The 111,496-nt window shown below is 46.9% G+C and overlaps 1 protein-coding gene across 2 annotated transcripts; it reads right to left on the bottom strand.

The window, feature by feature from the left end:
• Positions 1–17,227: 17,227 nt before the first annotated feature.
• Positions 17,228–100,981, bottom strand: TLR5 (toll like receptor 5). Of its 2 annotated transcripts, XM_068232835.1 has the most exons (3): positions 100,759–100,981; positions 50,720–50,775; positions 17,228–21,617 (listed from the first exon to the last, which is right to left on the bottom strand). In XM_068232835.1, the coding sequence occupies exons 2-3, from the start codon at positions 50,728–50,730 to the stop codon at positions 19,010–19,012; spliced, it is 2,619 nt and encodes an 872-aa protein (XP_068088936.1). In that variant the 5' UTR covers positions 50,731–50,775; positions 100,759–100,981; the 3' UTR covers positions 17,228–19,009. The 2 variants fall into 2 exon arrangements, with proteins under 2 accessions (XP_068088936.1, XP_068088937.1); XM_068232836.1 differs by lacking the exons at positions 50,720–50,775; positions 100,759–100,981 and adding an exon at positions 33,143–33,225.
• Positions 100,982–111,496: the final 10,515 nt, after the last annotated feature.

The raw sequence follows: 111,496 nt of genomic DNA, 5'->3' as shown, positions 1-111,496 counted from the left end.
TCCTAACGCCTAACATTAGCCCCCCCCCCCCCACCTTATGTCCAACACTAACCCTCCTCCTAATACCTAACACTAACCCTCCTAATGTTTAAACCAACCTTGCTAATACCTAACACTAACTTCCCTTACTAGTGCCCAACACTAACCTTCCTTCCTAATGCCCAACACTAACCTTCCCTCCTAATGCCCAACACTAACCTTCCCTCCTAATGCCCAACACTAACCTTCCCTCCTAATGCCCAACACTAACCTTCCCTTCCTAATGCCCAACACTAACCTTCCCTCCTAATGCCCAACACTAACCTTCCCTTCCTAATGCCCAACACTAACGTTCCCTCCTAATGCCCAACACTAACCTTCCCTCCTAATGCCCAACACTAACCTTCCCTCCTAATACCCAACACTAACCTTCCTTCCTAATGCCCAACACTAACCTTCCTTCCTAATTCCCAACACTAATCCTCCTCCTAATACCCAACACTAACGTTCCCTCCTAATGCCCAACACTAATCCTCCTAATACCTATCACTAACCTCCCCCCTAGTGCCTAACACTAAACCCTCCTCCTAATGCCTAATACTAACCTTCCTTCCTAATGCCCAACACTAACCTTCCTTCCTAATGCCCAACACTAACCTTCCTTCCTAATGCCCAACACTAACCTTCCCTCCTAATGCCCAACACTAACGTTCCCTCCTAATGCCCTACACTAACCTTCCCTCCTAATGCCCAACACTAACGTTCCCTCCTAATGCCCAACACTAATCCTCCTCCTAATACCTAATACTACCCTCACTCATTATGCTCAACACTAACCTTCCCTCCTAATGCCCAACATTAATCTTCCTCATAAAATCAAAAACTAACATCCCGATGCCCAGGCAACCGCTATTTTTAGCCGATAGTCTACAAATAGATGCTTAGCTGCAATCCCTATACCTATCCACATTGGGCACCCAACTCACTGCCTGGACACCCGATTATCAATAATTTGCATTGGTGTCTACTAGACACCTGCTGATCCTTACCCAAATGACCTAATCCGTCTGCACCGTCCAGCGGCCTCCTAACACTGAGGTAAGTTACCAAATGGTATTCCTTTTTTTTCACAGGTTTGCCTTCAGCCTACTATTTAATGAAAAAAAAATGGAGATTTCACTTTAAACTTTAATGTTAATCATTGTGCAAGGCATGATCAATTTTTGATTTGGTGTAGGGTAATGAGCAGAAATGAACACTAGGTGGAGGCATTGCATCTCTAATGGGCAGTAGGAACACAGCGGTTTAAAGTGTGGACTGATAAGAAATGCAATTAATGGGCTCTTTACCAGAGGCGTAGCTAGGGCTTTCAGCGCCCGGGGACAAAGACTATCAATGCGCCCCCTAAGGTGAAGGCTGCGCCACATAATAAACATGGGCGTGGTTATGGGTGGAGCCAAATGTACATGGAGGTTAGCAGGCTCACGCTCACCCACCCTCCCTCAGTATGTACCTTCCAGCATGTTCCAAGACAAATTCAGCAATCATGAGCCCCCCCATCAAGACAAATTCAGCAATCATGAGCAAATATGAGGCCCCCAACATGACCAACTCAGCAATCATGAGGCCCCCAACAAGACAAATTTAGCAATCATGAGGCCCCCAACAAGGCAAATTCAGCGATCTTGAGGCCCCCAACAAATCATGAGGCCCCCAACAAGACAAATTCAGTAACCATGAGGCCCCCAACAAGACAAATTCAGCAGTCATGAGGCACATAAATAGACAGCATTTCACATAAATAGGCAGAATGCCCCCTTAATATGGTAGACACCTCTCACCTGGCAGCAGTTCCCCAAAATACACTCAACCTGACAGCAGTGGTTCCCCAAAAATAGGTAGACCCAGGTCTATAGGTGTCCCCAGAATAGGTGGCCAGCAGTGTAGATGTCCCCAGAATAGGTGGCCAGCGGTATAGATGTCCCCAGAACAGGTAGCCAGTGGTATAGATGTCCACAGAACAGGTAGCCAGGGGTATATATGCCCAGTATATGTAGCCAGGGGTATATGTCCCCAGTATATGTAGCCAGAGGCAGGGCCGGGCCGAGGCATAGGCTGGAGAGGCTCCAGCTTCAGGGCGCAGTTTAGGAGGGGGCGCACAATTCATTCAGTTGTCATTCCTAATTGTGTATGAAGCAGAAAGAAATAAGAAAATGGGATACATAGCAGTGACTGCAAGCTAGATAACTAGATATTAAGGTGTTGGGGAGGTTGTGGGCCCTGTGGCCTGCTTAGTCTAATAGCAATCATTGTGTGACGGCTGGGGTGGGAGGGATGGAGGTGCGCACTTTGCTGTCTCAGCCTTGGGTGCTGGAGGACCTTGTCCCTGCTCTGACCAGAGGTATATGTGCCCAGTATATGTAGCCGGGGGTATAATATGTGCCCAGTATATATAGTCAGGGGTATATGTGCCCAGTATATGTAGCCAGGGGTAAATATGCCCAGTATATGTAGCCAGGGGTATAATATGCGCCCAGTATATGTAGCCAGGGGTATAATATGCGCCCAGTATATGTAGCCAGGGGTATATTATGCGTCCAATATATGTAGCCAGGGGTATAATATGTGCCCAGTATATATAGTCAGGGGAATATGTGCCCAGTATATGTAGCCTGGTGTATATGTGCCCAGTATATGTAGCCAGGGGTTTATGTGCCCAGTATATGTAGTCAGGGTTATATGTCCCCAGAGTAGGTAGCCAGGTCCCCCCCCCCCCCCCCAGCAGGAGGGGAGCAGCACAGAGAAGAGGAGAGCTGTGCGGACGGTGGAGAAGGGGGCCATCTCTCCCCCCCTTCACTCACCTTAGGGTGCTCTCCCTCCCTCGCTGTCCCCTCCATTAATGTCCGGGTGGCTGGCAGCGGCGGGCGGAACTTACCTCCGTCTCGTCGCAGCGCCGGATGGATTTGCCGCTACTCAGTCTGGTCCAGTCCAGAGCAGCGGCTGCGGCACCCGAACTTCCGGCGCGAGACGGAGGTGAGTTCCGCCCGCCGGTGCCAGCCACCCGGACAATAATGGAGGGGACAGCGAGGGAGGGAGAGCACCCTAAGGTGAGGGAAGGGGGGGGGGAGATGGCCCCCTTCACCACCGTCCGCAAAGCTCTCCCTCTTCTCTATGCTGCTCCCCTCCCCAAAAGAAAAAAAAAAAGCAGCTCAGCTGGGCGCCCTTGGGGACCCGGCGCCCGGGGGCACTTGTCCTACCCCGACCCCCCCTAGCTACGCCCCTGCTCTTTACACTCACCTAAAGGATTATTAGGAACACCATACTAATACGGTGTCTGACCCCCTTTCGCCTTCAGAACTGCCTTAATTCTACGTGGCATTGATTCAGCAAGGTGCTGAAAGCATTCTTTAGAAATGTTGGCCCATATTGATAGGATAGCATCTTGCAGTTGATGGAGATTTGTGGGATGCACATCCAGGGCACGAAGCTCCCGTTCCATCACATCCTAAAGATGCTCTATTGGGTTGAGATCTGGTGACTGTGGGGGCCATTTTAGTACAGTGAACTCATTGTCATGTTCAAAAAACCCATTTGAAATGATTTGAGCTTTGTGACATGGTGCATTATCCTGCTGGAAGTAGCCATCAGAGGATGGGTACATGGTGGTCATGAAGGGATGGACATGGTCAGAAACAATGCTCAGGTAGTCCGTGGCATTGAAAGGATGCCCAATTAGCACTAAGGGGCCTAAAGTGTGCCAAGAAAACATCCCCCACATCATTACACCACCACCACCAGTCTGCACAGTGGTAAGGCATGATCGATCCATGTTCTTATTCTGTTTACACCAAATTCTGACTCAATCGAGACTCATCAGAACAGGCAACATTTTTCCAGTCTTCAACTGTCTAATTTTGGTGAGCTCGTGCAAATTGTAGCCTCTTTTTCCTATTTGTAGTAGAGATGAGTGGTACCTGGTGGGGTCTTCTGCTGTTGTAGCCCATCCACCTCAAGGTTGTGCATGTTGTGGCTTCACAAATGCTTTGCTACATACCTCGGTTGTAACAAGTGGTTATTTTTAGTCAACATTGCTCTTCTATCAGCTTGAATCAGTCGGCCCATTCTCCTCTGACCTCTAGCATCACAAAGGTAATTTCGCCCACAGGACTGCTGCATATTGCTGTAAAATAAGCAATCTGTTCCATTAGCTTCTACAAATTGCTAGGAATAATGCCAAACATCATGTCGAACTGTGTTTCTTGATTTGGAGTACAAATGGAGGACCCATTCACATGGAGATCGCAAAACACTAGCAAAATTGCTAGCGTTTTGTCTGGAGAATTTTTTGCACCTTTTTCACTGTACAATTTCGTGATTTTTAAGCAATCACAATTTCGTGTTTTTTTTTTCACATTGCAATCGTGATCGCACTAAAATGGCGAAAAACCGATACATGCCCTGCGTTTTCGTTTACTGCAAATTGCGAATTTCCAGCGATCGCTGCAGTGAGGTCACTGCTATATATTTTTTTATTCACTGGCGCTTTACAAAGTGCTAGCGATCAGTGGTAAATGCCCGCAAATCATCCCAGTGTGAATAGGCCCTAAGCTTGTCTGAGGATTCTGATTTTTTTTTTTTTAACTGCAGTTTTTTATTGGAAATATTTGGGTCTGTATTGAAGCACTGAATACTCAGAATAAAGTCGTCACTTTGCGTTGCATCCCATTGACAAAAGCATGCTGCAATGCAACGTATCTGAGGGCTGGTGCAGACCAAGAGCGCTTCTGAGCACTTTTTAAACTAGTGCTTCAAAAAGAGCTTGGCTAATGTATTTGTATGGGATGGAGCACACCAGAGCGATGTGATTTTTTTCGCAAACGCAGGTCCTGCAGCATTTTGGAGGCGAGTCCGCCTCAGTGTTGTTTATAGGAAAGTGGAAAATCACTCTACAAATGCTAGAATTGAGCGATTTCCCAAGCTTTTTTTAAAAAAAGATGTTCACTGCCATCTCAAACTACAAAAAATGAAAAATTGCTGCACCAAAAATCGCTAGGCACATTCCTGAAATTGTTCTGAAAAACGCTTCAAAAAGCGCTAGGTTTTTGAGATTATGCTAACGATTTTTGGTGCGCATTGGCCCTGAGTGTGAATCCACTGAAGGAAGGCACTGGACCGGTCTTTGTACCTGTAAAAGACTGCTTACCCTAGGAAGCCTAAAGTCTCATACACATGTAGCACAACTGTCGCCACAAACACGTAGCATGCGAATGTCTGGGCGACAGTTGCCCTGTGTGTATGAGGCGCGCAACCCGAACTGTCACCGGAGACAGCAGTTGCCGTGCAATTGAAAAGTTCAATCGCCGGCAACTTTTGTCTCCGCAACTGTTGCTAGTCTGCGACGAGCTGACGCTGCTTTTTTTTTTTTTTCTTCTTTTGTCTCTTGTCTGCTTGCAACTGCAGACATTTGTGCCTCATGTGTATGAGGCTTAACTCTCCCTGCCCACCCCCAGCTTAGAGCCCATAAATCTCAAACTGCAGGAAACCTCTGTATGTTATGTTAGCAGGTGGCTGCCATGCGCTTAGTGAGTATGTGTGCAGAGAATGGGCACTTCCCTTCTGCTCATGCTGAACGCCTGCAGCTGCCAGTGGGCACCCAGCACATGCACCAAAAGCAATTGACTGGATTTGTACACAGGGCCGGTTTAAGGCCCAATGGGGCTCGGCAACACTTGGGAGCCCTGGGGCAATTGCTTCCCTTGCCTTAAAGGAGAACTGTAGTGAGAGGTATATGGAGGCTGCCATATTTATTTCCTTTTAAGCAATACCAGTTGCCTGGCTATTCAGCTAATCCTCTGCCTCTAATACTTTCAGCTATAGGCCCCGAACAAGCATGCAGCAGATCAGGTGTTTCTGACAAATTTAGACAGATATGACAAGATTAGCTGCATGCTTGTTTCTGGTGTGATTCAGACACTTCTTTAGGCAAATAGACCATCAGGGCTGCCAGGCAACTGGTATTGCTTAAAAGGAAATAAATATGGCAGCCTCCATATCCCTCTCACTACAGTTCTCCTTTAACCTCCTTGCCGGTTATCCCGAGCTCAGCTCGGGGTAACCTGCCGCGGAGGATTCCTCAGGCCCTGCTGGGCAGATTTGCATAATTTTTTTTTTTTGTTACACGCAGCTAGCACTTTGCTAGCTGCGTGTAACTTACGATCGCCGCCGCTCCGCGCCGATTCGCCGCAACCCGCCGCATCAAAGGGTGCCCCCCCCCCCGAGACCCGTGCGCTGCCTGGCCAATCAGTGCCAGGCAGCGTCGAAGGGTGGTTCAGGACTCCCTCTGACGTCACCGCGCCCGTCGCCGTGGCGACGGGGGAAGCCCTCATGGAAATCCCGTTCATAACGGGATTTCCGGATGGGTATATGCACCGGCGGCGATCGGCGCATTCGGGGGGACGCCGCAGGGAGGGGGGAAGCATGTAGCTAGCGCTAGGCTAGCTACATGCTAAACCAAAAAAAAAAAGGCAAAAAAAACACCCTCCCTGCCGTGCGCAGCAAATTTTTATAACGGCAGGGAGGTTAAGGCTTAATGGAAGCGCCGGGTTTGCAGACAAAATAGCCTATCTGCCGAATCTTGACAAACGCATAGGGAGGGGATAGTAAAGTCTATATGATGTAGGTTAGTTCGACGATATAGGTTATTTCGTTGGAGCACCGGCCATTTGGAAACACCTTTGTGAAATGTTTGTGCGAAAGATGCCTAAAGGTGGCCGTACATGGTACAATTTTTCAATTAGATAATTTAGTTCGATTATTCCATTAGATCGAATATAAAGATTTTTCCAGCATGTCTGATCATTTTTCCCGAAAAAACGGGATAATCGTTCGAATTTCTTGATCGAAAAACAAAAATATTTTCAACTTTCATTCAATTCGATCATTTAGATCGAATAAACGGGAAAATCGAACGTTTTTATTGTACCGTGTATGGCCACCATAACTCTCCAGGATCTGGTATACAAAAATGAATTTCTGGGACTTGTTTGGCTTCAGATCTCGGAGGTCTGCAGACGTAGCTGTGTTTGGAAACTGTACACAGACAGGTTCGGAGACTGCAGCGGTAACCAGAGCCTTCTCCGCGAATCGAGGCCATTGTGGTAATCTGGCTCGTCATCAGAGAGGGTCTGTGTGTTCCGCCGGCTCCCTGGAGGTGAAGTCATTGGCTGTGAAGACGTAATGCCAGTGACGGAAAATAGGCCTCGCCGAGATCTCCCTAAAAAGAAGCCAGATATGTCCCGGCACAGAGGAGAACACCAGACTGAATGGATGAATAGATGGTGGATGTGTCCCCTCGGAGAGATGAGAGCGTCTAACATCACAGAGAACGCAGAGCTGACAACAAGAGCCCTTTTATAGGGCAAAAAGATCATCAACAAAGGGAACCTGTGCTGGGAAAATACGGAGGCCGCTACCACTAACCTCCTAAACTGCGCATATAACAGATTCAGCACTTTCTGGGTCACCGGCCTGGACAGATCTGCCTTAACGGACAACTGAAGAGCGAAGAATATGGCTGCCATATTTTATTTCCTTTTAAGCAATACCAGTTGCCTGGCAGCCCTACTGATCTATTTGGCTGCAGTAGAGTGTGAATCACACCAGAAACAAGCATGCAGCTAATCTTGCCAGATCTGACAATGATGTCGGAAACATATGATCTGCTGCATGCTTGTTCAGGGGCTATGGGTAAATGTATTAGAGGCAGAGTATCAGCAGGGCAGCTAGGCAACTGGTGTTGCTTAAAAGACAATACACATGGCAGCCTCCACATCCCTTTTGTTTCAGTAGCCCTTAAAAACACACTTGACCTGAGAGGGTTATAGGGGCTGACATGTTTATTACCTTTTAAACAATGCAGATTGCCTGGCTGTCCTGCTGATCCTCTGCCTCTAATACTCTTAGCCATAGACCCTGAACAAGCATGCAGATCAGATGGTTCTGACTGAACAATAAAAGAAACAGGAGCGCTCCTTTGGCGCATTAACTTTTTAACTTAATATAGGGCATGCTTTAAAATTACACTTACAGTGTATTTGCAGACAATAGCGCTCATCAGGCCTTCCCAGCAGTACTTCTCCAAGCTCCTGTGCCTGGCCGGGGCAACAGGAGCTATGTAGTCAGTGTGGAGCCGAATGCAGTGGATGGGGCCGAGTGGCGCAGGAGCAGTCTGACCCACGACGCGTTTCGGCATAACCGTGCCTTCGTCAGGTGACGCAACAACAAGGAGGGCTTGAATATAAGCCTCCTGGAGTGGGAGGGATCGGGGTGTGGTGATGGAAGATTCTCCACCTCTCCCCGGGTGTCAATGCAATAAAAGTTCCTCACTGATCCCCGGCAGAAGTCTGCCAGCACCCTGGAACCAATGAAGGCAGAGGCTGAAGAACAGTCATGTGGCAGATGGAGAATAGGGCCAACCTCCAGCTGCCTCTGTTGTTGTTCCAGTCATGCAGGTACAGATCAACTGAGCTGTATCCACTGTAATGGGATGCAGCATAAACAACGCTCAGAGATTTCCAATGCGCTCTTCCCAGATGCAGACGCCTATCTGGCTCCTGCCATGTATAATGTTTCTAGGACGATCCCTTTCTATGATGTTTCTAAATTTACATCATCCAAAATTACGCAGCAATTATGTTTTGGGTTAAATATAGGTGGTATCAGCACAGCAGCAGTGGCCTGCGGCACCCTGGCGGTGGGAGCAGCAAAGGCAGCAGGAGCAGGGCAATGCAGCAGCAGCAGGTGTAACGTCTGCCAGGAGCATGCCGGACATGGCACTTGGCAGTAGCACATGGGTGGCACTTTGCACGTGCCACCTGACAAGTGCAAAGTGGCACGTGCAAAGTGCCACATGCAAAGTGCCACGTGCAAAGTGCAAAGTCACTTTGCACGTGGCACTTTGTACGTGACTTTGCACACACACACAGACACATAGCTGCAGCAGCATTGGAGCTCACACTCTGACTGTCTGTCACACAATGAAATCAAGCTAATTAACGATTTCAGAATAGTGTAGTGATAGTGAAGGGGTTAATCACTGAACAGCTTATCACTGTGCGTACAGCCCTTGATAGGCCAGCCCAGCAGCAAATGGAGCACAGCACACACTCTGTCAGATAATGACATCAATCAAGCTAATTAACGATTAACAACAGGGCCAGCCCGCCCATGAGGCGGGGTGAAACTTTTGCCTCAGGCGGCACTTCTGGGGGGACGGCACCCGCCCATCCGTGGGTGTGGGGTGCCGCCCGAGCTAAAGGGGATAGCGGGCAGGAAGGGGGTATTGGGCCTAGCGGCGGGGAGGGGGGTCGGACCCCCTCCTCCCTCACCTGGGTCCCCCGTCCTCCACTCCCCTCCAGCTTTAAAGGGACTCCGAGCAGTGCAGAAACTATGGAAAGATGCATATCATTTTAAAGCTCTCTTTCTCCTCTTTCCAATGATATATAAACCAGCACCCTACGCCTTTTAGTTTTCGCGATTGAAATTGCCGCGGCCGCAATGTCGATCGCGAAAATGGAGAAAACTAAAAGGCGTAGGGCGACGATTTAGGGGTGGTCAGAAAGAGGAGAAAGAGAGCTTTAAAATGATATGGAAAGATGGATATCATTTTAAAGCTCTCTTTCTCCTCTTTCTGACGACCCCTAAATCGTTGCCCTACGCCTTTTAGTTTTCTCTATTTTCGCGATCGAAATCACAGCCGCGGCAATTTCAATCGTGAAAATAGCGAAAACTAAAAGGCGTAGGGTGCTGGTTTATATATCATTGGAAAGAGGAGAAAGAGAGCTTTAAAATTATATGCATCTTTCCATACTTTTTGCACTGCTCGGACTCCCTTTAAAGAGTTAAGTTGCCACCGCTATTGTAAGAGGCACGGGCGGGGATCACTCACCTTTTCCGCGTTCCAGCGTGCGCTCCACTGACGTCACTTGCTGCTACGCCGCCCACTGTATTGTAAGTGGACGGCGTTACAGGAAGTGATTAACTTTTTAAAGCTGGAGGGGAGCGGAGGACGGGGGACCAAGGTGAGGGAGGGGGGGGGGTCCGACCCCCCTCCCCGCCGCTAGGCCAATACCCCCTTCCTGCCCGCTATCCCCTCCAGCTTGGCGACCCCTTACACACACGGCTTGGGGGGGGGGGGGGGATTTCTTCAAAGTTTGCCTCAGGCGGCAAAAAGTCTAGGGCTAGGCCTGATTAACAATAGTGCAGTGATGGTGAAGGGGTTAATCACTGAACAGCTTTATGTTTATCACTGTGTACACACTTGGTATGTCAGCAGCAGCACTGGAGCATGTCTCTCAGTGTGCCTTCAGCAAGCCAGGACGATATGTCTCATCATGGCAGCCCTCCTTATTATACAGGGGGGCTGACCAGTGTTCCTTTCTGTGATTGGGTGCCAGGGCATAGGCTGGGAGGCCTCTCATTGGCTCAATGAGGTCAGGTGGGGCTGGCCAGGGTTCCCCTCTGTGATTGGTTGGCTCCAGGACATCATCACCTTAGTTACAGTATTTCGGATCTGGATATCCGCGGATATCTGGGTCATGCGGCCAAATATCCGCAGATAGCTATCCGGATTTGGGCCCAACTATCTGGAATCCGAATCCAGTCGGATAGCGTAAAAATGGTCGGATATCCGGGTTACCCGGATATCCGGAATCTGGATGAGCAGCACTCCTGGGAAGGCCTGATGAGCGCTATTGTCTGCAAATACACTGTAAGTATAATTTTAAAGCATGTCCTATTTTAAATAAAAAAGTTAATGCACCAAAGGAGCACTCCTGTTTCTTTTATTGTTTGCATAGGATTACTGGCACCACCCAGCTCTTGAAGCAGCACCTACATGTCCATCATTGTGTCATGGCAGCGCAGGACTTGTTCTACTGTATATCGTTTCTGACTGAAGTCTGGGATCAGCCACACGCTTGCTTCAGGTGTGTGATCCAGACACTACTACAGCCAAAAAGATCAGGCGGATGCTGGGCAACTGGTATTTTATAAAAAATAAATAAATATGTCAGCCTCTATATCAGGTTCGGATTTACATCACAGGAGCCTATAGGCACAGATGTTCCGGTACCCTAGACTTTGCCCTCCATGAACCTACAAACCTCCGCCAAACTGCACCACAAGTGTGCTGGCTGTCCCAGCTGTCACCTCTCCCTTACTTCCCTTGCCCGTCATAGGTGCCCCATAGTATTAGGTAGCCAGAGATACGCTCAGTATTAAGTAGCTAAAGGTGCCCCGGCTGAAGGGAGATCTTAACAGTGGAATTCTGAGAGCTGGGTGAGTAACCTCTTTACATTTTGCTCAGGACTCTGCTTAGGGAAGGTAAGAGGGAGGCACTAGGAGAGGGAAGTGAGCTGCCCTCCCATCACCAGGTGCCTGTAGGCACGTGCCTACAGTGCCTTAAGGTAAATCCGGCCCTGCTCTATATGCCTCACAGTTCATTTTACACTTACCTGGGGCTTCCTCCAGCCCACCGTAGGCTACGAGGTCTCCTGGCTCCTTCCCTGGTCCCAGCTCAAGTTATATTATTATTATTTATTGTATTTATAAAGTGCCAACATATTACACAGCACTGTACAATAGATAAAAGGGTTAACATACAAGGTAGGACATACAGGAAACTCACAACAAAACAAGATCATGCAAATGATTTGATAACAGTACAGTGTCATAGGTCAGAATAGAGACTGTTGTAGTCCACAAGAGGGGTGATTGTCAGTAAGATTGCATAATCAAGCTGGAAACACTAGGGAGGAGGGCGCTGCCAGAGGCTTAAGGCACGTACACACGCACCACCGCCGGCAACGACGGGTCCGCCACACCCTCCCGCTGGGCGGACGCTCAGCCGAATGTAGCACGTGTGTACGTGCTGTCGGCCGCTCAGCAGATCGTTCAGAAACAACCTTATCAGTCTGCCGACAGTGCGTACACACGTGCTACTGTCGGCTGAACGTCCGCCCAGCGGGAGGGTCCGGCGGACCCGTCGTTGCCGGCGGTAGTGCGTTTGTACGCACCTTTACAATCTAAAGGGTGGAGACAATAGGTTCATATGTTGAGAGGGTGTCCAACAGAACGTATTATGGTGCTGGTGTAGGTGGGTATGCGAGCATGAAAAAGTGAGTCTTGAGGGCTTGTTTGAAGGTATTAAAGGTGGGGGCGAGTCTGGTGGCTGATGGAGGCGAGTTCCAGAGAATGGGGGCAGCCCTAGTGAAATCAGGATGGTTACAAGATGACTTCGGCCTGAAGTCGGCAGGTCTGCATCTGGATTGTGGCATTACGCGGGCCAGCTACACGTCATCACGCCGGCTGGCGCGAGAGTCCTGCGCATGCGCGGTTCTCTTAAGATTGAACTGCGCATGACCAGGACTCACAGGCTGGCTGGCGTGATGATGCATAGCCAGCCGGCGTAATGCCGCAATCCATGGAAGCAGACCTGCCGACTTCAGGCCGAAGTCGTCCTGTAACTGGGACCAGGACCCAGGTAAGTGTAAATTCTGTTTGTATCACCTGCTCATGGTCCCTTTAAAAAAAGGCAAAAGTTAGATACTCAACTTAGGTGAGTAATTCAGAGGCATCCCCCCTCCCCCTCTCCACCTCAAGGTTCCAGCGCTGGTACCCCTCTAACCTCCTCTACAAGGGCTTGTCAACGGGAGCGCGGCCACTCTGCGCAGGTGCAAGATGGCTCATCCCTGCCCTGCACAGAGCCCATTGGGCTTGGCTGTTTATGCACAAGTTGTCCAGCTTGTATAATAAGACACTCCACACAAGGTAACTAGAAATGTATTTCTTGGTATTTAATACAGGGGGGAAAAAAACATTTTTGACAATAAATACAGAATATCAACAACTTCGTAAGTAACAACACTAGTATCAACCTGGGCGGTTTTCTTGTACTAAAAATATATATCTGTACAAATGATACAAAAATAATATTTTTTTTACGCAGGAAGGAAATACGGGGCAACATTTTCACACATAAAACTATTATATAATTAAAGGTAGCCTGCCAGAGGAAAAATACCGTGCCTGCTGTCATTATCCCCCTACTTACTTCACTTATAGTAATTCAGCTTTAAAGATTGTTTTCCCTTGCTTATATTGTAATTTAAAAAAAATGCTGTATGCATCACTGAGCAGTTTTCACATTCCCCACTGCTTCAGCAGGGATAACAGTCCCTAAATGGCATTTGTATTGTGTTTATACATAATACTGCTGTCCTCAAAGCTGTCACAGTCACAAAGGACAACTTAAAGGGACACTGAAGAGAGAGGTATATGGAGGCTGTCATGTTTATTTCCTTTTAGACAATACCAGTTGCCTGGCAGCCCTGCTGATCCTCTGCCTCTAATACTATTAGCCATAGCCCCTGAACAAGCATGCAGCAGATCAGGTGTTTCAGTAGTTCAGAGTAGACTTATAAGTCTGATCTGACAAGACTAGCTGCATGCTTGTTTCTGGTTTTAATCAGATACTACTGCAGAGAAATAGGCCAGCAGGGCTGCCAGGCAACTGGTATTGATTAAAAGGAAATAAACAGGACAGCCTCCATATACCTCTCTCTTCAGTTCCCCTTTAAGTAAGATGTAAATGGGGGCTGCCATATTTTCTTTTCTTTGAAGCAATACCAGTTGCTAGGGAATCGGGATGCTCAAATCCGAATTCAGGTGAATCCGGATAGTTGCTATCCAGATTTCTCCCAGTAAACCTGTGCGGGGGGGGGGGGGGGGGAGATCAAGCTTACCTGTCTGATGTGTTCTTCGTCTGTCCCTCAGTGCCTCCCACGATGCGGTCCACGTGCATCACGTGACTACCAACACTTCCTCCTTCAACCCGGAAGGAGGAAGTGTTTGTAGTCACATGACCACTGCATGGAACGCATCGTGGGAGGCGCCAGGGACGGACGAAGAAGACGTCAGACAGGTAAGCTTGACCTCCCCCGCCCACCCGGGCCAGGTTTACTGGGAGAATTCCGGATAGCAACTATCCGGGTTTCACCCGGATTCGGATTTGAGCATCCCTACCAGTTGCCTGGCAGATCTGCTGATCCTCTGCCTCTAATACTTTTAGCCATAGACCCTGAATAAGCATGCAAATCAGATGTGATATTTTTATTTATTTATTCAGGCACTACTGCAGCCATATAGACCAGCAGGATAGCGAGGCAACTGATATTGTTTAAAATGAAATAAATATGGCAGCCTCCATATACTTCAGCTTTTGTTGTCTTTTTAAATCCTGACAGAGGGAACTGAGTTGTTTGAGTATAACAATCTATAGTAGTAGACAGAGTCTTAAAGGGGTAATATGGCAAAAAAAATTAAAATATGTGCAAACTTATACAAATTAGTATGTTTTTTTCCAGAGTAAAATGAGCCATAAATTACTTTTCTCCTATGTCACTTACAGTAGGTACTGTAGTATAAATCTGACAGAACCGACAGGTTTTGGACTAGTCCATCTCTTCATGGGGGATTCTCAGGGTTTTATTTATTTTCAAAAGCACTTAGTGAATGGCAGTTGCTCTGTCCAACTGCCAAAAAAACTGTGTAGCGAGCAGGGAAGCTGGCCAGCATCATTGTTTAAATCCTTTTTAGGGAATATCTTTATAAGGAATAAAAGCCTTGCTGAGAATCCCCCGTGAAGAGATGGACTAGTCCAAAACCTGTCGGTTCTGTCAGATTTCTACTATCTACTGTAAGTGACAGCAACATAGGAGAAAAGTAATTTATGGCTCATTTTACTCTGGAAAAAACATACTTCTTATTTGTATATCTTTGCACATATTTTAAATTTTACAATTTTTTTTGCTATAGTGCTCCTTTAATTTATCAGTGATGCTGGCAACTTTACTACTGGCAAGGTTAATTACTGCGGAATGCTTTTTTTTTTTTTTTTTTTACTCTGTGAAGTGAGCAGGAACATCAGAGGATCTCACAGAGTTCTCTGGGGTAGAAGGCTGCCATGACACCAGCCATTTTAGCCTGATCACTGTCAGTGGCAGTGTATTGGAATCAAACACACAATCACTAAACACATGCGTATAACACTTCTACATCTAACGGGTGGGGATTTTTATAAGAAACATTTGAATTGGGCTTGGCCTTTAAGTACGTAAGACAGCAGTCCGATGCGGCTGGCACCACCAGTAGTAAAACAATGCTTTTTTATTTAAATGCCATCAAAATAACATGAAGTCAGACTCAAAAAAAAAAAGAAAATGGCGACAGCCCGCTGTTTCAAGCTTGATGCCCTATTTCAAGCCATATACATGTGAGGGACAGGCTCTCAAATTTATTATTTATATTTAGGGAGTTGGTTTTTGTGATGGTAAATGCCTCCCCTCGGGATCAGAACTTTAACCTATTGGGGACCGCCGTAGGTTGAATCAACGTCCGGCAGGTGGTGGTACCGTTCTGACCGGACGTTGATTCAAATTCCGCGCTAAAGAACCGCTCCCGACGCGATCGTGCGCACCCGAGAGTGGAGAATAAGCTGTCATATGACAGCTGGCATCTCCCCTCAGTGATCAGCATCCATCGCGTATGGCAGTGCTGATCACGTGATCACTACGATCGCCATCGGATCGTAGTGATCACTTTGACAGCGGCGGCCGCAGGGGGGAAAAGAAGAGGATCCACTCACATCCCTGCTGTTCCAGCGACGATCGGCGCCTCCCTCCGGTCTGGCCGGCATCTCTGCTCCGTCTGACGTCAGCGCGGGTCCCGGCTTGATGACGTCATCAAGCCGCGACCCGACCTGAGCGTCATTTGGAGCAGAGATGCCGGCTGGAGAAGAGGTGGCTTCTGCGGCTCATCGCTGGAGCCTGGGAGGTGAGTGATGGCTTCCAGCTACAGGGGGGATACCTGCCTCCATGGGGGACACACAGCCCAGCACACCACAGACGGGATCCGGCCACCCGAACCCCCCCAAATGCGCGCACCTTCCTCACCGCAAAATGCACTGGTCCTTAAGGGGGGCTAGGCGGCCGGTCCCAAAGTGGTTAACCACAGTGTAAACAGTTCTAATAAACTGTTGTACACATAAAGATGCAGATAATGTAATGCCTAATAATAATAATAATGCTTCTGAGATCTAAGTGATTAAAATTATTTTGTGTTAAAATGAAAAACACATTCTGGGATGATTCATAGATCTTCATCCCCCCCACAAGGAACAACAGCTGTCTGCTCACTCCAACCTTGCGTTGATACCACACCTCACCACTAGAGGGAGACATGTCTTCAGCTAACAGAGCAATCAAGGTGTCCTGTATGCCCACATGACCAAACATGACGGGGAAGGCGAGGGGGGGGGGGGGGGAGTTAGTCGCAGTACGGCCATACAGTGAGGGATACAGTACCATTCCAGTATGCCTTACTTCTGGTGGAAATGCGCATGTCACACTGTGAACGCACGGCACTGAGTTGGTACCCGCCACACGACCACCGCAACCAATGTTGTAGGGCTTTGCAACGATTTTGTGCAACGCAATGGCGGAAGTGTGAAAGAGGCCTCACAGTGATTTCGTACTTATTACTAATCAAGTATGCTTAAAATGAGGCACTAATGAATAATGCAATAATATACTTACATTATTTATTTTACACCCATTTTTTTAGATACTGTACAAGAAATTCAATCCCATTATGTATAGTATAAGCTATTACATTGAGCTTTTTTTCTAACAGTAAACAAGTCAGAGTCTGAGCTGGTCGCTGCTTGAGTAAATCGCTCTCAAACTTTCCCCAGGGCTGTTAAACCTTTGTACACTCCACCGTCCGTACACTTTGTAGTCTGCGCAGTCTGCTCCGGCCTACGTAGTGGTGATTGACAGCGCCGCTCGCGCAGGCGTAGTACAGGTCGCTCTGACGTCATCACCGGGGATCGGGACGGACCTGCGGCGAACGGCTGCTGCTAGGGACGTCCTGGGAGCTTGGAGCTGGAGGAAGCCCCCAGTAAGTACCACTTATTTTACTATTTCTCCCCTGATGACTCCTTTAAGGAGTAATTAAGTATATTGCCCCAATGCACACATATACAATTATGATTCGTCCAATCCGATGATCATTTCAGGGCCAGATAGGTCCCCTTTGTCAAGGCACAAACAGACAAAGCAGGCCATGACAAAGAGGACCTATCTGGTTCCGAAACGAATGTCGGATTGGACGAATCATAATTGTATATGTGTGCATTGGGACAACAAAACGTAATTGTTCCTTAAGAAGTCTGTGTGCGAATCCCCTTTTTGATTCTTGGATTTGGATTTCTACGCGATACCCAGCACCAGCATTACTCCACTTCTTGGTGTGCAGTTTTTTTTTTTTTATTGCTTTGTGCTCCCCTCTCTCCCTGATGCGTCTAACTCCTCCCCGACGTGGGGAAGACTACAGGCAGCATGAAAACACTCACCTCCTGCTGGTTCCAGGCGCTGGGGTCCCATCTGTCCAAGCTGCTCCACTCCCTCTATATACTTCCAGCTTCTGAGTTTGGGCTCTAGTGCCTGATCTGAGAACCAGGAAGTACACCGAGCGGCAGTGGTCCAGAGCAGACAGATGGGACCCCAGAGCCTGGAACCTGCAGGAGGTGAGTATTTGCATGCTGCTGCCTTTATTCCACCCCACTTCTGCTCCATAGCCCTGGAGGATGGGAGGGGGGGTCTGTTTGAAGGGGGAATGGGGGTAGGGGAGAGAACATCTGGCTACCCTACTGGGGTGGGGTGAAGAACATCTAGCTACTCTACTGGGGTAAGGGGGGGGTGAACATCTGGGTACCCTACTGGGGTAGGGTGGAGAGCATCTAGCTACCCTACTGGGGTAAGGGGGAGGGGGGAGAACATGTGGCTACCATACTGGGGTGGGATGGAGAGCATCTAGCTACCCTACTGGGGTAAGGGACGGGGAGAGAACATCTGGCTACTCTACTGGGGTAAGGGGGAGAACATATGGCTACCCTACTGGGGTGGGGTAGATAGCATCTAGCTACCCTACTTGGGTTAGGGGTAGGGGAGAGAACATCTGGCTATCATACTGGGGTATGAGGGAGGGGGAGAACATATGGCTACCCTACTGGGGTGGAGAGCATCTAGCTACCCTACTGGGGTAAGGGGTAGTGGAGAGAACATCTAGCTACCCTACTGGGGTAAGGGGGAGGGGGGAGAACATATGGCTACCCTACTGGGGTGGGGTGGAGAGCATCTAGCTACCCTACTGGGGTAGGGGGGAGGACATGTGGCTACCATACTGGGGTGGGAGGGAGGGGGCACAAGTCTGCCTAGCATACTGGGGAAGTGATTGCTAGGGGGCACATTTAGCTGATTTTCCCGGGGTAGGGAGGTAGTTAGAGGAAAAATTTGTCGCAAAGGGTGAACGTCTCAAACATGGCAGCCCTCACCTATTTGAAGTCGGGAGCTGCTTAAATCGCTTTAAACATAGTATATTTGGATTTTGCTGGGCGGGATTCGTATTTTATACATGTGTTTATCTCATTACGCTACTTATCACCTCGAGGTCACATTAACTGCTATATTCATATAGTTCATATAGTTCATGTAGGGCAGCATGGTGGTGTAGTGGTTAGCACACTCGCCTTGCAACGCCAGGTCCTTGTTTCAATCTCAGCCAGGGAACTATTTCCACGGAGTTTGTCTATTCTCCTTGTTTTGTGTGGGTTTCCTCCGGGCACTCTGGTTTCCTCCCACATCCCAGAAACATACAGATAAGTTAATTGGCTCACCTCTTCAAATTGGCCCTAGACTACAATACATACACTACACAATACATACATAGACATATGACTATGGTATGGATTAGATTGTGAGCCCCTCTCATGGACGATTAAGTGACAAGACAATATACTCTGTACAGCGCTGCAGAACATGTTGGCGCTATATAAATACTAAATCAAAATAGTTTTGCCATATTTCTTCCCCAGCGGCAGGGGTTTTACATACATTTAGAGAAGATGCTTTGCTCATGTAACTTGTTCTATTTGATGTAACTCAACTGTAGACATTACTGTCTTCACTTGGACCTCTTTGTTTTCCACCTTTCTCTCCTTCAGTATTTTGTAGGAGAGCCTACTGAGAAACCAGTCTATGTCCTGATAGTCCTCTGGCCACGTCAAATACTGGCATCTTTGGATGTAGGCCCTTATTGGTTTGTACTTTCTCAGTTGGTATTCTGAGATGGACCCAACCACCACCATGATAAGGCTGTCCTTCAGTTCCGTAAAGTAGCGGCTTTGAGCATAATTGAAGGCCTCAACACACCATCCGTCCTTCATGAATTGTTTGGTCACAATACAAATGGTTTTCTTACTGTTCCAAATGGCATCACGGATATTCACAAAGTGATCTTCCCCGGGGATAAAATTTCTTTCTTCAAAGCACAGATGGAAGCGATTCTTTTTGCAATACTCTGAATCGAGGTTTTTGAGAAAGACATTTTCCACCCATTGGAAATCCTTTTGAGCGTAGCACAGATAGGCATCGTATTTGTGCATTTTTGCCTCTTCTGATTCTTCTCCAAGTGCTGAAATGACCATCCTTTTATACAGGTTGAAGAAAACTCCTCGGAAGTGGTTATATGTAATTACTGAGGTCAAAAAAGTTAAAACAAAAACAGCAGTCAACACAAATAATGAGAACATAAGAGGCCTTATCTTGGCTTCCTCATCACAGCCCTCATAGTTTAGCTCATAAAGAGATGTGGACGAAAAATAGTCAGGGTATGCACAGACAATGTCATTTGGAGACTCCTGTATTGTAACATTAGTTTGGTTTAACCATGATAGAAAACTGACAAGAGGACAGTCACAGACAAATCGGTTAAATCCTATGCTCAGGTTTTTCAAAGTCAAAAATACTTCTGGATTGGGGGAAAAAAGAAGGTTATTTGAAACATCCAAAATCTCCAGATTTGAGGGAAAAATCCCAGGCATTAGATGTTTTAGGAGGTTGCCCGACAAGTTCAGAAACTGCAAAGACGTTAGTCCTGAGAAAATCCCATCTGGAAGAAACTGAAGATAGTTGTATTGAAGATTCAGGGTCGTAAGTACAGTAAGATTATCAAACAGGTTGAGGCAATGGCCGTTGTCCCATATTAATTGTACCATATTGTGAGACAGATCCAGATGTTGCAGTGAATTGCTTAGAGGAATTTGATAATTGAAAGTATAGCAGATAGATAGTTGGTTCTGTTTTAGACTGATGCCTTCAAGTTTCGCATTCTGCAGAAGACGGTACAATACTCCGAGGTCCTCCAAGCGATTTTCTGCTAAGTTGGTTAAACTGGATTTCACTTCATTACTGTCAATTTTTTTCAGCTTGTTTTCTTTCAAATTGATGAAATAGATAAACGGCATAGATTCACAAAACACAACGGAGGCAATGGCATTGCCATGCAAGTCCAAAAATAATAAACTCCTAAACTCCTTAAAGGTATTGGACTGGATTATCCCAATATGATTATCATCCAAGAAAAGTGAACTTACTTTCGTAAGGCCATCAAAGGCATTATCGTACAGTTCTCCTAATAGATTATTCGACAGATAAAGGGTTTCAAGCTGGTCTAGTCCTAGAAAGGCATTTTTTGAAATCTGGTTTATTTTATTTCTGGATAAGTCAAGCATTCTTAAAGTGGAAAGATTGGCGAACACGTAAGACTGCAGAGTGAAAATTGAACAACGTGAAAGGTTTAAAATTTGGAGGTTACTATTTGCCAGCCCTGCAAAGGTTGAGGGATCTGGATCTGGCAGATTCTGGAAGCCAAAATTGCGTCCCATTGAATTAGAGTTAAGTTTTAAGTATGTGATCTGTGTTCCATTTATGGCTCTGCTCATTGACTGCACTTCCTGGGTACTAAATCCATTGCTGGACAGGTCCAGCGTATCAAACTTAATATTCCGAAAAGGATTACCACACTGGTTCCAGGCTTTATCATCCAAGCTGTAAAAATGATTATATGAAAGATCAAACATAATAAAGGTCTTCAACTGAAAACTGTGAAGATCACCCTCACAGATACTGGATATCCGATTATTGCTCAAGACAAGCATCTGAAAAGAGTGCAAGTAATAAAACAAGGGATTGGGTTTGAGGTAAGTTATCTGGTTAAAAGAAAGTTCCAATAACTGCAAAGAGACCAACTCTTTAAAATAGTCATTTTCTAGAATGGAGCTATTTAAGCTGTTGTTGGTTAACATGAGTGTGTGAAGCCGTGATAAACCTCCAAACGCATGAAGGTCCAACACCAGCATGTTATTATATGATAAATCTAGTTTCTGGAGGCTCAGTAAATTTTTGAAACTGTTTTTCTGTACGGTTAACCTTTGTGGGAATTGGTTGCTGAGGAACAAGACTATCAGTTGCTCTAGTAGAGGGAATGAGGTGGAATTTAGCTCCTGAATGTAGTTATTACTCAAATCAGCATATTTCGTGTAATTTTCCAAGTAAGGGATCTGATGGAATTTGCATGAACCAAGGAATACATTCATTCCAGTCATTGAGCAGCGCTCTTCATTGCTGTAATGGAGGAGAGGGTCTCCAACTACGAACGCTATTTGGCAGAACACGATGAACCTAGGGAACGGACAAAAAGATGGTTAGAATACTTTATAATAGAAACAAAAATATGCCTGTTGCGTAAAAACAATTCCTTACCGTAATAACAGCAAACACACTTAAAGAGACACTGAAGCGAAAAAATAAATATGATATAATGAATTGGTTGTGTACTATGAATAATTACTAGAAGTTTAGCAGCAAAGAAAATATTCTCATATTTTTATTTTCAGGTATATAGTGTTTTTTCTAACATTGAACCATTCTATAATATGTGCAGATTACACAACACTCAGCATTCAAAATGATTCTTTCAGAGCAGTCTGAACTAATGACCTCTCCTCTGGCAGAAAAAAAGTAATTCGTTCAATAACACTTGAGATAATAAAAGTCAGATAACAGCCCTCTCCACGACTTTGAAAGTCGTAGAGCTTAATGTCTTTTTTGCATAGAGATAACAACTGGAGTTTCTTAACTCTTCCTGTACTGGAAACAATTAGACTGATGTATCTGATCTTAATGTTTTATTTCTTAGCTGTACTACACATACAAATCATAATATCATAATTTTTTTTTCGCTTCAGTGTCTCTTTAAAGGATCACTATCGTGAAAATCGTAAAATGTAAAAAACATGTGAACACATAAAAACAAGACGTACATTTCTTCCAGAGTAAAATGAGCCATAAAGGACTTTTCTCCTATGTTGCTGTCACTTACAGTAGGTAGTAAAAATCTGACAGAACCGACATGTTTTGGACTAGCCTATCTCCTTATGGGGGATTCTCAGGGTTTTCTTTTTTTTTTTCTAAAGCACATAGTGATTGTCAGTTGCTCTGTAGTCCAACTGCCAAAAAAGTGAGCAGCGAGCAGGCAGACTGGCCAGCACCTTTGTAAAGATCCTTTTCAGGAAGTGTCTTTCTAAAGAATAAAGGTCATGCTGAGAATGCACCATGAAGAGATGGACTAGTCCAAAACCTGTTGGATCTGTCAGATTTCTACTACTTACTGTAAGTGGCAGCAACATAGGAAAAAAGTAATTTATGGCTCATTTTAAACTGAAAGAAACATACTTCTTATTTGTATGCGTACTCATGTATTTTACATTTTGCAATTTTTTGTGATAGTGGTCCTTTAAATGGAAAAAAATGGTGCTTCTGTGGAGTACTGTACATTAAGCTACCTAAAATATAACTTTGCATTCAGATTCATAAAAAAAAAAAAAAAAATCAGTCACGTGTAGAGATGGCCCGAACCTCCGATTTTAGGTTAACTTGCGAATTTCCGCGACCCGCAATAGACTTTAATGGGGAGGCGAACTTTGAAAGCTAGAAACATTTATGATGGCCAGAAAAGTGATGGAAAAGATGTTTCAAGGGGTCTAACACCTGGAGGGGGGCATGGCGGAGTGGGATACATGCCAAAAGTCCCCGGGAACAATCCGGATTTGACGCACAGCAGCGTTTTAAGGGCAGAAATCACATTGAATGCTAAATTGGAGGCCTAAAGGGCTTTAAAACATCTTGCATGTGTATACATCAATCAGAGAGTGTAATTAGAGTACTGCTTCACACTGACACACCAAACTCACTGTGTAACGCACCACAAACAGCTGTTTGTGTAGTGACGGCCATGCTGGACTGGTGAGCTCCATGGCGAGAGTGCAGGCGATAGCGGTTTTCAAGCCCATATGGTTGCCGGGCTGAGGTAGCTGAATGACAGAACAACAGTGGATCGAATTTGGTCTGTCCACAATGAAGCTACGACCTTATATAGCCGGCAGTCATTGCTTCATTGTGATACGCAAGCCCCTTTACCGCGGCAAGGTAACAATCGCGAAGGGGAATTGCCACATGTACTGTACATGCCTTTTGTTTTGTTGTTGCAGCCAGGGCCGGCCCGCTCATGAGGCGAGGTAAAACTTTTGCCTCAGGCGGCACATTTCTAGGGGCGGCAACCACCCGTCGGTGGGTGCGGGGAGCCGGCCGCCGAGCTGGAGGGGTAGCGGGCAGGACGGGGGTATTGGGCCTAGCGGCGGGGAGGGGGGGGTTGGACCCCCCCTCCCTCGCCTGGGTCTCCCGATCTGTGCTCCCCTCCAGCCTTAAATAGATCAGAAGCAGCCGCTACTCGTAAGAGGCACGGGCGGGGAGGACTCACCACTTCCTCGATCCAGCGTGCGCTCCACTGACGTCACTTCCTGCAATGCCGCCCACTGTATTGTAAGTGGCCCAATACCCCCGTCCTGCCCGCTACCCCTCTAGCTCGGCGCCGCCCCCCCCTGGGGCGGGCGGCAGCAATAATTTTTTCAAAATTTGCCTCAGGCGGCAAAAAGTCTAGGGCCGGCCCTGGTTGCAGCTGCAGTGCAGCCAGAAAAATTAGGCAGGCATGTACGCGCACCAGAAAAATATGTTATTGGTTTTGTTAGCGGCCGCTGTTAACAGCGGCCTTAAAAATTCAGGAATCCGCCTGGAGTCCTGGACCCTGTTGGTAGTGGCAGAGAAGGCAGTCAAGCGGACTGCAGGCAGAGATGCTGTGTGGGGAGCGACTTAGTCTTGGGGCAGGCAGTCACACGGCGTGCAGGCAAAGATGCTGTGTGTGGGGACTGACTTAGTCTTCGGGCAGGCCTGACCGTGCTTTGCAGACCACGTGGTCAGATGGACCCTTGACCCAACACTGTGTGTCAGAGATGACACCACTTGCCTTTCAACAGCACGGTACAGTTTGGGTATCTCCTTTTTTGAGAAATAATTGCGGCCTGGTATCTTACACTGTGGTGTGTGGCTTTGCTTTTGTGTGCTGCTTTTCCTCAGGTGGTCATCCGATTGCAGTTTGCGCTTTGTAATCATGTGCCTTCGTAAAGTAGTTGTCCCTACGCAGGTCTTGGTCTTTCCACGGCTCAATTTTCGGTGGCAGAGACTGTACAGATGGCATTGCTCTCATCTGAGGCAGACACACACAAAAATTTCCACACCACTGAGCCCTGGGATGATGGTACTTTGGTGATTGCTGCCGACTGAGTGTTAAGTGGGGTGCCAGAATCAGAGCAGGAGGAGGAAGATATGTCACGCTTCCGTGCGGAAGCTGAGGAAGATGAGGTGTTCTGTGTTAAATAGTCAACTACGTCCTGACAATATTGGGGGTTGATGGCACGTGCCTTTTTCTGAACACTGTTCTTTGGTTGAGGGCCGCACAAAATCACAACAGCGCGACCTCGAACAGACCTGCCAGGTGGTCTGCCTTTGGCTCTGCCTCTTGTTTTGTCCATATTGGGGGGGGGGGGGGGGATGAAGTGAAAGGTATGCACTGACTTGACTAATACAATGTGCGGTCAGTGTCATACAGGTGCAGTGAACAGGTATGAAGTGATTGGTATTACAACTGTGCAGCTGTCACACACACAGGTGCAGTGCCTAGTATATAACACTGCTTGCGGTCAGGTAGGTGCACTGAACAGGTTACAGGTATGCACTGCAGTGATTGGTATTACAAATGCATGCGCTCACGTAGGTAGGTGCACTGAACAGTGAACATGTACAGTGATTGGTATTACAAATGTGCACCTGTCACACACACACACACACACACACAAGTACCGTGAACAGGTGCAATGACTGGTGGTATTAACAATGCGTGTGTTCACGTAGGTAGGTAGGTGCACTGAACAGTGAACAGGTGCAGTGATTGGTATTACAAATGTGTACCTGTCACACACACACACAGGCACCGTGAACAGGTGCAATGACTGGTGGTATTAACAATGCGTGTGCTCTCGTAGGTAGGTAGCTAGGTAGGTGCACTGAACAGTTAACAGGTACAGTGATTGGTATTACAAATGTGCACCTGTCACACACAGGTACCGTGAACAGGTGCAATGACTGGTGGTATTAACAATGCGTGCGCTCACGTAGGTAGGTAGGTAGGTAGTTGCACTGAACAGTGTACAGGTACAGTGATTGGGATTACAAATGTGCACCTGTCACACACACACACAGGCACCGTGAACAGGTGCAATGACTGGTGGTATTAACAATGCGTGTGCTCTCGTAGGTAGGTAGCTAGGTAGGTGCACTGAACAGTTAACAGGTACAGTGATTGGTATTACAAATGTGCACCTGTCACACACAGGTACCGTGAACAGGTGCAATGACTGGTGGTATTAACAATGCGTGCGCTCACGTAGGTAGGTAGTTGCACTGAACAGTGTACAGGTACAGTGATTGGGATTACAAATGTGCACCTGTCACACACACACACACACACACACACACACACACACACAGGTACCGTGAACAAGTGCAATGACTGGTGGTATTAACAATCCGTGCGCTCACGTAGGTAGGTAGGTAGGTAGGTAGGTGCACTGAACAGGTGCAGTGATTGGGATGGGATTACAAATGTGCAGCTGCTTGCCACACACAGGTAGTCACTGAATGTGCTGGGCCTGGCAGTGGCACAGTAGGAATTACCGCCAAGGGGCCAAAGGCCAGCTGCGACTGACTGACAGGGCTGTATATAATGCAAGTGGGGCCACAAAAAAAATACAAAAACTGGCACAACTGTAAACCTACCAAGACAAGGCCGTCCACCTAAACTCACAGGCCGAACAAGGAGAGCGCTGATCAGAAATGCAGTGAAGAGGCCCATGGTGACTCTGGACGAGCTGCAGAGATCTACAGCTCAGGTGGTGGAATCTGTCCATAGGACAATTATTAGTCATGCACTGCACAAAGTTGGCCTTTATGGAAGAGTGGCAAGAAGAAAGCCATTGTTAACAGAAAAGCATAAGAAGTCCCATTTGCAGTTTGCCACAAGCCATGTGAGGGACACAGCAAACATGTGGAAGACGGTGCTCTGGTCAGTTGAGACCAAAATGGAACTTTTTGGCCAAAATGCAAAACGCTATGTGTGGCGGAAAACTAACACTGCACATCACTCTGAACACACCATCCCCACTGTCAAATATGGTGGTGGCAGCATCATGGTCTGGGGGTGCTTCTCTTCAGCAGGGACAGGGAAGCTGGTCAGACTTGATGGGAAGATGGATGGAGCCAAATACAGGGCAAACTTGGAAGAAAACCTCTTGGAGTCTGCAAAAGACTTGAGACTGGGGCGGAGGTTCACCTTCCAGCAGGACAACGACCCTAAACATAAAGCCAGGGCAACAATGGAATTGTTTAAAACAAAACATATCCATGTGTTAGAATGGCCCAGTCAAAGTCCAGATCTAAATCCAATCGAGAATCTGTGGCAAGATCTGAAAACTGCTGTTCACAAACGCTGTCCATCTAATCTGACTGAGCTGGAGCTGTTTTGCAAAGAAGAATGGGCAAGGATTTCAGTCTCTAGATGTGCAAAGCTGGTAGAGACATACCCTAAAAGACTGGCAGCTGTAATTGCAGCAAAAGGTGGTTCTACAAAGTATTGACTCAGGGGCTGAATAATTATGCACACCCCACTTTGCAGTTATTTAAAAAAGAAATGTTTGGAATCATGTATGATTTTCGCTCCACTTCTCACGTGTACACCACTTTGTATTGGTCTGTCACGTGGAATTCCAATAACATTTATTCATGTTTGTGGCAGTAATATGACAGAATGTGGAAAACTTCAAGGGGGCCGAATACTTTTGCAAACCACTGTATAAGATATTTCTAGGTTCTTCAAAGTAGCCACCTTTTGCTTTGATTCCTGCTTTGCACACTCTTGGCATTCTCTTGATGAGCTTCAAGAGATATGTCACCTGAAATGGTCTTCCAACAGTCTTGAAGGAGTTCCCAGAGATGCTTAGCACTTGTTGGTCTTTTTGCCTTCACTCTGCGGTCCAGCTCACTCCAAACCATCTCGATTGGGTTCAGGTCTGGTGACTGTGGAGGCCAGGTCACAGCACCCCATCACTCTCCTTCCTGGTAAAATAGCCCTTACACAGCCTGGAGTGTGTTTGGGGTCATTGTCCTGTTGAAAAATAAATGTTGGTCCACCTAAACGCAAACCGGATGGAATAGCATGCCACTGTAAGATGCTGTGGTAGCTATGCTGGTTTAGTATGCCTTTAATTTTGAATAAATCCCCAACCGTGTCACCAGCAAAGCACCCCCACACCAATACACCTCCTCCTCCATGCTTCACGGTGGGAACCAGGCATGTAGAGTCCACCTTTTCTGCGTCGCACAAAGACACGGTGGGTGGATCCAAAGATCTCAAATTTGGACTCATCAGACCAAAGCACAGATTTCCACTGGTCTAATGTCCATTCCTTGTGTTCTTTAGCCCAAACAAGTCTCTTCTGTTTGTTGCCTGTCCTTAGCAGTGGTTTCCTAGCAAATACTCTACCATGAAGGCCTGATTCACACAGTCTCCTCTTAACGTGTTCTAGAGATGTGTCTGCTGCTAGAACTCTGTGTGGCATTGACCTGGTCTCTAATCTGAGCTGCTGTTAACCTGCGATTTCTGAGGCTGGTGACACGGGACAACTTATCCTCCGCAGCAGAGGTGACTCTTTGGTCTTCCTTTCCTGGGGCGGTCTGCAGTGATGCTCGAATGTACCGAATTTCGATTTGAGTACATTCGAATCAGGGATGAGCAGAAACTATGCCAGTGCGAATTTATGCATCGTAGTTCGCATCTACGCATCGTAATTCGTAGGTGAAGTTTCAAAACTACGCTTGCGAATTTACACGTAGCGAAGTACTGCTGCGCGTTGCTTACCCCCACTATGCGTAGTTAACATGTGTATTGCATAGTGAACTACGAATGCGTTACTGGCATCTCATTTTTCGCGTGCGATTGTATGCTTACAAATTTACGCATTGGAAAAGGGAATGTACGCATAGAAGAGTTCAGGGAATACGCAATTAACCACTTGCCGACCGCACGCTTATACCGTGCGTCGGCAAAGTGGCAGCTGCAGGACCAGCGACGCAGTATTGCGTCGCCAGCTGCAGGCTGATTAATCAGGAAGCAGCCGCTCGTGCGAGCGGCTGCTTCCTGTCAATTCACGGCGGGGGGCTCCGTGAATAGCCTGCGGGCCGCCGATGGCGGCTCGCAGGCTAAATGTAAACACAAGCGGAAATAATCCGCTTTGTTTACATTGTACGGCGCTGCTGCGCAGCAGCGCCGTAAGGCAGATCGGCGATCTCCGGCCAATCAGCGGCCGGGGATCGCCGCCATGTGACCGGAGACAGCCTGTCACTGGCTGCACAGGACGGATAGCGTCCTGTGCAGCCCGGCTTACCAGGGGGGGCCAGGTAGGAGAGGGAGGGGGAGGATTTCGCCGCGGAGGGGGGCTTTGAGGTGCCCCCCCCGCAACACCCGGCAGGCAGGAGCGATCAGACCCCCCCAGCACATCATCCCCCTAGTGGGGAAAAAAGGGGGGCGATCTGGTCGCTCTGCCTGCACGCTGATCTGTGCTGGGGGCTGCAGAGCCCACCCAGCACAGATCAGCTAAAACAGCGCTGGTCCTTAAGGGGGGGGTAAAGGGTGGGTCCTCAAGTGGTTAAAGAGAAATTAATGCGTAAAATTCTCTGCATGCGGGCATAAGCATCCACACAAAATACGCTTCGCAGATCGCGTAATTGCGTATTTTAACGTGTAATCTACGAAATGCATACAAAGTGAACATTTGATTTCGAAGCCGTAGTTTGGCAAAGCGTAATTGCGTAAAACTACGCATATTTCCAGCGGAGCGAAGTTGGCTGACTACGACCATCCCTGATTCGAATTCGGGTCCGGGTCAAATTCGGGTTCGGCCGTGATCACGACCAGTAGAATTCGATTCGAATTCGAGCCTTGAGCGATAATTGAATTCGAGTATTACCGAATTCGGATGGCCTTAAAGCTAATTTTGTTTTTTTTTTAAAGGGAAATCACAATTAAATAGGTGTTATTAAAAAAAAAAAATATTGAAAACTTTTTTCTGCATTTCTTGTTTATTCATCTTCACCTTCTTTTTCTTCACGTCTTCTTTTTCTGTTTTACCATCTTCTTTCTTATCACCTTCTTCCTCTTCCTCTTCTTCTCCAGGCTCTTATTCGTCTCCAGGTTCTTCTTCTTTTTCTTCACCTGGTTCTTCTTCTTCTTGTATTGCTTCACCTGATTCTTCTTCACCTGGTTATTGTTCTTCTTCTTCACCTGGTTATTCTTCTTCACCACCATCTTTTTTTTTTTTTTTGTTTTGTTTTGTTCATATTCTTCCTCTTGTACCCAACTTGATGTTTTTTTCCCTTACAGAACTGAACTGTTGTAAAATTTGTTCTTCAACAGCATAGCTAAATTTGAAGCGTAATAATAGCTAGTGGCGCATGGCAGCAGCGCATAATTCTGCAGACCCTGGCATTGGGAACAGACAGCAGGAGGTGAAATGTAGCAGAAGGAGGAGGAGTGACGTGTGGCAGCAGGCAATGTAACAGGCCATGGTACCTAGCGTTGGTACCACGGCTGTAATAATAAACACCATACAGCAGGAGGCTCCGGACAGCAGTTGTGAAGCCCACATTGTGTCCAATACACAACTGGGACAGCACAGTTTTCAACCCAAACACCTCAGAATAATTTTATTTTTAAATGTAGCTATTGTAGTGGCGTAATAGCTATGGCGCATGAAAGCAACACGTAATTCTGTGGACCCTAGCGGTGGGAACACAGACAGCAGGAGGTTAAATACAGCAGCAGGAGGAGGAGGAGTGACGTGTGGCAGCATGCAGTGTAACGGGCCATGGTCCCTGGCGTTGGTACCACGGCTGTAATAAACACCATACAGCAGGAGGTTCCGGACAGCAGTCGTGAAGCCCACATTCTGTCCAATACACAACTGGGACAGCACAGTTTTCAACCCAGACATCTTAGAATAATTAATTTTTTTTTAATGTACCAGTAGCTATTGTAGTGGCGTAATAGCTATGGCGCATGGCAGCAGCGCTTAATTCTGTGGACCCTGGCGGTAGGAACACAGACAGCAGGAGGTTAATTGCAGCAACAGGAGGAGGAGGAGTGACGTGTGGCAACAGGCAGTGTAACGGGCCATGGTCCCTAGCGTTGGTAACATGGCTGTAATAAACACCATACAGCAGTCGTGAAGCCCACATTGTGTCCAATACACAACTGGGACTGCACAGCTTTCAACCCAAACCCCTCCGAATATTTTTTTTTTAATCAATAGGGTAGACACTAGACAGGCAGTACTAGTAGTATAGTCTACAGTAGTCAATAACTAACTCATGTGACCGACAGTGGCAATCAAAGTCTATCACAGACGGACGCAATCAATAGGGTCAGGCAGAGATGATAGGCAGTCACAGACCAGATGCTGCCCTCTGTAAAGTAACTAACACAGTACTGAAGCTAATAAACTCAACGACTAACAACAGTAAAAATTAAGTAAAATAGTACGTAGGTAAATAACAACTAACTATAATCCCTAGAAGTAGTAGTGTAGTAGACGATAACTAACTCGTGTGACCGAGAGTGACAATCAAAGTCTGTCACACATGGACGCAATCAATAGGGTCGGGCAGATGACAGTCACAGATCACAACAGATGCTGGCCTTTACAGTAACTAACACAGTACTGAAGCTAATAAACTAACAGACTCAGTAGAAATTAAGTAAACTAGTACACAACTAACTATAATCCCTAACCTACCTAAGCTAGTAGTAGGCTAAGGCTACCTAGGCTAACAATCCTAGCCTGCACACAGACCTAACACTAGCCTAGCACAGTATACAGTATACACTACACCAGCTGACTGAACTACAGCACTCAAATCACTAACTATCTATAAATCAATATAATATATGTGTTCAGAATGTGTATAGGAGGTAAAATGCTCTGTTTTCACAGTTGTAAACAGGCCCGGATTTACAGCTCAGGAGCCTATAGGCACAGAACTTCTGGCGCCCTAAGCCCCACCCATCAGCACAGGCCACACCCCCAACTCACACCCCCTTTTCTTAAACAAACTAATGTAGATATTACCAAATACAATTAGAGAATACCAACAATATGCAGATATTGCCAATGGGATGCACACAACAGATAATCGGGCCGCTATGATATTCCAATGGGGTACAGGGTAGCATTTGCAGTGAAACATATATTTTTAATTGCACTGCATTTGTGACATGTCTAGTCACTTGTTTAACTTGCACTGACTTTCCGGCAATTCTACCACAGCTTACTTTGTGTGCAAGAAGCTTTAGTGATGTCATACCCACAGCATACATTTAAAATTGATTCACCCAGAAAGCCTGCTCAGGGAATAGCTGGTTTCATAGCTGAAGGTAAGTAATCTGGTTGCTGTTTTAAATAAAACCTGAATTAAAGAGACTCTGTAACGACAAAAAGATCCCCTGGGGGGTACTCACCTCGGGTGGGGGAAGCCTCAGGATCCTAATGAGGCTTCCCACGCCGTCCTCTGTCCCACGGAGGTCTCGCTGCAGCCCTCCGAACAGCCGGCGACTGTGCCGACTGTTCAATTCAATATTTACCTTTGCAGGCTCCAGCGGGGGCGCTGTGGCTGCTTTCGCTCCGAAGGAGGCGGAAATACCCGATCTCAGTCGGGTCCGCTCTACTGCGCAGGCGCCGGAGACTTGCGCCTGCGCAGTAGAGCGGACCCGACTGAGATCGGGTATTTCCGCCTCCTTCGGAGCGAAAGCAGCCAGAGCGCCTGCGCAGGAGCCTGCAAAGGTAAATATTACGTCACCGCTGTACGGAGGGCTACAGCGAGACCCCCGAGGGACGGCAGACGGCGTGGGAAGCCTCATTAGGATCTTGAGGCTTCCCCCATCCGAGGTGAGTACCCCCCAGGGGACGTTTTAACGTTACAGATTCTCTTTAAGACTGCGGACCATTTTTTGGGTATGGTACAAGACTTGGTTTGAGCTTGGGCTAGATGTGAGTGGTTTTACCAATTTCTGGAAGGTGTTGTGCTGTATGCGCTACCCTTCCCTGCGTGAGCATCACTGGTTGGTGGAAGGGAGGCTGCAGCAAAAAGCTGGGTATAGTAATGTAGCCAGTTAGGACTTCTGTCTGCTATGGCCAGGGGTTCACTCGGATGTTCTGACTGGGGAGATCCACCATAGTAATCCACAGAAAGGCTGATCTTCACTATAGTCCAAACAAAGAAGCTGCCTTGTCTGTTATGGCCCATAAAGCTGGGTGCTGCATGTTCATAGACTTGGGTGTGGGGTTCCTGCTCCCCTACTCTTGTCACTGCTTTAATATGCCTTGGATTTCAGTGCTCTGAACTGTCACTTAGCAGCTGAGCTTCAGCAACACAGGTAAGGGAGGTCAGAGCTCAGAATTTGGGACATTTGAAGCAGTGACATGGCAAGTGGGATAAATATGCCCAGCTATGTTGTTGGGGGGAAGTTTCAGGCTTTAAATGATTAGCAGGTGAGCTGCTGACACCCACCAATCCTTGACTCATGTCACTGGTAAGCATCACAAGATTGCCTGTGCAGGGGAGGGGGGAGCATTGTAGTCTCTGCTATGAAAAGGAGGGTGAGAATCAAAGGTCCCAAGCCCCTGAATAATTGATCAGTAACTTACTATGTCCCTGTAACAGGCTGCAGATCTCACTGGCAGTCTGTGTGACTGTGCACGCTGGTCCTGTGTGATGTAAACGAAGTAGGAATGGCATCTTCAAAAGAGCTGGGCAAAGGCTGCACCATTAGACACGGGGGAGGGGGCAGAGCTGTAGCCTGCAGCAATCATCCTGAAGCCACTTGCTATAGCATTCCTTGCTGCTCTCCCCCACCACTCGCCTGTCATTTTACTGACCCTTTGCCTGCACCATGTGAATTGGAAGGGGAGACGGAGCTTTGTGTACTTAGCCTAGCTCCGCTTTCTCCTCCTCCCTCCCTCTCTGCAGACTTTGTAGTAACTCACTTACTCCTATCTCCCCTAATAGTTTCCGGCTGCTAGAGAGTGCAAAAAAGCCAGCCAGCCGGGACAGTGCATGCTCATCTCCACCGGCAACCCTGCCTACGTTGTAGCCTGCTTGCAGCTGAGAGGCAGTGCTGCGTCCTGACTCCCTGTGTGTGAGTAATGTACAGAGCGGTAGGTGGGGAGTCGGGACACTCACTGTGCTGCTGACATTGCGATGCGGGGCGGGCGGATTCGATTTCTCCTGCTCTGCCGCTCTTTTACTCTGCATAGGGGTACATTCAGGACCCGCCCCTGTCCTATCAGCCGCCTATAGGCACGTGCCTAGAGTGCCTTATGGGAAATCCGGCCCTGGTTGTAAAGCACTTGCTAGACACGCAGCAGCACTAGAGATGCTCTCAGTACCGCTCAGTCACATGCAAGGACGTGCTCCGCAACATGGCCGCTGCCTTATATAGAGGAGGGGAGGGCCAGGCTCCCCTCCTCTGATTGGTTGCTAGTGCCTCGGCTGGGGGCCTTCTAAATGGCCCAATGACGCCATCCCCTGGATACCGAACCTGTGATCATGGCCGAATTCGAGGGGCTTTTTTTCGGGTAACTTCGAGTTCGAATTCGGGAGCAGGATCGTTATTCGGATTGGAATTCGGCAAGCCTGAACATCTACCCGTGATCACAGGTAGAATTCGAATTCGCGAATTTGGAGAGCAACCCTGGCGGTCCGCATGTGAGCCAGTTTCTTTGTAGCGTTTGATGGTTTTTGAGACTGCACTTGGGGACACTTTCAAAGTTTTCCCAATTTTTCGGACTGACTGACGTTCATTTCTTAAAGTAATGATGGCCACTCGTTTTTCTTTACTTAGCTGCTTTTTTCTTGCCATAATACAAATTCTAACAGTCTATTCAGTAGGACTATCAGCTGTGTATCCACCGGACTTCTCCCCAATGCAACTGATGGTCCCAACCCCATTTATAAGGCAAGAAATCCCACTTATTAAACCTGACAGGGCACACCTGTGAAGTGAAAACCATTTCAGGTGACTACCTCTTGAAGCTCATCAAGAGAATACCAAGAGTGTGCAAAGCAGTAATCAAAGCAAAAGGTGGCTACTTTGAAGAACCTAGAATATGACATATTTTTAGCTGTTTCACACTTTTTGGTTATGTACTATACTTCCACGTGTGTTGATTCATAGTTTGGATGCCTTCAGTGTGAATCTACAATGTTCATAGTCATGAAAATAAAGTAAAATCTCTGAATGAGAAGGTGTGTCCAAGGTGTGTCCAAGGTGTGTCCGTGTGTGTCCGTGTGTGTCCGTGTGTCCGTGTGTCCGTGTGTGTGTGTCCGTGTGTGTCCGTGTGTCCGTGTGTGTGTGTGTGTGTCCGTGTGTGTGTATATATATATATATATATATATATATATATATATATATATATATATATATAGTAAGTATACATACACACAATTTAAAAAAAATACTTAGTTACCTTAGGGAAATAAACAAACAGCAGCAGCGATCAGAGCCCACCAACAGAGTGCTCTATTGGTGGGCAGAAAAGGGGGGAAAATTCATTTGTGTGCTTGGTTGTGAGGCCCTGCAGCGAGAAGTTAAAGCTGCAAAGCACCACTTTGTAAAAAATAGCCTGGTCACTGGGGGGGTGTAAGCCTGTGGTCCTTAAAGGGTCACTTAAGGGTAGAAAAAAAAAGTGTTTTACTTACCTGGTGTCACGATTGTGGAACTTTCCCAGTGATCAGCGCACAACGCGTGCGCTGACACGGCGGAGATCCTCCACAAGCGTATAATTTGCAGGAACCCAGCAAAAGGTGCTACGCACCTGTAGAGGGAAATTCCTGTCGGCAGATGGCGCTAGGGAGTGCAGAGGAACCAATCCTCTGTACCTCCACAAATGCCAGACAGGAATTGTACGAAGCGCAGAACGCAATCGCAAGAGAGGCGATTGCGAATGAGATTGAGCAAAAGGGATAGGTTGTATGTGTGTGCGCCAATCCAGTCGCCACTCCGCGACCGCGCACACACAACAGCAGATACGAAATAGGAACGCGATCGCGAGAGGTGCGATCGCGAGACGTGACACAAGGCAGAACAGAATAGAATACGAGGGTAGCAAAGGCACAGCAAATACAATAAGGAGATATGGAAAATAACAACGCTAGCTAACCGCGAACACCGCACTCATTCGCAACAGTGCACGCGGTTATGCGCGATCTCCACGTGATAAGCACAATAGAGACAAGCACGCCTAACTAACCATAAACAGACAAACATGAAACAGGGGACGCGAGCGCTTGCTTAACGGTTACCTCACCGAGTCTGTAGCAAGCGCAGCGGACAAGACAGACACACGAAAAACAAGAACTAGGCAGGAAGGATCCACCGCTCTTCCGCCAGAGCAAGTGTGATCCAAGCAGGAACACAGATCAGAAAGATCCACGGCCGCTAACGCTAGCGGCTAGTGCGATCTCAGCAAGACAGAACGATTCGCTATCAACCGCCGCTGGTGACAGCGCAATCGCGACCGACAAGACAGAACAGAAGGATCCCCAGCGCTCGCACAAAGTAGCTAGCGCGATCCCAGGAGACAGAACAGAAGGATCCCCAGCACTAGCACAAAGTAGCTAGCGCGATCCCAGAAGACAGAACAGAAGAGATAGCTGGTAGCAACCGCTGCACCAGCTATACTCCAAGAACATAGATCAGAACCATTTCCTGTCAACCACCATAGGGACAGGACAATGGCAAACAGGCAAGACAAGACAGAACAGGCAATACAGATAATACAACCTGACTGGGCTAGAAGGGGAGCCTAAAGCAACCCCCAGGAATTAACTATACTAGATAGCAATGGCTGACACTCCAGCAGTGTCCATCAGGAACTGAGCATGGAAGGGAAATGACCAGCAAAGCATTCTGGGAAACATAAAGCTCTTATAGTGCCAGTCATCAAAGAAGGCAGGTAGAGGATTTGCATAACGAATGTATGCAAATTCCCCAGCAAGAGAACAGAACAGAAACTTGCAATGAAAAGACAGGTCTCTGTTCCAGAGACCTGCAGCCCACAGACTAGAGGAATGGACAAACAGCTGTCTGCCTGTGCAGCCAGCTGAGCGGATCATCACAGTACCCCCCCTTCTAGGGATGGATTCCAGACATCCCTCAAGACTGGTAACATCACAAAACTCTAACTGAAGACTCATGAAGGTCAGGACAGCCCGACAAGGCCCAATTCCAGAGTCAGTCCATCCGAAACCGACCTCATCGGAAGCAGAAGCCACCGAAACATGCCCATCAGCACTACAAGTCTCAGCGTAACACCCATCAGGACTGTGGACACCAGAGAAGAAGCCATCGACACCCTCCAGACAATACCCACCACCTTCCAAGGAGCGTCCAAGAATACCAAACCTGCCGCAATACCTGTTCGAAGTGTCCCTTACAACACCAAAGCCATTGCTGATCGTATTCAGGGCACCAAGCAAAACCTTTCCCGGAATCTCCCAGAACGCCTTGAAGCTCCGCAGAGATCCCAAGAAGCCAGAACGCTCACCAGGCTCACATGGAGAACCACCAAGAACCCCTATGGAACCTATGATCATTCCAGACTCAAAATTAGCAGGACACCCATCAAGATCAGGACTTTCAGGGCCCACTTCTGGGCATGCAAGCAGGCAGGCTATATCAGAACATGTCTCCACTGAGGAAGCATCTGAGTACGCTGGTAACCGAGGCACACTTGGGCTTTCTGGGTCACAGAGCACATCGGGGTACACTAGTACAGGAGAAACCTCAGGACATGTCGGGGAACTGCCAACCTCAGAGTCCGACACGACAAGACCAAAACCAGTACCGGGCAGAAAATCATCACGAGTAAAGGTCACAGGTACTGGTCTTTCAAAAGAAGACTCAAATTCAGAATTTTCTGTAACTGTAATATCATCATTGACTACACATGAATGAAGCTCCACAAGAGCTGCAAAAGTAGTCAGCAAGGCAGCAATGCCTACTGAAGTGGGCAACACCTCAGAAGGACCTGGGGGGCAGGAGACATCTCCTTCAAGTTCTGCACCCTTTGGGAGGAACTCGGAGACCTTCAGATCATCAAACAAGACCTCAGGAACATCATTTTTCAAGTTGTCTAAGAAGGATTCTGTACTATCCATGTTACAGGGCAAAACTGGAACTTTACTTTGAGAACAGGGCAGATGTCCCAGGGAAGGTTCCACCATAAACTGAGACTGAATTTCATCATCATGAGTGGAACGTACAGGAATATTCACTGGACCACACACTGACTCCCTAACTTTAATCTCGCTGCACCCAGAACTCTGCGTAGTAATCAAACTAGCTTGCAACTCCAAAACTGCAGAAAGACAGGTAAAAATAGCAGCAATACCTAGACGAGCCTCTAGGGGCAGGGCAGGAGATATTGTACAAGGCAATATTGACTCATCCAGAGTACTGGGTGGAGAGTCAATACTTTCTTCAGAATCAGACTCGCAAATGTCAATGCAAGTGGACATCATGCCTTCATTCATGGTACAGGGCAGGTTCAGAGAAAGCTTCTCTGGACAAGGCAAAGAAGCTTCAGCATCGGATTCGCAAAACCGAAGCGCTGTCTCACTCTTAGATTCGGCTAACAAGGTCGAATCCGAGGAGTCAGAACGCAAAATTTGCGGATCCACGATCGCTTTAGGTTGCGAAACTGACGCTTCCATATCGCAAACCTCCGCGATCTGCGGAGCAGACTGCAAGGCATCTAGGACAGAAACACTGGAGCAACTGTCATCAGGCAACAGGCCTGCACAGGTGCGAACAGAATAAGACAGATTCATTTGCAAAAGAAGTGGCGACAACAACAGGAGAAACTTTATTAGACACATCAATCATTTTCTTAAAGTTGCATAACTTAGGAATTTTCCCCATGGCAGGCTCACAAACGGACGATCTTAGAGATCCTGAGGGAAAAAATCTGTCTTCCTTAGACACAGGACCACACAGACCTTTTGCAGCCATACGTGCGGTGGCGACATCAGACCGCACTGGTTCAACTTCCACACAAGCAACTGCTCTGAACGACTTGCACTCAGGCTTCAAACACTCAGTTGCTTTGGGAAAGGGTATGCATTCAAAACTCACTTTCTTTAAATCCAGAGGATTGGAACAATCGTCCGCTGACAATGTGTTTTTAGCAGATTGAAGCGCATGTAGTTCATCCAAAATCATTCTCCACACGTCAAACAGCGGAGTCACAAAGTCAGAGATACATTCACCAGTCTTGATTAAAGTGCACGCAGACTCAATGCACGCATACAAAACTGCTTCGTTTTTAGAACGGTATTGATTGCAAAACGATCTCCAATCACATTCCAATTCATAGACCAGGAGCTCGATCTCCCATTTCTCAAACGGGGGCTCCCATGCACACTTAACAAAGGATGAACAATCATAGTGCGCACAGTCTACAGATGGAACTGGAGCAGGAACAGAACGGGAATCTTTTACCTCTTTATTAGGATCAATTAATTGGTGTGTGTGTAATTCATCCAAAATGATCTGCCACACATACATCACCTGATCCACAACACACTTGTCACATTCATCAGAATCAATCAAAAGGCACACAGAGTCAAGACAATCGTTCAGGACATCCATGCTTTTTGCGATGTAAAAATCGCAAAAGGCTTTCCAATCCAAATCAAATTCCTCCACCAAGGCCCCGATTTCCCATGAGGCAAATGGCGGTTCGAACAACCCAGTATCTAAATAATCTCCATATGGGTGGGGATCAGGAACGAGTACAGATTTTTTGACTGCTTTAATATAGTGTGCGATCCTACCTATAGCAGGATCCACATAAGCTTTGGATTGGGGCAAAAAACCTGGAAACTGATCAGCAGATGCATTATAAACATCATTATCGTCATGCATGGTTTTGCCCATTTCAGACTTGACAGAAATAACCTCTCTATCTGTGGTTGCCATGGGCAACGGATCTTTCCGCTGGGAAGCCTTCCTAGATCTTTTACGTTTAGACTAATGCTACGTACACACATGCGACAACGATCGTTCGTTAAGAACGACGAACGAACTTTTAATTGATGAAAGAACGACCTAAGTAAAGGTAGTTTTAAAATGTGTGTAACGATCTGATCGTTAGAACGAACGTTACATCACAGAAAGCAACTATTGCGCCTGCGCATAAAAATGAGAAGTTCCATGGAGAAATAGTGAAATGCGCATGTCAAGCCTAGTACGAACGATCGTTTCCAACGATGTACTACTTTTGCAAACGATCGTCGTTGGTTAAAATCCGCCGAGACAGAACTTTCTTTTGTAGCGATTTGGCTCGTTCGTCGTTTGCCTTAATAGTCGGTGGTTCGTTTTTTGTAACGATCGTCGTTGGTAAAGATCGGGGAACGATCGTTACAAACGACTATAGTCGCATGTGTGTACGCACCTTTAGAGGCTTTGGATGGCTGCTTTATGGATGAAAGAGTAGATGGAACAGCTGATTGAGCTGCTGACAACAACTCATTAAGGGGGTATGGTAATTGAGGTAATCTCAGCCAATTGTGAATTAAAAAGGCCAAGAATTCCAGGGGTCTTTGACTCAGGGTGGTATGATCTAACACATCATAACCCCACATTGACATTTCGCCCCCCAACAGAATGTAGACCATTTGGGGGGCCCAGGTAGACACTGGGGTGCATTGGAATTCAGGGTTCGCTAACAGTTTCGTACACTCAGACAAAAATTCGTCTGCTGATTCAGGTTCAAGTTTTTTAAATCTCTTAAAGGTACAAGAGCCATATTCGACAAAATCGTACAAATCGGAAATTCCGTCTACACTGGGGTTTTGGGTTAGGCTGGTCATTCTGTCACGATTGTGGAACTTTCCCCGTGATCAGCGCACAACGCGTGCGCTGACACGGCGGAGATCCTCCACAAGCGTATAATTTGCAGGAACCCAGCAAAAGGTGCTACGCACCTGTAGAGGGAAATTCCTGTCGGCAGATGGCGCTGGGGAGTGCAGAGGAACCAATCCTCTGTACCTCCACAAGTGCCAGACAGGAATTGTACGAAGCGCAGAACGCAATCGCAAGAGAGGCGATTGCGAATGAGATTGAGCAAAAGGGATAGGTTGTATGTGTGTGCGCCAATCCAGTCGCCACTCCGCGACCGCGCACACACAACAGCAGATACGAAATAGGAACGCGATCGCGAGAGGTGCGATCGCGAGACGTGACACAAGGCAGAACAGAATAGAATACGAGGGTAGCAAAGGCACAGCAAATACAATAAGGAGATATGGAAAATAACAACGCTAGCTAACCGCGAACACCGCACTCATTCGCAACAGTGCACGCGGTTATGCGCGATCTCCACGTGATAAGCACAATAGAGACAAGCACGCCTAACTAACCATAAACAGACAAACATGAAACAGGGGACGCGAGCGCTTGCTTAACGGTTACCTCACCGAGTCTGTAGCAAGCGCAGCGGACAAGACAGACACACGAAAAACAAGAACTAGGCAGGAAGGATCCACCGCTCTTCCGCCAGAGCAAGTGTGATCCAAGCAGAAACACAGATCAGAAAGATCCACGGCCGCTAACGCTAGCGGCTAGTGCGATCTCAGCAAGACAGAACGATTCGCTATCAACCGCCGCTGGTGACAGCGCAATCGCGACCGACAAGACAGAACAGAAGGATCCCCAGCGCTCGCACAAAGTAGGTAGCGCGATCCCAGGAGACAGAACAGAAGGATCCCCAGCACTAGCACAAAGTAGCTAGCGCGATCCCAGAAGACAGAACAGAAGAGATAGCTGGTAGCAACCGCTGCACCAGCTATACTCCAAGAACATAGATCAGAACCATTTCCTGTCAACCACCATAGGGACAGGACAATGGCAAACAGGCAAGACAAGACAGAACAGGCAATACAGATAATACAACCTGACTGGGCTAGAAGGGGAGCCTAAAGCAACCCCCAGGAATTAACTATACTAGATAGCAATGGCTGACACTCCAGCAGTGTCCATCAGGAACTGAGCATGGAAGGGAAATGACCAGCAAAGCATTCTGGGAAACATAAAGCTCTTATAGTGCCAGTCATCAAAGAAGGCAGGTAGAGGATTTGCATAACGAATGTATGCAAATTCCCCAGCAAGAGAACAGAACAGAAACTTGCAATGAAAAGACAGGTCTCTGTTCCAGAGACCTGCAGCCCACAGACTAGAGGAATGGACAAACAGCTGTCTGCCTGTGCAGCCAGCTGAGCGGATCATCACACCTGGGGCTTCCAACAGCCCCCTGCAGCTGTTCGGTGCCCATGCAGTCTCACTCGGATCCTCCTGGCCCCGCCGGCAGCTACTTCCATTTTCGGCGACAGGCGCCGTTAGCCCTGGGAACGCGAGTGATTTTTCGCATTCCTGGCCGCAATAACAGTATAGAGGGCACTTTTGTGGCCAGGAACGCGAAGAATCACTCGCGGTCCCGGGCCTGTCGGCACCTGTCGCCGCAAACGGAAGTAGCTGCCGGCAGGGCCAGGAGGATCCGAGCGAGACTGCGCGGGCACGATACAGCTGCTTTTCTACCCTTAAAGAGGAACTCCAGTGAAAATAATGTAGTAAAAAAAAGTGGTTCATTTTTTACCATAATTATGTATAAATGATTCAGTCAGTGTTTGCTCATTGTAAAATCTTTCCTCTCCCCGATTTACATTCTGAATTTCTGACATTTATTACATGGTGACATTTTTACTGTGGGCAGGTTATGTAGCTGCTGCTAGCTGTTTTGGCTGTTAGAGACAGCTGTAAACATCTAATTCCTGTCTGTGAACCTTGTTACATTGTAACAAACTGCCAAAAGTACCGCAGTACTCAGAGCTTCTTGTGGGAGGGGTTTCAGCACAAAATCAGTCATACAGCGCCCCCTGATGGTCTGTTTGTGAAAAGCATTATATTTCTCATGTAAAAGGGAGTATCAGCTACTGATTGGGTTAAAGTTCAATTCTAGGTTGGAGTTTCTCTTTAAGTGTCCCTTTAAGCAGTATGTATAGCTAATGACCCTTTGAACTTCTCTTCTCACTGAACCTTATCTGAAGCTGTCTGTCACTGTTTCTTTAATGTATAGTGCTCCAGAAATCAATGACCAATTTGGTGGTGGAGCTCAGAGAAGCTCTTTTGCAGAGATAACAAATGAAGTTTCATAACTCTTTCAGTAATGGAAACAATATATGACTTGTTTCTTTGCTATTAATGTTCTATTTCTTAGCTGTACTACACACACAATTCATTATTTCATAAGTTTATTTTCACTTCAGATTCCCTTTAAGGCAGAGAAGGGATTTGCCAACTAAACTGGTGTCCTCTTCCTTTCTCTCCTCATCTCCCTAATTTATTTAATCTCCCTCTCTATTCCCTACTTCCTCTCCGATGCTGGGCGTCACTCGCAGATGTCAACTATACAAGTTCTATGTACACAACTGCAACTATGCCACCAATCATTGCAGAGGTCGGGGATTTCTGCCAACCTGAAGAACAAGATGTTTGAAGTGAATACCTGTATTGAAGCCAAAGGCATTGGCCTGGCCCCTTTGAAAGAGAATATACAAGTATTACAGGGGCATCCTAACTAACTTTTACCACTCCGCTGTGTAGATCAAAGCAATCAATGAGAGATGGGCCACTCGAAGTTCAGCTGCTACAGAAAAATTGTTCCCAATTAATCACTCAAATCCTTTGTATAAACTGGAAGCGCTGATACACTCTTGGTCACATCAAGGATGAGTTGCTGAGATTTCCTGTGTCCTCTTCACCTCCTGTAGGGGATAAAGAGGCATCCTGGTTGTATAAAATATGTTAAAAACAACTAAAAAGAAACAAGTGAGGTGGCTTACATCAGATACGAAATTCTTAAACAAAGCATTTTTAATAACAGAGCACAGGCAATGCGTTTCACGGGTCTGAGCCCGCTTCCTCAGGCCAATAAAAGTGGCAACAGTCTCTAGACTGTTAACTTAGGGAGCCGGAAGCAGGCTCAGATCCGTGAAAAGCGTTGCCTGTGCTCTGTTATTAAAAATTCTTTGTTTAAGAATTTCGTCTCTGAGGTAAGCCACCTCACTTGTTTCTTTTTAGTTGTTTTTAACATATTTTATACAACCAGGGCGCCTCTTTATCCCCTATATGTGCTAAATCCACCCCTCAATTTCCCCCGTTGAAGGGGTATAAGCATTAGCTATGGTGTTTTTAGACAAGCCTAGTGGTTCTTTTTATCAAGGAAAGCAACCAGCCGAGGTCCTGACAGACCACCCCGAGTGGAGTCGGGTTCATTGTCTCCACCCGCTGCTAGTGGTCGGTTGCCCCTAGCAACCCACCTTTGTGAATAGACCTTTTGCTTAATTAATTCCAAAAATTGTGTTACTTTGACACACTGAACCATTGGGCTCCCGTTTTCTCTCTTATATCTTTTGCTCCAGGGTGCTGATACACCCCATCCACTTTGTGTCTCTTCACCTCCTGTTTATCACTCCAAGGAGTGTGAAATGAAACACACGAAGGACAAAACCAGGAGGCGAAACCAGTCGGGTTGAGAGGAGGCATACCAACATTGTGCCACCTTATGTGAAATACAATTTTGCTGTCCCTGAATGTCAGTAAAAGCCCCATAATCTGGGATTGGCTGATGCCAGATAAGTGTAGTTTCTGGTTGCTTGAGTTAAGAATAGGCCTAGCTTAAAAATAGTAATATACCCCACACTGTATACTTACTATAAACTCTGAATTAATGTTAAAATACAGTGATGAAAAATAAATTAAGACAAATGACAGGCTTAACTCAATGTAACAGAGGATTATTACTGTATAAAGAAGTGTAAAAATCGATTTATGCATCCAGGTTTTTTTATCTGTTGCTTGAGACTCTGGATAATGGGGGTTTTATTATACCAGGATTCTTATGCTTATTTCTGTCCCACTAGTGCCCCACATGTGGTGTGGATGTGGGAGAGACCTCCTCTCCCACATCCACATTTCTTAGAACTGCTAGCTTCCTGATCTAAATCCGACCGGTTTCGCCTTCCACCGTCGTCAGGGGTGGGTTTCACTCCACACTCCTTGGAGTGATTAACAGGAGGTGAAGAGAACAAAGAAATCTAGGTAACTGATCCTTGATGTAACCAAGAGTGTATCAGAGCTACTGGTTTAAGCAAAAAATGTTAAAAGAGATTAACTCTTTTTTTTTACAGCGCTCTGAACTATTTGGCTCTATTAAATTGGCCCTGTGATTGGCCTGAGAAGGTGGGCTTGTACCCGACGTCGGCTGCCATTCTTCTTCCTCTGCTCCCCCTTGGTGAGATCACCGTCTGTCGTCGTGACAACAGCCGGCAATCTCACTATAGGGCTACAGTGCCACCTGGAGGACAGAGGGAAAACAGCAGAGTTTGATCCCAGGGAGGAGAGTGAGTGCTGAGCTGCTGCAGAACTCCCTGCCAGCATGATTTTTTCCAGGTTTTAGGTTCTAAAAGCATGCAAAAACACTGTACTGCTTTTAGGCCCTAAAATCCGGAAAAGATCATAATGCCAAGGAGGTTAATTAATCTACACTTGTATTACTTTGTTGAGCAGAGAAACTGCATTATTTTTGCTGTATTAATGGCTTGTTGAACGCATGTATTGGAAGTGTTGGCATTGTACGACATCTGCAACAACTAGACCTGGCATTGTGTGGCAGCGACATGTTCCTTCAGACGTTTCCGCTCTCTCATAGTGAATGAAGATTGCCTCACCAGCTGCTTTCTGTTGTGCGGCTTCTTGTCTCACTTACCAGCTACCCGACTTTCCTGCCAAGTTACTCTGTCTGACATCCAGGCCGGGATCAGTGTGCCCATTGTGCGCTGCACGGCAGCAGATGTGTGACTGGGAAGCAGTTGTGTAACCCGCTGTTGGCAGAGCCCAGCACCCTCCACTTCTATCCATGCATATCTGTTTATCCATCCATCCCCATCCATCCCCTCTATCTATCCATCCATCCCCCCTCTTCTATCTATCTATCTATCTATCCATCCATCCATCCACATTTGTTTATCCATCCCCTCCATCCATCCCCTCCTAATCCATCCCAGCTATCTCACATATCCTCCATTGACGGCCGCCAGGTCTCCCCGCATCAGCGCCGGTAACCACCGTCTTGTTGGAACCAGGAAGCGTGCGTATCTAAGCTCCGCCCTACGTGATTCGTCACTAGGGGCGTGACTCAGAGGCCCCTGATGAGTCACGCCCCTAGTGATGAAACACGTAGGGTGGAGCTTAGATACGCACACTTCCTGGTTCCAACAGGACGGTGGTTACCGGCGCTGATGCGGGGAGACCTTGCGGCCGTCAATGGAGGATATGTGAGATATGCTTATATTGTTATTTTATCTGGTACGCATTTATTTTAGCGGGGCTTTGAGCCATATAAAGAAAGAAGATTTTATGCCATGAAAGGCGGACTTTTTATGTTTTATTCTCAGACCTTGGATTACTATATATTGTGATGTGCCTGGTTTAAAGAATCCTTTTGGTGAGCAGGGAATGGACGGGCAGGGCCGGATTTCTGGAAAGGCCAGGAAGGCCACGGCCTAGGGCGATAAAATTAGATAAGATAAGAAGGACGGCATGACTTGGAGAGAGAAGACGTCATATGTCAAAGTAAATCATCTCTTCTGGTCCCGCAGCGCAGCCAGCCAGCGCCCTGCTCTGCACTCATAGCTGAATTCCAGAGTTCCCCAAACCCTGCTTCTCTCTCTCTCACGTCTTGATGTGTTATAACAGTGCCAGGCCTTCTGCTGCGCCCCCCCTGCTGTGGCAGTGTTAGCCCCCGAGTCCCCAGAGCTTAGTACCATGTACCATGTATGTATTTCGAGAGCCTGTCTAATTCCCCCTCCTCTGTGTCACAAGTTGTAATTTGATCTCTACACTGTGTCACCTGACTGCCACAACATCTAAGCTCATTTGAAAGCACAGGATGTTAAAAATATGTCTGCTTCTATAAAAGCAGGAAGAAGACACACTGCAGATTTATTGCAGGATTTGTATCAGCTGTAACAAAGAAATGTTTTTATTTAAAGGTTATGTTGTTGCGTATCTTTTAGAGCAGAGAGGAAGTTCTGAGTTCAGGTCCACTATAATTACAACAGAACATCCAAAGTGGGTCTTGACAGGATGTTTGCTGCTTACCTGTTCTGTGTTTTGGATGGGCTTCTCTCCATTGCACTGCCCTGCCACCTGTTTGTGGCTCTGAATGCAGCCAGTCGCACAGAGGACAAAGAAGCAGCGCATGCTCTGGTCACTCGCGCTCCCTGGAATTTCTCGCTCCTGGCCTGTACAGTGTTATGCATTCTTGACAAGTACCGGTCATACATCTCCGTCATTTCTCAAGTATGCATGCCCAGAACGCTATCGGCTGCTGTGCACATTCGGGCAGGAGCGCAAATTTCAGGAATTATTTGCTGAATGGGGGGCAGAGCAGCACAACTGAGATGAGCCCATTCAAACCAATGATCGCTAGTCAGAGTGTTGGACAAAATATATATTTGGGGGGGGGCGCTTGGAGACAGCAGGCCTAGGGCACTGGAAAGTACAAATCCGGCCCTGATGCCAGCTCAGTATGCCTGCTGAAACAGGAGCAGTTAAGGGTGATAGGAGGAAGCAAATAGCTGGACTCCAGAGGAGCAGGTGAGAGATGCAATGCTTCAAACGATCCCGAGCCGAAGCTCAGGATCCACATAAGATACTCACCTGAAGAGAGGGAAGCCTCAGGATCCTATTGAGGCTTCCCTCAGTGGTCCAGTGTTTCCTGTTGCTGAGCGCGGCCCCTCTCCACATCGGAGCCGCGCAGCTCCTTTTCTTGCAGCGTGGTCATGCAGTAGACACGCAAGCACGGCGCATGCTCAGAAGCACGGAACCCACGGCTCTTCCTTACTGTGCATGTGCGGGCGGACTCGCGCAGCTACTGCGTGGCCACGCTGCAAGAAGAGGAGCTGTGTGGCCCCGCTATGATTACCGACAATACGTTGTCGCTAATCTTCGATGGGAGGGGCCTGCTCAGTGACGGGGGACATCAGAGCAGGGAGGGAAGCCTCAATAGGATCCTGAGGCTTCCCTCTCTTTAGGTAAGTATCTCAATTTGTACCCGAGCATCGGCACGGGAACACTTTCAGCTTGCGCAATCCCTGCATTATATGCTGGAGGAGGAGCACATGAGGGGGAAGGGCATCTGCCAGGGCACAGCGGGGCTGCTGTAGGACACAGGACCAAACCTCCCAAACCAGAACAGTCCTGGGCAAATGTGGACGGTTGGGACTCGGCATGCCTCTGCCCATTGAGGTTACTGATGACAGTGACGTTACGCACCAGAGCCCATATGACTGGCTTCAGGTAGGAGAAGCTAACTGATAAGTGGACCGTACCAACAGGTAAATATTGCCTACATACAGTACACAAGCAGTATAACCCGTGCACACTGTCACACTGAAGCTAATCTTCTTGCACAACATGTGGGCATACAGTATCATTATTTGTTGTGGTTTTTTTCTGCAACTCTACGAATTTGAATTGCACAACTGTGCTTGCCTTATTGTGCAATACGCACTGTTCTCGCACACAATCAGGCCTTTGTTTCATAGCGTGAGCCAGTAGGCAACCCACCTGGTGATGATTCTCTGCCCTTTCCAGCATTATTTTCTTACAGCCACTCAGAGTGAGCAGAGTGTTTGGGAAGCTCTGTGTATCAGTAGGGGGAACTTACTAAGGAAGATAAACAGTGAAGAGGAAAAACCCAAAACTGAAAAAAGGCCACTAATAGCAATCAGTCTGATAAGTGAATAGAAACAGTTTATAGAAGCAAAGCTATGGACAGAATGTGAGCCACATGTGCTTGCCGCTTCAGTAGTAAAGCAAAGTCCCAGGTGTCCAGCACTGGCGGGGATCGATTGATGCCGAATACATGTGCTTGCCAGCAGCTTATGCCACCGGCCTAAAAATCAGCCCCTCCCCTCTTCCCTGCAACAATAAATACTTACCGAGCCTCCAGTGACACCTTCTAACCTTCTTGTAGCTCCCAGCAGCTTTCCAGGACAGGGATGGTTCTCTCATGAAGCATGGTGAAACATTTGCATCAGGCAGCATAGATTACAGGGGCAGCATGTTTGTACTGTGTGTTTACACTAACAGCATGCAGTCAGAGTAGGAGGAGAAGCGAGAGGAGAGCGAGGTGAAGAGGTCATTATTGGGGAAAAGCAGCTTGTTGTGCTGTGTGAGGAGTCTGACAGCGATTGAGGAGGGGGGGGAGGCAGGAGAGCAGCAGTGACTCATTTGTCAGCAGAAGGGAGGCGGTGGCACTGCTGTCCTGACAGAGGAGGAATGGAGTGGCTGAGGGTGAGCAGTTTGTTGTTTAGCTGTGCATGGACCTCAGAAAGCCGCTAGGAGCCACAGGAAGGGTAGAAGATGTCGCTGGAGGTCCGGTAAGTATTTATATCCCTGCAGAACCCCCAAAACCCACTCCCAGTTATCCCCTCAGGCATGCCGGTTAGTTGAGACTTCCGGTTGCCTGAGTTCTGGATAACAGAGACTTTGTTGTACTTGCTTAGTCCTCTCTCTGAAACCCGGTACGGCCATGTGATATCCAAAGTCAGAAGAACAATAGATTACATACTACAATTCTAAGTATTCCCGCATTACAGTAAAAACCATATGCCTGCATGAGGAGGAATGGGGTAACTACAATTCACGGGCCACCTCCAGCAAAACTTTGCTAGGTTAGACCCCAATGTTCACACCCCTTCCCTTGCCTCCTCTTTGTTGACCTTCATGGTCTGGGGCCCATCTCACAAGGGTCATAAAACAAGTTTGGCCATCATGATCTTTACACCTCTAACAAGTGTAGCCACAAAAACACCTGATCTGGAGGATGGTCCCCTGTAGAAGAGTGAGAGAAGGTTAGTAATAGACCCCCACTGCTCCACTTCCCCCCGACAACCCCCCCCCCCCCCCCCCCAGGACAGGGGCGTCTCCCCTTTCAGGGCCAGATTTCTAAAAAGGCCACAAAGGCCATGGCCTAGCGCGATGAAAATTCAGTATAGTGCCAGGGGTGTAGAGAAACCTGGATCACCATGTGCTTGCTGCGCAGTCTGTGACTCTGGTTGTAGACACAATTTCTGATTCAGTAAGGTAAACATTTTAACAGAATTATCATTTCCACTTTACAACTCAAGCTGGGCTAAACAGTGTATTGCAGTGTATTGCTAGTCAGACTGTTAATAACTTGAGCCATTCCTTCTCCTCTCTCCCCCTGGATTGTAAATCTTAAACAGAAAGATAAGGTTTTCTTCTCCCTAGAGAAATTTATGGCAGCCCCTTCTAAGCTAAATCTTAACCCCTTGCTGGCTCATTTTAAAGGCACAGTACTGCAGATGTATGAGACAGACAACTCCTCTATATTTGCATATGTACTGTTGTACACTTTTGCATTGTTACTTTCTGTTTTGTATACCAAAAGTAATAACATATACTAAAAATAAAAAAATATATATATTTGTACCGTGTTGGCAAACAGTAAAAACAAAACGAAAAAATCTGTGAAAGAATCAGAACAATAAACAACAGAAAATAAATGCAACAGATCTGTGATTACAGAAGAGCAGAGAGGGATAACTGCTCTGCTACTTCATGCCTGGTACACACCATGCAATTTTCCATGAGATATACCGGTCGAATCGATTATTTCTGACAGGTCCAATCTGATTTCTGATCATTTTTCTAATCGACTTTGTATAAGTGATTGGAAAATCGATTCAACCCATCTATCTGGTGCGTACCAGGCATTAGGGACTCACTGCTCTGACAGGAAAAACAATCATTCATCATTTTTCAGAGAGAAAACATTCATAGGTATACACGAGTCACTAAACAGGCATTTCCTCCTGCAAAAAAGTGATCGTTAGTCAGGGTGTTGGACAGAATGATATTGCGTGTGTGTGGGGGGAGGGGGGCGGTTGGTGGTACCGGGCCTAAGGCTTTGCAAAGTACAAATCCGGCCATGTCCCCTTTATTTTCGCCCCGACATTGGCTGCAGGAAGCAGAGTACACATAAGCGTCTGGGCTTTTCCTTCAACACATTGGAGCTGAATTTTTGCTCAGTAAGATCACAGCAATCATTTAAATTTGAAAAATCGAAACTTACCTGATGCCCATCTTTCTCACGAGTAGTGGTGAATGTTCTTCATTACTCAGAAAAACCTTAAAAATAAAAGAATTACCATAGTTACAAAAGAATAATTCAGTATGGCTATCTATCTATCTTTCTATCGATCTCTCTATCATTCTATCGCGCAGAATCCATTTTTTTACACTACATCAAATATGTTTTGAGCACTAATACCTTACTGCATCAACAAGCTTCTGAAGAAGAACCATCAGTACCTCAGGTTACTGTTTCCATACAGGTACTTAAAAACATTCGAATTACAAACTTCTCGTACATTCAAAGTTACCCTGTACTTTTTTGTATTACATATTGTTCTTAATACAGTTTTCACCACATCCAGATGGAAGTACGGTAATTGAAATCTACACCCTGTTTACTGCCTGTTACCCCTGCTGGGGTGTAGATATCAATTACACGTCGCCACGCGCTCCCGCTGCTTGCTGTCACCGCTGCAGGCTGCTCGCTTAGCTGTCCTAATAACAGTTGAGCTCTGTGCGTCGGTCAGAAGCCAATTTAATTGTCTCTTCATCCTGTGATCACTGTGCGCCAATCACAGTGGTCACAGTACGTCAGTTCTGGGGAAAAAGGCTCTGGTTCTTAAAGGATATCCGAGGTGGAATGAAAAAGTTTGCTGTTGGTTACCTGGGCCTTCTTCCAGCTTAAAAAAAATGCCACAGGGCGGAAAAAGCGTCTCCGAAAGCCGACAAATATTGGAACAAGACACTAGGCTGCCGCATTTTTTCACATGCGCTTTTAGGCTGAGTTCTCACTTGAGCTGAGAACGAAAACATTTTTGTCCATTCTCCGCTTATCGCTAAACTGATGGTTCCTATTTTATAAATAAGATCTGCTGTGGTAAGCAGGTCACACTTCTGTGCAGTCTGCGATAATCTTTGGCAGGCTGATGCATTCCCCCATATAGCCAATGGGGGGTAACGCATCTGCCCCAGGCTACAGCCAGACCAAGTGTCCAACTGCCAATCACCACCGTTTGATCGTTGGTCCCTAGTGGCCGATATTAGCATGGGGTTCTGCATTGGACTGACCAATGGGATTCTTTAGCAACAGGGAGAAGTCTCATTGGTTCATAGTGGACCAATGAACATCCTCTCTGTTGCTAGGGAGAATTGTTCTATTGCATCCTTTGAAGTAGAGATGGGAAGTTCGGATCTTTTCAATGATCCGGATGATTCGAATCGGATCATTGAAAAGATCCGGATCTTTGATCCGAATCTCGGATCATTTTACTACCGAAGCATTCGGGGTGAAATGACTAGCAGGACAGGTCTTTCCCTGCTGTGGACAGGAGAAGGGGAGGGGGGTGGACACACAGAGAAGGGGAGAAGATGGACAGAGGGCAGGGAGTGGACAGAGATGGGAGGAGGGACGAGCAGAGAGCAGAAATGTTTGCACACAATACCCACATGCAGCAATCATATGCTTTACATGTATTTCACCTATATGCTCATCTGTATACTTTGACTGCAAACGTCGCACAGTGAAGGAAAGCATTCCCAGAAGATAAGTGCAGCTGTTTAGTGCCGAGTGCAGTGCAATCACAGTGCCTGCAAAGTTACTGAGCTGTGCTGAGCCAAAAGTTTCCAATGTGATCACTGTGCAGCACTACGGAACAGCCAGCCTATAATGGGCAGCACATTGCAGCCAGTATGTGTGCTCTACACACATCTGGCAGTGGCAGGGCCGGATTACCGACCAGGCAACAAAAGCAGTCGCTTGGGGCCCCATTCAGAGTCAAAGGGGCCCCATTAGCACATAAACCAGCCCTTGCCATCCTGTCAGCGGTGGTTGGATGGTATAATGGTTAAAGGGACTCTGAGCAGTGCAGTAACTATGGAAAGATGCATATCATTTTAAAGCTCTCTTTCTCCTCTTTCCAATGATATCTAAACGGCTGCTCTATGCCTTTTAGTTTTCGATATTTTCGCGATTGAAATCGCGGCCACAGGACGACTTTTCTCCAAAGTCAGCGGTGGCTGGATGGTATAATAGTTAAAGGGACTCTGAGCAGTGCAGTAGCTATGGAAAGATTCATATCATTTTAAAGCTCTCTTTCTCCTCTTTCCAATGATATATAAACAGCTGCTCTATGCCTTTTAGTTTTCGATATTTTCGCGATCGAAATCGCGGCCACAGGACGACTTTTCTCCAAAGTCAGCGGTGGCTGGATGGTATAATGGTTAAAGGGACTCTGAGCAGTGCAGTAACTATGGAAAGATGCATATCATTTTAAAGCTCTTTTTCTCCTCTTTCCAATATATACAAACGGCTGCTCTATGCCTTTTAGTTTTTGATATTTTCACGATCGAAATCACGGCCACAGGACGACTTTTCTCCAAAGTTGGCAGCTCGATTCAGCACAATGCAATGAAATATAAGGAACCCAGGGGGATATAATTACAAACATCATGCTGGTAGGTGTGAGGATGTAATGAATTAGTTGTGGGTATGCTTAAAGGCATATCCACAGGCACTGCTTGGAGTCCCTTTAAGGGCTCTGCCGCTGACACAGGAGACCAGGGTTCGAATCTCAGCTCTGCCTGTTCAGTAAGCCAGCACCTATTCAGTAGGAGACCGTAGGCAAGTCTCTCTAACACTGCTACTGCCTATAGGGCGCGTCCTAGTGGCTGCAGCTCTGGCGCTTTGAGTCCACCAGGAGAAAAGCGCGATATAAATGTTATTTGTCTTGTCAAATGATGCCGTGCGCTGCTGATTGTCTTCAGAGCCACGCTCCCCACCTAGGTCCCCCTCCTGCTACTGTGCGCTCTGCCGCTGCCCACTCCACCCTCCCTTCCCACAGAGAACCACAGCTGCAGCAAGAATGATAGCAGCAGATGGCAAATGCTCACTCACCTATCCATGATCCAAGCGATAGAGATCCCGTCATCTGAAACCCATCTGTCTCTTCTACAGTGCAGCCGCTCGCTCTGAACTTCCTGATTCTCAGATCAGACATGAAGTAGGAAGTAGTAATAGTAGTAGTAACAGAGAGGCAGCACTCTAGAGGAGACAGATGGGCTCCGGATGACGGGACCCAGTGGCGGCTCCAGGAAATTTTTTTAGGGGGTGCTATGCAGGTGCTGGACCAATTTCCGGGGGAGCTGACGACCTGCGGCGCTTGAAGCGCGCCGCGCCAAAAATGGGTGTGGCTACAACCTGCGGCGCGCGAAGCGCGCCGCGGCGAAAAAATGGGCGTGGTCATGACCGGATGAGGGCGGGGCTAACTGTAATTTAAAGTGAACCCAGGGTGAGAGTGATATGGTGGCTGCCATATTTATTTCCTTTTAAACAATACTAGTTGCCTGGCAGCCCTGCTGATCTATTTGGCTGTAGTAGTGAACTGAATTACACCAGAAACAAGCCATGCAGCTAATCTTGTCAGTTCTGACAATATTGTCAGAAACCCCTGACCTGCTGCATGCTTGTTCAGGGTCTATGGTTGAAAGAATAAGAGGCAGAGGACCAGCACGGCAGCCAGGCAACTGGTATTGCTTAAAGGGAGATAAATATGGCAGCCTCAATATTATTCTCACCTCGGGTTCCCTTTAAAAGTGCAACGCAAAGACAGAGGGCCCAAGTTTTGGTGACCCTTTTCCCAGAAAATTCACATAATTGTGGAGGTTTTCTCAAGAAAATACACGTAATGTGAGCAGATTTTAACAAAAAACACGTCCAATGACCCCAATATGCACAATCGTTATCAGATATGGCTCCAATATGCACAATCGTTATCAGATATGGCCCCAATATGCACAATCGTTATCAGATATGGCCCCAATATGCACAATCGGTAGCAGATATGGCCCCAATATGCACAATCGGTAGCAGATATGGCCCCAATATGCACAATCGTTATCAGATATGGCCCCAATATGCACAATCGTTATCAGATATGGCCCCAATATGCACAATCGTTATCAGATATGGCCCCAATATGCACAATCGTTATCAGATATGGCCCCAATATGCACAATCGTTATCAGATATGGCCCCAATATGCACAATCGTTATCAGATATGGCCCCAATATGCACAATCGGTAGCAGATATGGCCCCAATATGCACAATCGGTAGCAGATATGGCCCCAATATGCACAATCGGTAGCAGATATGGCCCCAATATGCACAATCGGTAGCAGATATGGCCCCAATATGCACAATCGGTAGCAGATATGGCCCCAATATGCACAATCGGTAGCAGATATGGCCCCAATATGCACAATCGGTAGCAGATATGGCCCCAATATGCACAATCGGTAGCAGATATGGCCCCAATATGCACAATCGGTAGCAGATATGGCCCCAATATGCACAATCGGTAGCAGATATGGCCCCAATATGCACAATCGGTAGCAGATATGGTCCCAATATGCACAATCGGTAGCAGATATGGTCCCAATATGCACAATCGGTAGCAGATATGGCCCCAATATGCACAATCGGTAGCAGATATGGCCCCAATATGCACAATCGGTAGCAGATATGGTCCCAATATGCACAATCGGTAGCAGATATGGTCCCAATATGCACAATCGGTAGCAGATATGGTCCCAATATGCACAATCGGTAGCAGATATGGTCCCAATATGCACAATCGGTAGCAGATATGGTCCCAATATGCACAATCGGTAGCAGATATGACCCCAATATGCACAATCGGTAGCAGATATGACCCCAATATGCACAATCGGTAGCAGATATGACCCCAATATGCACAATCGGTAGCAGATATGACCCCAATATGCACAATCGGTAGCAGATATGACCCCAATATGCACAATCGGTAGCAGATATGACCCCAATATGCACAATCGGTAGCAGATATGACCCCAATATGCACAATCGGTAGCAGATATGACCCCAATATGCACAATCGGTAGCAGATATGACCCCAATATGCACAATCGGTAGCAGATATGACCCCAATATGCACAATCGGTAGCAGATATGACCCCAATATGCACAATCGGTAGCAGAAATGACCCCAATATGCACAATCGGTAGCAGAAATGACCCCAATATGCACAATCGGTAGCAGATATCGCCCCAATATGCACAATCGGTAGCAGATATCGCCCCAATATGCACAATCGGTAGCAGATATGACCCCAATATGCACAATCCGTAGCAGATATGACCCCAATATGCACAATCCGTAGCAGATATGACCCCAATATGCACAATCCGTAGCAGATATGACCCCAATATGCACAATCCGCATCACCTGAAAAAGAAAAGAAAAACCCATTTACTCACCTACAGCCAGAAGACCTTCTTTCCCGACCTCCTGTCCCGAGTCCCGACCTCATTGTGGCGCGCAGCGCCCGCGCGCCCACGATCCTCTTCCTTCCCGACGTCACCACGAGACTTCCTGCCCGCATGCAGAGAGCAGGGCTACGGGAAAATGGCCGCCCGAAGTCTGCAGAACAGGGCTCCGGGCGGCCATCTTACCGTAGCCCTGCCTGCTGCTCCGTGCTGCCGGTGTGTGAACTGACTTGGCGTCTTTTAGACGCCTGAAGTCAGTTCACTCCAGGGGGTGCTTTGGGGGTGCTTGGACAATTCTAGGGGGTGCTCGAGCACCCCCAAGCACCCCCCTGGCGCCGCCCCTGACGGGACCTCTATTGCTTGGATCGCAATAGGTGAATGTGATTCATCTGGTGCTGTCATTCTCCCCCACTGCGGCTGCCTTCTCTGCTGGACTATCGTATTCACTGGGATGGAGGCTGCATGGTGGCTGTCTAGTTTGGGAGGAAATTGGTTGTTCGGTGGTGGGAGTGGTTATGTAATTCTGTCTGGGGAACGGCTTCCGGTTTGGCGGTGTCCAGAGCTTTCTGCTATTGCCAGGCTGGAGATGCAGGGGGAAAGTGCTGCTGCTGTGATATCTAGCGCCCTCTTCACAGGGGTGCCCCAGCCCCTGAGTGCAAATGTCCCAGCCATTCATCTCTCACTCTGCATTTTGCCGCTGCTATTCCCTGCATTGTGCACCCACAGAGGAAAGCGTGCTGTTGCCCATAGCAACCAGTAGCTCGGCTGCCCGGTGTGTGCGACATATTGCTGTGCAGCTGCATCTTCTGATTCTATTACGACATGATGGGGGGGCCCAAATCAGTTACTTTGCTTAGGGCCCCATTTAGCCTTAATCCGGCTCTGGGCAGTGGCACCCATGTCCCCTCTCTCTCATCTACCTGCTGTCCCTGCAAGGCTGCCTCGCATCCAACAGAGCGATCCATCTCAGCTCTGCTTCCAGGACCCCGCTGCCCGCTGAGAGGGGGCGTGTCACTTCTGGCCCCGCCCCTTTTGCGATCCGAATCGTTCATTTTGATGATTCGGATGATCGACTCATAAAATAGATTCGGATCAAAGATCCGAATCGTTCATGATCCGGACAACACTACTTTCAAGAGCCCCATGCTCCTGCCAGGCTAAAGGTAGGGACCGAGCAGCAGTGATCACGAGAGTGGTTTTCACGGGAAAAGTGGACGGCAGTGCTGCCAACCGTCAGTAATGGACAGTCCGTATAAAAGTAAACAAATCTGGGCTGCCAGTAAAGTCCGTGATAACTTTGTGGTGTACTTAAAAAAAAGCTCTCTCTTCCCCAGTAGATTACAGCTCTTCCTGCTTATCAGTTCCTGTGTCACTCTGGGATATACACTGCTCTAGCTAACGTCACCAGCCCTCTTTAACCCTTTAGCAGCCAAATAAACAGGGTAGGTGGATTCTAGTTTCCATCAGATCAGTTAAATTGATCATTTCAGCATGTCAGATCTGCTCCTCATCAAGATCAATTTTCAGATCAGTATTGCACAATATCGATCCTGTTCTTCATCTGGGGCAGATTGGACATACCGGAAATGATCAATGCAGCCAACGATCTTATAGGAAATTGCATTGTGTGTACTAGCCTTAAAGAGAAACTCCGACCAAGAATTGAACGTTATCCCAGTCAGTAGCGGATACCCCCTTTTACATGAGAAATCTATTCCTTTTCACAAACAGACCATCAGGGGGCGCTGTATGGCTGATATTGTGGTGAAACCCTTCCCACAAGAAACTCTGAGGACCATGGTACTCCTGGCAGTTTCCTGTCTGTGAACCTTGTTGCATTGTGGGAAATAGCTGTTTACAACTGTTTCCAACTGCCAAAGAAGCATGCAGCGGCTACATCACCTGCCAACAGTAAAAATGTCACCATGTAATACATTTCAGAATGTAAAATCAGGGATTTAAAAGATTTTACAATGGGCAAACACTGACTAAATCATTTATATATAATTATTGTAAAAATAAAGCACTTTTTTATTACATTATTTTCACTAGAGTTCCTCTTTAACACTTAGGTCCCGTTTACACTTAATCAGTTACTCTCAGTTATAACTGAAAGGACAACTGATTTTCAAAGTAATGCCCATGTTTTCCTATGGCACCTTTAACACTTAACGCATTTTAACTGAAATCTTTTTCACAATGCACTGCTATGGAGAAGAGAAAAAAACGCATACCAACTGATTAAGTGTAAACAGGGCCTTATCCTTCCCCTCTCGCACATCTAACACTAATGTGTACCCCTGCCCGACCTAAATCTAAGTTCCCCCTCTTCAACTTTAAACTTCCTCTAGATCGCAAATTTTGATGTTGCGCATGCACTGATCAAGATAAATTGTACTGCACATGCCCATCAGCAGAAATTGATGGGCAGCACCAATTGCCTTTGCACCGCTCATGTAACAGGCTTCAATTTAATTAAGGGACATCCGAGGTGAAAATAAGCGAATGTAATAAACTATTGTATCTATCCTCCTTCTTCTAAAAATGACTTTTTTAGTAATTGCACAGTGTTATTTTATATTTGTAGCTACTTTTTAAGTTTTTACGGTTTCATTGTCTCTGCTCAATGACACATGCATTGAAGTATGCCAGAGCTAAAATCTTTGAACTATTGACCCGTTTTATCTCTTTCCTGCTCTCAGAAGCCATTTACTGCCAGGAAAGTGTTTTATGGCTGCAATTCCTTATCAGTGAGGGTTAGTCTATAGTATGACCTGGTCCTGACCCAGACAGGAACTGCCACTTACATACCTGATTTTTAACTCTTTCAGGTAGAGAAAGAAAAAAAAAGGAACACGGCATAGTTATTTGTGTGCTTAGCACTGTACATGCACCTATGTCATTATGTCACATGTCATCTTGGATGTTTTTTAAATTTGAGGTGAAAAAAGGTTTCCTCTCCCTGCTACTGCTGTACCCCCATTCTGTTCACTCCACATGCCCTCTTTGCACGCTCCTGCAAAGCTGTGTGCAGCAGTCACTGCCAGGAGCGTATTAAGTAAGCACAATTTTTATATTTCTGAGTTGCACATGCAAAGGATGCTTTCAGCCATGGCTGCTGTGTACAGGGGGTGGGGAGGGGGGGGGTGCTGTGCAAAATTCATACACCTGCCAGCATCATCAGTGTGCTCAGACCAGCATGGGGACAGATAAAACCAAAGTTGACAACACTATGGGGTTGATTTACTAATATGACAAATAGCACGCCTTATCAGAGATAGCAAGCCTTATCAGAGATAACATGCCTTATCAGAGTAGCATAGCGCCTGCACTACAAACTTATGCCTGCTAATTGACAATGGCACTCGTCCTGCCCTGAGCCCCTGTGGGCTCGTAGCACTCGCTATACTACTCTGATAAGGCACATTAACTTTGATAAGGCTTGTTGCCTTTGATAAGGCGTGTTATCTCTGATAAGGTGTGCTATTTGTCATAGCACGGTTTAGTGAATCAACCCCATGTGTGTAGAAAATTAGGCACAGCACACAAACATCAAACCCTCATCCAAACTGTGAAGTATGGTGGTGGGGGCATCATGGTTTGGGTCTACTTTGCTGTGTCATGGCCTGGACAGATTGCCATCATCGAAGGAAAAATTAATTCCAAAGTTTATCAAGAAATTTTGCAAAAGAACTTAAGGTCATCTGTCCACCAGCCAAAGCTCAGCAAAAGATGTGTGTTGCAACAGGACAACGACCCCACGCATAGAAGTAAATCAACAACAGAATGACTTAAACAGAAGAAAATATGCTTTCGGGAGTGGCCCAGTCAGAGTCTTGATCTCAACCCGATTGAGATGCTGTGGCATGACCTCAAGAAAGCGATTTATACCAGACATCCCCAGTATATTGCTGAACTGAAACAGTTCTGTAAAGAGGAATGATCAAGAATTACTCCTGACCGTTGTGCATGTCTGATCTGTTACTACAGGAAATGTTTGGTTGAAGTTATTGCTGCCAAAGGAGCTTTAACCAGTTATTACATCCAAGGGTTCACATACTTTTTTTCTACCTGCACTGTGAATGTTTACATGGTGTGTTCAATAAAAACATGGAAACATTTAATTTTCCCTGGTGTTTTCCATGGCAGCATACTAATGGGTAAAGTCCCGCCCCCTTTACCCCTTGTAGGACGTCCAAAGATGTTAAAAAGCCCTCCCCATGCTCCTACCAGTATTCTAAAAATTTTCCTCGCCTCAAGATGTAGGTGTCCAAGGATCATAGTGGGTCTTACCTCCGCAGTCCGCGGCGACCAGTAGGTTCACACTCTCCTACTGAAGTCTGTGCCTTAGGTTGATAAACTCTCCTATAAGGTACAGAACCCCTCTGGCTTCTCTCTGGGTAAAAGAAAAACAAAACCGAATGAGGTGGTCCTGTGGCTACACTACATACTGAGGTATGGTAGCTCCCCATACTGCATTGCCTATACTGTTTGTGTTCTTGGTCAGATTGTGTAATGTCAGGTCTAGGGTTTTCCCCAAAGTTCTGTCTTATAGCTCACCCGTTTTCTGGCTTTTCGTGTGGCTGGGAGCTCCATATGCGAAGTCCGGGCATGCGGATACGCATGCGTGTGAAGGCTTTCCATGCGCCGGTTGATAGTGTAGCGGCGGCACGGCGGGACGTTTCCGATCTTCCGGGGTCGCCAATGCGCATGCGCAGGCAGAGCCAGTATCCCGGTTGGGGCGGAAGTGGCTCGGCAGCCATTTTGTTTATGGGCAAGTGAGCAGGACGTGACGAAGAGGATTGGGAGGGGTATAAAAGCCTCTTCCTTTCAGCGCTATGGTCGCCAGTAATTCCTGGGACGGGGACGCTGCTGGAGGTGTTTGCAAGGCCTTGGTATTTTTCTGTGCTGTGAATCTGCAGATACTGGTAGGCTTTTTCTCTTTGACGAAAGCAGTAAGATGGAAAATAGTAGTCTCATTGACAGTTAGGTAATTATATTGTTTGGTTATTGTTAGGTATATGCAATATGGGGAAAAAGAGAGAAGGCTCGGACGGAAAGTCCTCTAAGTCAAAATCTAAATCAAATAGGTAAGACCTGGTAAGTATTGTTATTTATTTAAAAGAGTGGAAGAGGAGTTACTTAAAGGGATACTCCTTCTTCACAGATCCAAGGAGGATGATGCAGATCATCGGAGGGAAGAGTGACCAAAAGAATCCACATCAGTTAAAGTACTTCCGGGGCCAAGTTCTGAAGTACAGGCCAGGGCGGAAAGACAAAGAGAAAAGTCCAGATCGAGATCAGGTTCTAAAGAGAGACCTGTCATAAGTCAAAAGTCACCAGCTCACAAAGATTCTACATCAAGAAGATCCTCATCAAGCGAGTCTTCAATTCTGTCTACTCGGCCATCGCGGAATCCGGATTTAGTTAAAGACTGCTGGATTTGTGGCAGAACAGCCCTTTATAATAAAAAAGTTTGTGAATTATGCCATTTAGATATCGCCAGGGAGGATAAGGAGGTTTCCTCTCTTATAAAGCAGGTAGTAAAGGACACAGTATCTGAGCTATCCCTGAAACAACATACTTCTGGCCAAAGCACATCTAATATGTCTTCTCCAGAGCAATTAGACTCATGTTCAGACTCAGAGGGTTCTGAGGATGATAATGAAGATTTCGACTTCAAGTTAATCCCTTCATTTATCTCACAAATTAAAGAGGCCATTCAGTGGGAGGATGAGCATTCGTCATCAAAAGAAAAAAGAAAAAGATACTATAAGCATTTAAATAAGAAAATCGTAGCTTTTCCCCTGATGGAAGAGATCAAGGAGGTCATCCTACAAGAATGGGAAAAAACGGTCAAGAAACCCTCATTCAAGAATCGGTTCCAAAAACTTTACCCTTTGGAAGAGAATCAGTTGTATCTATTCCAGAACAATCCAGTGGTTGATGCTTCATTGATGAGAGTCGTGAGAAACGTGACCCTGCCTATGGAAGATGCGGCAGTATTCAAGGATGTGATGGATAGACAGATGGATACAGACTTAAAAAGAGCATACCTGGCAGCAGGAGAAGCTTCCAGGGCAGCAGTAGCGCTAACTTCTGTAGCCAAGGCTATGAAAGTTTGGGTTTCAGATATCCAAAGTGCAGCCAGAAACGGTCGTAGTAGGGAAACTATTATTTCCATGTTAGAAGACTTAAAAATTACGTCGGAATTTGTAGGGACAGCAAGTGTGGATGCAGTTAGATCGGCAAGTAGATCAATGCTGTACTCTATTATGATGAAGAGGTCCTTGTGGCTAAAATCATGGTCGGCAGATCCTAATTCTAAACAGAATTGGACCAGAATACCCTATGATGGTAAGAAGCTATTCGGAGAAAGAATGGATGATGCAATCGCCAGAGTTACTGGAGGCAAATCTGGCTTCCTGCCTCAAGACCGACGGTTTAGGAGACAAAAGTTTATACCCTTCAAGAAACAAACCCAGAGTAGGTTCTTTGAGGCAAAATCTTACAAGCCCGGAAGAGAATTCAGACGTCCTTGGAAGAATAGTCAGTCTTCAATGGGGAAGGCGAATAGAAATAGAAGCACCTCTAATGTCTCCGATAATACAAAGTCCTTTTGAAGTGAGGCCCGTCCAGGCTGTTCCAGTAGGAGCCAGGCTAATTCACTACAGCAGAGTCTGGGCGGGAACAATCACCAACAAATGGGTTCTATCAACCATTTCGAAGGGACATCAATGGTTATTCAAGAAAAATCCACCTCAAAACACTTTTGTAAAAACTACAATGCCGAAGGACAAAAGGAGGCTATTAGCTATTCAAGAATATGTGTCAAAACTCCAAAATCAAGGAGCAGTGATTCAAGTTCCAAATACAGAAAGGAAAAGAGGGTTCTATTCGCCCATGTTCCTGATAAAAAAGAAGACGGGAGATCTCAGGCCTGTGTTAGATCTAAAAGGTCTAAACAAGTTCATTTTCCTGCAAAAATTCAAAATGGAGAGTCTACATTCCATCACATTAGCAATCCAGCCAGGAGATTGGATGTGCTCAGTAGACTTAAAAGACGCCTATTTTCACATCCCCATTCACACAAATTTTCAAAAATACCTACGGTTCGCAATAGGAAATTGTCACTTACAATTCGTCTGTTTACCTTTTGGTCTGTCTACCTCTCCCAGAACTTTTACAAAAATTCTACTCACAGTCATCGCTCATATTCGTATACAAGGGATACGAATTTTGCACTATCTAGACGACATCCTGATACTAGCATCTACAGAGAAAACCTTGATGGAACATCAGAAGGTAGTGATCAGAACTTTGGAAGAGTTCGGTTGGATTGTGAATTATCCAAAGAGCCAATTGATTCCCACCCAAGTAATGCTCTTTCTGGGGGCTCTTTTCAACACACAAGACAGAACCATTTCGCTTCCGCAGGACAAGAAACTAAAGATTCAGAGGAAGATATCTTAAATAATCCAGAATCAAGTTTTGACAGCGAGAGCTTGTATGCAGACTTTAGGCCTAATGTCTTCAGCCATACCAATGGTAAAGTGGGCCCATTGGCATCTACGCCCCTTTCAGATAAATTTTCTGCAACAATGGACAGATACATCCTTCCTTCAGGAGATTTGTGTTCCAGTGGAAATACTACAATCTCTTCGCTGGTGGACAGAGGCAAAGAATCTGAGCAATTGTCATTCCCTCATCCTTCCGACTTGGGAGGTAGTAACAACAGATGCAAGTTGCATTGGTTGGGGGGCAATATACAACAACAAGGTAGCCCAGGGCAGATGGAGAATGGCAACACAACATATTGTCTCCAACGTACTAGAACTCAAAGCTGCATACCAAGCATTGCTTCACTTTCTTCCTTATCTGAGGGGCAAGTCAGTCTTGTTCAGGATGGACAATGTTTCGGCTGTTGCCTACATCAAAAAGCAAGGGGGAACACACAGCAAGAGTCTTTTGAAAGAAGTTTCTCCAATTATGGAGTTGGCGGAGGAATTTCTGTTGAACATTTCAGCCCTATATCTTCCAGGCAGTCAGAATCAGCAAGCGGATTATCTATCGAGAAACTTGTTCAACAATACAGAGTGGTCTCTCCATCAGTCAGCCTTCATGATGTTAGTGGAGAAGTGGGGTCTTCCAGAGGTAGATCTGTTTGCCTCGAACAAAAATTGCAAAGTGAAGAAGTATTGCTCCAGATTTCCGGATCCGGAAGCATGGGCAGTAGATGCTCTGATCCAGCCATGGGAATTCAAGTTGATGTATGCCTTCCCGCCAGTTCCCTTAATATACAGATTTCTGACCACGCTAAAGTTGTCGAAGGCCTCGTGTGTGGCGGTTCTGCCCTGGTGGCCCAGGAGGCCGTGGTTTACACTCCTGATGCAACTCAGCACTCAAGACCCGATCCCACTCCCACAGATACCAGATCTGCTGACTCAAGGCTCGATATCACATCACAATCCTCGGCGTCTTCACTTGATGGGGTGGAATTTGAGAAACGCAGATTAAGAAAGGAAGGTTGTACAGAAGATGTGGTGGAAACATTAGTTTCAGCAAGAAAGGATAATACAAGAAATTCATACAGTAGAATATGGAAAGCCTTTTCGATCTTTGCGAAGAGATCAGATTTTTCAGTAAACAACTTTTCAGTAGCCCAGTTATTATCATTCCTACAAAGAGGACTCCAGATGGGTTTAGCATATTCTACCCTAAAGGGACAAATCTCTGCTATTTCTTCCATTTCAGGAACCGCATGGGCTTCCAATCCATTGATAATACAGTTTTTTAAGGCAGCTATTAAATTAAAACCACCGTTTAAAACACGTTTTCCTAAATGGGATCTCCCGATGGTGCTAGATTTCTTAGCGTTCCATTAATCAATGGCTCCAGAAAATATCTCCATTCAAAATATGTCAAAAAAAGCTGTTTTTCTAATAGCTATCACGTCAGGAAGAAGAACTTCAGAAATTCAGGCCCTAGGCTGCAAGGAGCCGCATCTAGTCATATATGACGATAGACTGGTGCTGTACCCAATGCAATCTTTTTTACCAAAAGTTACGTCCATGTTTCACCTCAACCAGGAGTGGGTCCTTCCAAGCTTCAGAATGCAGTCAGATTCCACAAGAATACACCCTTTGGATCTTCCTTCGGTAATCAAAACTTATCTCCAATTAACAGAATCGTTTAGAGACTCAGAATGCTTATTCATAGTACCTTCAGGGTACAGAAAAGGCAAATCAGCCTCCACCAGAACTTTAGCAAGATGGGTGGTAGATATAATTCAACTGGCATACAAAGCCAATGGCTTACAGCCACCACAGGACTTCGGAGCTCATACGACGAGAAGTCTATCGTCCTTATGGGCTTCCTTAGGCAGAGTATCTTTACAGAATGTGTGTAAGGCAGCAAATTGGGCATCGGGTCATACATTCATAAAGCATTATTGTGTAGACCCTGCACTGCTTACGTCAGTGGACTTTGGAAAAGCTGTGATTTCCTCCACTGTACCTTCTGCAATTTAATTTGTTTGTACTATAAATTTCTGTTCATTAAAAATTGAATTTTCTTGGCATATCAGTCCCACCCTTCTTATTTATACTAGTTAAGGCCCATTAGTATGCTGCCATGGAAAACACCAGGGAAACAGGAAAACTGTAATACTCGCCTAAAGGTAATTTTCCTTTCCTGGTGTTTTTCCATGGCAGCATACGGGCCCACCCTATGCTTTCGGCTCGTAATAAACACTAAGAATACTGGTAGGAGCATGGGGAGGGCTTTTTAACATCTTTGGACGTCCTACAAGGGGTAAAGGGGGCGGGACTTTACCCATTAGTATGCTGCCATGGAGAAACACCAGGAAAGGAAAATTACCTTTAGGTGAGTATTACAATTTTCCTGTATGTGTGGTATTAGTTTAAGCTGACTCTAATTGTCTATTGTTGTGACTTAGAAAAAGATCATCTATATAATTATATAGATGATCATCTATATAACATTATATAATTTTCCCTTTTTTGTATTATTTTGTACTTAATCCACCAAATGGTTTGGTGTTCTTTTTCAAATATCTATGCCCCCCCACTTGCCCTGACTGGACACAGATATTTAGGCAGATAGGATAGCGCCGCTCTATGCTTGCGTAATTACGCTAGATAGACGGCATGTGGGGCGTGGTCACGCCCATCTCAATCAGCAGGCAGTTTAGCGGGGATTGAGGGACGCCCGGCACCGCTATTCGTTAGCTCCGAAGAAGCACATCAGGGTGCGATACGCGTGAGCCCGTGCGCGGTGGATACAGCGTCCAAGTGCGATCCAGGCCTATGGTAAGTGGTGGTCTTATTTTTTGCCAGTCCGCACAGTTATTGCTCTCTATTAAGTGAGCGGTATACATTTATTATTGGTGCTGCAGGCAATTGATATTTATTATTTGTCCCATGACATGGTGCATTGTGACTTTTGTGTATGGCCCTTACCTGCCTTTGATTGATTAACCATTTCAGCCCGCAGGGATTTTCCACTTATGCATCAGAGCAATTTTCACCTCCCATTCATTAGCCTATAACTTTATCACTAATTATCACAATGAATTGAACTATATCTTGTTTTTTCCGCCACCAATGAGGCTTTCTTTGGGTGGTACATTTTGCTATGAATTATTTTTTTCTAAATGCATTTTCACAGGAGTATTAAGAAAAAAAATAGAAAAAAAATAATTAATTCTCCGTTTTCGGCCATTATAGCTTCAAAATAATACATGCCACCGTAATTAAATTTGCCCATTTGTCTCGGTTATTACACCATTTAAATTTTGTCCCTATCACAATGTATGGCGCCAATATTTTATTTGGAAATAAAGGTGCGTTTTTCAGTTTTGAGTTGTTCACTATTTACAAGCTTATAATTTAAAAAATGTTTGTAATATAACTTCTTCACATGTATATTTAAAAAGTTCAGACCCTTAGGTAACTATTTATGTTTTTTTATTGTAATTTTTTTTTTTCCATTAAAAATCCTGTTGGGGTAATTTTTGGTGTGGGAAATAAACAGTTAATTTTAAATGTAATAATGTGTGTTTTATGTATTGAAAAAAAATGTATGTAGATGTAGTTTTACTATATGGCCACAAGATGGCTAAATTGAGATTTTTTTTTTTTGGTCTTTCACGCTTCCAGGAAGCGAGAAGAGGTAGGGAAACTTTTTTTTTTTTTCAGAAAGACAAGAGGCCATTGTTTTTTTTTCCGTGGACATAGATCAATGAACAGGAACCATGTTCCCATTAATTGCTCTCCGGGCTACCGGGGGCGGCACGAGGGCATGAGGGCACGCCCGCGATCACCCGTGGGAGCGCACCAAAGCGCGCATCAGCAGCACAGCAGCCGTCTGGCTGTGAGGATAACGTTTAATCCTGGTTTATCTTTATACATTGAACTACAGTGGTTTGCAAATGTATTCGGCCCCCTTGAAGTTTTCCACATTTTGTCACATTACTGCCACAAACATGAATCAATTTTATTGGAATTCCACGTGAAAGATCAATACAAAGTGGTGTACATGTGAGAAGTGGAATGAAAATCATACATGATTCCAAACATTTAAAACAAAAAATAACTGCAAAGTGGCGTGTGCGTAATTATTCAGCCCCCTTAGTCAATACTTTGTAGAACCACTTTTTGCTGCAATTACAAAGCTTTTAACTTAGCTGTAGGGATAACAGTGGTGCCTGGATGAGTGAATCTGTGAATGCATTTGTTTGAACATTTGCATGTGAGAGTGCGAAGGATTAATAGATCTTTGCCACATTTGACAGTGGGGATGGGGTGTTCAGAATGATGTGCAGTGTTAGTTTTCTGCCATACAACGTTTTGCATTTTGGCCAAAAAGTTCCATTTTGGTCTCATTTGACCAGAGCACCTTCTTCCACATGTTTACTGTGTCCCCCACATGGCTTGTGGCAAACTGCAAACGGGACGTCTTATGTTTTTGTGTTAACAATGGCTTTCTTCTTGCCACTCTTCCATAAAGGCCAACTTTGTGCAGTGCATGACTAATAGTTGTCCTATGGACAGATTCCCCCACCTGAGCTGCAGATCTCTGCAGCTCATCCGGAGTCACCATGGGCCTCTTGACTGCATTTCTGATCAGCATTCTCCTTGTTTGGCCTGTGAGTTTAGGTGGATGGCCTTGTCTTGGTAGGTGTACATTTGTGCCATACTCCTTCCATTTCTGAATGATCGCTTGAATAGTGCTCCGTGGGATGTTCAAGGCTTTGGAAATCTTTTTGTAGCCTAAGCCTGCTTTAAATTTCTCAATAACTTTATCCCTGACCTGTCTGGTGTGTTCTTTGAACTTCACGGTGTTGTTGCTCCCAATATTCTCTTAGACAACCTCTGAGGCCATCACAGAGCAGCTGTATTTGTACTGACATTAGATTACACACATGTGCACTCTATTTAGTTATTAGCACTCATCAGGCAATGTCTATGGGCATCAGACTGCACTCAGACCAAAGAGGGCCGAATAATTATGCACACACCACTTTGCAGTTATTCATTGTAAAAAATGTTTGGAATCATGTATGATTTTCGTTCCACTTCTCACGTGTACACCACTTTGTATTGGTCTTTCACATGGAATTCCAATAAAATTGATTCATGTTTGTGGCAGTAATATGACAAAATGTGGAAAACTTCAAGGGGGCTGAATACTTTTGCAAACCACTGTATGTGGACTTGATCTTTTTTGAGTTGTCATGGATGTCTATTTTTGATATTTAGATGAAGATCAGATCACATTTTATGACCAATTTGTGCAGAAATCCATATTATTCCAAAGGGTTCACATACTTTTTCTTGCTACTGTATTTGAAGAAGGAAGCACTGCTGAACAGGTGCTTTATTCACAATTCGGTATCCAGTGACAAGCTCTAACCTTGTGAAGCAAAAAAAAAAATCACATACCGTGAAAGATGCAGGGATGTGGGTGGGTGCAGGGGGTAGACGTGAGCCTGACGGCCGTTTCGCAGCAAGGTGCTTCTTCGGAGGAGTGGTAACTAATATTGCATTTCAAAATTGGAGCATATAGTGTTTGAGCTTGTGCGTTTAGTTTATGTGTTTGGGGAGGGCTGGGAGTCCCATGCCTGGCGCACCAAGAAGGTCAGAGAAAATTGCACAGATCAGCTGTTTGTATTTAGTAAACAGGACGTTGGGTAAGTGTGGTCATGAATTGCAAAACATCTGTCCGAGTGGAGTCATTGAGAGGGAAGAGGGAAATGACTCCTCACTGAATGAGGAAGCAAGAATACAAGACAGCAAAAACCAAGTGCAATAATTAAGAGGCTGTATGGCTGTATGGCAATCACAGGGAGGCCTGGAACGTGCCTAGAAAGTGCAAAGCGCTATTGCAATCGCTAATGATTTCTGACAGCGTTTTGCCAGCGATTTTGGAAGCGATTTCCCTGCTCCAATACAATTCATTAGAATTGGAAACGCTCCCAAAATGCTGCATGTCCTGTGATTGCGATTTCCTTAATCGCAGTCGCTGTAGTGGAATCTGTCCCATCCTTTTACATTGGCAGAGGGTTTAGGGAAATCGCTGGTGATTAAAAGCGCTCACTAAGCGCTGAAAAAATTCTCCAGTGGGTTCCAGGCCCGATAATAGAGACAATATGTAAAAAAGTCTCTGGTCCTTAAAGAGACTCCGTAACAAAAATTGCATCCTGTTTTTTATCATCCTACAAGTTCCAAAAGCTATTCTAATGTGTTCTGGCTTACTGCAGCACTTTGTACTATCACAGTCTCTGTAATAAATCAACTTATCTCTCTCTTGTCAGACTTGTCAGCCTGTGTCTGGAAGGCTGCCAAGTTCTTCAGTGTTGTGGTTCTTCTATGAACTCCCCTTCTAGGCCCCTCTATGCACACTGCCTGTGTGTTATTTAGATTAGAGCAGCTTCTCTCTTATCTTTTACAAGCTGGATAAATCGTCCTCTGAGCTGGCTGGGCTTTCACATAGTGAGGAATTACAGACAAGGGCAAAGCTGTTTTTGCAGGAAGAAAAGAGCAGCCTGAAACTTCAGTGCATGAGAGATGCAGGGGGAAAGAAACACACAAATGATCTCTTGAGATTCAAAAGGAAGGCTGTATACAGCCTGCTTGTGTATGGATGTATTTTCTATGTGTGGACATACTGTACATCAACCTACTTCCTGTTTTGGTGGCCATTTTGTTTGTTTATAAACAAACTTTTTAAAACTGTTTTTAACCACTTTTAATGCGGCGGGGAGCGGTGAAATTGTGACAGAGGAGAATAGGAGATGTCCCCTAACGCACTGGTATGTTTACTTTTGTGTGATTTTAACAATACAGATTCTCTTTAAAGGACACCTGAGATGGGTATTATCTCCGCGATCGCCGCTAGGAGACTGTTCGGCTGTGAAACCACCATAGTACAGTGCTGCGATCTATTGCAGCGCTGTATTGGGGACAGCCATGTGACATGGCTGTCCCCCTATGAGGCTCAGGAGCCATCAGCTGTCATTGGTTGGCAGGGGGAGGGAGGGGGGGAGAAAAAAAATAGGAAAATGTATTTAAAAAAAAAAAGAATAAGCAAATTAAAAAAATTTAAGCAAACATGCTGGCAGATTTCTGTTGGTGGGCAGAAAGGTGGGCGGGGGAAATCATTTGTGTGCTGAGTTCTATGGCCCTGCAGTGAGCCCTTAAAGCTGCAGTAGCCTAATTTGTAAAAAATAGCCAGGTCACTAGGTGGGTGTAAGCCTGTGGTCCTTAAGGGGTTAAGGGGCCATGCAGCCATGAAGGGGTTAAACAACATAATTAGGCAGTGAGTCCCCTTTGATATTAGGTAACGCTCTTCAACATACTGTATATAAATACACAGCATATCTCCCCGAACCACATATACAAGCAGCAATTCACCCTCCAAACAGCTACGGATTTTTGCAGCAATGCAAGTCAATGGGCGATGATGTAAGTGTAAACAACGACAGCACGGTGCGACGCGCAGGCACAGACCAACGGGAATCCTAGTGACGTACTTCCTGCCCAGCAGAGAGTACGTCACCGAGCGGGAGGCGGCCCTGTGCATATGACCCTATCGCCGCACGGTGGCATAGGGTCATGTGAAGGCTTGTTTCTGCGGTGCGAAAATGCAAGTGTAAAACTGGCCTAAGGGGGCATCGCCCCTCCAAGCGCCCAGCTGCAGGGGTGGAGGGGTGCAGGGAGGGGGGTAAAATGATATCATTGTAAAAACTTTTTAAAGATATATACAAACTTTAAGTTTTGAAATGACTCTTATTTATATAATGCCAGCATCTTCCGTAGCGGTGTACACAGCATAAAATAAATTACGGGGAACATAGATACATAAGCAGTACAACTCTGTACAAACAGGGCATCTAGCAATACTAACACAAACATAGTTGATGTGTGGTTTAGACATCACAAATAATGGTGCATGTTCATATCTGATAAATTACATCCAGGGCCGGATTACCGACCAGGCAACAAAAGCAGTCGCTTGGGGCCCCATTCAGAGTCAAAGGGGCCCCATTAGCACATAAACCAGCCCTTGCCATCCTGTCAGCGGTGGTTGGATGGTATAATGGTTAAAGGGACTCTGAGCAGTGCAGTAACTATGGAAAGATGCATATCATTTTAAAGCTCTCTTTCTCCTCTTTCCAATGATATCTAAACGGCTGCTCTATGCCTTTTAGTTTTCGATATTTTCGCGATTGAAATCGCGGCCACAGGACGACTTTTCTCCAAAGTCAGCGGTGGCTGGATGGTATAATAGTTAAAGGGACTCTGAGCAGTGCAGTAGCTATGGAAAGATTCATATCATTTTAAAGCTCTCTTTCTCCTCTTTCCAATGATATATAAACAGCTGCTCTATGCCTTTTAGTTTTCGATATTTTCGCGATCGAAATCGCGGCCACAGGACGACTTTTCTCCAAAGTCAGCGGTGGCTGGATGGTATAATGGTTAAAGGGACTCTGAGCAGTGCAGTAACTATGGAAAGATGCATATCATTTTAAAGCTCTTTTTCTCCTCTTTCCAATGATATACAAACGGCTGCTCTATGCCTTTTAGTTTTTGATATTTTCACGATCGAAATCACGGCCACAGGACGACTTTTCTCCAAAGTTGGCAGCTCGATTCAGCACAATGCAATGAAATATAAGGAACCCAGGGGGATATAATTACAAACATCATGCTGGTAGGTGTGAGGATGTAATGAATTAGTTGTGGGTATGCTTAAAGGCATATCCACAGGCACTGCTTGGAGTCCCTTTAAGGGCTCTGCCGCTGACACAGGAGACCAGGGTTCGAATCTCAGCTCTGCCTGTTCAGTAAGCCAGCACCTATTCAGTAGGAGACCGTAGGCAAGTCTCTCTAACACTGCTACTGCCTATAGGGCGCGTCCTAGTGGCTGCAGCTCTGGCGCTTTGAGTCCACCAGGAGAAAAGCGCGATATAAATGTTATTTGTCTTGTCTTGTCAAATGATGCCGTGCGCTGCTGATTGTCTTCAGAGCCAGGCTCTCCTCCTAGGTCCCCCTCCTGCTACTGTGCGCTCTGCCGCTGCCCACTCCACCCTCCCTTCCCACAGAGAACCACAGCTGCAGCAAGAATGATAGCAGCAGATAGCAAAACGCTCACTCACCTATCCATGATCCAAGCTATAGAGATCCCGTCATCTGAAACCCATCTGTCTCTTCTACAGTGCAGCCGCTCGCTCTGAACTTCCTGATTCTCACTCAAATACCCCTTTTTAAAATTCGAGTTTGGTCGAATTCGAATAGTAAATTATTCGAGGTCAGTCGAATATTCGAGTCGAATAATTTTTACTATTCGATTCGACCTCGGACTTCGAGCTCACTATTTGAGTCGGTATTCGAGCTAACTATTCGAGCTGACTATTCGAATTGGCCTTAAATAGCTTCCCAACACTTGTTTTGAGGGTTAATGATGCAAGAAACATATTTTTTTCCAAGTGACAACAGCAAGTGATTATGTGGGGATGTTCCTTTAAAAAAAAAAAAAGGTGAAAAGAGAAGTTGTGTCCAGAATTTTGTTCAGTACTGTATATACTTCTTCTTCTTCTTCTTCTTTATCTTCTATATCTTCTTCTTCTTCTTCTATATCTTCTTCTTCTTCTTCATCTTCTTCTTCTTCTTCTTCATCTTCTTCATCTTCATCTTCTTCATCTTCATCTTCTTCATCTTCTTCATCTTCATCTTCTTCATCTTCTTCTTCATCTTCTTCATCTTCTTCATCTTCATCTTCTTCATCTTCTTCTTCATCTTCTTCATCTTCATCTTCTTCATCTTCTTCTTCTTCTTCTTCTTCATCTTCTTCTTCATCTTCTTCATCTTCTTCTTCATCTTCTTCATCTTCATCTTCTTCATCTTCTTCTTCATCTTCTTCATCTTCTTCATCTTCATCTTCTTCATCTTCTTCTTCATCTTCTTCATCTTCATCTTCTTCATCTTCTTCTTCTTCTTCATCTTCTTCTTCATCTTCTTCATCTTCTTCTTCATCTTCTTCATCTTCATCTTCTTCTTCATCTTCTTCATCTTCTTCATCTTCATCTTCTTCATCTTCTTCTTCATCTTCTTCATCTTCATCTTCTTCATCTTCTTCTTCTTCTTCTTCTTCTTCTTCATCTTCTTCTTCATCTTCTTCATCTTCTTCTTCATCTTCTTCATCTTCATCTTCTTCATCTTCATCTTCATCTTCATCTTCTTCATCTTCTTCTTCATCTTCTTCTTCTTCTTCTTCTTCTTCTTCTTCTTCATCTTCTTCTTCATCTTCTTCATCTTCTTCTTCATCTTCTTCATCTTCATCTTCATCTTCATCTTCTTCATCTTCTTCTTCATCTTCTTCATCTTCTTCATCTTCATCTTCTTCATCTTCTTCTTCATCTTCTTCATCTTCATCTTCTTCATCTTCTTCTTCTTCTTCATCTTCTTCTTCATCTTCTTCATCTTCTTCTTCATCTTCTTCTTCATCTTCTTCATCTTCTTCTTCATCTTCTTCATCTTCTTCTTCATCTTCTTCATCTTCTTCTTCTTCTTCATCTTCTTCTATATCGTCTTCTTCGTCACTTATTTCTCTTTTCATTTTTTTTTTTTTAAAGAAATGCAGCTATTTTTGAGCGTAACAAATAGCTGGTGGCGCACGCATGTTGGAAGCGCCATTGTATGTGCTCCCTGGCAGTGGAAACACACAGACAGCAGGAGGTAAATTTAGCAGCAGGAGGAGGAGGATGAGTGTGTGGCAGCATGCAGTCAATGAGGCAGGCAGCGTGACATAATAGCCCTGGTACCTAGCGGTGATACCATGGCTGTAAATAAACACAACAGGAGGTCCCAGACAGCGGTCGTGCTGCCCACATTGTGTCCAATACACAACTGGGACAACACAGTTTTCAACCCGGGCACCTCAGAAAAATTAAACCTTTTTTTGTAATGGTTTTGTAGTTTTGGTTTTACAACCAATTACACAGATATATAGCTATTTTTTGACGTAATAGCTGGTGGCAGAGTGGCAGCAGAAGGTAAATCTGTGTACCCTGGCGGTGGGAAACACAGACAGACAGCAGCAGCAGCAGGAGGAGGAATGGAGGAGAGTAATTATGTGAGCAGCTATTGTTTGACGTAATAGCTGGTGGCAGTGTGGCAGCAGAAGGTAATTCTGTGTACCCTGGCAGTGGGAAACACAGACAGACAGCAGCAGCAGGAGGAATGGAGGAGTAGTGTGAGTGTGGCAGCAGGTAGGCAGCGTGACATAATAGCCCTGGTACCTAGCGGTGATACCAGGGCCGTAAATAAACACAACAGGAGGTCCCAGACAGCGGTCGTGCAGCCCACATTGTGTCCAATACACAACTGGGACAACACAGTTTTCAACCCGGGCACCTCAGAAAAATTAAACCTTTTTTTTTTTTTAATGGTTTTTTGGTTTTTGGTTTTACAACCAATTTAGCTATTTTTGGACGTAATAGCTGGTGGCAGAGTGGCAGCAGAAGAAGGTAATTTTGTGTACCCTGGCAGTGGGAAACACAGACAGACAGCAGAAGGGCAGTACACAGCAGCCCACTGTAGGTGTAAAATGTGTGGCTGCAGGCGACGTAATAGTCAAAGTGAACCAGGCTGGCTTAGTGAGCAGGAGCCAGGAGGTGGTAAAGGGTGGTAAGGCACATTAACGATGGTTCCGGCAGCCAGTTCATGTCCCCCTCTCGCCGACAACAGGGGCCAGGAACTCGCCTTCCACCCACGCCTGGTTCATCTTGAGAAACGTCAGTCTGTCCACAGACTTGTGAGACAGACGTGAGCGTTTCTCGGTGACCACGCCACCAGCTGCACTGAAGCAGCGCTCGGACAGCACGCTGGAAGGGGGGCAGGACAGCACTTCCAGGGCGTACTGCGCTAGCTCGCTCCAGATCTCCATGCGCTTGACCCAATACTCCATGGGATCAACAGGGGCATCGCTGTCAAGCCCGCTGTACGACCCCATGTAGTCAGCCACCATGCGGGTCAGGCGCTGGCTGTGACCGGAGGAGGATGCTGCTGCATGCATCTCCTCTCTAGTCACTGCTGCCGGAGCCTCTACAGTCCTGTAGAGCTCGTGGCTGAGAGACAGCAGGTCTGTGGGGCGCTTGCTGCTGCTGGATGCAGGCACCTGCTGCTGCCTCTGTGCTGGCTGCTGGACAGTGGGGGTGGAAGGCTGGGGGAAGGCTTCCTCCAAGCGCTCAACAAGGGCCTGCTGCAAGCTCCTTATTTGTTGCGCTGGGTCTCCTCCTGCAGGCGGCAGGAACTGGCTCAACTTCCCCTTGAGGCGTGGGTCCAACATCATGCTGATCCAGATGTCCTCCCTCTGCTTCATCTGGATCACCCTGGGGTCCCTGCGCAGGCACGCCAGCATGTGCGCTGCCATTGGGAAGAGGCGGGCCACGTCTGCTGGCACATCGACGTCAGTGCTGTCCTCATCCTCCTCCTCTGCCGCCTCATCCTCTCTCCACCCCCGCACCAACTCAGCTGCGCTGTGCTGATCCCCCTCATCAGCAGCCAGGTCAGGGACCTCCACCAAGTCCTCCTCCTCCTCCCCCTCAGAGGTGGACTGCGCAGCTGGTTGCCGCTCCTGCTGGTCCAAGGCTGCCGCTCCCTGTTCCAGCAAACCATCGAGGGCCCTGTTCAGCAGAGAAACCAGGGGCACCCACTCGCAGACCATAGCATGGTCCCTGCTCACCATGTTTGTGGCCTGCAGGAAGGGAGCCAGCACAAAGCACACCTGCTGCATGTGCCTCCAGTCATCATCGGGGACGATGGACGGGATGTTGCTGGTCTTGTCCCTTCTCCGAGCTGCGGAAACAGTGGCCAGGGCAAGGTACTGGTTGACAGCGTGCCTCTGTTCAACCATACGCTCCAACATCGCCAGGGTGGAGTTCCAGCGAGTCGGAACGTCAATGATCAGCCGATGGCGTGGCAGATCCAGCTCCTTTTGCACGTCTTCCAGGCTCGCACAGGCTGCAGCCGAGCGCCGGAAGTGACGCACAACATTCCTTGCCGTTTCCAGCAGTTCGCCCATCCCCTGGTAGGTGCGCAGGAACTTCTGCACCACCAGGTTCAGCACGTGGGCAAGACAGGGGATGTGGGTCAGGTTTCCCCTGTCTATGGCAGCAACCAGATTGGCCCCATTGTCGGACACCACCTCTCCGACTCTGAGGCCTCTGGGGGTCAGCCAAATCCTCTCCTGCTCCTGGAGTTTGGCCAACACGTGGGCTGCCGTCAGCTTGGTCTTGCCAAGGCTGACCAAGTGCAGCAGCGCTTGGCAGTGGCGGGCCTTCACGCTGCTGCTGAGGCGGGGGGTTTGGCCAGGTGTGGCGGAGGATGGCAGAGGATCGGAGGAACCCGCTGCAGTTCCCCTGACCCTGCGGGGTGGCACCACCCACTGTGTTGCTGCTGCTGCTGCTGCTGTGCCCGCTGCTGCTCTCCCATCCTCACCCCCTTCCACCAAGCTGACCCAGTGGACAGTGAAGGACAGGTAGCGGCCTGTCCCGAAGCGGCTGCTCCAGGAGTCCATGGTGACGTGGACCCTTTCACCAACCGCGTGCTCCAGCCCTCGCTCCACATTGGCCATCACAAAGCGGTGCAGTGCTGGAATGGCCTTGCGGGAGAAAAAGTGTCTGCTGGGGAGCTGCCAGTCTGGGGCTGCACAAGCAAGCAGCGCCCGCATGTCGCTCCCCTCCTGCACGAGCGTGTACGGCAGGAGTTGGGAGCACATGGCCCGTGCCAGCAAGCCGTTCAGCTGCCGCACGCGACGGCTGCTGGGAGGCAGAGCCCTAACCACCCCCTGGAAGGACTCGCTCAAAAGGCTCTGGCGTGGCCTTTTGCTGACACGGGAATCACCAGACACAGCGGAGGAGGCCACTGAGGACTGGCTGCCAGAACAGGCCTCGGTGTCGGCGGCAGGAGTTGCAGAGGGGGGAGGAGCAGTGCGTTTCCGCACTCCTGCTGGTGCTGCTGGAGGAGCAGGAGGGCGGGTGGCTGCTGTTGCTGCTGCTGAAGGCTGTGCAGTGATGGGTGTGGTGCCACTGCCAGCACCAGATGCCTTCAGCCTCTGGAACTCCTCATGCTGGTGGAAATGTTTAGCCGCAAGGTGGTTGATCAGCGAGCTGGTGCTGAACTTTAAGGGGTCTGCACCTCTGCTCAACTTCCGCTGACAGTGGTTGCAAGTGGCGTACTTGCTGTACACAGTGGGCATGGTGAAAAAGCGCCAGATTGGTGACAGAAACATCCCCCTACGGCATGGAAGCGCTGCTGCCTGTCTCCCTGTGGTGGTTGGGGGGGGGGCTTGGGTGCGGCTGGTGGTGGTACTGGCTGATGCTGCTGCTGCTGCTGCTGAGCCTGAGACACCAGCAGGCTGTGGGTCGCTGCCAATGCTTGCAATGATGCGCCTCCTTGCAAGGCCCACAAGCGCATCCTCCTCCTCCTCCGAGCTGCTGAGGACGACATCCCCTGGAGGTGGTGGCACCCAGTCTCTGTCTGTCACCGGGTCATCAACATCATCCTCCCCCTCCTCAAACATGTCCTGCTGGGATGATGACCCCCCAAACTCCTCTCCTGATGCATGGATGGGCTGCTTGACTGTCGCCACAGTCTTGCTGTCCAATCCCTCATCCCCCAAAGTGCCCATCAGCATCTCCTCCTCAAAATCGCCAACAACAGCAGACAATTGACTCATCATGCCTGGGGTCAAAAGAGTGCTGAATGAGAGGTCGGCGACTGACGGTGAACTGGCCTCCTCCCCAGACCCTGCTGGGCGGCTGCTGCGAACAGGGGTGGTGGTGGTGGTGGTGGTGAGGGTGGAGGCCTCGGATGCAGAGCTGATGGCGGGCTGCTCATCCTCCGTCATGAGTTGCACCACAGTGTCTGCATCCTTTTCCTCAATGGGACGTTTCCGACCCGGCTGGAGGAAAATCGGAGCAGGTGCTACACGCTGCTGCTGCTGCTGTCTCTGCAGCGTGAGTTGCAGATGCTCCTGCTGGGCGGCGCCCAAGGCGTCCACGGCCAGTGGCTATGGGAGGAATGTTAGCCACTGACGCTGCTGCTGCTGCTGCGGAACTGTGCATGGTGGCGCGCCCGCGGCCGCGGCTTGCCACAATGCTGCTCCCTCTCCTCCTGATTCCCTTGCTGCCCTTCCCCTTGCCCAAACCGCGCTGGCTGCCACTTCCAGACATCTTAAATGTTTTGGGCGTATAGACAAAAGTTTTGTAAAAGGGCGGGTGAAAAGTGGGGTACTTTAATGGAGTGGGTTGGTTGGTGAGGTGACTGAGTGAGTGTCCCCTAGTACAGTAAGTAAGTAGTAACAGTCAGGAAGTACAACTAGCAGTTACAATAATCAGTAGTAATCACAAGTAAATTTAGTGTGTGTACACTCAGACAGTGAGTGCACGCACGCAGGAGCTAGTAGCCTATGAACACAGTGACTGAGTGTCCTAGACTCCTAGTACAGTAAGAGTAAGTAGTAACAGTAAGTAGAACTAACTAATTACAATAATCAATCAGCGATCAGAAGGAAATGGAGTGTGGGTGGTGTGTGTACACTCAGACAGTGAGTGACCGCACGCAGGAGCTAGTAGCCTATGAACACAGTGACTGAGTGTCCTAGACTCCTAGTACAGTAAGAGTAAGTAGTAACAGTAAGTAGAACTAACTAATTACAATAATCAATCAGCGATCAGAAGGAAATGGAGTGTGGGTGGTGTGTGTACACTCAGACAGTGAGTGACCGCACGCAGGAGCTAGTAGCCTATGAACACAGTGACTGAGTGTCCTAGACTCCTAGTACAGTAAGAGTAAGTAGTAACAGTAAGTAGAACTAACTAATTACAATAATCAATCAGCGATCAGAAGGAAATGGAGTGTGGGTGGTGTGTGTACACTCAGACAGTGAGTGACCGCACGCAGGAGCTAGTAGCCTATGAACACAGTGACTGAGTGTCCTAGACTCCTAGTACAGTAAGAGTAAGTAGTAACAGTAAGTAGAACTAACTAATTACAATAATCAATCAGCGATCAGAAGGAAATGGAGTGTGGGTGGTGTGTGTACACTCAGACAGTGAGTGACCGCACGCAGGAGCTAGTAGCCTATGAACACAGTGACTGAGTGTCCTAGACTCCTAGTACAGTAAGAGTAAGTAGTAACAGTAAGTACAACTAACTAATTACAATAATCAATCAGCGATCAGAAGGAAATGGAGTGTGGGTGGTGTGTGTACACTCAGACAGTGAGTGACCGCACGCAGGAGCTAGTAGCCTATGAACACAGTGACTGAGTGTCCTAGACTCCTAGTACAGTAAGAGTAAGTAGTAACAGTAAGTAGAACTAACTAATTACAATAATCAATCAGCGATCAGAAGGAAATGGAGTGTGGGTGGTGTGTGTACACTCAGACAGTGAGTGACCGCACGCAGGAGCTAGTAGCCTATGAACACAGTGACTGAGTGTCCTAGACTCCTAGTACAGTAAGAGTAAGTAGTAACAGTAAGTAGAACTAACTAATTACAATAATCAATCAGCGATCAGAAGGAAATGGAGTGTGGGTGGTGTGTGTACACTCAGACAGTGAGTGACCGCACGCAGGAGCTAGTAGCCTATGAACACAGTGACTGAGTGTCCTAGACTCCTAGTACAGTAAGAGTAAGTAGTAACAGTAAGTACAACTAACTAATTACAATAATCAATCAGCGATCAGAAGGAAATGGAGTGTGGGTGGTGTGTGTACACTCAGACAGTGAGTGACCGCACGCAGGAGCTAGTAGCCTATGAACACAGTGACTGAGTGTCCTAGACTCCTAGTACAGTAAGAGTAAGTAGTAACAGTAAGTAGAACTAACTAATTACAATAATCAATCAGCGATCAGAAGGAAATGGAGTGTGGGTGGTGTGTGTACACTCAGACAGTGAGTGACCGCACGCAGGAGCTAGTAGCCTATGAACACAGTGACTGAGTGTCCTAGACTCCTAGTACAGTAAGAGTAAGTAGTAACAGTAAGTAGAACTAACTAATTACAATAATCAATCAGCGATCAGAAGGAAATGGAGTGTGGGTGGTGTGTGTACACTCAGACAGTGAGTGACCGCACGCAGGAGCTAGTAGCCTATGAACACAGTGACTGAGTGTCCTAGACTCCTAGTACAGTAAGAGTAAGTAGTAACAGTAAGTACAACTAACTAATTACAATAATCAATCAGCGATCAGAAGGAAATGGAGTGTGGGTGGTGTGTGTACACTCAGACAGTGAGTGACCGCACGCAGGAGCTAGTAGCCTATGAACACAGTGACTGAGTGTCCTAGACTCCTAGTACAGTAAGAGTAAGTAGTAACAGTAAGTAGAACTAACTAATTACAATAATCAATCAGCGATCAGAAGGAAATGGAGTGTGGGTGGTGTGTGTACACTCAGACAGTGAGTGACCGCACGCAGGAGCTAGTAGCCTATGAACACAGTGACTGAGTGTCCTAGACTCCTAGTACAGTAAGAGTAAGTAGTAACAGTAAGTAGAACTAACTAATTACAATAATCAATCAGCGATCAGAAGGAAATGGAGTGTGGGTGGTGTGTGTACACTCAGACAGTGAGTGACCGCACGCAGGAGCTAGTAGCCTATGAACACAGTGACTGAGTGTCCTAGACTCCTAGTACAGTAAGAGTAAGTAGTAACAGTAAGTACAACTAACTAATTACAATAATCAATCAGCGATCAGAAGGAAATGGAGTGTGGGTGGTGTGTGTACACTCAGACAGTGAGTGACCGCACGCAGGAGCTAGTAGCCTATGAACACAGTGACTGAGTGTCCTAGACTCCTAGTACAGTAAGAGTAAGTAGTAACAGTAAGTAGAACTAACTAATTACAATAATCAATCAGCGATCAGAAGGAAATGGAGTGTGGGTGGTGTGTGTACACTCAGACAGTGAGTGACCGCACGCAGGAGCTAGTAGCCTATGAACACAGTGACTGAGTGTCCTAGACTCCTAGTACAGTAAGAGTAAGTAGTAACAGTAAGTAGAACTAACTAATTACAATAATCAATCAGCGATCAGAAGGAAATGGAGTGTGGGTGGTGTGTGTACACTCAGACAGTGAGTGACCGCACGCAGGAGCTAGTAGCCTATGAACACAGTGACTGTCTGACTGAGTGTCCTAGACTCCTAGTACAGTAAGAGTAAGTAGTAACAGTAAGTACAACTAACTAACAATAATCTATCAGTAATCAGAAGGAAATAGAGTGTGTGTACACACAGACAGTGAGTGAGTGCACACACGCAGGAGCTAGCTAGTAGCCTATAAACAGTGACAGTCAGTGAGTGTCCTACTCCTAGTACAGTATAACTACAATACTATTAGTAAAGGACAGCAGAAATACTGGTATAGATGAGAGAAATAAACAGAGGACAGCTGCCCACAGAGGCAAGGCCCCCCTGAGGCCTAAACCTGTAAGCTTGCAGCAGCTGCCTGTCTCTAATGTAACACACAAGCTACTAACTAAAATACAATGTCTATCTAACTAACAACAATATAGGTGTATATGGCAGGTGTAGGTGAGCAAAAACGCTAGGTAAATGATCACAATAGAGCACTTGCTAAGCCAAAGCACAAAGGAGCAACTCTCTCTCTGTACAAGTCTCAGGCAAGCATGGAGAAACGGAACATGGCGGCCGCTATTTATAGGGTAGGGGCTGGCCAGGGTCCCCCTCTGTGATTGGCTGCCGTCAGAGGGCCTGGGAGCCCTCTGATTGGCTCTAAGGACATCAATCTGGGCTATGACGCTATTCGAGCTCGGTACCGAGCTCGAATAGCGCCGAGTTGCTCGAATAGCTCGAATAGTGAATGGGCTATTCGAGTGTACTCGGATAGCCCATTCGAATAGCTCCAGCTATTCGGAGCTCGAATACCGAGCTCGAATAGCTGAAAAAGAGCTCGAATATTCGAGCTACTCGAATATTCGAGCTCTGCTGAGCACCACTGGATCAGACATGAAGTAGGAAGTAGTAATAGTAGTAGTAACAGAGAGGCAGCACTCTAGAGGAGACAGATGGGCTCCGGATGACGGGACCTCTATTGCTTGGATCGCAATAGGTGAATGTGATTCATCTGGTGCTGTCATTCTCCCCCACTGCGGCTGCCTTCTCTGCTGGACTATCGTATTCACTGGGATGGAGGCTGCATGGTGGCTGTCTAGTTTGGGAGGAAATTGGTTGTTCGGTGGTGGGAGTGGTTATGTAATTCTGTCTGGGGAACGGCTTCCGGTTTGGCGGTGTCCAGAGCTTTCTGCTATTGCCAGGCTGGAGATGCAGGGGGAAAGTGCTGCTGCTGTGATATCTAGCGCCCTCTTCACAGGGGTGCCCCAGCCCCTGAGTGCAAATGTCCCAGCCATTCATCTCTCACTCTGCATTTTGCCGCTGCTATTCCCTGCATTGTGCACCCACAGAGGAAAGCGTGCTGTTGCCCATAGCAACCAGTAGCTCGGCTGCCCGGTGTGTGCGACATATTGCTGTGCAGCTGCATCTTCTGATTCTATTACGACATGATGGGGGGGCCCAAATCAGTTACTTTGCTTAGGGCCCCATTTAGCCTTAATCCGGCTCTGATTACATCACAATAAGAAACACTAGGAGGAGGTCCCTGCCCTTGCAAGCTTACAGTCTAAATCTAGAGGGTAGTGGGTGGAGACATTAGGACACGGGGCTAGTGGATAAGGCAGTGATCCTCAAATGCTACCGAATACCGATAGACTTGCCAATTGCTAGCTTCAAAGATCAGTGGCACGTGCCCCGGATCTATTCTGGGGTGCTCCGGAATCCGGATGTCCCCCAGGCAGAGTCAGCTGTGGTGCCTCAATGGCGAGCATGCTGGGAACTGTGGTGCAGCAATCGGGGGTATGCTGGGTGCTGTAGTGCCTCTATGTGGGCATACTGGGTGCTGTGGTGCCATGCTGGACACTGTGATGTCTTTAAGGGGGCATGCAGGGTGCTGTGGTTCTTCTATGGGGCATGCTGGAAGTTGTGGTGCCTGAATGGGAGGCCCGTGGGAGCATGGGTGGGGGTCCACTAGAAGGTCAGAGAATGCTATGGGGGGACTGCTAGTGCCAAATAACCTGGCGGCAGGCCAGCCCGCCCCCCAGCAGAAAGCCAATACTGCTAGTACAGAAGCCAGGTAACTCTGCCTAGTTGGGTTTAAGGGGCACTGCCTATTTATGTGATATGCTGCATTTTTGTTTTGTATTAATGGAGAGGGGGCTTCACCCAACATTTTGCTGGGCAGGCCGCTGTTAACTTCATGAAAATGTGGCTCCACCCATGACCACACCCACATTCTGGTGCGTGGCCACACCCATTTTGTGGCTGGAGTGCCCAAAAGTGCACCGGATCTAGTCAGGGCCGGATTTGTACTTTTTACCGCCCAAGGCCAACTATACTGTCTGTATGGTTGTTATCTCTGTGTGCCCCAATGAGCATTTTACTTACTTTCCATCATTGGATGTCACAGACAATAAGTATTTTAGTAATATGCGTATAGATTATAAGTTGTGTTTTCCTCAAGAACTTTATGTTATGTTTGCCATTTTGTTAATGATGGACCCACTGTGTCACCATGAGAATTAGGCTGATATGTACCTGCAGGGATAGAGCGTACAGGTCTTGCAGGGACGACACAAGTATAGGACACAGCAAAAATCTATTAACCCTTCGCACACTCACATGCAAATGTTCACACAATTGCATTCACAGATTCACTCATCCAGGCACAACTGTTATCCCTACAGCTAAATTAAAAGCCAGGGTTTTAGTTCACAGAAGAATGCATTCTTATGCTTAATCACCTATACTGCGCAGAAGTACCCAGGTAAACATAGGTGTCCTAACTCTGGCCCTGTAACATGCATAGTGCAGACATGCAAACACATTCATTGCATCAAACCTATCAATGGATTAGGAGCACACATCCTAACTTCCTCTCCTGGGAAAGACAGTGCATCTTACCAATCGCACAAGGGAGCTAATGTTATGTGTCCATGTGCACAATGCGCATACACCAGCATAAGCTGTCTATAGGACACAGAGTACGAAGGGTTAAAGCTGTCCTTGTAGATGGGGATGGCTGCACAGAACAGCTTTACTGCCCCTCACTGAGCCGCCCCTAAATTTCTGGTGCCCTAGGCCATGGCCTATGTGGCCTTGCCAGAAATCCGGCCCTGGATCTAGTCTGACAAGAAGGGGTGTTGACAGGATCCTAAGTGTGTTTTGAGAGAACGTTTAAACTTTAAAGCTTTCCAGGCTCAGAGCATGACGGATAGGCTGGGAGAGAGCATTCCAAAGGAGAGGTGATGCTCATGAGAAGTCCTAGATGTGGGAGTGAGAGGAACTGACCAAGAGTTCCCCAACCCTGTCCTCAGGGCCCACCAACAGTACACGTTTTGCAGGAAACCACAAACCTGCACAGGTGAGGTAATTAGTGTTGCAGCAGAGCTGATTAACTACCTCTGGGGATTTCCACAAAACATGCACCGTTGGTGGGCCCTGAGGACAGGGTTGGGGAACACTGAGCTAGAGGACCAGAGGGTGCCATGGGAGGAGCAAAGCTTCTGGGTGGGATGGTATCTGGAGATTACTGAGGAAATATAACAAGGACTGGTGTTTCAAAGCCTGTAGTCACAAAGCACAAGATTTGGCTGGCACCAACCCTGCATAAATATAGCTCTTTATTCAAAAATCTTTTTAAAAACCCTGCAGATTAATAAAATGACTTCAGGCCTTGAAAAAGAGCCGTTATCGTGGAACAGCGGGCTGTCGCTGAGGCCCTGTTATTACCATGCTGGCTTTTGAAAGATTTTTGTATAAAGAGCTATTTTTATGCAGTGGTGGTGCCAGCCTAATCTCACGGATTGTGATTATAAATAAATATTGTGCTTGCCAGTCAGACATTATCTACTTCAATAAATCATCCGCACCAGTGCCCGGCAAAAGCAGAACCAGCTCTTCGTTCCCAGAGCCTGATGATCCGCACACCTGTCATCAGATACTGAAGCCGTTACCATAGTGGTACACAGGGCCGGATTTAAGCCAAGGTCACATAGGCCATGGCCTAGGGTAGTGATCTGCAAACTTGGCTCTCCAGCTGTTAAGGAACTACAAGTCCCACAATGCATTGCGGGAGTCTGACAGCCACAGTCATGATTCATAAAGGCAAATGCATTGTGGGACTTGTAGTTCCTTAACAGATGGAGAGCCAAGTTTGCAGATCACTGGCCTAGGGCACCACAGGATCAAGGGGCGGGTGGGCAGCAGGCTATACTAGGGAAGAAGGGAAGGGTCACCTGGTTACCTACACTGGAGGGAGGGATGGTCATCAGGATAACATTACAAAAGGGGGAGGGTCATCTGGCTTCTTATACTAGAGGGAAGGAGGGGTCATCAGGCTATCCAAACTGGAGGAGAGGGGAAAGGGTTATCTGGCTGTCCATAAAAGGGGGAAGGGTCAATGGGCTACTTATACTGGAGGGAGGGGGAATGGTCATCTGGATACCTAAACTAGAGGAGGGGAGGGGACATCTGGTTACCTATACTGAAGAGGTGCGGCTGCTGACAGTGGCCTTGGGCAGTAAAGAGTGCAAATCCGGCCCTGGTGGTACATTGTGCCCAGCAGGAGAAGTGCAGACTGCCCACAGGAGGGAACACAGAGGATGGTGAGTATACACGGGCATACACGAAAATCTATGCAGAGGCCGGGGCAGCCATTCTCTCTGCCTACTTTACTAAAGTGAATACTTGGACTAATACCAAAGACAGGTAGAAAACATTAACCACTTTCCGACCGCACGCTTATACCGTGCATCGGCAAAGTGGCAGCTGCAGGACCAGCGACGCAGTACTGCGTCGCCAGCTGCAGGCTGATTAATCAGGAAGCAGCCGCTCGCGCGAGCGGCTGCTTCCTGTCAATTCACGGCGGGGGGCTCCGTGAATAGCCTGCGGGCCGCCGATGGCGGCTCGCAGGCTAAATGTAAACACAAGCGGAAATAATCCGCTTTGTTTACATTGTACGGCGCTGCTGCGCAGCAGCGCCGTAAGGCAGATCGGCGATCCCTGGCCAATCAGCGGCCGGGGATCGCCGCCATGTGACAGGGGACGTCCTGTCACTGGCTGCACAGGACGGATAGCGTCCTGTGCAGCCCGGATCACTGGGCATGACAGGTAGGAGAGGGAGGGGGGGAATTTCGCCGTGGAGGGGAGCTTTGAGGTGCCCCCCCCCGCAACATGCCTGCAGGCAGGAGCGATCAGACCCCCCCTGCACATCATCCCCATAGGGGGGAAAAAAGGGGGGCGATCTGATCGCTCTGCATGCCCGCTGATCTGTGCTGGGGGCTGCAGAGCCCACCCAGCACAGATCCCAACAAACAGCGCTGGTCCTTAAGGGGGGGTAAAGGCTGGGTCCTCAAGTGGTTAAAGGCCGGTTTTACATCTCGCCGTTGCATTTATATGACCCTGCGACAGAGTGCGCCAACAGGGTCATATGCGTAGCACGGCTCCCCCCGCAGATCCTCGCCTCCCCTGGCCATGTGACGTACTCCGTGCTGGACAGAAAGTGCGTCACTGGGATTCATTCTGTTGTATTTGCGCCATTCAGCCCCTGCACATCGCACCTCTTCCTCCAACAAATTTTACGTTTGGGCGTCATCCATTGACTTAAATGCATTCCGCCACTGCTGCGTCGCCATGGAAGTTGGCGGCTAATCGGGATCTTCTGGCGCAACATGTCACGGTAAATGTGCAAGGCCCCATTGCCATGCATTGATGTTGCATTACCCCGCGGCAAAACAGTAATGCAACGCACACTTCAAGGCAAGTGTAAAAGGGGCCTAAAAGGAACCGGAAGTAAGAGGAGTATGGAGGCTGACGTATTTATTTCCTCTTAAACAATGCACATTTCCTGGCAGTCCTGCTGATCCTCTGCCTCTAATACTTTTAGCCGTAGCCCCCGCACAAGCATGCAGATCAGATGTTTCTGCCTGAAGGCTGACAAGATTATCTGCACGCTTGTTTCAGGTGTGTGTTTTAGATACTACTGATACATGCAAAATCAGCAGGGCTACCAAGCAACTGGTATTGTTTAAAAGGAAATAAATATGGCAGCCTTCACATGCCTCTCACTTCTGTTTCCCTTTAAAGAGCGTCTGAAGCCACACACAAAAAAAACAAACAAACGAGTTTTTACCTCTTAGTACCTACATTATAAATTACAGTTTGCTTTAAACCTACCGTATATACTCGCATATAAGCCGATCCCCCAACAGGGGAAAATGATTGACCCCCATATAAGCCGGGGGTAGGAAATGCTGGATTGGTGAAGCCCCCCAGTGTGTCCCAGTATAGCTAGTATAGTGCCCAGTATGGGTAGGTAGTGCCTCAGCATAGCTAGTATAGTGCCCAGTATAGCTAGTAAAGTGCCCAGTATAGCTAGTATAATGCCCAGTATAGCTAGTGTAGTGCCCAGTATAGCCAGTATAGTAGCCAGTATAGTGCCCAGTATAGGTAGGTAGTGTCCAGAAAAGCTAGTATAGTGCCCAGTATAGCTAGTAAAGTGCCCAGTATAGCTAGTATAGTGCCCAGTATAGGTAAGTAGTGCCCCAATATAGCTAGTATAGTGTCCAGTATAGCTAGTGAAGTGCCCCAGTATAGCTAGTAAAGTGCCCAGTATAGCTAGTGTAGTGCCCAGTATAGCCAGTGTAGTGCCCAGTATAGCCAGTATAGTGCCCAGTATAGGTAGGTAGTGTCCAGTATAGCTAGTATAGTGCCCAGTATAGCTATTAAAATGCCCAGTATAGCTAATATAGTGCCCAGTATAGCCAGTATAGTGCCCAGTATAGGTAGGTAGTGTCCAGTATAGCTAGTATAGTGCCCAGTATAGCTAGTAAAGTGCCCAGTTTAGCTAGTATAGTACCCCAGTATGGCTAGTATAGTGCCCCAGTATGGCTAGTATAGTGCCCCAGTATGGCTAGTATAGTGCCCCAGTATGGCTAGTATAGTGCCCAGTTTAGCCAGTATAGTGCCCAGTTTAGCCAGTATAGTGCCCAGTATAGGTAGCTAGTGTCCAGTATAGCTAGTATAGTGCCCAGTATAGCTAGTAAAGTGCCCAGTATAGCTAGTAAAGTGCCCAGTATAGCCAGTATAGTGCCCAGTATAGCTAGTAAAATGCCCAGTATAGCTAGAATAGTGCCCAGTTTAGCTAGTAAAATGCCCAGTATAGCTAGTAAAATGCCCAGTATAGCTAGTATAGTGCCCAAGTATAGCGCTCCCCCCTCCCCCCCCCCCCCCCCCACTGCTATTACCTGCTTTAGGCAGCGGCTTCCTCTAATCCGGGTTCCCGTCTCATGTTCCGTATAAGTATCACAGCAGCGCGCCCGGCGCTGCTGCTGTGACGATGCAGTGGGCAGGAAAGAGCGCGGCTCCCTGTAGCGGCGATCTGTATCGCCGTTACCAGGGGAACCGCTCTTTACTGCCCCCTGCATCGTCACAGCAGCAGCGCCGGGCGCGTTGCTGTGATACTTATACGGAACATGAGACGGGAACCCGGATTAGAGGAAGCCGCTGCCTAAAGCAGGTAATAGCAGCGGCGGCCGTGGGGGGGAGCAGGGAGTGGGGCACGGACCACCCGACCACTAGACCACCAGGAAAGACTCGCATACAAGCTGACCCCCCAACTTTTGACCCCCTTTTCGGCTTGTATGCGAGTATATACGGTAATAAGTTGCCAAGATATATAAAATCACCGTGATAAAGTGTGATTCTCTCACCCCCAGGGTCCGTATTCCACATATAATCTTGAAATCCCGGCCTCCAGTGTGAAATTTGGCCAGGGGCAGTTTTCCCCCCCCCAAACTATAGGTGCAAGGGATGCTGGGAGATTGATGTCATAACTCCACCCCTGATGTCCATGTGATCTAATCTAGGCAAACAGACATCTGAAATAAGAATTATAGCAAACAGACATGATAAGATATGCTGTTGCAGGTTCCCAGTCTCTCCTCTCTCCTACACACTGTGAAAAGAGAAGTAATTTAATCCAGGCGGGCAGACAGCAGGGGAGGGAGGGGCAGGAGAGTTAACCAGGCAGAAGAGGAGGGCACAATGCTTTCAGCTAGAGGAGGAATAAGGAAGTGCTACTTACAGATATAAATGTGGCGTACGTTAAAAAGGGGCGATGGGAAAAAAGGGCGCCGGGTTTTTAACGATAAACATGGATTACGTTTAAAAATGTATTTCGTTTAAAAGTAATGTTTTTAAACGTTATAAATCATTAAATAATGTGTATTAAATCGGCAATTGTAAAAACGTTAATCTTTCGTTTAAATAATGAAACGCATAATAACGTTTAAAAAAAAATTACTAAGTAACCCTCCCTGTACCTACCCCTAACCCCTAGACCCCCCTGTTAGTGCCTAAACCTAAGACCCCCCTGTTGGTGCCTAAACCTAAGACCCCCCTGTTGGTGCCTAAACCTAAGACCCCCCTTTTGGTGCCTAAACCTAAGACCCCCTGTTGGTGCCTAAACCTAAGACCCCCCTGTTGGTGCCTAAACCTAAGACCCCCCTGTTGGTGCCTAAACCTAAGACCCCCCTGTTATTTTTTTCGTTTAAAAATAATGTAAAAAAAAAAAAAAAAAAAGTAATGTTTTTCGTTTAAAAATAATGTTTGGGAAAAATATTGTACTGGTTTTTGTTTAAAAATAATATTTAAACATGTATAAATCATTAAATAATGTGTAATCATGAGAAACAGTAATAAAACATTAAGTCTCCGGGCCCCGCTTTTAAAACGTTAGTTTTCTCCTGTGCCCTTTTTTCCTACCAGGCGCCCATTAAACGATATTTATTATAGAAGTGAATGGCGGCGCCCGATTTGTCCACTAGCCTCAGGCGCCCGAATTTACTGTTTCCATAAATGTGAGTCTGTTCTATCAAATATGATGTACATGTACAAGATGTAAATCTTATATGTTCATCTAACTGTACACAGTGCCTAGACTACATATATTTATTGCCATTCAGACCTTTTTTTGGCTGGAGGTAGTCTTTAAGGATGATCGTCTGCGCTAAAATGCCGCTATCCCGCGGCAGAACGAGGGTTTTATCACCCTCAAATTCCCAGGGCAAAAACCGGGAAACATTTCCTGGTAGAGGCAGAGCTTAGCGCTGTAGCTCTGCCTCTCCTCGCATCAATTCCCGCTGATCACAGCCTTTCTCAGCCCCTCTCAGTCTTCTTTCACTGAGATGGGCAGGGAGAGGCAGAGACCCCCGGTGGATTGACGCCAGGAGAGGCAGAGCTACTGCAGAAAGCTCTGCCTCTACCAGAAAGCTCTCCCAGATAAAACCCTCGTTCTGCCACGGAATAGCGGCGTTTTAGTGCAGTCGATCATTTTTAAACTTAATAAGAGGTAAAAACTCGTTTTTGTTTTTTTGTGGCTTCAGAGTCTCTTTTTTATATTTAGGCCTCTTTTCTATGGACGGCTAAACTGCTTGTTTGTCTGCCGCCACATGAACATCTCATGTTGTGTCTGAGAATGGCAACCTGTTCGCCGCCCGTACCAAACGCTAGCAAGCATCCAGGCGGCGGATGGGAACAGCTGTAAAGCGGTGACAGGGCCGGTTCTAGACTTTTTGCCACCTGAAGCAATACATTGTGAGGACGACACTTACCCCACTTCACTGCTAAGGTGTTGATGTGAACATACCCTTTCAATATAATTGCATCGCGTTCGCCCCACCCCACTGTGAACGTAGCCTTATCTTATAGTCAGACTAGGTCCCAACTAGAAACTGTCAGGGCCCGTTTCCACTGTTGCGACGCGATTTCGCCGGCATTCCGACGCTTGTAAAAACGCATGCGGATGCGTTTCCGCATGCGTTTTTACCCGCGATTTCGCGTGCGATTTCGCATGGCAGGGTGCCATGTGAAATTAACCATGACACTGCCAGGGCAAAATAACATTGAGAAAGGTGCGAAATCGCGGGTAAAAACGCATGTAACAAACGCATGCGTTTTTACTATTAAATACATTAGCGGCGATTCGCACGGATTCCCGATGCAGGCGAATTCTGTGGGTCCCGTCGTGCAGATTTGGCCCGCCGCCAAATCGCTCCCGCACGCCGCACATGTGGAAACAGCTCCGGCCACTTCAGTGTAACAAGCGAATCCGCATCTCGTCGCCGCATGCGGATTCGCTATGGTGGAAACGAGCCCTCATTTGCACATCTGAATTCTTTACCATTACAGTGAGAAAAAGAAAAGAACTGTAACAGCCTAGTTCTACGCAGAAATGGTGCTGCACATACACTGAACTTTCTATCATGTCACCTGTCACTTCAAGTACCCTTTAACGTGATCCTGAATTGAAAATAATTATAATTTTACAGCTCCCATTTTAATCTATTGATTTTTTTTATCTATTCCCTGCACTCAGATGTGTTCCTTTGTATCACAAGAGTTTTATGAGCTATAATTAGTTATCAGTGCAATTTCATAGTTTGAAGATTACTATGGTAACTTGTTCATTATCACACACGTTATACAAAAACGCACTGCAGAAAGTGTGCAGAGATGTAAATATGACCATACAATTTTTTTTTGTGCCGGTCAACGAAGCATGCAGAAACGCGCATAGCGTAAACGCACTCCTCCAACTACAGAGAAGCGGGAACTTAGAGCCCTGCTATTGTAAATTATGTACACACACGCTAGATAAAAGTCAGTGGTAATGGCCAACGAACGACAAAGTCATTGAATTAACGGTAAAGCATACATACAAATAAGATGACATTAGGTAGCCATACATCTAGTAATGTATGGGAAGATCTACCAAGAGACAAATCTCTCTCTGAAGGAAATCTGATCGGTGATAGATCTGTCAGCTGCCCATACACCACAGGCTGATTCCCGACCGATTTCAGCATAAAGTATCTTGGGAATTGGCCAAGTCCACCACACCCGCCGCTGTTCCCCACGTGTATAAATGTGCATGTATGTGTGCATTTATACATTACCTGTCCTGTGCCGCTGTGCCCGTCCGTCTTCCAAATCCGCTGCTCTTCTATTAGCCCTATACACGTCGCTGGTGTGATGTCACACTAGCTATGATGTCACATGTGTTATGCGCCAGCAGCATGTGGAGGGCTAATGGAAGACATACTGTACATGCACATTTATACATTGGGGAAACATCGCCCGGAATCTCATTGCGTTTGATGCTAATCCCAATATCGTTCGCAGTTACCGACATGCACCTGATTGAGCAAGTTGGCCTCACATCTTGCAGCATGTCCGACCGATATATGTGACCAATTTAAGCCTGAAGTTGGTTGCATCATTGATCAGGCATGCATTTTTATCCAATTCGATTATAATAATAATCAAATTGGATGGTCGGTCGGCTGCCAAGACGCCTGATCTATGGCCACCTTAAGTGATCTCAACCAAGTTGACTGATCCAACCTGACAGATCTGTTCGGATGATAATCTGTCGTGAAATATTGGCCTCAATTCTGGTAGCTACGTGAGGTAAATATTTTTTTGTAGGTAAAATAACTCATGAGGTATTTTCCTCTTTTCTTAGCAATTCTGGAAGATTTTTCTCCATTTCCAAACATGAGGTAAATGCATAAAGTGAGGTAAAACATGAGGTATTTCAGAGGTAAGCATGCAGTAAATACTTTAAATAATAGTAGTCTTTAATTGTCTTCCATAAATTAGGATAGTTTTTGGAAGATGCTTAATTTTGAGGGGGGGGGGGGTATTTGATTATGTAGCAAACTATGAAAAGTATATTTATAGGCATCCCTTACAAAAAAAAATCCATTCATTATTTAGAGTTTTATTTCTACTGTTCTTTTCTATTACACAGCCTAAATAGGAACTCCACTAAAAACTGCAAAATGCATACAAATTGACTTTACTTCCAGGTACAGGCAGGTCTTAAAGGGAAGGTTCAGGGAGGGGTTGAAAAAAATAAAAATACATATCCACTTACCTGGGGCTTTCTCCAGCCCGTGGCAGGCAGGAGGTGCCCTCGGCGCCGCTCCGCAGGCTCCCGGTGGTCTCCGGTGGCCAACCCGACCTGGCCAGGCCGGCTGCTAGGTCGGGCTCTTCTGCGCTCCAACGACGGGCTCTTCTGCGTCCCACGCGGGCGCGCTGACGTCATCGGACGTCCTCCGGGCTGAACTGTGCAGGCGCAGAACTACTGCGCCTGTGCAGGACAGCCCGGAGGACGTCCGATGACGTCAGCGCGCCCCCGTGAGGCGCAGATTGGAGCGCAGAAGAGCCCGACCTGGCAGCCGGCCTGGCCAGGTCGGGTCGGCCACTGGAGACCACCGGGAGCCTGCGTAGCGGCAAAGAGGGCACCTCCTGCCTGCCACGGGCTGGAGGAAGCCCCAGGTAAGTGGATATGTATTTTTATTTTTTTCAACCCCTCCCTGAACCTTCCCTTTAAACTGATAGGTAAATTATGTGCTAACATGCCCCCTAATTTCCATGAGAATCGCTATTTTTGGTAAATATCTCACAAATTACCCCTTAAAACCTGCTAGAATTGCTAAATGCAATTACCTCATGAGGTAAATTACCTCACGTAAGGTAATTTGTTTGATAACACACTACCAGAATTGAGACCATTGGCTATCATTCATGAACAGGCTGTCGGTAAACAGAATCAGTGCGGGAAAACAACGCTGGCAAATTTTTAGACTTCTGGGTGGGCATTCATGAAGATGTATCCATGTGCGGAAGCAGTGCGGAGATTCCCCGAACTAGGCTGGCGGTAGGCAGGTGGTAGGCTTGCGGAGACACGGAAGCTGCCGAGTTGATACATTTCTCCGTGTTCCGCTCTGCTGCAGCTGCCTGGGAGGTCTGTGTGCCTCCATTCACTTACATTGGTATCGCCACATCAGAGTGAGCGGTACTTCCCGACCTCACACCGCTTGCGGTGATCTTTATGAATGAACATTTTGCTACATTTGTACCGATAATCACCGCACAAGGCGGTGATTTATCACTCTGCTCGGTAGTGTCATTTTTCCATGCGGAAAGAGGCTTTATGAATGCTGACTTTGCCGAGTGGTCGGTAAAGTTAGCTGTTTTAAGCATTTCCGCATGCGGAAATGCTTTATGAATGATAGCCATAGTGTGTACAAGAATAGTTAGATAATCAAACAAATGCGCTCATTCTGCATACCTACATTCAAACACTGCTTCCAGGATTCCACCATAACGGTTAATCTTCTGCACGGCGGCATCTTCATTGTGTGTATGGTGGCATTCCCGCAATTATTCTCTTCTGGATATTACGTTATAATTAATGATTCTTTGTTTTCAACTTATGTACGTAGCTTTAAAAAGGAACTGAATTTAGAACTTCCTCTCTGCTCTAAAAGATACGCAACAGCATAATCACCTTTCAACTGATACAAATCGTGCAATAAATCTGCAGTGTGTCTACTTTACTTCCTGATTTCATGAAAGCAGACTTATTGTAACATCCTGTGTTTACAAATTAGCTGCTCTGCCATGGCAAAGGAGATTCCTGAGCTGACCCATCTGAGAAATCAAATTGCATTGGTGATTAGTCACAGATGAGGGGAAATTAGACAGGCTAATCTCTAAATACATACAGGGTACATTTTTCTATGTTTTTCTTCTGCCCTGTGCAAGAGTTCAGGTCCTCTTTGACTGGTTCCGGACCGACGCAGTATAAATCTACGTCCAGCAGGTGGTGCTGCTGCTCTGACTGGACGTAGATTCAACGGCCTGATGAATGACGCGTCCCCGCCGTGACAGATCTCGCCACTTTGAACCCGCCGCAATTCGCTCGCTTTGCCGTCTATAAGATGGCAGAGCACTGTAAGCTTTCATTGGCTCCTGACCGCGTGATCACAGAGAGCCTATCACATTGGTTCCCATTGATAGACAGCACCAGGAACCAATGAAAGTGGCTCCTAACCAGCTGTCAGCACTCTGGCATCATAGAGACGGCAGAGAGAGGAGCCTGCGGCGATGGGGCAACGTCGTGACCGGCGAGAGCGGCGGGTATGTGCGGCGATTCGTCGAGAGGCGGCGTTTTACCGTGCCAGCAGTCTCTGGTCCTGAAGGGTGCAGAGACTGCTGGTATGGAAGTGATTAAAGAGGAACCGTAGTGAAAATAAAATAATGAATTAAATTGCTTATTTTTTACAATATTTATTTATAGATTATTGCGTCAGTGTTTGCCCATTGTAAAATATTTCCTCTCCCTGATTTTTTCATTCTGAAATGTATCACTGGTGGCCACAGCTTTAGTTCTGCCAACTGATCTGTTCGGAATGTTTGTTAGGCCCCGTTCACACTTGCGTTTTGGCAAGTAAACGGACCGGAACCTGATCAGATCCTGATCCTGATCAGAACCATACGGTTCCGATCCGGATCCGGTCCGTTTCGATCAGGCATGCATCAGGCTGCCATCCGGATCCGTGGGCAAAAAATAGTAACATTTAAATAAAAAAATGTTGGGGTCAGCAGAAGGTGCACCTGGTGCACATGTACAATCAGGTTCCTCCGCTGTAGGCCTCACCTCCACCTCCGACATTCTGCCAAACAGCTCCAGCACATCTGTCACTGCTGCTCCACTCCAGACATGCTTGGCCCATGTGTCCCCATCCGAAATGGCCGCTTGGATACGCATAGGAAGTGGGGTAGAACGTCAGGTTCTTGTAGGCAGTGTGTTCTGTGCCTTCCGTTTCCCATTGGTTTCTGTGTTCCGGATAATGCTGTCAGGCTCAGGTCCGGCTCCGGTCCAGGTTCGTGGGCCGGAGATCCGGACCCAAAAAATAGCGCATGCTGGAAAAGTGTCCGCAGTCCGGATCCGGTCTGGCTCCGTACTGTACGGAACGGACACGTGTGAACGTCCGCATAGACTTTGCATTGCTATGCGGAACGTACGTTCCGTTTGTACAGTATACGGTCCGGATCAGATCAGGAAAATCCGGCCAGGGAACGCTAATGTGAACCGGGCCTTACTGTTCTATACACAGAGGGAGTCCCCCTACCCCACCCCCTTTCATGTCCCCCTTTTTCCCCTTGCTTTGACAATACCTGTATGATTCTTAGTCATGCCAATAAACCTATCTTTGATTTGATACTGCTTGCTTGGCAGTTGGAAACAGCAGTAATTTCTCACAATGTGCAACGAGGTTCACAAACCGCAAACTGTCAGGACCATGGTCATGACATCACACTGTTCGATCGGAAACAATTGTTTGTGCCCAACGGCCGAATTCCTGCTACGCAATTCAATCAGATTAATGGGATCAATACTTTTTTCGGATCATTTCGGATTAGTTAGCAGTAATTTGGCAGTTAATAGGCACAACCTAACGTTTCCAGTCAATTCCTGCGCGATTCAAAACGATCAATCGGCCTTACAATGTTTTCAGTTATGGGCAACTGTAGGGTGCATACACATTTTTGATTTTAATTGGCCAATTTTACCACCTTCGTGTAGCGTGAGAGAATACCGACACAATGGGCTTGATTCACAAAGCTGTGATAACTGTTACCATGGTCGCGCTAGCGTTTTTGTGCGCTATAATGCGTATAACATTTTTCACGCACAAATGCGAATTTGCGTATGAAATAGCATCCGTTTTTGCACGCAAACAGCTTTGTGTAACAAGCCCAATCTATTCATTGTATTCTAAATCTGCTGGCTTTCATCCTACATGAAGGTGGTCAGTGGTATAAATAATGAGCTTGGAGCCACAGTGCAAGTTTTACATAGGAACCAAAGCACTCTATTGATATGGAGCCTCAAAATCTACCAATGACAGCTGCAGTGTCAGAGAGGTGTAATCAGAGTAAGGAAACAGTTTGTTAAAGAGAAACCGTAACCAAGAATTGAACTTCATTCCAATCAGTAGCTGATACCCCATTTTCCACGAGAAATCTATTCCTTTTCTCAAACAGATCATCAGGGGGCTCTGTATGGCTGATATTGTGGGAAAACCCCTCCCACAGTCTGATGTCATTACCAAGGTCCAGAGGCGTCCGAGTCATTAGGCAGCTATAAATTTTCGCCTAAGGCGACAGGAAGAGGCAAGGGCGCTTCTGCACTGAGTAGTGAGAGAAGAAATGCCTCTCAGCTGACTCAGGTGTCAGTTTACACAGCAGCAGCAGCAGCAGCAGCAGGGCTGACTGGACTTCAGCTCAATGATTCAAAGAACCACAGTAATGAATGAGTCAGTGAGAGAAGGCACTCATCCTAGTCAGGGATCCGAGGAGTACAGCATCATCAGCTCCTGAGTCCGAATCCTGAGAATTCAGTCCCTCTCTATCTGCTACTGGTAACTGCGTGGATGTAGAGACTGTGTAGCAGCCAGGCATTGACTTCCCCCCAGGCCGCCTTTCATTCAATGATTTAGGGTTGGTCCTGTGTCTGCTGTATTCAGGTTTGTTGATGTAAGGCAATGTAAAACACTTGGCTAGCTGATAAAAGTGCAATTAGAGGGCAGGCAAGCTGGTAAATATACACAGCATGATGTAGAACTGGTCTGGAGGGTCAGTGGGAAAAAATCTGTCTGGTCTCTCCCCATTGTTATAATGACTGCAAGTGCAGATAAGGTCTTAAACAGGTTGAAAAGTTTTGACAGTCCCTAGACTCCAGGAGGCCTGCTTGCTGACTTGTGTAAGAGACTGGCAGGGACAGCAGTCCTATTACCAGCAACTAGTCTCTGTAATGTGGGACTGCAATACAGATAAACTGCTCCATCTCAGGCTATTCTCAGTCTCACTCCACTCCTCCTATCTCTGTATGTGTATAGTGTATGTCTACTGTGTGCTGTGTATAGTATGGTGTGTGTGTGTGTGTGTGTGTGTGTGTGTGTGTGTGTGTGTGTGTGTGTGTGTGTGTGTGTGTGTGTGTGTGTGTGTGTGTGTGTGTGTGTGTGTGTGTGTACTGTGCTGTGCGTGTCTAAAGTGTGTGTGTACTGTGTATGTTGTGTGCAGTGTGTGTACTGTGTGTGTGTGTACACTGTGTGTGTGTGTGTGTGTGTATAGTGTGTGTGTGTGTGTGTGTACTGTGTATGTTGTGTGTGTGTGTGTGTGTGTGTGTACACTGTGTGTGTGTGTGTGTATAGTGTGTGTGTGTGTACTGTGTATGTTGTGTGCAGTGTGTGTACTGTGTGTGTGTGTGTGTGTGTGTGTGTGTGTGTGTGTGTGTGTGTGTGTGTGTGTGTGTGTGTGTGTACACTGTGTGTGTATAGTGTGTGTGTGTGTGTACTGTGTGTGGTGTGTGTGAGTGCATGCCACAATAAGTATATTTTATGGTGAAACGCTCTGCTGCATAACAACTATTTTCTGGTGAACCCATGCCGCAATAAGTATATTTTCTGGTGAAACGCTGCTGCATTATGATTTTCGGGGGTCTTGGGGGTGGTCTTCACCACAGCAGTGGTGTTCACCATGAGGGGTGCGGGGTATGGGACTGGGGGCAATCACGGGGGGGGGGGTGGGGTGCCACAGGATTTCTCGACTGGAGTGACAAAATGGCTAGAGACGCCCCTGCCAAGGTCCTGACATCAGACTATGGGAGCCTTGTTTCATTGTGGGAAATAACAGCTGTTTACAGCCGTTTCCAACTGTCAAAAAAGCAAACAGCATCTCCTTCCACTGACATCACCTGCCAGCAGTAAAAATGTCACCATGTGATAAATGTCAGAATGTAAACCAGGGAAAGGAAAGATTTTTCAATGAGCAAACGCTGACTAAATCATTTATACATAATTATTGTAATAATATTATGGAGTACCTCTTTAAGGATTACCACTATTTGTAAAATGGTACATATAGAGGTGTTCATTACCAGCATAGCACCAATGCAGAGCTAATAAGATGGGTGAAGGAAGGCCCTAGTGGGCCCTTCTTGTCTAGGGGCCCAAGTGCGGTCGTAACCTCTGCTATTGCTAAGCCATGGGAGGTGGTAAAAATGAATGTGTGTATCCACCCTTAAAGGAGAACTGTAGTGAGAGGTGTATAGAGGCTGCCATATTGATTTCTTTTTAAGCAATACCAGTTACCTGGCAGCCCTGCTGATCCTCTGCCTCTAATCCTTTTAGCCATAGCCCCTGAACAAGCATGCAGCAGATCAGGTGTTTCTGACATTTTTGTCAGATCTGACAAGATTAGCTGCACGCTTGTTTCTGGTGTGATTCTGCAGGCAGATAGCTGAGCAGGGCTGCCAGGTAACTGGTATTGCCTAAAAGGAAATCAATATGGCAGCCTCCATATACCTCTCTCTACAGTTCTCCTCAGACAGGAAGTGACTACAGTGTGACCCTCACTGATAAGAAATTCCCCTTTTTATCTCTTTCTTGCTCTCAGTCAGCTATTTTCTGCTAGGAAAGTGTTTTATAGTTGGAATTTCTTATCAGTGAGGGTCACACTGTAGTCACTTCCTGTCTGAGTCAGGACTGAGTCAGCCACTTACATACCTGATATTTAACTCTTTCAGGCAGAGAAAGAAAAAAAGGAACACAGCATAGTTATTTGTGTGCTAGGCACTGTACATACATATGTCTATCTCATCATGTCACTTCGGGTATCCTTTAAACAGTTTCCTACTCTGATTAGACCTCTCTGACACTGCAGCTGTCCTTGGTAGGTTTTGGGTTCCATATCAATAGACAGCTTGGAGCCCCATGTCAAATTTGCACAGGGGGTCCAAGCCCCTTATGCTGGGCATACACGGCAGTTTCTCTCCTTATCAATCGAGCCGCTGATAGCTCGATTGATAATATCTGACAGGTCCGATGACCTGCCGGATAGATTCCCCGGTCGATCCTCGATGGCGGACAATAGCGGGGAATCGAGCGGCTGATAAGGAGCGCCGGCGGGGACGAGCAGGAATCGACCCTATGGGACGCGGCGGGAGTCGACCGTGTATGCCCAGCATAAGTTACACAACTGCTTACCTTTTTACCTAGTTTGTTTGGTTGAAAAAAACACATCCATTCATCAAGTTCAACCAGAAAAATAAAAAGTGTGTGTGAGTAAATTCCTGCCAGCTGTACATTCCTACCTATAGTACAATTTGAACACTTCAGCCTCCTCACATCACAGGTGAGCCTCACTTACCAGGGATTGGCCGTGGCCCCAGGCTGGCCGGGAGAGCGGCAGGGTCCAGCTGTGGGCATTGCTGCTTCTGTAGGGTAGAGCTGTTTGCTGACAGACATGTTTTGCTCAGTCTCCAGTGTAGGAAGAGGTGGAAGGATTTGCACAGAGCCTCCTCCCTTCTCGCTTTCCTCCCCCCTTTCTCCAGCCAAGTACAGGAGCGTGAGAGACTCCGTAGAGTGTCAGCAAACTTCACGTGTGTCCCAGAGGCGCGCTCCTGCACGTCACAGCCCGGGTGACACCGGCTTCCCCTCCGCAACAGGCAACCTTTTACGGGAGGGACAGAGAATGCCTGACAAGGGAAATGATTTCACAGGGAATGGCGTCTGTTTACTCCTGGCCGATGCCCCTGGGGTGAGATGGGATTACTTGCAACACAAGGCTCCGGCCTCGCCTGCCCAAACAGTGCATTCATTATCTTTTCTGCAGGAGGACTTAAAGGGAACCTAAACTGAGAGGAATATGGATGTTTCCTTTTAAACAATACCAGTTGCTTGTCACTTGTCATTACTGCAGCCAAAGAGATCAGCAGGACGCTGATCTCTTTGGCTGCAGTAGTGGCTGAATCACACACCTGAAACCAGCATGCAGCTAATCCAGTCTGACTTCAGTCAGAGCACCTGATCTGCATGCTTGTTGAGGGGCTGCGGCTAAAAGTATTAGAGACACAGGATCAGCAGGAGAGTCAGGCAACTGGGATTATTTTAAAAGGAAAAATTCATATCCTTCTCAGTTTAGGTTCCCTTTAAAGAGGAACTTGAGCGAAAACGGGGAAAAAAATAAATCAATACATTGCAAAGTGAGAAGTTAAAAAACAGAAGAGAGATCGAGAAATGATTGAATATTCGCCATGTAATCTGTTCATGTTGTTTGATCTACAATGTGCCTGCTGGTCATCATCTTTACTGTCAGCAGACAAAAAAAACCCCAAAAAACTAGGCAGCAACAACTTCCATTATTTAGAACCACACACACAATCTGATAGGATAAAATGTTTTTTTTTTTTTTATAGATATACATATGTACAGAGGGAGATACTGGTTGCTTGGCAGCTGGAAACAGCTGTTATTTCCCACAATGCAACAAGTTTCACAGAAAGGAAACTGTCAGGACCTAGGTTGTGACATCACACTGTGGGAGGGGTTTCACCACAATAACAGCCACACAGATCCCCCTAATGATCTATTGAGTAAAGGAAAATATTTCTCCTAGGAAAGGGGGTATCAGCTAATGAATGGGATGAAGTTCAATCCTTTGGCCACATACACACATCAGACTATAGTCTTTGGAAAATGAAAGATCACAGACCAATCTTACCACCCTTCATGTAGTATGAGAGCCATACCTACACAGTCTATTCTATGGAGCTGAACTCCACATCAGACAGAAATCTTTGCAAGATGCTGCACACAAAGATGCTGTACAGACACAAAAGATCAGCATCTGCAAAAGATCTGTTCCTGCCAAAAATCCATTCCTGCAAATTGCAATGATAGTCTATGAGATCTGCAGATCATCATACACACATGATTTAACTGACATTCATCTGCAGATCAGATCCACCAGGATGGATTTTCAGATCTGCGGATGATTGCTTGATCTGCAGATGAATGTCAGTTAAATCATGTGTGTATGATGATCTGCAGATCTTATAGACTTTCATTGCAATTTGCAGGAATGGATTTTTGGCAGGAACAGATCTTTTGCAGATACTGATCTTTTGTGTCTGTACAGCATCTGTGTGTGCAGCATCTTGCAAAGATTTTATCTGATGGGGAGTTCAGCTCCATAGAAAAGACTGTGTAGAGTATGGCTCTCATACTACATGAAGGGTGGTAAGATTGGTCTGTGATCTTTCATTTTCCAAAGACTATAGTCTGATGTGTGTATGCACCTTAAAGAGAATCTGTATTGTTAAAATCACACAAAAGTAAACATGCCAGTGTGTTAGGGGACATCTCCTATTACCCTCTGTCACAATTTCGCCGTTCCCCGCCGCATTAAAAGTGGTTAAAAACAGTTTTAAAAAGTTTGTTTATAAACAAACAAAATGGCCACCAAAACAGGAAGTAGGTTGATGTACAGTATGTCCACACATAGAAAATACATCCATTCACAAGCAGGCTGTATACAGCCTTCCTTTTGAATCTCAAGAGATCATTTGTGTGTTTCTGCATCTCTCATGCACTGAAGTTTCAGGCTGCTCTTTTCTTCCTGCAAACAGCTTTGCCATTGTCTGTAATTCCTCACTATGTGAAAGCCCAGCCAGCTCAGAGGACGATTTATCCAGCTTGTAAAATATAAGAGAGAAGAGAGAAGCTGCTCTAATCTAAATAACACACAGGCAGTGTGCATAGAGGGGCCTGGAAGGGGGAGTTCATAGCAGAACCACAACACTGAAGAACTTGGCAGCCTTCCAGACACAGGCTGACAAGTCTGACAAGAGAGAGACAAGTTGATTTATTACAGAGACTGTGATAGTACAAAGTGCTGCAGTAAGCCAGAACACATTAGAATAGCTTTTGGAACTTGTAGGATGATAAAAAACAGGATGCAATTTTTGTTACGGAGTCTCTTTAAGTTAGGCCTGGTGCACACCAAAAACCTCTAGCAGATGCGCAAAATGCTAGCAGATTTTGAAATGCTTTTTCTTCTTTTTCTGTAGCGTTTCAGCTGGCATTTTGCGGTTTTGTGAAGCGTTTTTGGTGTAGTAGATTTAATGTATTGTTACAGTAAAGCTGTTACTGAACAGCTACTGTAACAAAAAACGCCTGGCAAACCGCTCTGAAGTGCCGTTTTTCAGAGCGGTTTGCGTTTTTCCTATACTTAACATTGAGGCAGAAACGCATCCGCAATCCCAAATCTGCAGCAGCCCGGGAATATGCGTTTCTGCAAAACGCCTCCCGCTCTGGTGTGCACCAGCCCATTGAAATACATTACCCTAGCGGATCCGCAGCCGCAAGCGGATCGCAAACCGCAGCAGAACCGCTCTGGTGTGCACTAGGCCTTACAGTTCTTCTTCAAGGCCCAGTGCACACCGAGCGGTTTTTGGAGCGATCCGCCGGCCGCATCCGCCTGGAAAAATGCTTGGCTAATGTATTGCAATGGGATGGTGCACACCGGCGGTTTGAGGTTTTTGCCAAGCCGCAAACGCGCCTCCTGCTGCGCGTTTGCGGTTTGCTAAAAAACCTCAAACCGCCGGTGTGCACCACACATTGAAATACAATAGCCAAACGTTTTCACTGGCTGATGCGGCTGGTGGATCGCATACAAAATCCGCTTGGTGTGCACCCGGCCAAATATCTGCTCTCTGCTCTCAAAACCGCTAGCGTTTTGACGATCTGCTAGCGGTTTTGGTGTGCACTGGGCCTAAGGCCTGGTGCACACCAGAGGAGTTTTTCTGAGCGTTTTGAGTTTTTAAACTTGCTGCTAATGTTATCCTATGTGTCTGTGCACACTGGAGCAATGAGGTTTTGTAAAAAAAACCCATAGCATTACATTGGGAAGAGCTTTTGAAACCTCTAAAAGCTCTTCCCAATGTAATGCTATGGGGTTTTTTACAAAACCTCATTGCTCCAGTGTGCACAGACACATAGGATAACATTAGCAGCAGATTTAAAAACTCAAAACGCTCAGAAAAACTTCTCTGGTGTGCACCAGGCCTAAGAGGGTTTACCAGGAGTGGGGTTTAAACCCACGCAGATATATATCCATTACATCTTAAAGGGAACCTAAACTGAGAAGGATATGGATTTTTCCTTTTAAAATACTACCAGTTGCCTGACTCTCCTGCTGCTGATCCTGTGTCTCTAATACTTTTAGCCACAGCCCCTCAACAAGCACGCAGATCAGGTGCTCTGACTGAAGTCAGACTGGATTAGCTGCATGTTTGTTTCAGGTGTGTGATTCAGATACTACTGCAGCCAAAGAGATCAGCAGGACTGACAAGTAGAGATGTCGGTGAACCCTGTACTACTTCCGGGTCGCTTTGACCCAGAGTAGTACGGCTGCGCTGGGCTGGCGGTGCGCGTCTTTGATCGCGCGCCTGTTGCCGGGCACTTTCTGTGCATGTGCATGACATCATGAGTGATATCACGCTCATGTGCAGAGAGTGGCTGGCAACAGGCGCGATCAAAGACGCGCACCGTCGGCCCAGCACAGCCGTACTACTATGGGTCATAGCGACCCGGAAGTAATAGCGGCCTATAGGGGTTCGCCGGCATCCCTACTGACAAGCAACTGGTATTGTTTAAAAGGAAACATCCATACCCCTCTCAGTTTAGGTTCCCTTTAAGTGCAACACCTTGACCACTCAATTATCCTGATTGCTGTTGAAACAACAGCAACCAGGATACCTGAGTGGTTAAGGTGTTGGACTTAGGGCACGTTTCCACTTGAGCGGAAACCGCCGCGAATCCGCAGAGTTTCCCCGCAGGCGAATAGTGCGGGAAAACTCTGCCATAGGGTGAAATGGTAATGCCGGCCAAATCGCTACCGCTAGCGATTCGGCCGGCTTTCCCATCCGAATCAGCGCGGGAGGCTGCGGATCCCATAGCCGTGCATGGCACGGCTGATGGGATTCGTGTGCTTTCCCCGCAGACCCGGAAGAGCCGGCGCATGTTCCGCAGGCGCGCGCCGCTCTAATAGAATCGCGCCCTTAAAGATATCATCAGCCAAGTTCAGCTAAAATCTGATTTACTTACCTGGGGCTTTCTCCAGCCCCTCGCAGCTGTCTGTCCCACGGTGAGCGCTCTATACGCAGCCTCCGGTCCGGGGTCCCGGCACGGTGCAGAGGATGACTTTACTGCGCCTGTGTGAAGCGCCACTGTCAGTCAATCCCACGTTGCCTGGAGTTCTGCGCAGTACGCCGCTGACAATATGGGCTTGACTGACAGCGTCGCTTCACGCAGGCGCAGTAAGGACGACCTCGAGGTCGTCCTCTGCACCTTGCGGGGACCTCGGACCGACAGCTGCGTACAGAGCGCTTACCGTGGGACAGACAGCTGCGAGGGGCTGTAGAGACCCCCAGGTAAGTAAATCAGATTTTAGCTAAACTTTGCTGTTTATTCCGTTAAGATCTAATGGATGTATATCTGTGCGGGTTTGAACCCCACTCCTGGTAAACTTCTTTAAAGAGGGATCAGAGCCTGGGAATTGGCTTTCGTCAGCTATTACTAGAGTTGGGCCGAACGGTTCGCCTGCGAACGGTTCCATGCGAACTTCAGTGGTTCGCGTTCGCGTCCCGCAGGCAAAGTTTTGCGGAAGTTCGGTTCGCCCCATAATGCACCATGAGGGTCAACTTTGACCCTCTACATCACAGTCAGCAGGCCCAGTGTAGCCAATTAGGCTACACTAGCCCCTGGAGCCACTCCCCCCTAATAAAAGGCAGGCAGCGGCGGCCATTACGCTCACTCGTGTGCCTGCGTTAGTGAGAGTAGGGCGAGCTGCTGCAGACTGTCTCTCATAGGGAAAGATTAGTTAGGCTTAGCTTGTTCCTGGCTGCATACCTGTTCTGTGAACCCACCACTGCATACCTGTTCAGTGAACCCACCACTGCATACCTGTTCAGTGAACCCACCACTGCATACCTGTTCTGTGAACCCACCACTGCATACCTGTTCTGTGAACCCACCACTGCATACCTGTACTGTGAACCCACCACTGCATACCTGTTCAGTGAACCCACCACTGCATACCTGTTCAGTGAACCCACCACTGCATACCTGTTCAGTGAACCTGCCACTGCATACCTGTTCAGTGAACCCACCACTGCATACCTGTTCAGTGAACCCACCACTGCATACCTGTTCAGTGAACCTGCCACTGCATACCTGTACTGTTCAGTGAACCTGCCACTGCATACCTGTACTGTTCAGTGAACCTGCCACTGCTTACCTGTTCTGTTCAGTGAACCCGCCACTGTATACCTGTTCTGTTCAGTGAATCTGCCACTGTATACCTGTTCTGTTCAGTGAACCCGCCACTGTATACCTGTTCAGTGAACCTGCCACTGCATACCTGTTCTGTTCAGTGAATCCGCCACTGTATACCTGTTCAGTGAACCTGCCACTGTATACCTGTTCTGTTCAGTGAACACGCCACTGCATACCTGTTCTGTTCAGTGAACCTGCCACTGTATACCTGTTCTGTTCAGTGAACCTGCCACTGTATACCTGTTCAGTGAACCTGCCACTGAATACCTGTTCTGTTCAGTGAACCTGCCACTGCATACCTGTTCTGTTCAGTGAACCCGCCACTGTATACCTGTTCAGTTAACCCGCCACTGCATACCTGTTGTGTTCAGTGAACCCGCCACTGTATACCTGTTCTGTTCAGTGAACCCGCCACTGCATACCTGTACTGTTCAGTGAACCTGCTACTGTATACCTGTTCTGTTCAGTGAACCCGCCACTGTATACCTGTTCAGTTAACCCGCCACTGCATACCTGTTGTGTTCAGTAAACCCACCACTGCATACCTGTTCTGTTCAGTGAACCCGCCACTGCATACCTGTTCTGTTCAGTGAACCCGCCACTGCATACCTGTTCTGTTCAGGGAACCCGCCACTGCATACCTGTTCTGTTCAGTGAACCCGCCACTGTATACCTGTTCAGTTAACCCGCCACTGCATACCTGTTGTGTTCAGTGAACCCGCCACTGTATACCTGTTCTGTTCAGTGAACCCGCCACTGCATACCTGTACTGTTCAGTGAACCCGCCACTGCATACCTGTTCTGTGAACCCGCCACTGCATACCTGTTGTGTTCAGTGAACCCGCCACTGTATACCTGTTCAGTGAACCTGCCACTGCATACCTAATCTGTGAACCCGCCACTGCATACCTGTTGTGTTCAGTGAACCCGCCACTGCATACCTGTTCAGTGAACCCGCCACTGCATACCTGTTCTGTTCAGTGAACCCGCCACTGCATACCTGTTCTGTTCAGTGAACCTGCCACTGTATACCTGTTCTGTTCAGTGAACCCGCCCTACCTGATTGATGTATACACATGCAAGATGTTTTAAAGCACTTTAGGCCTGTCATTAAGCATGCAATGTGATTTCTGCCCTTAAAACGCTGCTTTGCGTCAAATCCAGATTTTTCCCGGGGACTTTTGGCATGTATCCCACTCCTCCACCTGGGGGTCCAGGTGTTAGACCCCTTGAAACATCTTTTCCATCACTTTTGTGGCCAGCATAATTTTTTTTTTTTCAAAGTTCGCATCCCCATTGAAGTCTGTTGCGGTTCGCGAACTTTTACGCGAACCGAACCTTCCGCGGAAGTTCGCGAACCCGGTTTGCGAACCAAAAATCGGAGGTTCGGCCCCACTCTAGCTATTACTAGTCTGCATGTGTGAGATTGAGGCAGGGTTCACACTTACCACTGCAAAAAAAAATGTAACTTTTTTTCACATGCATTTTTTGCATTAAAGATTTGCATTCATTTTTCGCAAGCTTTTTTTTTTTTTACCAAAGCCAATAAGTCAATGGAAATGTGCATGTGGTAAGAAAAGAGGAACAGTACCAACCGGAGCCAGGAACAGAAGCGTGCACATTAAATAGCAATATCCAACAGGAAGAAGAAAAGCGGGGCACCACTTCCTTTTAAAATCCCTGTATTTCCAGCTGTTTCACTGGTTAACTCATCTTCTTCAGAGACAGAGTGTACTACATTCTGCTTCTGAAGAAGCTGGTTTAACCAGTGAAACCGCTCAGGCACTAGATACCCCCACTGCTCTGTATCTGCCACATGCCCAACTGGAAATAAAGGGATTTTAAAAGGAAGTGGTGCCCTGCTTTGCTTTGCTACTTCCTGTTGGATATTTACATGTGATGTGTGAGTTTATCACGCAAGATGTACGTTTTTTCCACGCACACGGAAGTACGAACGCAGGTTGGCAAATTTTAGCAGAAGTGCTATTCTCTATTGACTTTCATCAGTGGTGCGACAAATGAGTTTTCAAACATTTTCAATTCGCATGCGAATTTTAATAAATGCCAGCCTGAGGCTTCTTTCCTACACAATAAAATTTGTGTGCAATTTTTTAACCCTATGGCTGCTTTTATGAAAGCAGGAAGTAGACACACTGCAGATTTATTGCAGGATTTGTATCAGCTGTAACAAAGAAATGTTTTTCTTTAAAAGTTATTATGCTGTTGCTTATCGTTTAGAGCAGAGAGGAAGCTCTGAGTTCAGGTCCGCTTTAACAAGCTGAGACGTCATTGCATTCCAGCGGTTCTGGAGGTGAGTTTAGCGTTCAGGGACAACAAAGGGAAGATCTGCATATTCAGCAGTGATGCATTGTGGGACATTTCATGTACTCACTCCAAACTGAATAATCTCAAATACCTTCTGTTCTGCATAGCCAGAGTGACCGAGTCTCAATCTCTGTGGAGGACAGTAAGGACCCTTTTCCACTAGCAATCGCTAGCGATTGCGCTAAACGCTAGCGATTGCGATTCAGCAAGTTGCTAATTTTTTGGGGGCGATTACAATTGTGATTTTGCTATGCAATGCACTGCATAGCAAAATCGCGGTAAAAATCGCTCCGAGGCACGATTGCTCTTTAGTAAAAAACAAATTGCGGTGGTGGAAAATACCTACCACGATTCCTATGTTATTTAGCAAACCCTAGAGATTTAAAAATCGCTAGTGATGTGCGATTTTGCGATTCAGCATTGCAATCTTTGCAAGTGGAAAAGGGCCCTAAGGGCTCGTTCACACTATGAGTGTTTTCAGATTTTTTTAAGCGCTGGCAATTTTGCAAATCGCCCTAAAAGCGCTTATGCAATGATTTCCTATGACAGTGTTCACATGTAAGCGGTTCAATTTTCTGGAAATTGCAAACGCACTACATGTACCATTTTCTGAGCGCTTTGGCTCAATGGAAGGTAGAGGGAAATCGCAAAGTGCTTGAAAAAGCGCAAATGCACAGAAAATGCGTCTGGAATGATGTTTGCGATTGGGCAAAATCATGACACAAATGAATCGCACTAATGTAAATAGTGCTGCATGGTTTACAGCAGTTTACACATGACCTAACGTTTTGCAATCGGCATGATGCTTAGAAAGTTGGGGGAGGGGGAGCGCAAAGAGAGTGTGTTTTTGAAAGGGGACAGGCTGCAGGGTTTGGGTGAACAGGAGGTGTAAGCAGTGGCGTAGCAATAGGAGAAGCAGAGGTTGGGACCGCACTAGTGCCCTTTAACCCTCCTGGCGGTCTATTAAAAACCGCCAGGGGGCAGCACTGCTGTTTTTTTGTACATCATGTAGAGAGCCTAGGGCTCGCTACATGATAGCCGCTGCTCAGCGGCACCCCCCCAGCCCCTCCGATCGCCTCCGGTGATAGGCGATCAGGAAATCCCGTTCAAAGAACGGGATTTCCTGGAGGGCTTCCCCCGGGGCGGGATGACGTCACCGACGCCATGGACGTCGTGACGTCTAAGGGAGTCCCGATCCACCCCTTAGCGCTGCCTGGCGCTGATAGGTCAGGCAGCGCAGGGATCTAGGGGGGGGGGCTCTGCGGCGACGCGGATAGCGGCGAATCGGCGCGGGGAGGCGGCGATCGGGGGTGCTGACGCAGCTAGCAAAGTGCTAGCTGCGTTCAGCAAAAAAAAAAATTACGCAAATCGGGCCAGCAGGGCCTGAGAAAATCTCCTGTGCGGCTTACCACGAACTACGTTTGGGGTTACCGCCAGCAGATATTTCAGGGGCATCATTTTTGTACTCTGTGTACTTGAGGAGGAATGGAGGGGCTGAGGATGAGCAGTTTGTTTGTCACAGACTCACAGCCAGCCAGTGTGCTATTGTGTTGAGCTGCAGCATGTCATGTGAGAACATTAAATGAAGCAGAGTAAATTGTTGGGTGGTGTGCAATCATTCCAAGTTGGGGGATGCGGATCCTCCACAAGTTTGCCTCAGGAAGCAAACAGTCTAGAACTGGCCCTGGCTCAAGGTCCCTTTAAATGCTATGGGAGAAAAGCACTTTAGAAATGTTATTGTATTGTATTGTATTGTATTATTGTAACCAGCAGGATTATTTCTGGTGATCTTATGTAGTGCTGAATATTTGTAAATGCCTCCAGTTTAGAGAAAGGTAAATTGTTACTGAACTCTTTTGTTTGGGGACTCTTGCAGAAACATACCTCCCAACTTTTTGAGTTCAGAAAGAGGGACACTTAAGCCACACCCCTTCCAGACCTCTAACCACACACCCCTAGTCACTCATACTATAAAGATTTCAAAAGAAAATTATGTTGTTTTATAATTCCTTTCTATCCTGGTTCATATTAACATTTAAGGCTGCTTTCACAGTAAGACGTTACAGGCGCACGTTAGTGCAGCCTGTAACGCTACCCAACGCACAGCAATGTAACTGCAATGGGCTGTTCACAGTGCCCACGTTGCGTTACATTGTAACGTTGCACATCAATCTTAGGGTGCAGCATGCTATCGCGTTAGTGCGGCTTTGCCACGTTAGCCTGCTTGCACAGGCGCAGTGATTAGCCACATGGCTAATTAATATTCACTGCACTGTGCTGACGTCACTGGCGGGACCTTGTGATGCGGAGTGTTCCGCTCACGTGGTCTCCACCAGCGCATGCGTACTGTAGTAGTAGTACGCATCATGGGACACATCAAAGAGCCGCTTAACGCGGCTCTTTGCTAACGTCCTCTGCCACCACCACCATGCGTTGCGTTAGGT

This window comes from Hyperolius riggenbachi, chromosome 4 (genome assembly GCF_040937935.1).
Source record: "Hyperolius riggenbachi isolate aHypRig1 chromosome 4, aHypRig1.pri, whole genome shotgun sequence".
In the NCBI taxonomy this organism is placed as follows: Eukaryota; Metazoa; Chordata; class Amphibia; order Anura; family Hyperoliidae; genus Hyperolius; species Hyperolius riggenbachi.
Note: the sequence above shows the minus strand (reverse complement) of the source record. Positions and strands in the feature narration are given on the sequence as shown.